Genomic DNA, 122,606 nt, shown 5'->3' with positions numbered 1-122,606 from the left:
AGAAAAGAAGAGAAGAAAATTAATTTGCCTTCACAGAGCTCTCAAGAGGCTCAGACACTAGGACTTGCCAGACTGGGGGAAGCACAGAGGGAGAGAGGAATGAAGGATGATAAAAAGTAGTTGTAGTAGTAGTAGTCATCATGTGCAAAGAAATAAGAATCAGAGAATTGACTTCTCAACAGCAAACAGTATGGGAAAACAAATACAAGAGGATAATGACTATTTAAAAATTTTAAGGGAAAAATGATCTTTCCCTTAAAGAAAGAGCGGCTCAGCCAGCCCACAGAACACCAGTCCAGAGTGAAGGAGGAAGGAGGTCTGGAAGAACATCTCCGGAAAGTAACAGAACATTGATATGTATGATGGCACAACTGGAAATAATTAGGGATTATTATCTATTATAATTATGGCAAATAGGGCAAGGTTAAAAAAATGGGTAGGCAATCAGATTCTAGACAGAAAAGACAATAAGAAAGGAACACAGTTCTCTTCCTGGCTCTGCAGTGAGTAATATTACCTATTCATTAGAGAGTAAACAGAGTATTAAATTTAAATTATTTAAGCATTTAGCTAGAATTCTGCTGCGTTGTCAGTTGCAGAAATCTATAAATGGGCCAGAGATGGCCCCTGTGTGTAAAATGGCCCCGTTTACTTCTTCACAGCAGGCTAGGAGCCTAAAGCTTGCTGGTGCCCTACTCAAATTCTCAAACTTTCAATTGATTTAAGTATCATCCCAAACCCCGTATTTTTAGCCAGTTAGAGCCTACCTACTTTACATACCCACAGAACTGCACCCAACATCTGCTAACCATAGATGAGACAAAGCCTGCAGCTGTAAAGGACCCCTTTATGCTGCCCTTCAGAGCCCTCTGTGACCCAGAGACTCCACACCTGCTGCTGAGTGATGTCACCTAGACATTAAGCCCCTCTCTGATATCCCCTTTCCTCCTGGGAGCTCCCATGCTCTATTCTCCTTCTGGGCAGTGGTCTCATGCCACTTCTCTGGAAGGTTTCTTACTGGGAGGGGCTTCACCTCTCTTGCAACCCTGTCCAAGTGCTGCCCAAATCAAGCTTGTATGTCACTGCCTCTCATGACCTTGTCGCTTCCTTGATTAATCCCCAAATCCCTGAACTTGCCACAAGAAGTTACAAAGGTTTGCACTTTCAAGGGGAGGGAACATAGACCTTACTTCTTTATGGAGGGTGTCAATACCACACTGTAAAAACAGCAGGTGGATGGGATACATACTCATGGGACCACCTTTGGAAAATACAATCTGCCACAAAGATCAAAATATAAAAATCAACTGTTTTTATGTTGTAGCCACAATTAGAGTATGAAATGTTAAAAGATGTCATTTATACTAGAATCAACAAACATTAAATGCTTAGGAATAAAGCTAATGACAGACATGCAAGACCTCTACACAGAAAGTAACTAAACATTACTGATGGGAATTAAACAAGTCTTAGATAAGTTGAGGGACCTATCATGTTAAGGGATTCAAAGAATTCTTTATCTGCTGGATACATATGTCTATTAGTTCAAGTTGGTTATGTTGTTTAAGAATTTAAGTATGGTGTATTTGTGTGTGTATGTTTTGCTGGTTTTGTTTTGTTTTGTTTCTCAGTTTACTCTGTCACCAACCATGAGATATGTAAAGTCTTCCTCTAAAATTGTTGATTTGTCTAAGATTTCTTAGTTCTGTCAGTTTTTACGTTTGAGCCTATGTTATCAGGCACATACATATTGAGAACTGTTACATATTACTGTTGGATCAATCCTTTTATCATTATGAAATGTCCCTCTTTATTTGTAGAAATGCGTATTATCTTAAAGTCTACTTTGTCTGATATTAGAACATTTACCTAATAAAGAACTCATATCCAGAATAAAGAATCTCTGAAATATCAATAGGACATTCTTTTTTTTTTTTTTTTTGACTGGTAAGGGGATCACAACCCTCAGCACAGTGTTGTCTGCACCACACTCAGCCAGTGAGCGCACCAGCCATCCCTATATAGGTTCCGAACCTGCAGCCTCGGCGCTACCAGCGCCACACTCTCTTGAATGAGCCACGGGGCTGGCCGTCAATAGGACATCTTTTAAAAGGGGGCCCAATGACTAAATTGGCACTTCAGAAAAGATGATATCCAGATAGCCAATAAACATGAAATGAGTACAACATCATTAGTCATTAGGGAAATGCAAAATGAAACCACAATGACTTACTGTTGATGGCTTAAAATACATAAAAATAACAATACTAACAATACCCAGTATTGGCAAGGACTGGGAAAACTGAAATTCTTACATGCTTGTGGTGAGAGTGTAAAAATGGTACAACTTTGGCAGTACATAACAAAGCTGAACACATTCCATCCCCAAAATGCATCCATCCCAAACAGCATGTATAAGAATGTTTATAAGGACTATTCCTAATAGCTCCAAACAGAAAACCCAATGCCCACTCATGGCTAAATGAATAAAGTATGGTCTATTCATATAATTAAATACTAAACAGCAACAAAAGTAAATGAATTATTGTCATTACAGTGGCTCGATCAGTCTCACAACATTGAGGAAATGAAGCCATAAACAAAAGGGTATCTAATATATAGAAAGTACAAAAACAGGCTGGCTTCTATCACAAATTAGTTCATCACAAATTATTTCTATCACAAATTATCTCTTCATTGGACTTCTTCCAATTAAGAAATCCTAATTAATTGGAAGAAAACATGAAGGAGGATTTTGAGGTGTGACAATGTTCTATTCTTTGACTTGGGGGGTGTTCGTGTGTGTACACTTTCTTAAAAATTCACTGAGCTTAAATTTATGAGCTTTTCTATACACATATTATACTGCAAGAAAGTCATTGCAAAGTAAATGATTTAACTATATGGGAAGGATGTGGCAAATCATAGGTGGTAGGAAATATCCAAAATTGATAAATCAAGAAATAGCTATATAGGTATATTGTTCAAAAAATGTCAGGTAATTACCACAGCTAAAAGAGCTAAAAATGGTGGGTAGAGAGGGAAATGTTTTTCCGTATTTTGGTACTAGTCTTTTTTTTAAGTGACATGTATATGATATGCTTATAGAAAAGATAAAAACATTTCAATTCTTCACAAAGAAAAAACTACTAATGTAAGTTTAAAAAAGTAAACAGCTTCCTACAACTAATAATGCTAAAGTCCATCTGATAGCAGAAGAAAATTCACTCTGCTTTTAGGCACAAATTATGGTTGTAAACACCAAGTTCAAAAGTTAAAAAACTATATAAGAAACTGACTGATGCTATAATATCACCATGGTTTTAAGCCAAATGTTAAACATTGAGAGGGGAAAGAGGCAAACCCTAGCTGTATCTTATTCAATAAATGCATACCAAACAACCACGATTGCTATTTTCTCATTAAAATAGAGTGATACATTTAATATTCAATTTCTTGTTTCTCATGTGTGAAAGTTCTTACCTTTAGTTTATTCTTCATATTAAACTACAGGCAGACCTCATTTTATTGCACTTCACAGATCCTACTTTTTTTTTTTTTTTTTTTTTTTACTAATTGAAGGTTTATAGCAACCCTGTGTTGAGCAAGTATAGCACCATTTCTTCAACATTTTCTAGCAATGAAGTATTTTTAAATTAAGGTATGTGCGTGGCGCCAGCGCATGACCGAGCAGGTAGGCCTCACCACCACTGGACCCCATCCCCAGCCTGAACGAGTGTGTGCTGACCAGAGGCGCCATCCTGGAGAGGCCTGAGTCCCATGGAAACCACGCACCCCATAGCGCCAATGCACACCGACCAGAAGGCACTTCCCCAGAGAGGCCCAAGACTGTGCGCCCAAGGAGCCAGCAGGCAACTGAGCAGACACTGAGGCAGCCTGCCAAACTGGCAGCCCCAGCAGGATCCTAGCCAAACAATAGTGTCGAACCAGTGGACCGTGAAATCCCTTGCCACAATGACTAAACATCAAAGGAAAGATACCAGAAATATGAAAAATCAAGAAAGTACACCACCAAAGGGTAATAACTCTCAAGCTCTAGGTCCTATAGAACAAGAAGCCCTTGAAATGTCTGACAAGGAATTTCGAGTGACAATTCTAAGGAAACTAAATGAGATACAAGAAAACTCAGCTAGACAACACGATGAAACAAGGAAACGTATACAGGACCTGAAAGAAGAAATGTACAAGGAAATCAATGACCTGAAAAAGAATGTGGCAGAGCTTGCCGAGCTGAAGAATTCATTCAATGGAATAAAAAAACACAACAGAGAGTTTAACCAGCAGGCTTGCAAAAGTAGAAAAGAGAACTTCTGACCTTGAAGATGGGCTGCAGACAAAAGAAAAAGAAAAAAGAATTTAAAACATTGAAGAAAATCTAAGAGAGATATCAGACAGCTTTAAGCGTTCAAATATCCGAGTCATGGGTATTCCAGAAGGGGAGGAAAAGGGAGATTGCATTGAAAACATATTCAACAAAATAGTGGCTGAAAACTTCCCAGGTATAGAAAAAGACACAGATCTTCAGATTCAAGAAGCTCAAATATCCCCAAAATGTATTCAGCCCTAAAAGGTCTTCTCCAAAACATGTTATAGTCAAATTGGCAAAACTCAAAGACAAAGAGAGAATCTTAAAACCTGCAATAGAGAAGTGTCAAATCACCTAAAAGGAAGCCCCAATCAGACTAACATCAGACTATTCATCACAAACCTTAAAAGCCAGAAAGGAATGGGATGATATATTCAAAATATTAAAAGACGGAGAATGCCAGCCAAGAATACTCTACCCGAGAATGCTATCCTTCCAAAATGAAGGGCAAATAGTAAATTTCTCAGACAAACAAAATTGCAGGAGTTCACAAACACATGACCACCATTACAAGAAATTCTCAAAGGAGTACTGGGTTTGGTACCTGAAAAATAATTACCACTGCCATAAAAACTCAAGAAAAATCAAAACCCACTAGTAAAATAAAAATGCCAACAATGAAGAGGAAAAAAAAAAGTTTATCTACAACCCAAGAAACCAACAAATACAGAAGACAAACATTAAATCAGAAAGAAAGGAACAAAAGACACTTAAGACATACAAACAAAAATCAATAAAATGCTGGGAGTAAATCAACACTTTTCAATAACAACTCTTAATGTAAAAGGATTAAATTCCCCAATCAAAAGACATAGACTGACTGACTGGATTAAAAAAGAGGACCCAACTATATGCTGCCTACAAGAGACCCACCTCACCTACAAAGACTCACATAGACTAAGAGTGAAAGAATGGAAAAAGATTTACCATGCAAACAGAAATGAAAAACAAGCTGGAGTAGCTATTCTTATATCTGATAAAATAGACTTTAAACTAAAAACCATAAAAAGAGATAATGAGGGCCACTACATAATGATAAAAGGATTCATCCATCAAGAAGACATAACAATCATAAATATATGTGCACCCAATGTCGGAGCAGCCAGATTTATAAAACAAACTCTATTAGACCTAAAGAAGGAAATAGACACTAATACCATAATAACAGGGGACATGAACACCCCACTGTCAATATTGGACAGATCATCTAGGCAAAGAATCAGCAGAGGAACACAAGATCTAAACAACATACTAGACCAATTGGATTTGGCAGATATCTACAGAACATTCCATCCAATAACCACAGAATATTCATTCTTCTCATCAGCACATGGATCATTCTCCAGGATAGATCACGTTAGGTCACAAATCAAGTCTCAACAAATTCAAAAAAATTGGATTTATCCCATGTATTTTCTCAGACCACAATGGCTTAAAATTAGAAATCAATAACAAATGAAACTCTGGAAACCATACAAACACATGGAAATTAAACAGCATTCTACTTAATGACATATGGGTCCAAGAAGAAATCAAGCAGGAAATCAAAAAATTTATTGAAACTAATGAAAATAATGATACATCATACCAAAACCTGTGGGATACTGCAAAAGCAGTACTAAGGGGGAAATTTATCTCATTAAATGCTCACTTCAGAAGAATGGAAAGATGGCAAGTGAACAACCTAACACTTCACCTTAAAGAACTAAAAAACAAGAACAATCCAAACCTAAAGTTAGCAGATGGAAAGAAATCATTAAGATCAGAGCAGAACTGAATGAAATTGAAACCCAAAAAACAATACAAAAAGATCAATGAATCAAAAAGTTGGTTTTTGAAAAGAAAAATAAAATTGACAGACCATTAGCACAGCTGACTAAAAAAGAAGAGAGAAGACTCAAATAACAAAAATTAGAAATGAAAAAGGTGATATTACAACTGATACCTCTGAAAGACAAGTAATCATTAGAGACTACTATAAACAACTATATGCCAACAAATTTGAAAATCTGGAGGAAATGGTTAAATTTCTGGACACACACAAACTACCAAAACTGAGCCAAGATGATGTAGAAAATCTGAAGAGACTGATAACAATAAAAGAGATTGAAGCGCTTATCAGAAGGCTACCAACAAAGAAAAGCCCAGGTCCAGATGGATTCACAGCAGAATTCTACCAAACATTCAAAGAGGAATTGACACCAATTCTCTACAAACTATTCCAAAAGATTGAAACAGGACATTCGCCCAAACTCATTCTATGACGCAAACATCACCGTGATACCAAAACCAAGTAAGGTGGGATTCATCCCAGAGATGCAAGGTTGGTTCAAAATATGCAAATCAATAAATGTGATGCACCATATCAACAAAATCAAACACAAGGACCATATGATCATCAAAAAGGATTTGATAAAATTCAACACTCATTCATGATAAAGACTCTCTACAAGTTAGGATAGATGGAAAGTATCTCAACATAATTAAAGCCATATATGATAAACCCACTGCCAATATCATCCTGAATGGGGAAAATATGAAAGCTTTTCCCTTAAGAACAGGAACTAGACAAGAACACCCACTCTCACCACTCCTATTCAACACAGTGTTGGAAGTACTAACCAGAGCAATCAGAGAAGAGAAGGAAATAAAGGGCATCTAAATTGAAAAAGATGAAGTCAAACTGTCCCTGTTTGCACATGACATGATCCTATATATTGAACAGCCTAAAGCCTCTACAAAAAAACTCTTGGAGTTGATAAATGATTTCAGCACAGTAGGAGGATACAAAATCAACACAAAAATATCAGTAGCATTTCTATTCTCCAATAGTGAACATGCAGAAAGAGAAATCAAGAAAGCTTGCCCATTTACAATAGCCACCAAAAAAACAGAATATTTAGGAATAGAGTTAACCAAGGATGTGAAAAATCACTATAATGAGAACTACAAACCACTGTTGAGAGAAATTAAAGAGGACACACGAAGATGGAAAGATATCCCATGCTCTTGGATTAGAAGAATCAACATTGTGAAAATGTCCATACTACCCAAAGTGATATACCAATTCAATGCAATCCCCATCAAAATTCCAATGACATTATTCTCAGAAATGGAAAAAACTATCAAGACATTTATATGGAATAATAGACCAGCATAGCCAAAGCAATTCTGAGCAAAAAAAGAAATAAAACTGGAGGCATAACACTAACTGACTTTAAACTATACTACAAAGCTATAATAACCAAAACAGCATGGTACTGGCATAAAAACAGACACACTGATCAATGGAATAGAAGAGAACCCAGAAATCAACCCACACACCTACAAGCCATCTGATCTTTGACAAAGGCACCAAGCCTATACACTGGGGAAGAGACTGCCTCTTCAGCAAATGGTGCTGGGATAACTGGATATCCATATGCAGGAGAATGAAACTAGACCCATACCTCTCACCATATACTAAAATCAACTCAAAATGGATTAAAGAGTGAAATATTCACCCTGAAACAATAAAGCTTCTTAAAGAAAACATAGGAGAAACACTTCAGGAAGTAGGACTGGGCACAGACTTCATGAATACGATCCCAAAAGCACTGGCAACCAAAGAAAAATAAACAAATGGGATTATATAAAACTAAAAAGCTTCTGCACAGAAAAAGAAACAATTAACAGAGTTAAAAGACAACCAACAGAGTGGGAGAAAATATTTGCAAAATATATGTCCGACAAAGGATTAATATCCAGAATATACAGGGAACTGAAACAACTTTACAACAAAAAAAACAAATAACTCAATTAAAAAATGGGCAAAAGAGCTAAATAGGTATTTCCCAAAGGAAGATATACAAATGGCCAACAGACATATGAAAAAACGCTCAACATCACTCAGCATTCAGGAAATTCAAATTAAAACCACACTGAGATACCATCTCACCCCAGTTAGGATGGCTAATATCCAAAGGACTGTGAATGATAAATGCTGGCGAGGTTGAGGAGAAAAAGGAACTCTCATACATTGTTGGTGGGACTGCAAAATGGTGCAGCCTCTATGGAAAACGGTATGGAGGTTCCTCAAACAATTGCAGATAGATCTGCCATATGACCCAGCTATCCCACTGCTGGGAATATACCCAGAGGAATGGATATCATCAAGTCGAAGGTATACCTGTTCTCCAATGTTCATTGCAGCACTATTTACAATAGCCAAGAGTTGGAACCAGCCCAAATGTCCATCATCAGATGAGTGGATACGGAAAATGTGGTATATCTACACAATGGAATACTACTCACTCTGCTATAAAAAAGAATGAAATACTGCCATTTGCAACAACATGGATGGACCTAGAGAATTATATTAAGTGAAACGAGTCAAGCACAGAAAGAGAAATATCACATGTTCTCACTTATTGGTGGGAGCTAAAAATAAATAAATAAATACACAAATAAATGGGGGGGGGAGAAGACACAACAATTACAATTCCTTGAAGTTGATACAACAAGAGAACAGATATGAAGTTGTTGGGAGGGAGAGGGGAGAGGGAGGAGGGAGAGAGGTTTTGGTAATGGGCCACAATAATCAACCACATTGTATATTGACAAAATAAAATAAAAATAAAAAAAACAAAAAACAAAAAACAAGCAAATGTTGTATAGGGTACCTGATTTTTTTTAATCCGAACAGAAAATAAGTACACAAGTTTGCTAAAGAGAATTGGTAAAAACTGAATGTTACATATTATGGCATCAGTACATCGAGTTTACTTTGGTAGCCAGTAATTCTTACAGTTAATTCTGAAAAAAACAAAACTGGTTATGTAGAAAGAAGAGTACAAAATGCCCCTTTCTGAACCTCTGTTTGGTAAAACTGATTTCAAATCTAGCTTATTAATTATATTCACTTTCAGTTCTCCCTGTGCAAATAATACATGTAGTTATTAATGGTGGTTTGGTGAGCTGAGATTGATTTCCCTTAAGATAGTTCAACATAATAACCAAAATATTAAAAAGTTATTCAAAATTCACAGAAATAAACCAGTGCCTAGAAAACAAAATTCATCCATATGCATAATAATTTTATAACATTTTTAAAAAATCACGATCAAAGACAGTGATAGTATTTCATACTTAGTGCATTCATGTAGTGCATTCCTATGGCTCATCTGGAATTTAATACCATCTCACCACCATACTTCTAATGAATGGGCTTCTTACAACACACAATCTTTCCAATTCTTTTAAAAATATAAAATACTTGTAAGACCTTCAGCATGACATGTAAGGACTTTGTGTTTTAGTACCCCAACCATTGTGAAGATTAGGTGTGACATGTTAACCACTCCTTGTAAGCAAGACTGCACATATACATTTGTTACATCACCACAAAGAACCCTCAAATAATGCAATACTGCAGATTGAGAGGGGCATTTATTTAGCTAAAGAAAATACAAATGGCCTTCCTGGAGTCAAATGCACCCCAAGACATATACAAGGAATGAATATATAATTGCGACAGCTAAAAAAATCTGCCACTGTGTAATAAATGCTATTACGCAATGATGTTATACATTTTAATAATACATTCCGATTTGTTTCCCACTACCATGGGGCACAAGAAAATGAAACTCAGGACTATCTTGTTAGAATAGGACAAATGATGACCCCAGTTTTAAACAGGGTTCTTCATTGAAGGAAAAGACAGAGCCATAAAAGTCAAATTAGCTGACTTCAAATGGTTTACATCCCAGGATGAATCAGGTTACACTGATTTAAGCCCAATTTAATTTAGGCAGGTTTTAACCACAAGAATAAGGACATTCTTAGTACATATTAATAATTAAACCAACATATACACAATTAGCAATATCCTATATAATATTAAATGTTTTAACAACTTGTCTTCAATTATTCTATATCTAGTTAATCTTTTGCTTTGTGTAAAAAAAAAAAGGAAAGCTCAACTTTATTTTACAATGTACTTTGTATTTCTAAGTGTATTCTGTAATTATTTCATTGAAGCAGGTACAGTTCCCCAGATTTCTCTAAGAGCCAAACTCAACTGTATCTTCTGTTATCTGTTTGAATTCATAATTTCCTCTGCCATCCATACGCAGGTAGTACTATGGGAAAGAAGAAAAAAAATCAGTAACTAAGAATGGATACAGTACTTTCCTCTATGAGAACTAACAGCCTTCCTCATTATTTTAAGGGGACCAAATCTATAAACATCCCACAAATCAGAATGCTTCTATAACTCCACAACCAAGAATCTGAGCTACCAGTAGGTTGACCTGTGCTAAGTGCAAGACTGTTCAGTAGGGCAGTCTTTATTACTCTTTGAAGCTAATTTCCTAGATCAGGTCGGAATCTGTAACTTAATGTTTTTTAGTTTGTTTTTTTGATTTAGCAGAGGGGAAAAAGAGCTAAACAGTATGCCTACATACCCTATCCTCTGAAAACACTTAGGGATAGCAGTTACAAAATCTTCTGATTTCCCTTAGTGGCTTATTATTTACAGAAATATTTTTGTTTTCCCATTTTCTATTCTGCTATTTCTTAGCTATTCTGGCCCCTAACATTCCAATTCTTTGTGTCCCCTGCCTTCACATATCAATGGCCTGTGGTTATTCTGCTAATTGTTTATACCTCCAAAAGAAGAGGAAAGGTGAAACCCAAGTCGTCTCTCTATCCTATGGCTATTAATGTTTATGAACTTCTGAGAAATCACAACAGCAACAGCTTGGGTATATTTTAAATTGTTTTGATTTCTAGTTGTTCAATTCATGAAAAATGAACAAATTATAATATGACATAGAATAATAAAACTATCTTTAAAAGTTACACAGCTATATAGAATTTCACTACATTTTATTAAGTACTTTCACATAGGCTACCTCTTTGATCCTCATGGTAATCTAAGAGATAGGTAAGCAAGGCTCAATAACTTTATTATACAGAAGGAGCAACTAAGGTTAGAAACAGTGCTGTCTAAACCCGGGCTTTCTAACTCCAAATTCCATGTTCTTCATTTTATCACTTGTAGACTATCAGCTAAGCTGTAAGACTCCTCAGGGTAAAGACAGTAATCTGTATCCCTTGTGACAGCCCAGTACCTGGCAAAGAAGGTGCTTAATCAGGCATGAATTTTGTGGAACAAGACACCCTTACTGTTGTTCCCATTTTTCTCAAGCCCCCCTCCCCCCCTTATTTTAAGCTAAAATTTCTATATCATTTAGGAAGGGAAAAAAAGAAAAAAAGAAAAAAAAAAAAAAGGGAAGAGAGGAAAAGGGGAGGGGGAGAAAAAGAAAACAAAATGAATTAAACTGGGTTTACTTTTAGGTTTTGAGCATTTTACCTTAAGAGTTGAAAAGAACTGTCATGGTGAGAATAGCACTGCTAAAGTCCCAGAATAAATAGTACTTCTGTTCCAATGTAAACCTATCCTTATAAATTATAGTGACTACCTAATGAGTCCTATTTCATTACAGTAAAGATAAAACATAGCTAATATTATTCAATTTCCCCTTTATAGTCCAGACCTCTACTGAAAATGCCCCTAATTTTTTTGTTATCAAATTCTTGAGACTTCTTCCTCTTCTGTCAATACTGGAGGATAAGAAAAAATTCTCTAATACCTCTCTTTACAACTAGGGATTGTTTACATACACTGTAGCTTTCAAAACTAACAACTATAATAATATTTAGGAAAATCCTATTTTATTTTATAAAACTGAAATAGAATCATTTTTTTCCTTAAGATACATGCTTATAAGGGAATATTCACCATGAAATCTAAAACTATATTATTCTCTTAAATTCACATATTTAAATAAAATAAACTTCCACTGTACCATTCAGTGGAAGAAATACAAACCTCGTGGTGTTTCCAAAGAGATTTTCTATGTGACACAGTGAAGAGGGTGATGCCGACCTAATACAAAGAAAATGATTTAGGTTTATATCAATAACAGAGCCACAAATTAAACTAGTCTGTATATTTTAACCTGTTAAGATGACTGTCTTCAGTGGCTACAGTTAAATACCAACATCAAAGAGAAAAAATTACAAGGATGCTAAATGGTTATGGTAATGAAAAGTAAGGGCCATCAATCACATAAAAAAACTAACAGGTACAAGCATTAAGTGTTTTGTTTTGGGCAGAAAATATATCTCCTAGCACATTTTCTATTTTATTGTGAAAAATATGAGGATGATAAAAATAGAAAAAGGTCAAAGCTAAGAAAAGTTAAATTAGTATAGCACTTTCTATCATCAACCTGCCTCTCCAATACAGGGACATAATCCCTTATTGGGACTCTTGTCTTGTCTTGGAATTCACATTTTGTAAACTATTATTTAACACCCCAGAAAGGTTCTGGGACGGAATTCTGTAATTAAACACATGAAAGTTTCTGCAGCAACACATATGGACACTGGCATTGAGACAGAGTTTAAATATCTTTTGTTAGTTCAGGCCAGGTTTTGCTTCAAAATTAAGAAAAATATTTGGTTTTAAGAGCTTTCTGGATTGCAGATTGCAAATAAGGATCTCTAGGTCTATACTTGAGATTTTCAGAAAAGTTCTATTATCTTCTGAATCAGTGGTTCTCAAACGGGGCCAGGGGGATTTTGTCCCTCAGAGAACACTTGGCCATGTCCAGAGACATTCTTTGTTGTCTAAACTGAGAGCACAACTGACATCTGACGGGTAGAGGCCAGAGTAACCGCTAAACGTCCTACAATGCACGGGAGAGTTCTCTCCACTTGCCATCCAACTAAGAATTAAGAATTATCTAGCCAAAATGTCAATAGTGCTGAGGTTGACAAATCTTGCTATAGACAGATCACTGTTTCTCAAAATGGATCTCTCAAGGCTGGCAGATAAATGCTTAGGGTATCCAGAAAATTTCCATCAAGATTTCTAAATTTTATTTTTATTTTGATGATAATTATTAAAGAATTAGCATAAGTATATTCTGGCTTATTGCTGCCATGAGATTCAAGTGCCCAAATTTGTACTTACAATTCTGCTGGCACCACATGATATCACTCAAACTTTTATTTTTATTTTTATTTTTTTACAAATTTATTTTTTTTAATAGTATTTATTATAAGCATATTATTATTACAAATCATGATTTCTCTTTATGCCCTTTACCCAACCTATCCCTCCCCAAACCTTCTCAAACTTTTAATGTGTCATAAATTTGGCTGGTTCTGGAAAGGTTCTCAATTTAATTAAGAATTGCATGATAAAATAAGTACAAAGGTAATTCAAAAAGTTCATGGAAAGAGAGAATTGAAAGATAATGCAAATTTTTCCATGAACTTTTTGCAGTACTCTCGTGTATTATCAGTATTGATAAAACATACAGTTGAACTGTACCTCACATAATGTATTTATTAATGCAGACATTAGAACACAAAATAAAAAAACAAAATTCAAAATATAAGATCTGGGCCTCAGATAGTATCTTTCCATAATTAAATCTCAAACAGTATCAGCAAAACAGTATCACAGGACTTTTTAAGGCTTTGGATTCAAAATTGCATATAAATTTTGTCTGTGCTTAATTTGTAAATTTATATTGATTTTGTAGCAATAAAAAAGCTCTAAGCATATGTTTAAGTGTTATTATAGCAAGAGATTTTAAGTTATCACAAGGGCCCCATATAAATTTTCTTCCTTTAAATGGAAACTATGTTTTATAAAATTTATAGAATCTATGTGGAGATCTATAGCCTATAGCTAGAGCATCTGAGGAAACTGCATGGACAAAACTACCAGAAAAAAGCCTCTAAATCATTAATTAAGTATAGACCACATGGTTTTAAATATAAGAGAATACCACAAACATCTCTAATACCTATAAATCTGAAAATCAATGTGGACAAATGCATAAATAAATTATAAATTATCAAAACTGACTCAAGAATACAAAATAGACCATTAAAGAAATAAAATCAGTAGTGAAAAATCTTCCAAAGATGAATGCAGCAACTTTATTCTTTCATCATTACACCCGTGCTTCTCAAACTTTAATGTGCATTTGAATCACCTAGGAATTTTGTTAAAATGCAGATTCTGACCTAGCAGCGCTTGCGATTATGCATTTCTAACAAACCCCAGGTGATGCTGATGCTGCTGATCTGTGACCACACTCTAAGCAGTAGGAATTCATACTATCTATATGCAAGATGATCTTTTTCTACCTATTGTAAACTTCCAAAGAACAGGTTCAAAATGTTAAAATACTCCCATACCTCATTTACTTACACAGAAACTGTATACAGCTAGGATATGCTATTGTTCTCAAAATCTCACAACAGTATAGACAGTGGTAACAATTCCTCAAAGATAAAAACAGCTGAGACTGTTAAATGATTACTTAAAGAATGGAGACAATGGAGACAGCTCCACATTTGGGTACTAAAAAAAGCTTTGGTAAAATATTGCCCAGGCCAGAGAATAAAACGGTTAAATAAAAAATTGCCAAGTGATTTTCGTCGAGTTTTCTTGATAAAAAACAAATGATGCTTAAGTAACGTTACTGGAACAAATTAGAAAAAAACAGTTTATTAACTCTGAGTACAAGTGATGAGGTAAAAGGGAAATAGATTTAAATCTATTATTTGTTTCAGACCCAAGAATAGCTAAAGAAAATTATATACAGAACGCATTTACAATTCCTTTTCTTTTACTCATTATCCATTAATTATCATTTTTAAAATCTTTATTAAAGCTAGGTATCATCATTTGATTGTAATTTTGTTACTTAATGACACAATCTTTTCTGGTCAGACACTTGTTGGACACAGGGTAAACTAGGGAAGGGGACACAGACCTTCAGACCGAGAACCTGTCACACTTACCTTTCGACAATGACTGTAAATATAGCCTTCCACATCCACACTAACCGCACTTGTGCATTCATCCAAAATGGCAAACTGGGGTTTATGATAAAATAATCTTGCCATCTGAAGCATAAAAAGAAATATTTTGTGTAAGCACATGCAGACCTAAAATTAATAAGCTAAGACAAACTTACTTTAAAATAAACATGCATTTGCAGTCTCGTAAAACAAAGTATAAAAATTATCTTAAATCAAAAACTACTTCCCAGAAATTGAAACGATACAAATAAAACTAATTGTCTTTATTGTCATCTCAAAGAGGAAAATGTAATACGTAGAAAATATTTACTGCTCAGACTAAATCAAAAGCTTTAAGACTGACGTGAGATGAAGTTGAGTTTTAAACTAGTATTAAATAAAGTGCACTAAACAAGATTAGAGGGTACCTATGTTAACTAAGTCTTGGAATTCAGACTAAAACATTTTGTTGCTTAAGTAATGGAACCAATTAATCTTGCAACCAATTATTTTTTAGTGCACCTGTTTCACATCCCTGGTGTCAATACTGGGAGTCCTCATTTTTTAAAGCCTTTGCCACTTTTGTAAATCAAAATTAACATCAAGATTATTATAGTTTACATCTCTCTGATTATCAGGAATGCTGAATATTTTCCCATATTTATTTTCCACACGTATTTTATTTTCTGGGAACTGTTTATTCTGATCTTTTGTCTAACAGATATTCTAATTTGTAACCTGCCCTCAACAATGATCTCCATGTTGCAAGACCAATGGACACTTTTCTGTCCTTACCCAATTTATCTTCTCTGCAGCATTCTACTCAGATGACCACTCTTTCCTTTGTGAGACAGTGACAGTGAAACCATGTTTCCTCCTACTTCTTAGGGTCCTTTCTCAGTTTCTCTTCCAGCACTTTCTCTTCCACTCGACCATTAAATACGGGAACTCCTCAGGGCTTATTCCTAGGTTCCCTCTCTTTTGCTGTATTGTACCTCTCAGAGTGATCTCATCCAATCTTATGACTTCAAACACTTATTTACAGTCTGTAAACTCCTAATATATCTCTTACCTATACTTTTCTAATTTCCACATTGATATATAAAAATTCCTATTTGACCTTTTATTTGGATATTTCATGGGACTCTCAGACTTTAAAAGTCTAGAACTCAAGTGCATTTTCCACATTTTCCCCCTAAAATCTATTTCTCTCCTAATCTTGAACTATTTCAGAAGATAACACTATCCAACAGCTGCTTAAGCTAGCAAGCCAGGAGTCCTTGATCCTTCCCTTCTCCTCCTGGCCGTCATTCCCCTGTCCCCATTTTTAGTCCATTCGAGTAAGTCCTGTGGAGTTTAAAGTCCAGTCACTTTCCTCATTCTCCACAAGCATGACCTCAGCCCGAGCACACTCCTCTCCTGCCTGGATGACTTCAAATAGCATTCTTCTTCCTCTTCTGTTTCTCTCCGATCCACTCTTTATGCAGCCAGAGAGAATCTTTCAGAAATGTAAACCAGAGAACTTCACTCTTTTGCTTAAAACCCTTCAACAACTTCCCATTTCACTTAAAATAAATTCAAGCTCCTTACACGGCCTACAAGTCCCTGCACAATCTTATTCCTACTCATGCTCTAACCTCAACTCTCCAGCCAACGTCACCTCAAATGCGAGGAACAAGGTGTCTTGAACCTTAGAGGATTAGCACATGTCATTCTTTCCTTATGTCTCAAATGCCTTACTCTGCTCCTTGTATCTTTCAAATTTCTGCTTAATGTCACCTTCTCAGACAAACCTACCCTGGCCTCTACCCCCCAATCCAAGAGGGTCCCTTCTGTGACATCTCTGCAGCACTTCATGTATCCTGAATTGTATGTTTGCCTTTCTCTGTCCGCCACCCAGGCTGTAAGATTCCCAAGAGCAGAGACTGTTTTAATCACTACTGTGTACCCAACATTTATATATGGATAATTCTCAAATGTTGGATAAATGAATGACTAAAACAAATAAACAGCTATCTTGGGGTTTACATCTATTTGTATGAGGTGAAGAAGGGGAAGCAGTTAGTAGAGATGACCAGGAAGTTCAACTGTACAGGACATGAAAGGTACAGACCACAAGGGACCTCTGGTTAAGGCAGAGTTTACATTCTAGATCGGAGACCTGGAAATGTCTTTCTGAAAGAGAAGGACTAGAAGAGAGAAATATAGTTGTGGGGGTAGAGGAAGGTGAGTAAGTGAAGGAAAGGGAAATGATAAAGTCAGAGGGGTGAGGGTGCATAAAACACAGATGGAGACTTTAGTCTTTCTCAAGAGGAGGAGGATGTGTCCTCCACAGACACTGGACGGGCAGTCCAGTGCAAGGTTAATGATGAGCAGTGGTTATCTGAAGGCATTCCACATATGCCTGTCCTCTGAGCCTCCACAGGACTCTGTACATACCTTTATCATCATTATTCTTTCTGAGTTTCCATTGTGTCCATTTGTGAATCTTATACTTCCACTTTCTTTGAAGTCACAGTATAAGAATTTAAATTTTTTTTCTAGACTTGCAGTTATTTCTATAGTCATCTTCTAAATTGACTCTAGAAATGCCCAGTGGTTTCAAATTCTCACTCTTTCGGCCCAATTTCCATTTTCAGTATAGCTAGTATCTTTATCTCATGTTATAGCACCAGCCAGGCAAATCACAATATTAAGTTGATATTAAGTTCAAATAGAGCGGCTATGATTTTGGGACAAACAACCTGCAAATTCAGGGAATAGGAGGCAACAAAAAGGTAGAAAATAACCTGAAGATAATGAGTAAGAAATTCCACTACCACCATTTCTTTTGCTCTCTTCCCTTGGCTACAGTTTTCTCTAATTTCCATAAAGCTAAGACTCAGGAGGAAAAAAATCCTTTGGATCTACTCAAACTATGGTAGGTATACTTACAAAATGACTCTTTATAAGTTACCTCTCTTAACAGGGTACCCAAAATATTATTCTTAATATTGTAGAGTTTAGTACACGTTTTTGGTTTGGGATAAGTTCAGTCATCATAAAAATTAAAATACAGTTGGCCCTTGAACAAATCAAGGGTTAGGGGCACCAACCCCCCGCCCCAATCCAAAATCCCCATAACTTCTGACTATTCAAAAACTTAAGTACTAATAAATAGCCTACTCTTAACCAGAAACCTTCCCAATAATATAAATGTTGATTTACATGCATTTTGTATGTTGTATGTATTATATACTGTATTCTTAGATATATAAAAGACCATTGCAAAAAAAGGAAAAGAAATCTGTGGAGCTGCTGAGTAGCAGCAACAACAGCCTCACGAATTTTTCCTTTTTTTTTTTTTTTTACAATGGTCCTTGCACTGGATTCATTTATCTTGAAATGGCAGGCAACAGCAGCTGCAGACCTCATTCTATGCTACAGATCAAATGATTCAGCTTTTCATTGTAATGGCATAACTTTTCTCTGCTTCTTGGGAGCACTTCCAGCATTACTACTGGCACTCTGTACAGGTCCCTTGGTGTTATTCAAGATTTGCAGTATGCACTAAACACGATGAAAAATACGTGAGAACCACAAGACACTTTTTAGTGCAATACACAATTTACTGGAGAGACAAAGTGCTCACTCAAAGATGGCTAGCTTCACATAGCATTTTAAGCAGATACTTGAGCTCACCACAATACCAACAGGAGGTGGCCACAAAATTAATACAGTAGTACAGTACGTACTACAGTTAATTTTATGCAGTTGTGATTTAATACTGCATCTTTACATTTGTTTACATTTCTCTCGACTGCAAATGACACCACGTACAGTCTATAAAAGTGCGTATGTAAGTTTTGATAAATTTTAACTTTTTACAGTAGATTTGTGTATATTTTATGGTAGTGCATGTAAAATAGACTAGTATCTACATATATTTTATGCATTCATGACACACCTAACTTTAAAAAAATGTTTTTTTGATATTTCTAGGCTATACAGTTCGTCTGAGTTTTTACAAATTGTTGCATATCTACAAAAAATGTTCCAATATATTTTACCGAAAAAAACCCATGTATAAGTGAAAGTGAACCCACCCAGTTCAAACCCATGTTGTTTAAGGTTCAACTACAGTTCAAGTGCTTCTTTGTATTAAGAAAATTTAAAAATTCTAAATAACTTTAAGTAGTACATACCGAGCCTTGAAACAAAGATAAATATACTAGGGGAAGGAAAGGGCAAGAACAGAATAATTAATAAAATGACAATAAAATTATACTTGATCATCGCTAATACCTTCAGCTATTTCAGGGAGAAATAGCTTGAGTCAGACAAAAGAGATATCTACATGGAAAAGATACTGAAAGAAATTTCATAACCTAACCAGAATCACCATACATCTTAGGACCAATGTGCTACAAAGTTTCCCCCAACTTTTATAAAAATGAATTACTGGTATATAACTGGATCTGCAACTATCCTTTCACAGATACTGGCAGTGTATGAGTTTTTCACAATTCCAAATTTACATGCAATTTAAACATTTTCAAGCACGTTTATATTTAAACTAGTCAAAATAGTAACAATTGCTAAATAAAAAACAAAAGATAAAATAAAACTACGTGTTTTGAGTAATCAAAATGCCAGACTCCAAGAGTGACTTTATTCAACCAGTTGGATTTTTATGCAATGTCTTCAGAGTACACTTACCGCCATTCTTTGTTTTTCTCCACCACTGAGTACATCCATCCAGTCCTGAACACTGTCCCATCCTCCTTCACGTTCAAGGATATGACCCAGCTGGACGTTGTCTAAGTATTCCTTCAGTACCTTTCAGAAAAATGATTGAAGATGAAATCAAGCTTAATAAAAATCAACATTCTCTATCTTGCTTTATTTTTAAACAAGAATCACAGTAATTCCATTGCCAGTACCACTTGAAGTACATGTTCAGAAAAGAATGCGGCACAAAGGTAGCCCTGAACTTTCCAACTCCTGTCTATACTAATCTTGACAAAATATGTCTAGTAGCTTAAAGAGAATAACACTATTGTGCATAATTAAAGGATGAGAGCAATAAGAAAACAAACAATAGTGTAAAGATAAACACTCAACCAGTCATATTTAAGCAAAGTGGTTATTATCTTCTCTCAACTTGGAAAGTTGTAATAATGGTTTTGAGAGGCTTTACAAGTTAGGATAAACTACTTGGCATTTAAAATATTAGCTGACAAAGAAGCATTTTCAGTAGATCTAGGATATAAAAATTCCCTTACTAGGTCAGATATCCCCTTCTTTTTCTGATCTTCTCTTCCATCTGGATATATCACTTGGTCTCGAAGTGTTCCAAGGGTCATATAAGGTCTCTGACAGTAGTAAAGCAGAAGTCATTAGAAGTGGATTTTTAAAAAATAAATAAAGGGCTGGCTGGTTATCTCAGTTGGTTAGAACTCAGTGTTATACACCAAGGTCAAGGGTTTGGATCCCTGTACCAGCCAGCCACCAATCTATTAATCAATCAATCGAGCTAGCCGCACACCAGTAAATAGAAAGATTAATAAATGAATAAAAAGGGCAGGCCAGTTATCTCAGTTGGTTAGAGCATGGTGTTACAACACAAAAATCAAGGGTTTGTATCCCCATACCGGCCAGCCACCCAAAAAAAGAAAAAAAAGAAAAAACTTAACCATCTAGTATTCTTCGTAGACCCACTCTGTGTCAGGCCCTATGCATAGTAGTGGGCTGTTGGGGAGGGTTTAGAGGTAGACCTTACCAGCCAGCCACCATAAATAAGTAAGTAAGTAAATAAATAAATAAATAAATAATCTTTAAATCGAAGATTACAAAATAACTCAAGGTATTACCTGAGGAACATAAAATAACTTTCCTCTCTCAGGTTTGGTTAGATGTCCTCCAAAAAGAGGCCATAACTGTAAAAGAAAAAGGAGGGAGGAGAGAAAGCAGTTATGAGATGCACAATGTAGTAGATAGTATGGCGAAATAAGACTGCAAAATTCTCAGGCCAATTTGTGCTTACTTCACCAAGAACACGGAAAAGTGAACTCTTTCCACAGCCATTTGGACCACAAACTAGAACGTTGGCCCCAGATCGAACCTGAAAGAAAATTAGTGTATGAATTAATTAGATTGAGTGAATATATACTCAGTGAACATTTCCTTAGAGTTAAATAGCTCTTTGATAATTATAAGCTTTCTATTTTGTCTGTAAATGTGATAACAGGTAGAGAAATAGAGCGGCATGGTGAAGGGATATTTTACTTCTGTTTACTTTCAACTTTTCCTGTTATATTTATTTCATTTAATAATCATTATTGATATTATAATCTTAATCTCACAGTTGGAATACAAAGAGCTAAAGCTTAAAAAAATCAGAGACTTCTTGAAGATAATAAATGTGTGTATGCACGTCTTTTTTTAAAAAAAGGAATTGTAGTATATAGACTATTCCACATCTTGCTTTTATTACTGAACAATATATCACAGGGCTGGCCGGTTAGCTAACTTGGTTAGGGTGTGGTGCCGCACACTAGAGGTCAAGGGTTCAGATCCCCTTATGGGCTAGCCACCCAAAAAAACCAAAACAAAAAACAAAAAAACCCAATATATCATATATCACAGATATCCTTCCAGGTTAGGATATTCAGACGTCCCCCATTCATTTAATGCCTTCAATATATTCCATAGTAAGGATGCACCATAATTTTATTTAAACACTCCCTTTTGGTTAAACATTTAGATCATCTGCATTTCTTGTCTTTTGCTGTTTTAGATAATACTACAATGGACTTCCAAGTCAGCAAGTAAACTTGTGTACTAGTGAGAAATGTTTCTATAAAATAGATTCTTAGAAATCAGAAGTGATGGATCAAAGTATACTTGAATTATAAGTATTTTTTTCATTGGTTATGAATATTCATGAGATACAAAGTTGATTGTCACCCCTCGTGCCCATGATGTGAGGGCCAGATTCATACTGGCAGCATACCCATTACCACAAATTGCATTTGTACCCCGTGTCCTCCACCCAATTATCCCCAACCTCCCTCTCCCGCATTATAAATATTTTAAGGTGCCACTAAATTGTTCTTCAACAACATAAAGTAAAATGAGAAAATATACAGTGGTAAAGTTCGAAGCTTATGGTTTTTTAAGTGTCTAATCAGCTCTATAAAGAATCGGAAAACCTGAATTCTAATTCTACTTTACAACATTAATGTAGTGCAGCAGAAGACACCAGAGAGATGAGTTGCCCTAGCTGTGTAACCTGCCTTTGACAAACTTTTAAGCCTTAGATTTCTATTATTTAGTTCAATGAATATTTATTGAATGCTCAGTGTCAGTCTGTGGTCTAGGCAATGAGGCTACATTAGTGAATAAAAGAAACAAACAAACAAAAAAAATCCCTGCCCTTACCAGTTTACATTCTAATGAGAAGAGACCTACAAAAAAGAATATGCATAATAAATAAGCAAATTAAACAATATGTTAGAAAATAAGTGCTATGGAGAAAAAACAGATCAGGATAAGGAAATTTGGAAGTGGGTGGGGGAGTTGTATTTTTAAGGTGGTCAAAGTAGACCTCACTGAAAATGACAACTGGGCAAAACTTTAAAAGAAGGAATGAATGAGGAGTTTAGCTGCAGGAAGACTGTTCCAGCACCACCTTTCCCCACAAAAACTGGTGCAAAGGCACTGAAGCAGGAATGTATCTGTCCTATTCAGAAACTAGAAAGGAGGCTGACTTGGCTGGAGAAAAACGAGCAGGAGGAAAGAGTATTATTAAATGGGATCAGAGAGGTAAGAGGTGGAAGTAGGATAGCAGGAGGCAAATCCTACAGGGTACTGTAAGCCATTGAAAGGACTTTGCTTCTACTGTGATGAAATGGAGAGCCATCAGCATCATTCACGATAGCCAAAAGGTATGAGCAACTGAGGCAGATAATCAGAGAAACAAAAGGTGGTATGAACAGTATTCAATCTTGAAATGGAGCAAAATTCTGATACATGCTACAACACAGACAAATCCTGAAAACATGCTAAGTGAAATAAGCGAGACCCCAAAGGACATATATTGTATGATTCCACTTATATGAGGGATCATGAATAGTCAAATTCACAGAGACAGGAAGTAGAATAAAGATTACCAAGGGCTGGGCAGGGGTGGGGGAAGGTGTTACTGTTTAATGGGTACAGAGTTTCTATTTGGGATGATGAAAAGGTTCTGTAAATGAACAGTGGCGATGGTTGTGTAACATTGTAAATGTACTTAATGCCACTAAATTGTACACTTAGAAATGGTAAATTTTGGGCTGGCCCCATGGCTCAGTCGGGAGAGTGCAGCGCTGGTAGCACTGAGGCCGCGGGTTCGGATCCTATATAGGGGTGGCTGGTGCGCTCACTGGCTGAGCATGGGGCAGACGACACCAAGCCTAGGGTTCCGATCCCCTTACCGGTCAAAAAAAAAAAAAAAAAAAAAAGAAATGGTAAATTTTATGTTATGTATATTTACCAAAATTAGAAATAAAATTTTTAAAAGGAATGAGCCTTCAAAGGAAGGTTGAGAATTACTAGTCTACCATACTTGGTCTATAATAAAACATCACAATTTACGTACATCACTGTTAGAGAATGATCTATTCTAAATGACTTCCGGATAAACAAACTGCCCCTTTTTGTGAAAAACATAAAAGAATCATTTTGATGGACTTCTAAATAACTTGGTATTTCTTTATTCTATAAAATTGAATATAATGAATATATGCAAGGTTAATAATTGTATTCTTATTATAATAGGGTAGAAGCTCCTAAAATTCACAGACCTGTTAATTAAATGTTCCCTATTATTGTGCTTTATTTGAGTAATGTCAACCATATATATATATATACACACACATATATATATACATATATATATATATATATATATGTATATATATATAATGAGGCGTATATAATACACCTCTAACTGCTCATTGTTGTTTACTCTGGTATCAATATTCCTACCTCCAATACCCCTCCACACTATTTGCAATACACCAGTAAACTCAAAAACCAAGTTTGCAATGATGTATATAAATAATATCTAATGAGTTCAGTAAATCTAGTTATTCTCTTATGCTCAAATGTGTTAGGCTCAGCATTAACTTTTCTTTACTCCATGGCTTTTGGCAGTGTTGGACAAAAACTTCCAAGTAGGACATTGGCCATGGTAAGCCAGTGAGAATTTTTCCATATTAAAGATTTATAAACACATATTTTGGGGAAACTGAACTAAGACTAAAAGTCAAAGGTAACATTTACAGAAAATTAAGTTCTTAAAATCTTAGATTGCTTTACTGGGTCAACAAATGCTTTAAACCACCATATTTTTACCAATAAAAATCTTCCCCCAAAAGAACAGTCCTTAATAAATCCTACTTCCTATGAGTTTACCATAATAAGTTATCAAAAAATTCTACACATAAAAAACAATTTAAGTAAAATAGTGATCATATAAAATTATGTTGTTCATGAAAATTTATTGGCTTCTTTACACACTGTAAATATGTCTTACTGAAAAAGGTAAAAAATGTGAATAAGTTACGAAGTATTACTTTATTCTCCACATTATAATCTATAAATTGTTATCTCTTAAGGTCTATCCAGTCTACACACCTCACAGAAGAATATCTAAATAGATAAATATGACCGTGCTGAGAAGTTTATAAAGGAAAAAAGCTTATATTATTCGATCCAAAAGACAAATGGATCATAAAGTAGGAAACATTTATTTTTGATGTAGCGTCTCAGTTTTATCATGCCTCTTTCCAAGAGAAAGGAATCTTTATTTTAAAGTGAGACAGATGAGTAGAAAATAATCAGAGGTTACAAAGAACTAAAGGACAATTGTCAAATGAAGAAAGGCTATGCTAAGAAAAATGATGGAAAGAGAGAATGAATGAGAAAAAAGCCAAGTATAATTTAGAATACCTTAAGTCAAAAAGAGAGAAAAAGAATTTATAACAGTGGACCAAAGGGACAGAAAAAAACAAGAATCACAGGGTAGACACCAGGTGGTAAGGAACATGGTTACCAAGTAAAAAACTTGAACAAGAGGGGCATAACTAAGGACTCAAATGAGACTTTTCTAAATGAAAACAAAACAAAAGAAAAAAAGTGAGAGCCCTTTCAAAACTATAAAAGTGAAGTTATAGGAAATGACCAGAAGTATATTAAATCCAAACATAAGGGCTTTAAAAGGATGTGCTCTGGACTAAAAGCAAAGTGACAGCTTTAGCATAGTACCTTATGCCAAACTAATATTAAGGACTATAACCATGACCTACTACTCTGTATATCTATACATACAGATCCCAAATCCTTTTTTAGTACTGGAAATCTTACTAAAGATAGAGTTCTGAGCTATTTTTTTAAATCTCTGAAATCAAGCCTGGTGGATGACTACCTACTTTGCCAAGGGAGCACTAAAGTGACTAGAGTACCTAAAGCTCAGTGAGAAACACTTCTGTGACACCTGGAGCCATTCAATATTTACCAACTGTATATACATGTTCTGTACTTGCTCATGTGTTTCCTGGTTTTAAAATAAACATGATGATGATTCAATGCTCATTGTTGAATAAGTTCAAAGTACTTTGCATAACTAATATTTTTCATTTTTATATTTCCTTGAGAAGTAGAGATGTAGTTAATATAATTATTAAAGCAGAAAAATTGAAGACTTACCTAATATTATAACAATTTAAAAACAAATCCAATAATTATACTCTTTATTTTATAAACTATCAGACAACATTCCTTCAATGAAAGCAGCTGAAAAAAATCCCCACATAAAACACGTATTATAGAAGGTCATATATATAAGCATGTGGAGAGGAATTCTAGAGCTGTGCTATCCCAATACAGTAGCCACTAGTCACAAGTGGCTATCTAATTTAAAATCAAATTAATTAAAGCTAAATAAAACTTTAAATTCAGTTCCTCAGCTGTACTAGTAACATTGCAAGTGCCAAATCCACATGTGGCTACTGCATTGGACAGGGCAGACACAGAATACTTCCACCATCACAGGAAGTTCCACTGGACAATGCTGGTCTAGTGAAATGGTATCTGGAACTGGTGAGACAGTCTACATGCCAGGCATTTGTTACTAATCTTCAAGATAGCCAGATCTGAACTATTCATAAAGTCACACAGTACCCCTTAGATTCGTTAGTCTTACAAATCATACAAAAGCACTCATCATTTGTCTTTTCTTTTTAATTTGGCTGTCATATTCCCATTTTGATAATAGGCTATAGTGAATCAGCATCACTACTCACTTGACATAAAATTTTACTTGTTTTGGATGAATGGCTATTTGTAGTGCTATTGTGCTGCTCTTCCACTGTTTTCATGAATGGTAAGTCTTTGTTTTGTTTTCATAGGTATAAATCCTCCTCTACAGTTAATACAATACCAAACTGTTTTTTTTTTTATTTAAAGATATTAAAATTACATTTTCATGTTTAAATATTCATTCTACACTAGAGATTCCAATTAACTATATCTTCTATGACTTTCTTGACATGGATTCACAAATATTTGCAAAGATTTTTTTATAGCAGTATTTGAATTTTTTAAGTTCTGTCAATTAAGAAAAATAGGTTTCTGTTTCAAAGACTTACTTTTTAAAGCAATTCTGTGGATTCAGAGACTAAGTCAAGCCTTAAAATTATTTTAAATGTTCACACAATATTTTTTCAGTTCACATTTTGAAGATGATTTAAGCTTTTATACGATCATTTAAAAACTTACTTCAAAACTAAGGTCTCGGATCAAGACATCTCCATTTGGCGTAGCTAAAGGAACATGATCAAACCTACAGAGGAAATAAATTTTAAAAAGGATATTAAAATATATATAAGGAACTCAAGAAAAATACAAATAACCCAATTAAAAAATGGGCAAAGGTCCTAAATTAAAAACACTGTATTTTATCCTTGAAATTTGCTAAGATAGATCTTAAGTTCTCACCATACACACAAGAATGGTAACTCTAGAGGTCACAGATAAGCTAATTGGCTGGAATGTGGTGATTATTTCACATTGTATACTTGCATCAAAACATTAAGCGGAACATCTTAAATATATACAATTTTTATGTCAATATTTTAAAGCTATCATTAAAAAGAAGGTCATTTTAAATTAAACACTAAGCAACTGTAAGCTGAAAGAGAAAGGCTACTATGAAGTTTAACAAATATTTATAGTGTTAAAAAACCTTTACAGGTACATACTTTATAATGTTATCTGCATTGATGATTTCTCCAGCACCAGGTATCAAGGGAATGACTTGTGCTCCTTCAATTCCTTAAATGGAAAATAAGTATTGAAGCATCACATTATGTCAGCAAAAACTTAAAATTTTGACCGCAAACTGTGACATTCATATTTACCCCTTTCCTGTTGTGAAACCATCGTGCGTTCATATTTGCCGTGATTTAAATCCTTTAATACTTGCATTAATTCTGTAATCCGAGCAGTAAAACTAAAATTTTTAAAAAAGGAAACCATAATCAAAACTCCTGACTGTTGTTATATCTTTTATTTTATACAAACTTAACTGAAGTTTCTAAAATTATAATTTAGTTTAAATGAAATAACCTAAAAGAAGTCTCATCAACCTGAAGTATTAATGATAGTATGGATGTTTTATTATGTCTGGATAGGAATGCAGAAACATGGGGATAAGGAAAGAGGTTTCATGGGACCTCTATCTCAACAGATACTTCATTAATAGGCAAGTCAAGATGGCTGTTTGCTGCTAGGATTTTAAGAAAGTTTCTCATGGATACTACAAAAGGACTACTGCTGGTGCATTCTTAGACCCAGAAGTAGGAACCCTGATTTGCTGCTGGAGTGTATAAAGTTGGCCTTGAACTGTAAAGATATGAGAAAAGTTATTAACAAGTAAGAAGAATGTTAGCATTCTCAAGAGAAAGAGACTACTCGTAGTTTACAACTTCTAGCTTGCCATGAAGACCTTAACTGCCACAGGAAGAAAGAAAAAGGAATAAAGAGGAAGAAATATGAAGATGGCTCACAGGACTAGGAAAGATCTTAAGTTATCAAATTTCTTCAGGTAACCTAAAATTTATCATGCTTTTTATTTTATGGTATTTTTTACACCACACTGTGCCCTTTATATTAGAACTTGAAATACTAAAATATTTAGTTCTGTTCTATGGTCTAAGAACAATTTTACTACTAAACAATATGACCATATTTACAATTGCACCTGCAGATACCATAAGTTAACTTTTCATTTTTTCCATTAAAAGTAACTTCACTTTTGTTTATCTGTTTTGCTAGGTTGCCAGTATCAAAGTTCTAACAACAAGAATATATGATGGGGCACAAAAAAGTTCAAATGAGAAAATTCTACTCATTAACTTAATTTTCTGTGAATTAAGAAAAGACTGCTATGATTCAACATTTACCAACTTATCAAATACCAGTGTGTTCATGGAGTAAAACTGCTTGAGAACCACTAATCTAGTGTAAGACTCAAAACAGCTGTCTTCAGGAAACATGAAAACTTCACTGTCAGAGAGCAAGTTTCCTTAATTTTCTATCAAAACGAGCTTCCTGGAGTAGGAAATGTCATCTTCTTACCTTAACATCAATTGGGCACAATCATGAAGGATAACATATTTTTAAAAATTGTTCTCTGCAACTGCTCATTATTATTAATCTTACCCAGCCAATCTAGTCATTTCGCGCCCAGCCAAAACTATTCGACCCAGAGCTTGAGACATTCGCAAAAGCATTCTTCCACTTTGGTAGTAGTCCTTAAATAGAAATGAATATTAGTTTGTGCTTAAATTTCTAAGATTAAAAACTAGGCCTTCTTTATTTTTAAACTTTCATTTCATCATTCCTTTACCTCCAGCAGTTCTGAATGTGTACTCTTGAGATGTCGAGGATGAGACAAATCTAGGAAAGGACGACTGACAACCAGGTAACCAACTACAGTTGCAAGATCTGAAACAAACAGTTCAGGTTGAAAATGTTAGCAATGTTTCACTTTTTCCACCTACAGCACTGAGCCATCAATTTTAAAACATACTTACATTTGGCAATTATGCTATCAATGAAGCCCATAGAGAACCGAAACAAAATGAAATTATGTAGATGCTCCACCTGGAAGAAAACAAAAACAAAAAATGTGTAATTCTACATATAAAAAAATGAATCTACCGTGAGGATAAAACAAATTATATAATGCATTTACTTAACAAATATTTACAGAATGCTTATGATTTCTGATTATACTGCATATCACACCTCATTGAGCACGATAATCACACAGCAGGTGCCAAACATTTCATGAAATCACTTTTATGCAAACAGAATGGAAACTACATGAACAATTTTAACAATGTTTCCCTTGCATGTAACAGTACAATGTTACTGTATGTACAATACTGTCAGATAGTCCAAAACTGATCAACAACCAACAAAAAGAATAGAGGGATGAGCTAATTTGGGTGAAACACTGGCTGTCCAGATTGGCACTCAATGCTTTGATTTTGGTGGAAACACGTGGTCTGTGCTTTCTCTAAGAATTATATTATACCCAATCTGAACTGAGAACTAATGTAAGTCAATGCCATACAGTCTGAGTCTGTAGCTTTACTCTGAGTATGCATTAACTCAAAACCAAAAGTCTTAAAATGTTTTCTATTCTGGAGTTTTAATGTTCTTGAATTGTCCATCTATCCAATTATTCCAGGTCCTGCATGACCTGGGACTGGGCTCTGTTTTCAAGCTCATCTGCTTCTACTTTGCTCCTTCTCACTCAGCTCCAGAACTAATAGTTTCTCAAACATGCACCTGCCTTAAGGTTTTCCTCTTGATGTTCCTTCTGCCAAGCGTACTTTTTTCCTAGATTCTTACATTTTGTGATAATTCCCTCACTTCATGTGGGTTTCTAATTAAATGTCACCTGTCGAGAAAGACCTTCTTGGCCATTCTAGCTAAGATAGCTAGGCAGTAGCCCTCATCATACTCCATACCTTTAGCCAGCTTCATTTTTGGTCACAGAACTTATTACTACCTAAAATCATATAGAACATCCAGTTGTTTGCATATTCACTGTCCCCTCCATGAAAATGTGAGCTTCCTGAGTACAGAGTAGTTTGTTCCCAGTATCTTCTGCTACAAGAACAATGACCGGAACTTCTACTCAATGCATAATCATGTGTCAGGCACTGTGCTCAATGCTGAAGATATGACAATGAATAGAACAAAGTGTCCCTGAGTTCATGGGGTTTATATTCTAATGAAAGAGGATAATTAGTAAACAAACAAGATAATTATAGATTACAATATATGCTTTTAAAGAAACATGATTAAAACAAAGAGGAACTATTGGAGATCATTTCAAGTAGGCTGATCAGAGAAGGCAAAGCCTCAATAAGCCTCAAAATCTAAAGGATGAAAATAAGCAAGCCAGGTGAAAAGCAACAGGTGAACACCAGTCTCCTGGAATATTACGTTAAGCACATTTTATCATGAGCACCCTAAAAGTTCAGTCCTGTTAAATCTGAAATAATTTAAAATGACAGCCTCTTTAACCTTTCTAAATCATCTAAAATATATATCTAATTTCACCAACTTCCACTAAAATGTAAGCTCCTTGAAGGCAGGACTTTACCTGTCATGTTTACCTCCACTGCTATTAGCACCTGGAGAAGCACAGGCACTTAGCACTCAACATCTTCTGAATAAATAATGAATAAAATTACTTGAATTCAAATTTTCCATGTGGCAAGTGAATAAAAACTGAAGTATAGCTTTCACAAGAAACAATGTCTATATTCTAAATCAAAGGTCAGCAAACTATGATCCAGTCTAAATATAGCCTGTCGCTTGTTTATGTAAATAAGAGTTTTATTAGAACATAGCCACACCCATCCATTTAGGTACTGTACATGGCTACTTCTGAGCAGCAGAGTTGAATAGCTGCAACAGAAACTGTATGGTCTGAAAAGCCTAAAATACACATCTTGCCCTTTACAGAAAAAGTTTGCTGACCTCTGCTCTACATAGTAATTGTCACTGTACTTTTATGAATGCTAAACAAATTTTTTCGGTGGGAATCACTAAATTTATCAGTAACTATGATTTCTAAGCAACCTCTAAAAATACACTGAAGGCTATTTTATTGTTAAAAAATAATTACAAAATAGTTATAAATAATACTTTATATCTATCCACTTTTATAAATGGGGGGTTAATATATTGATATTATAGTTTTTAGAGTCTTTTTTATTAAAAGGTATAAAAATCTTTATAGCTTTTTAAAAATAAATATCTTTAAGATATGAATAGATACATAAGATATGTTTATATATGTATCAGCATAGACCAAAAAAAAAAAAATCTTTCCATGGCCTCAATCAAGTATGTTATCTTACCAGTTTTCGGAAGACTGAGTGGATTGTCTGCTTTTCTCTTTTATTCCCATTGTAAAAGGCAATTTCTTCACTATTAAAGAAAATAATTTAGCAATTAATTTTTATGTTACCTAAGCTTGAAAAATAATTGAAATACAGTCTCTGATGACTGAACATTTGTATTTAAATGAACATTTTGTGACTAATAGCTTATCTAGTACATCTCAAGCCATGGTCTGTACTTAAGATCCTGCTCTTAGCTCATCTGACATGAAGTACAGAAATACACACCTGACTGGGTCATACACTGGACTATAACCTATGCTTTATGCAAACTGGCTGGGAAAGATATGCTAGGCTAATTCTCAGAAATTTGAAATAAGACACAGAAGGAAGTTGCTATGATACATAGAAAGGCAGGACTGGGACAGACATTATAGACTACAAGTTAAAGAACAGACCTAGACAGGAGGGAGAGGAAAAACAACAGCTAGAAAAGGATAGGTAGTGATGCCTTGACAGATAGCCTTTGAAAAACAGAAAAGCGGGCTAAGTCCTGAAGGCTTCACAGTACCAGCTCCCAGGAGGCCTGGATGCACAGTTTTTCTTATTCCTGGAACCCTACAATCCTCACAACCATTCCCCTTTTATTGAGCTGGCCTGAACGGGTTCACAAGCACCACAGCATCTTGACTAGGAAAAAGGACACTTTACAGATAAAAAAGATTAAGTGTAGTTAAGTACATTTGAAAGTCATCCAGACAACAAGTCAAAAAGCTGAAATTATAACTCATTTCTGATCTTAAAGTTTATAGTCCTTCCATTATATAAGTATGATATAGACTGTCCCAGCAAAGTACGTGTTACAGCAGAGGAAAGTAAATATTTACTAGGAGTCTAGAAGGCATAGGTTAAACAGCCTTTAATAAACACCCATTTCTTTAATCTTTTCTCTTTCCTTTACAAATTTATAAGTTTTATATTCTACCCCAAAATATACCCACATTTTTTCATCATAAATACAAGGCACCTCCTACCTTACTCAACCCCTTAAAGTAAAATTAACTTTCCACAAAGATGCACATATTTATCCTGAGTTTCAGTTTCCTTGACCAATGATACAGAGCCCCAGGGTATAAGAATCCCAAGGTATGAGAATCCCACAATTCTACACCTATAATTACTTTTTTTTATACTTCCTTTTACCTCTTCATACATCTCAGCCTACGGAAGAAGATGAGCTAAGGATTCTCCTTCTCCTGAACTAAGTCATTTTAACCCTAACCAAAAATTTGAAAGAACTAAACATTCTAGAATAGGGATGGCTGCCTCTATAACATCTATTCTCTTTCACATCCTTCTTCCTAAAAAAACCCTGAATTTTCTTAAAGTTGTCTATCCTCTTCTGTGTATCCTAATGCTTTAGAAATGGCCTCAACCCCATTCATAGTGTATGGGTCCCAACTGGTCTAAGCCAATCACTTTGCTATGAAAGCTTTAGGCATGGGCAAGTGAAAATTCTGGCCAATGAGATGAAGGAAAAGTCGGCTGTGGGACTTTGGGGAAACGTTTCTTTGCTCTCTTAGAGAGACACCAGAAAAAATGACACCTGTTTGATCCTAGACCTTTTTCAAGGGGAGATGGGCTAGTGAAATGTAGAACTGCTTTTGCCATCTTGTGATCACAAAAAGAATTAGCCTGAAGAAAGAAGCAACATACAAAGCGGGGAGAGCCAAGAGAACTCAAAGAGCCAGAGACCTCATCATGCTGTGCCTGGAACTGCTCTGACTTAAGAGTTCTTATGTGAAGTAGTAAAGGTCCTTATTGCTGGAGCCATCTGACTCCTGTTTTCTGTTTCTTGCAGTAGAAAGCATCTGAGCTGATACCATCTTTCATTTACTTGGCAAATCACCTCTCAGTTTAACTCTCTGTTCCTCTGCTTCCCCACAGCACAAAACCCCATTTAAAACTGGTAACATTTTAGCAATGCAAGGATTGCTACACTTTTTCTTCCTGTTTTAGATTTCAAGACTATTTGGAAAATAGGTAGACACACATGCAGTGAGACTTAATCACTCAGCAATACAAACAGTCACAAAATAAAAAATATTTATGGATAAATTGAGAAAAAATTTTCTTTGAACAAGTAAATAAATTTGAATTTGAATCGTACCTTGACTACGTTTAAAGAGAAATTAACAGAAGATATGAAGAGGTGAACCAGGGATACCACATAGTTAAGAAGAAAAATGGCTCAAAATATGAAAAATTACTACTTTATCAAACTAATATCCTTCATAATACATATTTTCAAAACAAGTAAATACACACACTATTTCAATAACAGTGTTACCAGACTTCTTGAAGTCAATTTAAATAACATAAATATCCATAAAAATTAACTTTTAGTATAGCTTTAAGAATTTCTCCTTACCTGTTTGTGATAAGCCGAGAATTAACGTATCTATATTCTCCTTCATACTTCTGCTCAGTTATTGTCATCTTACCAATGGGTCTTCTAAGTCGAGTTAGAAATAGCCCAGAAACAAGCAAGTAGCCCATCATGCTTGCTGGGCCCTATTATTATTGGGAGAGAAAGATAGACAAAGTTCAAGGACAGCATCACAAATTCACTGGATGCAAAAATGTACAATTTCTATGATTAACCGGATGACTCTGAGAGAAACTGATCCTTTGGCTCAATTTTTTCCCCTTTGTTTCTTTCCAGAAAAAATACACACTAGCCTCTACACTTCTACTACTCACCTACTCCTCCCCAACCAGCACAGCTAATCCCCCAGCTCTCTCACATCTGCTCAATGAAACTCATCATTGCAGTTTTCACTTTTTCTATGGCTTCTAACACTTTTCTGTTGGAAGTCTTCTTGATAATCTTCTAAGAGTCCACAATAATTCTCAGACTTCTTTTTTGCCATCTCTTTGAATGTTAGTATTTCCACAGGTTCCTTCCTTAGGTCTCTTCTCATGCTAAATTTATACCTCTAGTCCCATCACTCTTATGAACCCAAAATATTATTTCCAGACTGTATATCTTCACCTCACTACTGTGTAAATGCCTCAAGCTCAATTCCTCCAAACAAGCTCTATCTGCCTTTCCCTGCTTTTGCACATCTTGCATCCAGCTGGTGCACTTTCTAACTTTTTACGTAAGTGGACTCATCATCCATTGGCCATCCCAAGAAAAAAACTTCAAGCTTACCTTTCAAAGCTCACCACAGGGTCTTCCTTCATTTTTGTATATATCCTACTTGCTCTGTGCTATACTGAAATAATTATTTCCTGAACATGCTATTCAATGAGGTTATTATATCTGGCAAGCCTGACAAATATAATGGACACCTACTTATCTCCCCAAATATAAGGTCCAATACTTCCAGGCACTTAAGCCTTCATCGAAACTTGGCTGGCCAGTTAGCTCAGTTGGTTAGAGCATGGTGCTGATAACACCAAGGTCCAGGGTTCAATCCCTGTGCCAGCCAGCCACAATAAAGGAGAGAAAAAGAAACTTCTACTACTCTACTTACCACACTGCATTATAACTGCTTGAATATCTACCTCTTTCACCATATTGTAATTCCTCTCCAGCAGGAACTGTGTCTTACTCATCTTTTCACTCCTACTACCTAGCACAATGTATGTGGAATATAGTATGTATGTATTCGAGATTTTTTAATATTAAATCTGACTGATTCAATGCATTTCAACAATTACTGCAAATATGGGCTAAAGAGATAATTAAAACATAGTTTCTGCCTTTAAGAAATACCTGGAGACATTTAATTATTGTAAGATATTACAGTACAGAGACAAGAAACATTAGGCCTATTCACTTGCTCAGATTAAAGCTATAAGAATGATTAAACCTGGATTACGGAATAGCAAAGTTGGTTAGGAAGACAGACAAGAAAATTCATATAAAAAACTGCTTTCCCCTGTGTTTTTGGAAAGCAACAAAAACCACTATGTAAATTATTTATTAATCAGCTACAAAATGCATATACATACACATATACATATACACATAAAATAACCACATTATTATATAGTCGTGTTATAAATATATGACAATAACATTACATATTAAATGACCAAAGTTAGACTTCAATAAGAATACTCACAGAAAATTTAAAGGTGATTCTTGCCATCACAGATATCAGAGACAGGTGATAAGGCTCATGGGAAAGCCAACCATTTACATTATTATAAAATATTCTTGAAACTGTTACACCCATTCTAAACATATTGCTGATATTTTAATATCCAAATTTCATATTAAAATAGCTATCTCCAAATCTGTTTGTAGACATTACTTTGCAACAATAAGTACATATATTAATGTTTAAGTACTTCTGTTTATTATTGCCACAAAATTTTTCTAAGTATCTAACTTAAAGAAAATTTAAAAACCAAATTAGCACTTTTTAAATCGCTAGCACAGTATTATTTTATAACCAGTCTTTGTTAGGTACACCATGTGAAAACACATTCTTTGAGATATACAAAAATTCTTACAAACCATCAAACTATTCGTAACATGGTATCATGGCAATTTAAAAGGTAGAATAAAAGTACTCACCTGAGCTCCAATTGCACTTGTTAACCTGAAGATATACAAAACTATGTCTAAAAATGGCTGTAAAAATAAAATACAAAGAATTAAACCTCAAGAACTATATTGATAGCTAATACAACATGTTAAATACAAACTGTTATTCAACATTTAATACATAATTATCAACATGTCGGGTTCTCACTGTGTACAATGTACTATAACTGTATGTAGATCAATGAATATATCAAAGATACAGTTCTTATCTCAAAAAACTTAAAATGGAGGCAGCCTGAACAATGATGTCTACTGACCAAGTGGAAAAAACATTTATGACTTTCCATCAACCAAGATAGCTCTACTATGCTAATTAACTATTAGTAACTTAGCAATTTCTCAATATAAGGTAAAGACACTGAATAAAATGACCTGAGCTGTAACCTCAAATTTCCTGCCAGTTTTTCTAGTTTCTATATACCTTCACCTGTAAAATAGGAGGTTCTTCCTGCTCTAATATTGTTTAATTCTATTAGTTTATCACAACATGTATATATTGAAATAACTGAGTGAGCCTATGATTCTAATTTTGTGATATAAAACTCAACCTTTTAGAACTAAAATAATACATTAGTGTATTGCTCCTCACACATAGAGACAACACAATTGATGCACCATCAGTTGCATATATTTTGAAGTGTTTTTCAAGAAATCCAAATTGTGTTTATTCACTTTAAGTCAACAGCCACCTTTTCTGACTAATTACTAGGATAGATGGCTTGGTTTATTAATTGGCTTGTACTTAGATCTACCTTTTTTTTGCCTTATATATTATCAAGAAGGTAGAGACACTTGTAAAATTCAAGTACATTTAAAAGTTATTGACAAAAATAATGACTCAAGTCAGAGATAAAAAAATTAGATGTATAATACAGTAAACACATTGTGGTGCATATTACCACTACAATTAATTTGATAATACTCTTCTCTATTGCAGATGTGACAAGACCGGAGCTACAGATTTGCTCAAGTAACAGGAAGTAAAGAATACATAATAATGTCTATCAAATTACATGAAAAGTTTTATATATATCCCCCAACCCTACTGTGCACGTGTGCATGTACACACACGGACAACAAACTTTAAAATGCGGTAATGGGAACAGAAAAGAAATCAACTAAATTATTTGTAGTTGTCAGAGTTCCTAGAGTTTGGAATCAATTAGCAAAGTCTTCTAGAAAGCTAAAGAACAAAGTCTGCCATAAAGTGAAAAAGTATCTTAATAATGGGCCTGTGCACAAGAAGGGAGGCTCTTGTGGAAACATATTACTGAGTAGTGGGCCTATATACGAAGATGGAGGCTCTTGCAGATACACATGGATAAGGAGTGGGCTGTGCGCAAGGGGGGAGGTTCCTGTGCATATATATCATGGAGTAGTAGGCCTGTTCACAAGAAGGGAGGCTCTTGCGGGATACACATCATTGAGTAGCAAGCCTGTTCACGAGGAGGGAGGCTCTTGTGGATACACATCCACGAATAGTGGGCCTGTGCATAGGAAGAAGGTTCTTATGGATACATATCGCTGAGTAGCGGGTCTGTGCACGAGGAAGGAGGCTCTTGTGCATACACATCAGTGGGCCTGTGCATGAGGAGGGAGGTTCTTGTAGTACATATCACTTAGTGGCAGGCCTGTGCACAAGGAGGGAAGCTTTTGTGGATACATATCACTTTTCTAAGAATTGCCTATCCTCCTTTCATCCACACGGTTGAAGTAGAAGCATCCCTATACTTACAATGTGAAACAGCACCTTGTATATAGTTTCTTGCCCCAAGACTAGATATCTGAGTCAGTGATGAACAGGGGCAAAGATACACCCTTATCCAAAATGCTTGGGACCAGAAGTGTGTAGGACTTCGAATATTTTGGGATTTTGAAATATCTGCAGAATACACACCACTGAGTATCCTTAACCTGAAAATTCAAAATCTACAATGCTCCAACGAGCATTTCCTTTGAGAGTCATGTTGGCACTGAAAATTATTCAAACTTTGGACCATTTCAGATTTTCACATTAGGGATACTCAACCTGTAATCTGTCCAGTTTGAAAAAAGTGCCTACCCCAACCAAGGGCAGTGGACTAGAGTGGAAAGTAGAGCATCTTCGATGAAGAGGGGAGGGGCGTGGGATAGACAATCTTGTGTGGGTGCCCACTCTGTGTCCCAGTCAATGCAGCAGGTAATGGCAAAGAAGACAGATTAATGAAAATACTATAGCGAAAGCTGCAGGGTGATGAGATGAGTAAGACAAGTAAGAATTAAAGAAATTAGCAGGAAGAAAGACAACTGGTTAAGGCCTATCAGAGTCAAGAACTCTGACAATATTCAAAGGAGGAGAAAAAAACAGTAATTGAAAACTGGAATAAACTTAAATCTTGTGAAAATTCTTTTACTGCTACTTAAATGATCTATTAGAATTAGAGACACTAAAGCAGAGAAACAGGCAGGAAGGATGTCCTTGTCTAGTGTTACGTATGTGGAACTGGAAACAAACTGACAACTGCTAGCATAGGTCAAGAGATGAGAACTCAGATTTCTGTTGTTTTTCTGAAATCAGCCTGAAAAATTCTTACAAAATATTTAAAAGACACTAAATTATCAATTCTTGGCCAAAACACCTCACAAAAGTAATACAAGAAATTAAATAATTATAACTAAAATTACTATAACAACTCTAATTTTCTTATAAAAGCATCAAATACTTATATGTTGATGTACTGCCCGTCAAATCAATTCTATATAAAATTGCTTAGATTCAAAATTCAACAAATTAAATAGATAATTTTTAAAAATGGAGAAACTTACCTTACTAAGATTTGAATACAGATCAACTACACTGTTACAAAATTTTTCTACATCTTGTGTTAGCAGCTGGTCTGGATTAGCTATTCTGTTGTCCAGATTTCCCATTTTATAATATGTGAAAGATCTGAAATAGCAATAAGAAAGTGATTTTAAAACAAGTGATTTTAAAAACAAAACAAAAAAATTCACATTATACCATCTAGTATAAATACAAACAGAAAAGTCTGGAGGCAGAAGAGACTCTAAAGATTGTCCTAATTTATTGAAGAGACAAGGATGCACAACCAGAGAAGGATGACTTGCCAATTAATGGAAAAGCCAGGACCAGATTCCAAACAACTAAGAAGTCATTCCCAATATGCTCTGTGTCTAAGACAAGAGCAGTTTTCTTGAAAACCATATCATTACTTACTATAAGAAAAACTTCTGTATCTCAGTGTCATAAATATTACTGTTCAACTTAAATACTTTTAATATAAAAATAGGTTATTACTTACTGAAGATACTCTTCATAGAGGTATTTAGTGAGTCTTACTCGGAAGCACAATTTGAGCTCATTTAACCCATACTTCAGGAAGTTATTAACCAGAGAAATCTAAAACAAACAAACAAAAATATTGGTTTTTCTTCATTTCTATTTACTAAATTACAATTTATTTCTCTATCACTGGCTGTGTCCCCATATCCTACAATTTTTATGACTAATAGTCCAAACTGATATAATTCAGTTTTGTTTTACTTAGGATTTATAACAATAAAAAGAGAACAAGCTAGGGCCGAGCCCGTGGCGCACTCGGGAGAGTGCGGCGCTGGGAGCGCAGCAACGCTCCCACTGCGGGTTCGGATCCTATATGGGAATGGCCGGTGCACTCACTGGCTGAGTGCCGGTCACGAAAAAGACAAAAAGACAAAAAAAAAAAAAAAAAAAAAGAGAGAACAAGCTAAACCAAATACAGTTGCCTTTAATTACCCTATGTTAAACTTTACTTGGAACTTAATTTTAAAATATGTTAATATAATTAATTATAAGACACATCTTGCCACCTTTTTTTTAAGGTCAAATCTGTCACCTGTTTATCTGATGCAAAGACTTGCTTTTAGGAGTTCAGACATTCATGTTTATATATCTTGTTTCCTACTAGCAGCACTACAATCCTAGACAATGGAATTCTATACACACTGTATTCGCATTTTTTAGAAAAATACTATAACGTTTATACCAACTAATGCTATTTTCCAGATTACTTCAAGAGCCATCTTTACTAATGTTTTCCATCATAATATTAAAATTAATCCTTCTATAGTTCTGAACTCACATTTACATTTACATTCCAAACTCACATTTAATAAAAATTTTCTCAAGTAGTCTTTGCAAAACACAGGTCTTCTGCTGAATCTCAATCTTTGATATCTATGTCTATGTTGTTTATCTCAATTTTTTATTTTAAGAGGTCTAAAAACAATGTATATCCATCCTCAAGCTTTATTAATTTAGAATTTCTGAAACATTTTCATTTTAATTAGATTCTAAAACCAATCTCTTTTTACCACTAAATGTAGAACACTAAAATTCTTATACTGCCAATAAAATAAAAATAAAAACCAAGCTAGGAAAAACACTAACGTTTTGGACTAAACAATTTATTTTTAATAAATTCAGATTATAAATTCCAATTTAACTTAAACTATGTTATTGGATCAAGTTACTCTACTACTTTATGGCCTAAAGTAATACCTCTCATCCAGGGTGATTGTTTTCCCCCTGTCTCCCCTCCCCCCGCCATTTGGCAATGTCTGGAAACATTCTTGGGTCTCACAACTGGGAGAGGGGTGCTACTGCCTTCTAATGTGATGCTGCTAAACATTGGAGAATACCTGGCCTGAAATCACCCACATATGTATAGTATAAATGAAACTGAACCAAATACAATTCCTTTTAATTTTTCTACCTAATATAAAGGTTTACACTGAAAAATTACAAAACTAAACCAAAATAGGAACTTTGTATCATGAATCTTTAAAGAATTTAATAAGTAAAAATCTTTAAAGATTTTAATAAGATGCAAATTTCCCCCATGTAAATAAGATTTTTAAAGAATTAAACTTACGAGAGGCATGACAGCAATGAAGTTGAATAAGTATCTCTTGAAATCTTTTCTGCTGCGACCAATGATACCACTGCAAACCATTACATGCAATGCATTAGTTGCAAAAGAAGCAAAATATAATACTAAGAAAATTTCTGTAAAGCTCTAAAATTACTTTTGGAAATTTCTATTGAATCAAAAGCATCAATAAGAAAAAAAGATGCTGACTATCATTTTCTTAGAAAAATGTTTGCTGCTTCTGAAATATAATCATTTTAAACAACTTTCTTGAACGTAACTCTGCAAATGACAAAATTAAATAAGAATAACTAGTCCTTTCCTTAGTAAAAAACAGCAATTTAAAAAAAAAGAAAAAGCAAAAGGAGTTTAGAGGGCAAAACAATAAACAACTTTATAGTCCCAGGAATGTATTACTGTGGATAAGACAAAGTAGCATTTGTTTGTTTTTAAATATTTTAACGTCCTGATTCTCATTTGTGTGAAATAATGTCAGGGAGATAGATTAATGAGGGATAGCTAACTCTTACTATAAAGGATCAAGGGTAAACATTTTGGGCTCTGCTAGGCCATAAGGTCTCTGTTGCAACTACTCAATTCTGCCATTGCAGAGCAAAAGCAGCCAAGAATGAGCATGGCTGTATTCTAATAAAATTTTACCCAGACAGACAGCAGGTTTGACCTTCAGGTACTAGTTTGCCCAGACAGACAGTAGGTTTGACCTTCAGGTACTAATGTACAGGTACTAGTTTGCCAACCCTGGAACTAAATGATAGATCAGAGAGATCAATGGGATTCCTCAGAGCCTTAGACAGACTGTGCAGAAGCTTCTGGTCCCTTAACACACATCAAGTAGACCAGTTCCTCTTTTATCTGTTTTTAATGTTTTACATATTTATCTGTTTTTAAAATACACATTAATAATTTAAAGTAAGCATTCCGCCACCTTACTAAAAAGTTTGGAAACCACAGTTATATAAGTATGATATGACTATGATCTACTAAAGAGATTTAATTTATTTGATCACAGAATTCTTTTTCAAATAACACATATTAATATTCCCAAATGAAACAAAATATATTTTAAGTAACAGTGGACTAAATGATTTAAACCTAGCTCCCCACAAAAAAAATGACTGACATACGATGAAGAAATAATTTCTTTTTTATGAAGGAGTATGTAAATAAATTTGGGAAAACCTGGGTTAACAAAGCTAACAAATGTCTTTACCAAAGCTTCTCGAAGCTTTTAATGTACAATATGAGGGTACTTCAAAAAGCTCACGGACAGACAGAATTAAAAGATACTAGAAATCTTTCTGTGAACTTTTTGAAGTACCCTCATTCGTGCACTGTAATTCTCTGAGAGGGGTTTGTAGCATGTAGCATTTCCTCTGTTACAGCTAGGATTCCACAGAAACACTTTACTGTTACTTTAGACGATAGAAAAATTAATAGTCCAATTTTGATAACCCCAAAAAGCAAAAAATATTTTTTAAAAAGTTGAACTAGAAGAAAGTTAAAATAGAACCACACAGAAATGTTGTTTATAGCAATAAGAATATTAGAGACATTAAGCAATTAAGAGAGTACAAAAAGTTTAGAGGTTTAAGTTAAAATTGTTTGAACCAAACTTTACATAAAACCAAAGTGCTTTAGTGCTGCCCAAGCTGCGAAACACACAAGATTATAAAATTTTGGTAAAGCACATGCCATCATTCAGCAATGGTTTACCACTGGAATAGCAGCTATAAATTTAAATAACGGTTTCTTGAATAAAGCCTTATTTCTGCCTATTATTCCACTGCAAAAGAAAAATAATAATTAACCAAGTGTAATTTTACACTTCCCTTAATCATTATTGCTTCCAAAATATATAAGGATCTTTATAAAAGATAGTTGAGTGATTTTAAAATGCTGCTTATAGCCAAATAGGTGAAAATAAAATATATCTTCATGATTAGATAAAGCAGAAACAGGGTATGAAGGATTCTCCGCCAGATCATGGAACTACTACAGTTTCTTTTTGCCTTGAAGGTGTCTGTCTTATTAAGATTTACCCATACTCCAAAGTCATAAGCCACTAACAAATAAGCCTAAACTTAGCAAATAAGTCTAAAATACGGAAAAGATATTAAAGTGAAGTACATTATGGACCATAATAAGTCTCTCTGAAACTCTTTTTAGCAGAAATATATGAAATCTAGATCTACTTTGGAAGAGGCAAAAAGGAAAAAAACAGATAAATCAATTTACAATGTAACTTTAACATGAGATAGAAATATGTTAATTTTTCAAATAAAACTGTCCCATATTATGAATGCATATTTTAAAATTTTAATTTGATAAATATTAATATTTAACCAAAAATTTAAAATCTCAAACACAGCAGACTCAAAAATGTTTACTAAGAAGAAAATTAGCAATTAACTTTAAAATGACTGTTTTACAATTGGTGAATGAGTATAAGGAAGTTCTCTGCACTATTTCGCAACTTTTATGTAAGTTTAAAGTGCGTCAAAACAATGCTGTTTTAAAAAGACTTTTAGAAACTCATAGAAAAAATGAAAACCAAATTTTTTTTAAATCTCATAATTAAACTTTAAAACTCAGTACCCAGTAGGTTGACTACTCTATCTAGAATTATATGCTCATTTATGCTACATAATAACTTTCATCTTGTCCATCATCACCAATTAAATTAATGCACCATGTACTCTTGGCAATATATTTTTCCAGGTTATTAAGTCTTAAAGAACAATCAAATTAACATCTATTCAATTAAAGTTGGAAATTCCTAATTTAGAAAAATTAATATTATTCTTTGGATTACAAAAGTATGAAATCACAATACCTGATAAAAGGGAAAAAAAATTTAAAAACTAAACTAATTTTCTATTTTACATATTATACAGGGTTCTTTATATTTAATACGTGACTGATTCTACACTGATGTCTAATATGATATTATTCATAGTGGATATAATCTGCATATTTTTTGTCACAAGGCAACTAATATTACAGGTGAGGTGACTATTTTTATCAACAGATAACACATTTAAAAATCACAGAAAATGTTATCAAAGGAAAAAATATCAAATTTTATAATCATGTAAAAAGTCATAAATGTCTTCTCTACATCAATTATACAAAGACTCAAATTACTTGTGCACACAGCTCATAAAAACAAAACTTAATATAATTGATCCTAATAAAACTGATACATTAGCAATGAACAAACGTTTCAATTATGTTTATGCTTAGCTTCTTAGAAATGTTAGAGGATTCCTCACTTGGGCACACACACAAATGGCCAGACTCCCCCTACAAGCACTCTTCAAGGAACACTGACAATCGACAAGCCCTCAACTCCTGCTTCTAATAATTTTTTAAGGCCTTCACTTTTAAATGAATTCACAACCAAGAAGACTTACAGATAGCTTGAAGAAAGACTCTAACATGAATAACAAAGACCACAATAACAAAGAAACATGAAGGAATTAGAAACAACTGCAGAGAGCTTAAAAAAAAAAATTTTTTTAATCACATTAATAGTTTCAGACATAAAAAGAATATTGCATACTTGAAAGAATGACTGCTATAAAAATACACATCCATACAAAAGATAGCTTTTAGAAATAAAATTAAGATTCACTGGATAATAAAGTTAAAGAAATTTCCTAGAAATTATGCATTACTTTGATTAAAATAAACAGGCACAGAACTGACAACAGGTTTCAGGGAGAGCTGTATAAGAGCCTACATAATTCACCCATATCCAGAGGTATATGCTTAAGGGCCTTAATCCTGTGCAGATAAGCTTCTTTATTCTCGGAGAGAAATGAGTCAGAAAACTTGGGCATAAAGCATTCTTTCTCTTCCTATAAATCCTCTGAAAAGCAAGTCAAGGATCTAAGAGAGAAAAACCTTTATTTCGAAATTTGGGGGCATTTAAAAATTAAAAATACTGTCTTTCAAAAGGTTATCTTAGATCAAGTATTTTAATAAATTTTCTGAAAAAATACTGCATACCAGGAAACAGAATTCCAAAATAAAAGTTTTACTCTGACATTCAAATTGGTATCGTGACAACTAAATTCTTTATTAACATATGAACAGTAAATGGGTATAACAACCCAAGATATACCAACTGACATTTTATATATATATATATATATATATTTTTTTTTTTTTTTTTTTTTTTTTTTTTTTGGCAGCTGGCCAGTATGGGGATCTTCGACCCTTGATCTTGGTGTTGTCAGCACCATATTCTCTCAAGTGAACTAACCAGCCAGCCCTCAACTGACATTTTGGAAGTTTTTAAATTCAAAATTGTCAATTGCAATGATTAATAACATAATATGTAGAAAGACTATAATGAAAAAATATAAAAAGCACTAACTTCCGAAGCAGAAAGAAATGTATAAGAACTTTTTTTTCTTCTCATAAACATGCTCAATGTGATTCTTTGAAATGCTTTGTATTTTCCTCCAGATTATCTCACTACTTTCAAATATCCAACTTGGTGGCTTTTATAAACTGTTACAACACTTATTATACTGCATTTTAATTTTCTGTTTACTTGTTTCTAAACCCTCTATAAACAGGCAGTTCAACAAGGACTGGTACACTGCTACAGAATTTCTCCTGTTCACCGGTATGTATATTCCTATCATAGTGCAGCAGTGCCTGACACATGAGAAACACCCAATAAATATTTTTTAAGTAAATGAACAAACACATAATTTGACTTAAGTATCTTTTACCTAATTTAGAGTCTATTTCTTGCTTATAAAGATAATGTTTAAATATGAGACAAATTAGTATTGCACACATATAGGAGGAAGGAGAACAAAAAAGTACCTTTCAATGAGTGTCCCATTTTGAATCATCCAAACATCACAATATGTTCGAGACACCAGCATAACAGCAATAAGTATCAAGTAACCTGTCTAAAATAAACCAGGTATAGTAAATAAATGCATTTTGCAAAGTTAAAAGAAACATTACCTTGGTAAAGATTTTTGGTTTCCAAATTCAAAGCTTTATTCCAGCTTTAATATAGCTTGCTGACATTTTACCTATAGGCAACTTTAAAAAACTTTTTAAAAGGAACTTAATCTTTCTTATCCAGAATTCAAAAGTGAATCCTAAGCAGGTCAAATGACCTGTCTTCATACAATTAGTAAATGACAGAAGCTAAAAGTATAACTTAGATTACTTGAATCACAGTGTATAATGGTTTTCTCATATTGTGAATATACAACTTTAGCAAAGAAAGATGACAATAACTGTCAATACAGTTAACAACTAACAAATATTGAAACCTAAAATTTGGCCTAAGCATAACAAACTTGGTTCAATTTGTTAGAAAAATTTCTAGTTGTGCCCCTACTCTCACAGGGCTTTCAATTTAGTTATTAAGCAAGATATATACATAAAAAATAACAAGAAAACAGACAAATTTAGGCAAGCATAACCGTAACACTTCATGTTATAAGTGATGAGATGAGAAAGTTTGGGGTAGGTAGCAAAAGACAGTTATGGCATTAGAAATATGTTAAATAAACCAAGTAAAACAAAAGAAAGAATGAGGATTAAAGATAAAAAAGGTAAAGATTTAATGGAGAAAAAAAAAGATTAAAACCATATAAAATATGGTGTTGCATATCCAGCAGAATTTAGACAATGTAAAATTACTGCAAGCTTCTAGGCAGAATAAAATGTCGAAAAGTGGCATTTAAAGAGTGTTGCTTAAGCAATGCTGTGCAAGATGGATCATGAAGGGGAGAGAGTTGACAGGCTAGGTGACTGGCTAGGAGTCAGTTATTTCTCTGCGAGAGATGAGAATTCTGCTGCCACCCTACCCCAAACACACACACATTCAAAGCTGACTTTAAATTTTCTAAACTGGAGGAATAAGACAGTAACATAAAAGCTAAAGTCAGCGAGTCAGGGAAGAGGGTTTTGGGGGGTGGAGAGGGCATTTATTTGATAATGTGTTCAGTTTCAAAGTTACTGAAGTAAGGAACAGCTGCATCTATAATATAACTTTTGCAAAACAAATATTGCTCTTAAAAAAGGTGAAGATATTGGAAATATAGTCCTTTGAAAGACAAGGCAGGGAATCATAAGCACTGAAGTAATAAATGAGGCCATAAGAAGACAATGTCAAAGAAAGTCTCTGTAATTGAGCTGTGACATCTGGTACCCAACGTTTGCCAAAGTTGGCTAGCAAGAAGATTCCATCTTCCTACCCTATCCCACCATCCCAAAGTTAGGTATCCAACTGACAACAGAAGAACCCATTGACTTTAATAAATGTTATCTGTAGATGTCACCTTAACTGTATACCAACTTTTAACTGAGACCTTAAATACATTCTCAATCCTCAATTAATCATTGAGGTATAAAGGTAACATTAAACAAAGACAGTTTATTTTTTCCTTTATTTTAAATTTTTGGCTTAATTTTTCTATAAAAGAAGTACCAAGTTTGTCTCACTTTAGCAAAATCTGGCAAACTTTGATTACTGACAGTCCTAAAATGCCTTTCTTTATATAAAGGATATCCTTAGAATCACCACTGTTCCCATTATTAATGTGTTCAGGTAGTATGTCAGAAACTGAAGATCTGCACTGATCTAGGCAATCCCTCATCTTATGATATGCATGAGCTTCCATAGATTCATATACTGTATTTTCATTTCTCTATTTCCTATACCAATTAACTAATCTCTTTATCTCTACCTTTCATCTTCTGTGGTTTCTATGGGAGTTTATTTCACTTTCTCGAACTGGGGTTAAACTTGGATTTTTATATCCCTCAAAGATGACAGTAAAATGACTCGGTGGTACAGCTAGATCTAGACAAAACTGGGACGTTAACCAAGTTAGCTCCTTCCTCCTCCCTTACTAACTCCTAGGGACCTATCCAATGTCTCACATTCACTTTACATGCAGGAACCCCTGCAACAGTTAAAATGAGCATTAAGCCATTAACTGATTAGGGGAGTAATATGTGAATCTTTCCAGAGAAGCTTGTATTTTAAATAAGGATTCTTCAAAGCCAGGTAGGTTGCAGCAAATAAGAAAACAATTAATTACACCTGAAGAGTCACGGGAAACCTTCACAAAGAAGATAATTAGCATTAAGCTATTTTTTTTAAACATATTTGTTTTTGTTGGGGAGAAACAGAATGTCACAGATATGATGCTATGAACAAATGACAGCATGAGAGCATAAGACCTGCTCACAGAACAGTAAAGAATCTTCTACACAGATTATATTAAAAGGAAAGTCAAAGTCAAGTCATGACTTACCCTATAAGGAAAAAAAAGCCAAAAGTTTTTATTAGAGTTTTAGAAACGAGACCAATTGGAAAAGAAAAAGCAGCAAAAAGACCAATTAAGAGCTTATAATAAACCAGGTAAGATATAGTAAGAACAACAGCAATGTAATTTATTGGAAACTCAAGGATATTTGGAAAGCACATTTAAAATATAAGGGAAGGAGAAGATTTTAAAAGTATGAGTGTGATCCCATTTTTATTAAAATATATGCTTACACACAAGAAGACTATACATCAGAATCAGTAGGAATCTGATAGGTACCAAGAAGAAAAAAAGATATCTAGGTGCATTTTCCAATTTTTCTTCAAGGAACATCTACTACCTCTGTCTAACTAGGAAAAAACAGATATTATTACATTATTTTTTAGAATTTCTCAAGGGTAGAATCAATGGGACATGATGCTAAGGTGAGGGAAAAGAGCACAAGTGCAGTGTGATGGAGGAATAGGAGTTCTCCAATGTCTTATCCTTTTCTTGCTATTACCAGATTATAAGCCTAATGCTTTTTAAAATTTGAACAATCAGAAATATTATGTTTTAAGAAGATATATTTGGCAGCCAATATTTTTTGTAAAAGAGATCCTGGAAGTAAGACTAATTAAATACCACTGCAATATCTAGGTAAGAACAGAAGGAAAAATTATCAGATCCCAGTGACTAAAAGGAAAAGGCCTGGGGTGATGGAAGAGTCAAAGGTGGTAACATTTCTAGTTACAGAATGAGAGAATGCTGAGGTGACTAGAGGTGAAGAACACAGCAGTATTTTAATAACCATTAAATATGTTTATCAAATCATGATAATCTTGATAAAGGCAAAGGAAAGAATAATACAACTATTCCTAAAACCAGCTCCGCTCCTGAAAATGCTTGATGAATTCAGATATCATTTTGGTATCCTAAAAACATATTTAATCAAATATGATGAAGCAACTCTCAAACATATTTCATATCAATGTGACTTGTTAACATCCCAGTGTAATAAAAAGGTTTGTCTTTTTAAATTTAATCTTGTTTTTATTATATTAACTATAACAAAGCAACATCATTTAGGGTAGCTGCACTGCAGTACTCTAGTATTTCACATAAAATAGAATGAAATAATATTTCATAAACAGAGAAAGCTATTTAAAAACTGGCACTGAAGAATGGTACCTGTATGACAGGTGATGATTTAAAGACAAAAATTTAATACAGTAGTCTTCTTTACTGACATAGAAAATATTTGACCTCTAATAATACCAAAGTGTTATGATTTTATTGTTCTGATCTAATGTTGAACACTTAACATTATAATAGTTGAACACTTAACTTTATAATTTCATAAGACTTACCTCTTTACAAAATGTTCTAGGGACCATGATTTTCAGAATCTGTGTGAGCCTTAATAAAAACACCTTGTCCACCGCTGCTCTCTCTTTTTTCCCCTCTTTCTACATTAAAAAAAAAGAAAGCCCTTTTAAGATAGCTATAACATATAACAAACTACATTAAAAAGCCATGTTTTATAATAAATAACTATCAATATAAATAACTATCAGGACGGATATTGCATTTAGAGAGCACAGACTTACACTGCTCCTCATATTCAAACAAGCTTTCAAGAAATTAAGATGTTATTTAAAAACTGAATAAGGAAGTGAGAAGTCTGAAGCCATGTGAGTATCTGGGAGAACACTGTAAGCAGAAGAAAAAGCAGGTGCAAAATACCAAGGTGAAACCCTGTTTAATGTGCTTAAGGAACAACAAAATGGCCAACCTGGCTGAAGCAGTGAGCAAGGGATACTAGCAGAAAATGAGGTCAGACAGACAGGTAAAAAATCAATAAGTACTTAACCGTTTTTTCTTCTTCTTCTTCTTCTTCTTCTTCTTATTATTATTATTATTATTGTTATTATTAACTTCCTGTTTAACAACTGACTTTTTAAAAAATCCTGACAGGAGTTTCCCTGACATCAACTATAGGAAACTTTTGGATTCCCAGATATATCATTTAACATTTCCAATATGCAATCTGCCAATTCACTCTCTCTTCCTCATAAATTCAAAGACAGACAAGGTTCCTTCATGTATGCAGCTCACATTTCAGCAGGGGAAACACAGATAAAAATAAACCAATAAATAAATTATCACAGATAGACGAGGCAGGGTTATGAGAAAAAGAAGAATGGTTCAGACAGGATGACTAGAAAGCCCTCTTGACATTTAAGCTCAGACATAAATAAAGAGAAGCACAAGGAACACCAAGCACAAAAATCTAGTGTTAGGAATAAGATTGGTGTGCACACGTAACAAGATGAGAGTACTGCTGGAGCAAAGGGAACAAGGATGAGAGAAGCTGAAAAGGTAGGCAGAGCCTATAAAGGACAGAGCCTTGAGCCATAGTAAGGATTGAGAGTTTATAGTCAGTGTAGAGGGATTTAAGATAAGATAATCTAATCTCCCTCAGAAATTTCTTCATTTTCACTGGGTCCATAAAAATGGAAGTACAAAACCATTTGCAAATAAAAGGAAAAGGAGATATGAATAGCCTACAGTAGAGACTATTTTCTTTATCAGCCTTGGACTCCTTGGGGGAACAGACAGGAGAAACTTCCTGGAAAAGGCAAGATGCTCCTGAAAAAACCCATCCCCTGACTAACCCATTCCCTAACTCCCATAATCACAGCTCACTTATTTGGTTACCTACTATGCTCCTGACAAACAAATACTTGTGGTACAGTAATTCTACCACAGAAACTTTAGTATAAATATGCTTTAATTAAATTAATATCTAACTTGATGAACCTTAAGTAAATAGTTTGAATTCTGTATTAGAATAATAATAAACTACCATCTATATGTCACTGTGCTAAGTGTTATATAGGCACTGAGTGCAACAAAGAATTGTAGACCAAGAAAGGAAGTCTGAAGGCAACTGTTCATAGGGTTAGAACAGAAAGACTACGACAGAAAGAACTCGATAGGAATCAGCCTACCCTGTGACTGTTGGAACACAGACTCAGGATTTCACGTTTTTCAGAGAAAGTTGCAAACCTCATCCTACTGAGCTACAGGCCCAGTGGACTTCATTCCCACATGCATGCGTCCATTCAGCAAATAGTTACTTGATCCAAGGCACTATTCGAAATAATGAGGACACACCAGACAAAAAGCCTTCTCACAGTACATTTAGTTGAGCTAGCTTATTTTCCTCAAGCCAAATCTTACAACTTCAACCTAAATCTTCCATTTCTCTTCCCCAAACTGAGAGAATATAGAAAGAAAAGAATAAAGAGAAGGCAAAACACACAAACTACCTTTTAAAAAAAAGTTAAACTTCTACTTTCAAAATTTCCTCCTGTCTCCACCCCCTCTTCACCTCACCCCACCTGTAACTGCCAACACCTTTCTCCACTCCTAGCTTGAACCTTCAAGTAGAGTAATTCTGAGGTGAAATGGCCATCTTCTGACTTAAACAGAGGACTATTTTTAGCTTCTCTCAAGAAGTAATCTAGGGCAAACAATGAGGAAGGTTTTTTTAAAAAAAGCTAAAAGCATAAAACTTTGAAATTTGAAAAAGCACTTTAAAATATTAACAGTCAGCTGGCATATAACTCCTCATGCTTGCTTTTTCCTGTACCTGTAGTCACCGTTTCTATTCTTAAACTGTCTAAAAGCTGACTGGATTTTCATTACATTTCAATCCATGAAGGGAACTATATTCTTCCAAAAATCATCATAGTGTTTTCTGCAAAGAAACACCTGGACTGGAGAGTTGGCTCAAAAAGGCTAAACTGAGATGTCAAGATGCTCTGCCATTCCTGATAGATAATAAAATGCATAGCTGAAACCAATCTAAATAAGAATACCTACAAATACAGTACATATCATAACACTACTGGCCTTTCCTAAGAATTCATTTTAAATTCACAATTGACTTTCCACACCTCTAAACTTCACAATATTTTTTTAAAAATACAAAAACATTTTGATGCGTTTAACATGGATATGATAGAAAAAGCAAACAAATCATTAAATAAGGACTGTTTAAGAAGTTAAAGTAAAAATGCAACCAGGAAAAAAAATGTACCTAATATGCAGGATACAAAGAGGTCAAAAGGCATATTGTTTATACGCATATATACACACATGCACACACACACAAAATACAAAAGTATGCATGGGAATGCTAAACACCGAACCAAGCACAGTGTTTATCTTTATACATTTTAAATGTTATACCATGGGCGTTACTTCAAAATTAAATAAATAAGTATTCTAAAATCAAATCGACTAACTCTTTATGCTATTTTCTAACTTTTTAATCAAATCCTTTTCTCTGCCTTAAGTCTCCCGTCTTATGAAAATTGTCTCACCCTACCCCCATTCCAAAGATTATGATTATAAAAAATTCCAATGAAAAAGTTCATTTTTTAATTATTTTCTCTCATAAGTAATACATTCACTGTAGAAAAAGTAGAAAATTTTTATGAGCAAAAATAAGAAACCTATACCTACCATCTATGGATACCAACTGTTAATATCTGATACACATCCTACCAGTTTTTGTTTTTGCATATATGTTTATATGTGTATATGTGTGCACTTCTTACACATTTTTACAAATATGGTATCACTGTGCATCTTGTATACTTTTTATTGCCAACCATTTAATCTAACCTAAATTTATCTCGTTCACACTATACAACTAGCAAATACATATATGCTAAAACAAAATTATATAGAAAAATAGGAAAAAAACAAAAAATTGAGTGAAATGAATCTGGCAGTCCAAGAACTTGATGATATGATGATTTACAGACAATAGATATAAAAAAGATAACTAAGGTTTAATTACTCAGACATAACTTAGATCTGAGAGATCATGGAGCTGGAAATAAGCCAGAAGACTGGACATACGCCTGTACGGTCTCATTTTTCGAAGACTGAGACAGATTATGGGAACTAAAGAAGAACAATATTAATGTCAATCTCCAGGATATTCAGAGAATAGACACTAACATGGAAGGTTTGGGAAGACTTAAAAAGACAATAATCACTAGAAGCCAGCATGAGTTTACTAAAATTAAGTCATGTTAAACTAGTCTAACTTTCTTCTTTGTCAAGGATTTTATACTAGAATATTAGCTGACATGTAGAATGTAGCTCCATGAGAGTAGGAACTTATTTTTATAACAGCCATATTCCTAGAGACAAGAACAATACCAGGCATATATAAGGGGTTCAATAAATATTTGTTAAAAGATTGACTTAATAAATGAATTAATAAGTTAATCAAGATATTTGATGTTTCTTATAAAATTATTATGGTCCTAATGGAGAAAAAGAAGCAGATTTTGCTACAGGTGTATACAGACATAGCTGAATAAACAATAACAAAAAACAAACAAACAAAAAAAACCCAAGGATTAAGAGATGATGCCACAGAGTAATCTCCTAGTCAATACTATCAGGAATTTTGAGGAAGAGAGAGTAAATTAAATTTATAGCTCATACCTTCTACTTACAGTAGATGTTAAAATTGCATTCAAAACTCCACTAATAGTATAGATGATGGATTAAACCCAATTTACATTTACAGGGATAAATTAATGTTCATTTAAAAGAAATCAACTGAGTTACCATATGACTCAGCAATTCCACTCCTAGGTATATACTTAAGAGAAATAAAAACATACATCCACACAAAAACTTATACACAAATGTTTGAAGCAGCATTATTCATAATAGCCCAAAAATGTAAACAATTTAAAAATCCCTTAATTGATGAATAGATAAATAAAATGTGGTATATCTATACAATGGAATATAGTACTATTCAGCAATAAATAGGAATGGAAAACCAACACAGCAACAACATGGACAGACCTTGAAAACACTGTGCTAAATGAAAAAAGGTAGGCATAAAAGGCCACATATTACATGATTCTATTTACATGAAATGTCCAGAATAGGCAAATCAATAGAGACAGAAAGTAGATTAGGGGTTGGGGGAAGAGTGTAACAAGGAGTGACTGCTAAGGGGTATGTGAATTTTGTATAATTAGATAGTAGTCATGGCCGCACAACTCTGTGAATATAGTAATAACCACTGATTTGTACACTTGAATGAATTTTATGATATCTGAATTATATCTCAGTGAAGTTGTTATTTAAAAAAAGAAATAAATCAATTGATGAATACAAGATATAGTGGAGCTCTGTTCGTCAAAACAATACCTGAAGGTTATAACTTGCCACGAACTTCTCTTACTGTAAACAACAGTTATGGCTAAAGAAGTAAAAGCAATTTTAGGCTGAATTTGAGAAACATGGTGTTCATATCAAGGAATGTAATAGTGCTTATTTATTCCATGCTAATCAGACCACATCTGGACAACTACATGCTATCCTAAGCTCAATGTTTAGGGAAACCACTATATCACCAGCGGAATATTTACAGAACTGAAAAAGGATCAGAAACCATGTCACATGAGAAACATTTGAAGGAATGAAGGCTGCTTAGCATAAGGACAAAAGGACTTAGAAGATACAACTATCTTCAAATATATGAGGGTCTACTAGAGAAAAGAGAGTAGATATGTCCTGTTTTGCTACAAAAGACCTAACAGAATCAATCACTAAATAACTGGGGCAGGGGAGAATTAATCCCATCATGGGCTAGAACTAATACAGTTATAGCTAAATCCTAGAGTATTACTCTCTTCCTAATGAACAGAGTAAATATTAGAAGATACGTGTCAGGATTCCTATTTTAGAAAGAATTTCTATAACATGTAATGGGTTAGAAATGTTATTTTTAAGCTCCCTTCTAATTCTAAAATTCTATTATATTTATCCTAATTCAAAATTATATAACAAATGAAATAAATACATGAAATTCTAAAGAGTAGATGATTTAAAATTTTACCTCATTGTTCTGTAATGGTGGTTTTCCACTTTTTTTGCTGCAAAGGAAAAAAGAGAGAGAGCTTTACTTGCAAAGTCTTATTATCATTAAAATTATTTTAAGACATCAAAAAGAATATAACAAATTCTCCAAATGGGTTTCTTCTTTTTTATATCATTCTGAGATAGAACACATTAATAACAGTCCAGCTGCCTCTTACCTTATTATATACAGAAAACACTCAATAAATGTTAACTACTACTATTATGTAACAGGCATTGTGTTTGGTAATTTTTACATATATCTGAGAGGTCTTCAAAGAGTTTATGGAAAGATTTGTATTATTTTCTAATTCTATTTTTCCACCAGCTTTTTGAAGTACTCTTGTATGTATATAAATACACATACATAAATTTATTTATAAATCCTCCCATGGAGAGATGAAAGTCTACTTCTCCATCCTTGAATCAAAGCGTGGCTATGTGAACTGCTTTGGCTGATGGGACATTAGCAAACTGAGACAAACAGAGACTTGAAAAATGTCTGTGCATTGGGCCCCTCTCTTGCTGCTGGGAATCTTTCTCTAATCACATGAGCAATCCCAGGCTAGTCTCTTAAAGGATGAGAGAACATATGTCATTCCCATATTAAAATGAGAAAACTAGCCTGGAAAGAGTAAGCAGCATGCCCAAGGTTCATGCTCTGACTACTAACCCAGACTATCTCCCTAAACAATATAATTAACCAGGCTTAGATGCTTTTTATAACACACTACCATGGCACCTTTGCTTCTATATTACATTGATCACATTTTTAACTTCTTGTTTGATGTATATTTCCCTCTAGTCAAGTATTTCCATGAGATCCAGGGCTACTGCAGGTTGACTTCTCAGAGGCTAAGGTGATATATGCTGCTTGGGGTACAAATTGTTTATTAGGGGTCAATACCTGTGCATAAAAGGCAGAGAGAGCAAGTTTTGGCAGAACTCAAACTGTGGATACAAAGCTCTATCAAATTAAGCAAGCACTCTCTGTCAAATTGCTTTTGGATGGGCTGAAATGGCCAGCTCTTTATATCCCTATCTTGCTCAGTCTGCAAATACATGCTGCTCCAAGGAGGTCATTACCCAGGGGGAGTTGGGGAGAGAGCTTTATGAAGCTGAGGCAGACCTAGTGTGGGGAGAGGGGGCTGCCTAGATTCCATATTCCTCACTGCTGAGCAGTAAGCCCTTCTTTAAAGGGAAACCTGAGTGGTACATCTCTATGTCTACTATGGGGGTCATGAATTACTAAGCCCTCCATGTTCAACACCTAGCGGAGCTCCAACAATCTGTAGAATGAATATTTTCAATAATAAGATTCCAGGGTAAGAGAACAAGGCTAGAAAGCCAAACTGAACTACAATTCAGTGGATGATCTTATTTTTAAAAGTGCTTAGGTTTATTATTGTTTCTAATTTCAACTGTATTACAGTATTTTTTATCTGTTTAAAATTCTTTATGAACTGGAAAACTTTCAGAAAATGTCTTTTAGCACAGCAAAGGTAACAACACAGTGAAGAGACAAGCTATGGAATGGGAGAAAATATTTGCAACCATACATCTGATAAGGGATTAATATCTAATATATATATAATGAATTCAAACAACTCAAAAGAAAACAACTCAACTTAAAAAATGAGCAAAGGGCCTGAATAGATATTTCTCAAAAGAAGACATACGAATGGCCAATAGGTATATGAAAAAATGCTCAACATCACCAATTTTCAGGGAAATGCAAATCAAAACCGTAATGAGACATCACCTCACACCTGCTAGGATGGTTATTATTAAAAAAAAGACAAAAGATGGAAAGGGTTGGAGAAAATGTGGAGGAAAGGGAACTTCCATACATTGTTGGTGGGAATGTAAATTAGTACAGCCATGAAGGAAATCAGTATGGAGAGTCCTCAAAAAATTAAAAATAGAACTACCATATGATCCAGCAATCCTACTTCTGGATATATATCCAAAGGAAATAAAATCAATATCTCAAAGAGCTATCTGCACTCTCATATTTATTGCAGCATACTCACAATATTCAAGGTATGGAATCAAGTGTTCATCAACGAATGAACATATAAAGAAAATGTAGTATATACATACAGTGGAATATTACGCATCCTTAAAAAGGAAGGAAATCCTATCATTTGCAATAATGTTTGTGAACCTGGGGGGCACTATGCTAAATGAAACAAGCCAGGCAAAAAGACAAATACTGCATGATCTCTCTTAAGTATGAAATCTAAAAAAGTCAATCTCATAGAAGCAGAGAATAGAATAGTGGTTGCTAGGGGCTAGGGATTGAGGGAAATAGGGAAATGTTGGCCAAAGAATACAAAGCTTCAGTCATGCAAGACGAATAAACTCTAAAGATCTAATTACAGCATTGAGACTATAGCTTGATAATGGCGATCACTTCACAATATAGTGTGTGTGTGTGTGTGTGTGTGTGTGTGTGTGTGTGTGTGTGTGTGTGTGTGTGTGTGTGTGTGTGTGTGTGTGTATATATATATATATATATATATATCAAAACAAAATTCGGGCCGAGCCCATGGCGCACTTGGGAGAGTGCGGCGCTGGGAGCGCAGACGCTCCCGCCGTGGGTTCGGATCCTATATAGGAATGGCCGGTGCACTCACTGGCTGACTGCCAGTCACGAAAATGACAAAAAAAAAAAAAATCTAAAAATTAAAATACTAAGTAAAAATGTCATAGCACTTACTGCTAATAAATATTACAAGTTAGCATGTATAGAGATAAGTGAGGAACCATGAAAAGCAATTGTTCACAAAAATAAACTTTTATGTTTGGCACATATATACACGTACACACATAAGCACACATGCATATACCCTCTCTCTCTCTCTCTCTCTCACACACACACACACACACACACACACACACACACACACACATCCATCCACACCCACAGCCACAGCCACCAGTGGGTCACATGATTAGTCAGCTCTCTTATCACTTTCTCTCTTCAGGCTCCCATGAAATACCTTGTTCAGAGTGCACCATGACATCTTATAAGGCCTTCACTTGACTTGAACACATAATGTACATGTAAGTCCTATGTTCTCTGATCAGTTTGTGACAATTAAAATAGTACATTATTCTGCTGCACTATGTTATTTTCATAATTTCAAACCAAAGTTTCATTATAAGATTTCAGTTTCTCAGAAATTCTGTGAAAACATACTTTACCCATCATTATCATTATAAGAGAAATTTTTAACGGCAAAATAATTCAGTATGTGTACAAAAGTTAAAGTAAGATGATTTTCTTAGTTTTACATCAATACACATTAATCTAATACAAGTTCTAATGCAGCAAATTTGTTCAGCATACATGTGGTCTCCAGATGATCACTTAACAACCATTCACACACAAATACTGGCACCAATATCTGTAATAATATGGTAGTCATTCGGATAACCGAGAATGTGCTTATAATAATTTACTTATAATTTATAACCAAAATAAAAATGCAAAATTAAAAATTCTCATAGAACTTCAGGACCTTAAAGAAAGCATCTTTAGATGCATTATCTCTAGATCCTAGAGACACTACACTAGGCCATCTCAGTCAAAACCACTGCATCAACTATCACCCTTTCTCTAATGACTCTCCAAATCTCTAGCTCCCTACTCTTTCCTGAGCTCCTAACTTGAAATTCTGTTTTTAAATAAGGTATCTGTACCTGGACTTAATGAAAACATTTTAAACTCAACATGTCTATGTCTGAACTTATCTTTTTATTTTTTCATTGTGAACACAGGACTTAACTAGGCGAATGTACCTTTATCTGCCAGGTACCCAAACCACAAACCTGGGACTTATTCTGAGATACTCTCCCCTTCATTTCCAATCCTTCTCTATGCTTTTCTTTCCATCTTTATTGCCTGACTTCAATTCAGGTCATCAAAATTTCTCATGTTAACTACTATAATATTCTCACCTGCTTTCAAAGTTGTTTCCTTATCATTAGTCTCTAAACTCTCCCAATTCATTTCCATATTTATATCAAATATGGTGGGTGTGCCTATGTGTGTGTGTGTATGTATGTATATATATATATATATATATATATATATATATATATACATACACACAGTCATTTGCTTCATAACAACATTTTGGTCAATGACGGACCACATATGTGACAGTGGTCCCATAAGATTATAATGGAGCTGAAGAATTCCTATCACCTAGTGATGTGGAAGCCATCATACCATTATATTGAATTACTTTTTTTTAAATAAATTCATTTTTTAAATAAACTCATTGTAACCTTAATGTTTATAAAGTCTACAGTTGTGCACAGTAATGTCGTAGGCCTTCATATTCACTCACTACTCACTCACTCACCCAGAGCAATTTCCAGTCCTGTAGGTGCCATTCACCCTTAGCACCCTATACAAGTGAACATTTTTAATCTTTTATATACAGTATTTTTACTGTATCTTTTCTATGTTTAGATATGTTAAGATACACAAATACCATTGTGTCACAACAGCCTATAGTATTCAGTACAGTAACATGCTGTACAGGTTTGCAGCCTAGGTGCAATAGGCTATACCATATAGGCTAGATGTGTAGTAGGCTACACCAATTAGGTTTGTGTAAGTATACTCTATGATGTTCGTACAATGACAAAATCACCTAATGATATATTTCTTAGAACATAATTTGCATCGTTAAGCATGACTTACATATATATACACACATACATACACCCACATATGTATGTATAGACCTCATATATCACCAAATATATGTATGTATCCTGTGAAATTCAAGTAAAGCAATACTCAGAATCTTTTTATTTCAATGAAAAAAGAAAACAAAGGTTAATAATTAAAGCATCCAACTTTAAAAGGAACAACACAAGAAACAGCAGAAGAAATTTAAAACAATCAAAGCAGAATCTAATGAGTTAGAAAAGACAAAAATGGTAGATACTAATCAATAAAAACCCAAGCGTTGTTTCTTTGGAAAATTACATACAGCAGCAGATAATCTAATTTTAGTACAAAAACAAAAGATAAAAAACAGAAAAGAAATAAGCACAAAAATAGATGAAAAAAAATTTTTAACAAGATTTCTTTTCTCTATATAAAGAAATGTGAAAACCTGGATGAATTGGAGAATTTTCTAGAAAAATGTAATTTTCCAAAACTGACTCCCAGCAGAGAGAAAAGAAATTGAGAAAGCTGTCTGAGAGATACTCACCTCTTGCTCACCCCATCCCCCAAGAAAAAGCACCAGACCCAAAAGATTCACAGAACATTTCTACAAAACCCCCAGAGAAAAGATAATTCCACTGTTTTAACTGTTCCAGGGCATAGATAAAAGAAAAAAGCTTCCACATTATTTTTGTTGCAAGTAAAACATCAACACCAAACCTAACAAAAATTGCACCAAAAAAAACTAGAGCATCATCAAACTACTAATTTTATATATTTTTTAAAATTTCAGACCATGAGAATGTACCACCTATTCAAAAACTAAATATTTTATAATTTAAAATTTTAAATAAACATACACATAATCAGCTTCAAAATAAAATCCAAACTCCACAGTATAGTACTCAAAAGAAATTCATAACCTTGTTCCTGCCTTCTTTTCTAGGTTCATCTCCTTCTGCTATGCACAAATAGTTTGCACTCAGGTTACCTTAATATATCAAGTTAAACTATGTGTAATTACAAATATTTGATCATTTCTCACTTATGAAATGACAACTTCACATGCTTCAACCTAATACTATGCTCTCTCACATTCCACTATTTTTGTACATACTACTCCTTCTTCTTAAAAGGATTCTTCAACAATCAACCTGCTTAATTCCTACTTGTCTTATTTAAAACTCAGCACATACCTTCTCGGAACAGAGTGACCATCTATATCAGTTTGCCCAGAATGATCCTTGTTTACACTTCTTGTCCTGATATAATGATTAACTGCACCACCTTTCAGTCTCAGAACTGTGCCAGTTAAGGTAATAAGTTACATGGCGGCCTTGTCTTAGAAGCCTTCTCTATCCATTCTTTTCCCTCTAACAGTGGGTACTAGGTACACTCCACGCTCCCTCAGCAGTCTGTATATCGTATCTGTCCCCTCATCAGCTTCTTAAGAGCAAGGCCATGTCTTATTCATCTCTATATTACCAATGCTTAAGACTATGCCTGGCACATGGTAGGTGCTTCTGAAACTTTTATCTTGCTTTGCCCTCTAAATTTTGTTTCACTTAGTACGTTCCTTCCAAAATTAAAAAAAAAAAAAAAGTTTAAGGGAGACTCTTAATTGAGTCAGGCCAAAACTTCTGGAGTTTGTCAATAAAGCAGAAAGACATAAGTGACCAGATATGAACTCAGGAAACCTGCCAGAGCTGAGGCTGTAAACCAAGCAAATGAAACAGCAGCTTCCAATGACAAGCAATCTAAGGCATATAAGGATACCATTTTTTTTATGATAATTTTTTAAAGGCACCACTTCAAAGTAAATGCTCAAAAGTTCACCTACAATTGAATCCACATTTTTTAAGAAAAATAATTGCCATATCTGCATTCCTCCTAATATTTAGAATTTTTCCAACTATATTGACTGTTTTACCTCATTTTGAATATAATCCAAATTCTACATTTAAAGACCCTGACCTTGGACACAAATTACTTATCACTGGCAGCTGAAGTGCTTTAAGAAAAAACACCATTTGGTCACAAAGTAAAAAAGAAGAATTCTTCAGATTTTACCAATTAGCATAATCTGATTTTTTATATCATCACAAGGATGAAGATCGAGAAGAGGACCACTCAGGCCAAGACAATAAAAATCTTAAAAGCCCAATCCCAATGAGAATATCCACATTTAGCAATATTGATGCAGGTTTTCTAAAAGTGTATTCCTATAAAGCAAACATCATACATCAAAGTTTAAGTCAATAAGTTGTCATAAATCGTTCCCCAAGTAACTACTAAGAGGCATAACCCAAAACTTTAGTTTTTCCTTATGAAATTTTTTCATAGTCAAATCTTGTTCTTCTAAATGTCCTCAATGTTGACAACTTTTCAACTTTTCATCTTTTAGGAGTAAGACTTCATTTTTAGAATGCTCAAAAGCCATTAAAGCCATGTCATAAAAGGTAGGTGATTATTTCAAACACTGATGTTTTTGATCCACTGGAGTTATAGAGTATCTTGGAAGCACTGTCATGGTGAAAAGAGAGGAAGGAGAAGGGAGGAGACCAATGAATATGCAGAGTACATACTGAGGATAAGAAAGGTTCAAAATGGGCATATGTAGGCAGAACTAAATTACACCAGGCCTTTACCCTATATTAAGGTTTTATTTGAATACAAAGTTAATTCCCTTTTACTTCATGTTCTTTCTTTAAAAGAAAAATCATTAACTTACAATAATTTAGGAAACAGACATTGTGAAATAAAAATTTAAAGGTGCAAATTCTACAAACTTTCATCAAGATTCTACTATATAACACAGGCTTATCAGGTAAGGAATTCAAAGATTAACAGTCATAGTTCTTGCCCTCAAGGAGTTTATAATCTACCTAGAGAAAAATACAGATAAGCAACTATAATATCAGACAAAGTGAACTATTAAGGTCTACTAAGCAAGGTGCTGTGAAAGGCAAAGAAAATAACAAATGTTAACCCAAGGGGGAAAAAAGTAAAAAGTGTATTCCAGAACGGATGTGAAATGTAAACTAAGACTTAAAAAGTGAACAGGATTTAGGGTCGGGGTGATAAAAAGAATGATATAATATTCCATGCTAAGAAAACATCATGAGCAAAAGAACTGATTTCTCAAGAGGGCAGAGTATATTAGTGGAAAGGAAAACAGTCCTTTCTACTATGATGCACAAAGAACATGCATGTTTTAGTGTTAGACTAAATCTGTTCAAATCCTAATCCTAATTAATTAAAACAATGGCTCTGGAGAGAGATTTCCTGGATTAAACTCCCAATTCTACCATGTGCTAATGATTGACTTTAGGCAAGTTACATAATCTCTCTGTACTTAAGTTTTCTCATCTGTAAAACAGAAATAACAATACCATTAGCTAAAACATAGGAAGTGCTTATAATAGAGCATGGCACGTGGTAAAGATTCAAAAAATGTTAGCAATTATTATTACACCATGTACTGGCTGTGTGACTGAGGAAAAACTGATTTATCCCCATCCATAGGAGTGGGGACAATAACATTTACCTCAGATAATCTCTGCCCTCAGTGACTACAATATATTAGGCACCCAAGTGACCCTAGGTCAGAGATGATGAACACCCAAACAAAGGCAGTGGCTATGGGAATGAGAAAGAAGCAGCAGGAAAACTACTAGAAATGACAGGGTGAGAAAACAGATAAGAGCTGGGAACTAACTGAATATGGAAATGAGAGGAAGAGAAGAGCACAAACTTAAAAAACCGTGTAAAGACAGAGGAAGTATTAGAAATGATCAGCTCTAAAATGATGCCCCGAAGGGCACAGCAATTTTCCCCAAGCATCACAGTTTGCACCCTGGGTGACTAGAGGACAGTGATTTCATTAACCACAATAGAGAATAACAGTAAAAGAAACATTCAGAAAAACAATAATTGGACTCACTGTAAACATGTTGATTTCATGTATCAGTAAGATAACTGTATGGAACTGTCCAGAGAACAATAAAAAAAGAGTTTAGATTTGATGTTCATGAGTAGAGACATTGCTTTGGAAGGCAATGACGTGATAATGATGTGGAAATACAATGATATAACTTCTTTGGAAAACAAAAATATGAACTGTGAAATATGAGTCATGCTTATTATTGTTTATTAAGATATTACACTAAAAGATGTAGAATGTGCTCTTAGGGAATGGTTTATGTTTTTCCTAACTCACATTATTTCTAGGCACCTAAAGAAGTAAACTTTGCTTGTAAAAGAAAAGTATGTTTACTGTAAGCCTCAAGATTATTCCGACAAGTAATTTTATTGTTTTGTTTTTTATTTTTATTTTTTGACAGGTAAGGGGATCGCAACCCTCAGCTCGGTGTTGTCAGCACCACGCTCAGCCAGTGAGTGTACAGACCATCCCTATATAGGACCTGAACCCGCAGCCTCGGCGCTACCAGCGCTGCACTCTTCCAAGTGAGCCACGGGGCAAGTAATTTTAAATAAAATGTCCAGGCCATAATCAAAAATAACCAAGCACAAAGGAACTAGACTTCATAACCAAGGCCCATCACAAACTATAGAAAATAGAAACAGACCCAAAAATATTTCAGACGTTGGAGTTTTCAGATACATCCTATAAAAACAATGCAGCCTGTACTTAAAGAAATAAATACATAGAAATTTTTTAAAAGATACCTGCACCAAGAAGAGAAAATTATAAAAATACTGACCTGAGAGAACCAAATGGAATTTCTAAAACTAAAATATACACTGAAATTAAATATATAACCAATAGTTTCAACAGATTTCACATGGCTGAAGAAAAAAATTATACCACAATGAAGGCATATAAATCAGGAGAAAAGTAGATGGAGGTAGTGTTCTAAAGTCCTTTTAGTGTCTGGGAGGATGTTAAAGTATCACTCATTAATGTTTAGACTGGAAAAGTGAAACACATGTTAAAATGTCTAGGGTAACCAGTAGAAGTAAAAAGAAGAGAGAGAGAAAGAGAATAACTTCCAAACTACTAGAAGGGGTAGAAATGAAATAATGAAAAAAAGAAACCAGCCTCACAAGCAAATCCAGACAAAACCAGGAGAGGAACTGTCCAGCAGAATTGAGGGTAAAAAAATAACTGTTTGAAACCACTGAGTTTTGGGGTTATGTAGCAATAGATAACTGACATAAATAAAAAGATGTACTTGTGAAAAGTCATGGGCAAAGAATTCAGAAAATACAAGAGTATTTCAAAAAGTTTGTGGAAAAATAGAATTAAAAGATAATACTAATCCTTCCATGAATTTTTTGATGGACCCGCATATTTTAAAATGAATGACAGACATATCAAATAATATGCTTATAAAGTGAAGAAGTTTACATATAAAAAAAACCTGTGGGATCCAACTAAAGCAGTGCTTAGAGAAAACTATAAATGATAACATTAGAAAAGAAGGCTGAAAATTTGTACTCTATCAAAGAATATTGGAAAAACAACAAAATTAACTAAAGAAAGTAGAAAGAATAAAAGTGCAGATAGAAGCAAAAAATAATAAAATAAAAACTGGACAATAGAAAAATAAAAACAAAACTAAAATTTGGATTTTTGAAAAATTAACACATTTTATAAACTCATGGCAAGACTGATCCAAAAAAAAAAAAAAAGAGGGCAATATAACCAATATTAGAGATTGATCTATAGATATAGATTAGAAGTAATCCCCACCAAAATCCCAACTTGCTGATTTTAAAATTTATATACAAGTAATGCCAATGCAAGAGTTGATAACTGAGGCACATTTTATATCTTGCTTAAGAGATTGCCTACATTCATAAAATAGGGTTCCTCTGCAGCATCTATAAAATAGTGCTCCATTATCAAAATATCCAAGTTCTTTAGAATAAAGGCAGGGGAAATCCTAGCCAGAGCAATTAGGCAAAAGAAAGAAATAAACAACATCCAAATTGGAAAGGTGGAGGTCAAACTGTTCCTGTTTCCAGATGACATGATCTTACAAACAGAAAACACTAAAAGCTCCACCAAAAAAACTCTTAGAACTGATAAAGAAATTCAGTTAAGTTGTAGGATACAAAATCAATGTACAAAAATCAGCAGTGTTTCTGTATACCATAACAAGCAAGATGAAAAAGAAATCAAGAAAGCAATCCCATTTACCATACCTACAATATTAACCAAGGAGGTGAAAGATCTACACAAGGAAAACTATAAAACACTGATGAAAGAATCTGAAAGGACACAAGGAAAGGGAAAATCATTCCATGTTCATAGATTAGAAGAAGTAATTGTGAAAATGACCATATTACCAAAAGTAATCTACAGATTCAATACAGTCTCTATCAAAATACCAATGATATTCTTCACAGAAATAGGAAAATACAATCCTGAAATTCGTATGGAACCACAGAAGATCCCAGCCTAAGCAATCTGAGCAAAAAGAACAAAGTTGGAGCCATCACACTACCTGACTTCAAAATATACTACAAAGCTATAGTAACCAAAACAGGATGGTACTGGCATCAAAACAGACACAGAGAGCAATGGAACAGAAGAGAGAACCCAGAAATAAGGCTATGTATTTACAGCCAACTGATTTTTGACAAAGGTGCCTGGAATACGTATTGGGGAAAGGACAATCTCTTCAATAAACTGGGAAAACTGGATATCCATGTACAAAAGAATGAAACTAGACTCCTATGTCTCACCATATAGAAAAATCAACTCAAAATGGATTAAAGGTTTAAATGTAAGACCAAAAACCATGAAACTACTAGAAGAAAACATAGAGGAAACACTTCAGGACACTGGGCTGGGCAAAAACCTTATGAAGAGGCCTTCAAAAACAAAGGCAACAAAAGCAAAAACAGATATATGGGATTCTATCAAACTAAAAAGTTTCTGCACAGCAAAGGAAACAATCAACAAAGTGAAGAGACAACCTGCAGAATGGGGGAAAATATTTGCAAACTATTCATCTGTCAAGAGATTAACATCCAGAATATACAAGGAACTCAAACAACTCAACAGCAAAAAAACACAAATAATCCAATTGAAAAATGGGCAAATGAGCTAACAGACTTTTCTCAAAAGACATAAAAATGACCAACAGGTATATAAAAAAATATTCAACATTGCTAATCATCAGGGAAATGCAAAGTAAAAACACAATGAAGTATCACCTCACTCCAGTTAGAATGGCTATTATCAAAAAGACAGAAAATAACAAATGCTAGGAGGGTGTGGAGAAAGGGGAACTCTTGTGCACTGTTTGTGAGAATGTAAATTAGGTACAACCATTATGGAAAACAGTGTGGGGGTTCCTCAAAAAACAACCAATAGAACTACCATATGATCATGATCCAGCAATCACACTACTGGGTACATATCCAAAGGAAAGGAAATTAGCATAACAAAGAGATATTTGCACTCCCATGTTTACTGCAGCACTATTCACAGCAGCCAAGATATGGAATCAACCCAAGTGTCTATCAACAGATGAATGGATAAAGAAAACATGGCATATATACACAATGGAATACTATTCAGCCATAAAAAAAGAATGAAATCCTGTCATTAGCAGCAATATGGATGAGCTTGAACGACATTACGTTAAGTGATATAAGACAGGAACAGAAGGAAAAATACCACATGTACTCACTCATATGCAGCAGCTAAGAAAGTTGATCACATAGAAGTAGAGAGTAGAATTGCAGTTACCAGAGGCTGCAGAGAGTGGGGGAGAGGAGTTAGTGAGAGGTTGGTTAATGGATACAAAATTACAGCTACACAGGAGGAATAATACCTGTAGCACTGTACAGCGTTCTATAACACTGTAGGGTAACTATAACAACAACTTTACTGAATACTTTCAATTAGCTAGAAGAGAGGATTTTGAATGCTCCCAACACAAAGAAATGATAAATATTTGAAGTAATGCAAAAAAAAAAAAAAATCAGTGGTTGCCAGGGTTTCAGGAAGGGAGGGAGGGATGAACAGGTGGAGCACAGAGGATTTTTAGGGCAGCAAAACTATTCTGTATGATACTGTAATAGTGAATACATAACATTATGCATTTGGCAAACCCCATAGAACTGTACAACACAAAGAGGGAACCCTAATATAAACTTAATTAATAGATAAATAATTATTATTGAGCTAATACATGAGCCAATAATATTGGTTCATAACCGTGACGAATGTACCACACTAATGTAACATGTTAATAATAGGAGAAACTGTTGAGGGGGGTATCGGTACTATCTGTACTTTCTGCTCAATTTCTCTGTAAACCTAAAACTGATATAAAAATAAAGTCTATTACTTTAAATAATAAATAAAGACAGAAAAGCCACACGAAACAGTTTACAAAGGGGACTCTGGGGAAAATAGCTTACAGCAATTGCACAGTTTTTAAAAAACACTCAATAATTATATGATTGCAAACTTAGTGGAAAGCTACTAGAATAAGTCGTAGAATTCCCATATACCTTTCATCCAGACTTCCCAATTAACATTTTATCACATTTGCTTTATTATTCTTTTCTCTCTCTACACACACATTTTCTTTTCTGGCCATCTGAGACTGTTACACCTAAATACTTCAGTGCTTATATTCTAACAACAAAGATTTTCTCTTACATAATTATAGTACAATTACCAAAATCAGGAAATTAACATTAATATAAAATTATAAACTAATCTACAGACCTTATCAAATTTCTCCAATTGTCATAATATGCTCTTACCCTGTTCGACCACCCACTTCCTTTCCACCCTGCTCTCATTCATGCCCTGTAAGTAACCACTTTCATTATTTTTCTATTTATCTGTCCTATGATTCTTGTTGTACAAAATGAGCCAATCGGCATATATTTTATTTTCCCTTCTTTCTTACATAAAAGATAGTACACCACAGTGTTTTGCACTTGGCTTTTTCACTCAATATTTCCTAGAAATCACTCCCTATCAGTCCACAGAATCTTCATTCTTTTTTATAGTTCCATACCACTCCATTCATTGCATGCAAGTACCATAGTTTTTACTATGGGCATTTAGGTTGTTTCCAATAGTTCACAATTACAAGCAATGCTCTAATGAATAACCTTATGCGTATGTACTTTATACTATCAGAGCTGTATCTTCAGTGGGATTGCTGAGTCAATAGGTAAACACCTATGCAGTCTTGTGAGCTATAGTCAAATTCACCTCCACAAAGGCTGTATCTCTGCAGGTAAGCAATGTAACAGAGTGCCTATTTCTCCACTATCTCACCAATAAAGTATATTGTTACATTTTAAAATTTTTGCCAATGTAATATGTGAAATATTATCTTGGTATAGATTTAGTTTGCATTTCTCACATTTTGAGTGAGGTCAATCATACATTTAAGAGTCATTTATACATATTAGCCCTTTGTGATATACTCTAAATGTTTGTCATTTGCTTTCGACATTATGGTGGGTTTTGCCACACAAAACCTTTTAAATTTGATGTAGTCAAATTTAACAATGTTCTCTTTTATTGCATCTGAATTTTTGAGTCACACTTAGAAAGGTTTTCTCTACACCCAGGTTACAGAGGAATTCACCCATGTTTTTTTCCAGCATTTGTATGGTTTAGTGGATTTACTATCATATACGGTATGAAGTATAGATCTATATTTACCTTATTTCCAATGGCTAACCATTTATCCCACCAGCATTTATTAAAAAGTCTATCTTTATCCCAGTTATATGAGATAAATGGATGATTTTGAATATCCCTGAATCCATCTCCCAACTCCCCAAAAAACCAGACTGAGCAACTAGGATGGCAAAAGCCAAAAACCCACAGGCAACATATACAGCAAAACTAGAAAACTACATGACAAAGTATTCCCACAAAGCCCAAAATATAAATAGGAGGTGACAAACTACCAACAGATAAGACCTGAACGGTACTAGCATCTGTGCAAAAAGAAGCAAAGAAGTAATAGGGTATCTCATACACCTGGGAAAAATCCCAAAATCACTAAAAGATTTCACAGGAAAGTTTAAATGGGCCAATTTTAGAGGAGCAGATGAAACGGGGAGGCATTCTGCACAGTCCAAAAAACAGCATGTAAGTGCAAAGAGTTCAAGGTCAGGACTAAAGGGGGAGGAGCAGTCAGGACCCCCCGAATACTCAAAATTAATCAAAGCTCCCTTTCAGAAAAAAGCCTCACCTTGAGGAGCAACTGCAGAGAAAGGAATCCAATGTGAGCAACACAGGAACAAAGTGAAGGAAAGAAACAGCCTAGAGATCTCATTCAGTGAACTACCATATTTTTAAACACTACATGAAAACAATAGAAGGTGCTCTAGAGCATAAATTAGAAAAGCTATCCTAAATCAAGCCTCCCTTCTAAAAGTTGAAAACAAACTAATTTTAGATAAAAAAGAAAACAAGCAAAGGAATGGGATCAAAGTTAAATCTTTTACAATATTATAAGACCAAAAATTCAAGAATAAGAATGACAACCCTACAGATAATGAAAGCATGTCAGAAAGACATTCCTATAAGAGATAAAAACTATAACCTCTGATCTCAAAATAAGCCGAAAAAAAAGCAATCACAAGATATAAACAACTTAAAACAGAATATTTATAACTTACAAACGCAATAATAAAAGAATTAGAAATTTAAAAAGAAAAATCATTTCAAAATTGAACAGAAAACTAGAAGGAATACAAAGAACAAATAAACACAACAGATAAAATCTGAAAATAAATATCTGAATTATATACAAATATACAGTTTTACACAAACAGACAACAAAATAAAGATTTGAGAAATGATAAATATTAATGACAAGCAAAGAAGGTCAACTTATTTATTAAAGTGCCCCCAAATAAGAAAACCAAAATGAGGAAAAAGAATACTAAAAATTATAATTAAAAAACTTTCCTGAAATAAGAAAAAAGATTTGAAACCAAAAGATTGAACCACATGAAAATGCCAATATTTGACTATTTTTGATCTACAAAAATGACAATTTCATGAGGTTCAACAAGAGAGAATACCAGTACCTCAGAAAATCAACCCAGAACAAACATGATATATTTTATTATTAAAATAAATTAATATGAATTAATAATTATTAAAATAATTATTAGAGTTTTTTAAATGTGAAAATAATCCTTAGGGTACCTCGTACAAAAAAGATCAAGTCATTTAAAAAAGAAAAGCAAATGAGATTATCACCAGACATTGTCAGCAGCATTTAATGTCAGAAAACAATGGAGTAACATTTAATATATTCAAGAAGATAAAACATGAACAAAGGATTTTATATCCAGCCAAATGTTCAAGAATGAAGGCCATAGACAAGTTGCAATATGAAAGAATCCAGGGAATATTGTACTACGAGTCCTTCATTTACTAGAGAACAAGCTTTAGACAAGAAGAATGACTACAGAGCCATCAACATAAGGAGAGGTAATGAGCATAAATATTTACTTACTTGTAGAACTATGTCTAAGTGAGAGTTAAAAGGGACAGAATACATATATGCTTCGGCAATGTAGATACAATACAACCATAAAATAATGAAGGAAGAATGGGAAGAGCACATGTAAAAACTTTTAACTGTTTTCAGTAATGATATTAATGGTAGAAGTATTACTTGGAGACTGATGAGTGTGTAACATGAGATAAAGCAAGGTGAGTATTTCTGTGACATGCTAATTTGACCATCCCCTATGTCCTTGAGAATCAGGATTATCAGTGTAGAAAAAAGAGATACAGATTTAGAGAGAAGATGGTAACTTAAAATCTTAAAGTTTGTATATGGATTGGAAGTATCAGTATGCATATTCTGGCTCTGTCCGTAAGAAAGGCCTAGAAATAATGGCCAAACTACTAGCAATGGGCATGCCTAAATCCCACTTGGGGTCTCATTAAAAGGAACCAAACACTTTGGGAAAAAAAGCTGATTCTATATCTGTGTCAGAAAATGTCTAAGAGGAACCTGGGACATTTTACTACAGACAGCAAGGAAGCTACCAAAGATTACTAAGGTCATGTCAAAAGGACTAAGGAGCCAACTCTTAAGTTTAATAGGAGCCTCTCCAAGGCTTCCATTGGTCCAAGACGGGACAATTGAGCATGAATAACGATAACTGTAATGAACAAATAAGTAAATCAATAGGTTCATAATGTGAAGAACTCATTGGTCACCTTTAGACACTAACAGGAAACTAATATATCATTTTGAAAACTGGGTAAATAAAGAAGCAAATATATATACTGCCTTTCCTAACTTAACTGTACTCCTGAGTAACCAGTTAATAGAAAAGGAAAAGTTTCATTTTGTGGAAGTATTCCAAATTACAAGTGAAGAAATAACAGATTTCAAATATCACCATTTTACAACCCCTAATAAATTCATCGGTCTAGGCACCAAGCTGCTAAAATCACAAAAAGTGAGACAACCAAACACTGTACATCTTTTGATGGAGAGTATACCATACTAACATCCTAGGGAGAATTTTCATCCAAAACAAAACAAAGCAAAACAAAACAATCAGATCAAGCTTTTAGATCCAACTACCGATTAACAGAAAATAAAAAGGATGAAGAAAAAATACTCAATCATCATAATCCAGACTACAGAATCTGTAAAGTTCAAAATATCTGGCTGCTTCAACAAACTATAACAAAAGGAAAAGAGGGATTGCAGAGGGACTTGCAGACTATAAGACCTAAACAAACAAAAAACACAGACAACTCAATTACAGTGTTCAGGAATGCACATTTGGGTGATAAAATTATAAGGAAATGCAAAGATGCAATTACTATAGAAGTTGGGGCAGCAGTTACTTTTAGGTGAGAGGAAAGGGGCTGTGATTGGGAAGGGGCACGTGGAAGGCTTTTGCTCTAGCTGGCAAAAATTTATTTCTTGACCTGGGTGGTAGTTACAAGGGCATTTTGGTTTGTTAAAAAAAAAAAAAAATCATTAAGTTATATATGTATCTTATGCAGTTTTTCTGTATCTGTGATATAATCTACAATAAAAAGATTTTTTTTTTTTTTTAAAGATGACCAGTAAGGGGATCTTAACCCTTGACTTGTTGTTGTCAACACCACGCTCTACCAAGTGAGCTAATCAGCCATCCCTATATAGGAATCCGAACCCGTGGCCTTGGTGTTATCAGCACCACACTCTCCCAAGTGAGCCACAGGCCGGCCCTAAAAAGATTTTTTTTTTAATCAATTTATTTTACTATGATTATAACATTCTAATATTAATACACTATAATAAAAATTTAAAAATTAACTTCACTATTTAATATAAAACCTTTTTTTAACCCCTGAATGATTCTTAACTTCCTTTTGAATCTAAGTTCATTTGAAAGACTTTGATTAAATAGCTTTATTGTCTTTTACCTTCCACATGGCTAATTCAAACTTAAGGACTCTCATAAGCAGCTACCATTTTTATCTTTCTAAGTCCTCACCTGTAAAATGAAGATACTAAGATAACTATCTCAAAAGACTACTGTGAAGAATAAATGTAAAATATTTAGAACAATGCCTATATATGGAAAGTCTTCAATAAATAGTTTATAGTAATATCTCCCACTTACTGTCTTTGCAACCCCCTATTCTCAAACCATAACTCCATTAACTCCATGCCTTTGCTCATGCTGCTTTCCCTACCTGGAATGCCTTTTTACCCCTCAGCAAAACACTACTTATCTCTTAAGGTCAGGCTCAAATGTGAAACCTCCCCAGGTAACAACCATAAGAATTAAACATTCCCAAATCCATGCTCCCTCCCACAGAATTGTATTCTTACCACAAGTCTAGTCATATTGACTTATACAAATTTTCTACATATGTGTAGTTCCACAAGACTGAGGATAGATATAATGTTCGTACAATTCAGTATCTCAATGCCTAGCCTACTGATACACAACATTCAACAGAATGCACTGGATAAATGTCATATTTCCTCCCACATTGATGTTTTCTCCAATGATGGGAGGAAGAATAGCTATTTTGTTGAACAAGTGAAAAAATACATACAGAAAAATATTCATCCATCAACAGTTAAATTGGAAATTATCTGACACTTAAATTAAGAATGGGATATTTATTTTGTCCTACACTTGCTCCACACCCCCAAACCCTTTACTAAACAACATAGCTTGGGCATTACTGGGGGGGGGAGGTAAAATGAGCACTTTACAGTTGAAAACACCTTAAATCTACTTTCCTGATGCAACATAACTGTATTCACAGGTTAATGGAGAACAATATTTTAAATAAAATATTACGATGTGATTTTTTTTTTTAACTAGAAATTTGGTGCAAAATGTTGATACATTATTCTCTCTTTCAATAGTCTATGAGTTTATTAACAGCAAAAATCTTATCTAATATAATGTTTAACCTTCTCAAATGCCCAATGCACAACTAGCATGAAACAAGTTCCATTTTCTTACACTACAAGATCCATTCAGGAAAGAGACTTGTCCATCTTACTCACCACTGTGTCCCCAGCACATAGCACTTAGATGTTTAATTAATTAAGGTACAGACTTGTATTATGCCCTCCAACTCTTGAGAAAAGGACGTCTTAATTATCCCTACACTGAACATTTGAAAACCTAGCATCTGACACACAGCAGCTATTCAACTCTGACTTAGTGGCATGATCTTTGGGTGCCACTCTTTGAGTAGTTCATTGATTCCCACCTACTGATCTCAGGCCTAGCTCCTTTCCTCCAGCCTTTGTTCTAGAAAAAGGAAAAAATCTGATTTTACCTCAATTTCTTCTTTTCTTGCTTTTTTCTTAAACTCACTTCCAAGGTATACTGAAGAACTGCAGTAACAGTAAACTTAGAGTCAGAAGTTTGAATCTGATGCAAGCTGATGCGCCGTACTTTTATAAGATAAAAACGTGCATAGTAAAAAGGAAATGCAACAATATGCTAATACTATTTTAATCAGCACTAAGATGTATCAGTTATAACTCCATCCTAATTTCAGAGAAGTTAAAATGTGAAAAAGTATGCTAAAATGTGAAAACAGTGCATTTTAGAATCAATAATATAATAATCATAATAAGTGATAAAACAGGTGTTTTCTCCCTCCCCTCCACCCCCTTGAATGTGCCTGGTACATGTGATAGGGTCTGACCAATGAACATGCTCCAGGAAGAGACTGACTGAGCATATGCAAGACTAAATGTTACATAACTGAAAGCCATCCCCTTAACTGAATATTCATTAGGTGGAGAAACTATGAAGGCTGAATCACAGCAGAAGGCTGTTGCTCACTTTCCTGGAGGCAACCATTCTTCCCTGGCTGAGGTGTGTAATACTTTGTATCAAACTTACTTTCAGCAAGCAGCTGAGGTGTGTATACCTTGTATCAAACTTACTTTCAGCAAGCAGCTGCTCATTCTCTTGAGCCAGCCTGCAATTTGTACTGAACTTTGTGTGTTTCTCTTGCTTTTGCGTTAGACTTGATATCTGTACTGAACTTACTTTTGTGTTAAACTTGGTGTGGGCCCCGCTCAGTCTCTGGAGCTATGCCACACTCTCTCTTTGTAGAACCTGTATTTCTTATCTGTTATACTGAACTTGTTCTCACTGTCTACTGTGACTCTGCCCTTGAATTCTTTCCTATTTCTTCCTTTTTCTAGAATTCAAATTTTCTGTAATGTATATTAAACTTTGATAATGAAAACTGTTTAATTTTCAACTGTGAAGCATTAAAATAGTATTTAATTTTAAAACAGCTTTTTATGTCTAATCCTACTCACTAAATTAAGATCAACTTATAGTATCATTATCTTTTTCCTTCTGAAAAGACACCAACGTCTCATGTTGCTTACTTCATAGGTTTAGAAGTTGAACAAATATTTTTTAAAAAGCAACATGTAGTGACACAAACACAACATGCTGACTAAATTATTATTTACCTAGAGAAGTTGTCTCATTCCACACAGTGCATTTATTTTTCATGCCAACAGATATTAGATATTAAGAAGTCAAAATAATTTAAGCAGAGTAAATCATATAATCCACTTGTCTTTTAAAATGGTACCATTTTAGTGATGAGACTGTTACATCTACTTACAGATATCAAACTAGCTGATTATACTTTGATGAGCTTTGTCTTCAATTTCATACTTTATTAATTCAATAGCATTCACTCAGGACTGCTAATCTAGCAAAAGGATAAGAAATGCATGTTTTCACAAAACACCTTTTAGCACACTCCTACAGTTTTACTCAACAAGGCTACACACCATCCTAAAATACATAATAGTCACTGAAGAATACAACCACTAGTTATCCAAAGCATTTTATTCTTATTGCTTATGAAGGCTATATTCTTCTTTTTAAGTCCCATTATATATTTTAACTGACATATAATAATTGTACATATTTATGGGATATAGTGTGACGTTTTGATAAAAGGCTATATTCTTGAGATGCCTAAAACAAAAGTGATTTACTCTTAAAAAGAATGTTATGCTGAAAGCCATGCTCTTAAGCAACGACCTGATGCCTAATTTTTTGTAGAAATACTACAAATGCTGTTTTGAATAACTCTAACATTTCATAAAAATATTTCCAAAAGAAATAATAGGGAAATACAATTTCACATAAAATTTTATTTAATTTGGCATATATAATTTCAAAGAAAATGTATCAAGATTCTATCTTTCTTCTTCATAACTCCAGTTTATATTCTATTGCAACAGATTAGAAGGTAATGATATTCATCAGGTCATGGATGAGTTTGATGATGATCCCAGGAAAAAATGACAACTTATTTATCTAAATGAACAGTATGGCATGGGTACTTAGAAGGAACTGGTAAGTTCTAGGATCTATGGATCAGGTTATGGATACTGTTAGAATGCCAGGTCGGTTATTAGAAGGAAATTTGTAAAAAGCTGCTGGTAAGTTAAAGATGAGAGCCAATATAACACCCAAAGGGTGTCAATTAATAGAAAGGTTATGGTGGTGTAAATACACTATCCTATACTTATTCCTGTCCAATAATATTAATTTATTGGGAAAATATACAGAAGGAATACAAATTAAATGTACAGGATCAAAAAAGTTTCAGAGAGGAAGTAGCATGCCCAAATGAAGATAAGTATAAAGACCTGCACCCAAGTTTAAAAAAAATCAAATACAACAAATGGAGGAGGGGAAACCATTGTTTGTGAAGAATATTTGATTGTCATAAAAATGAATGTTACCTCATGCTATTTTAACAAAAGCTTAGTATCTACAAGGCAGGTCACAGTTCTGTTCTATTCTGTGTCAGTAAGACCACACTTTGAATACTGAATTCAGTTTAGGACCGCCTCTTTATGTGGTGGAGAAATAGAGTATCATATTCAGGAAGCAGCAATTGAAAAATAGAGGCCTGAAACCATGTAACGTAAAACTACCTTAAATACTTTCCAACTATGAAAGTAAATGATTCTATCAAATGAAAAAGGCTTCTGTAGGGAGATTTTCATGGGCACATTTGAGGAAATGTTTAGGAAACAGTTTTAGAGAAGCTAACAATGGGATGTTTTGTTGTCCTTTTAGCAAGCATAGGGATAGCTAATGAGAACTACCTTTCATTTATTTAGCACTGGGTAAGACATTGTCTCTTTTAATCATCACACAACTGCTAAGTAAATACTATTATCCCTGTTCTACTGAAGCTCGGGGAGGTTGAGTAAATTGAACAAGGGTCACAGATCTAATCTAGCAAACAGCTAACTAAAAATTTGAACCTATATCTGGCTCCAAAGACCATGCTTTGTTAAAAAGAAAAACTTTAGATAAATTTAACAGAGTTTAAGTGAGCAAAAAAAACAATCTGCAAATTGGGCAGCTGCCAGAACAGGAATACGTTCAGAGCAACTCCAGGCTACCACCTGGTAAGCTAAAATCTATAGACAGAAAAAGGATGTGAGGTACAGAAACAGCTGGATGGATTGGTACAGCTGGGTGCTTGCCTTATTTGAACATGGTTTAAACAGCTGGCTACCTGTAATTGGCTAAGATTGGCTACTTGTTACAAGAGTAGGTTACAGTCTGCTTACACATCAAGTTAGGTTACAGTCCACTATGTCTGAAGAAATCTTTAGGCCAAACTTAATTTAATAGCTTTTATTCTATGCCAAGCTGCCTCCATAACAAAGATCAAGTTGCTGCATATAAAAATGTTTATTCTTGCAAATTATAAAGTACATGCAAATAACAATAATCTTGCAATATTATTTTGCACTTCTAAAGTAGAAAAAAATTTAAACATCCCCAAAGATGACGAGATAACTAAATTAGCACTCATTCACAGTATTGCAAATTGTCACAACAACTCCAGAAAAGAAGTATGTCAATTTGTGTAGCTCCAGAATGTTCACAACCTTTCCACAAACACAAAGGAAGTTCATAAGCTTCCATTCATTAATCCAATTTCTGGCAATTTATTCCAAGGAAAGTATTCAAAGATGGAAATGTACACTCACAAAAATATTCAGTACTATCTATAAAAATTCCAGAGGCAATCTAGACACCCAACATTTAAGGGTAAAATAAATTATAATATAGCTACACAGAGGAATATTTATGTATTTCTTTAAAAGCATAGTTATGAAGGTCATGTAGAAATATAGGAAAGATATATGCTTTAAATGAAAATAGCAAAACATGTACATTACATAGTTATTGCAAAAATATGCATATTAATTAGGAATAAAAGGGAATAAACAAAAATAAAACAATAGGTATACTGTGGTTATGGCATTTGAATGATTTTTAATTTTTTAAAATTGTCTTTAATGTTTCCACTCTATGTTAACTATCAAAAGCAGGTTATAAAATGATAATGATATCATTTTTATAAGTTTCTGAGACTTGCTTTACCCATGCATATAGTGGGTATAAGGGTCCAGCTCCTGAAAAGCTAATATACTTACGGAGACAATATTCAAATTTGTAGCAAGAAAAATTTGTTATTTAAAACAACAGTAACCACAGCCCTAAGAAATGAGCATCTCAGAGGTAGAGTCATGTAACAAACATTTTTTGAGTGCCTACTATATGCCAGCCACAATTCAAGCCACTGGGGCTGAAACAATGAACAAAATAGACAAAATTTCTTACCCTCATGGAGCTTACATCCTAGCAGCGGAGATATACAATAAACAAGATAAATATGTAAAATAAATAGCACATTTGATAGTGATAAGTGCTAAGGAGAAAAGTAAAGCCAGGAGGGTGGACAGAGTGTGTGTACGGAAGTTGCTATTTTAAACTGAGTGGCAATAAAAGTTCTCACTAAAAAGATGTCTGATAAAAGAATAAAAGAGGGGAGGGAGTAAGCAATGTGATAATCTGGGGAAAGAGCATTCCAGGCAGGGGGAACAGCAAGTGCAAAAGCCCTGAAACAGAATGTCTGCCCAAGGATGCTAATATGCCAAAAACTGAGAAATGTTATTAATTAAACAACCTGCACCCCGTGTCCCCCACCACAGACAGGCACACAGTTCTCAGAACACTGCTCTGGGTCTGATCTGCCTCCACTGGATTCAGTATACAGCTGCTTTTGGTGGCAAATCCTTTAATGATTTCTTTTCACCTATGGCTGCTTAAGCATATCAACCTTATTCCAAGAATTTGAACATGTCAGCCCATACGATATCCACTCATGGTTCACCATGAGGCTCTCTTACAGCTCCAGCCCCTCACATGACTCATGCTTTTACTTTGCAGAACACTCAGTGGGCTTGTGAAACTGAGAAAAGTGAAGCCAGACCCTCCTAGATTCTAATTCTAGCTGAATTTGAAATTTGCAGGAAAGTTGTAGAGAGGTTAGTGGGGGAAAAGCACAGGGAGTAGAAGCTAGAGGTATGAGGACATCCATTGGATAAAGAAAAGGTCCAGCAACAGGACACAAGGCTGAGACTCAGGAAAAAAAGTCAAGAATTTCCAACAGTAAGAATGTACAAGGAACTTCTAAGTAAAAGAATTTTAAGCGGTTCACTATGCTGAAATATAATCCCTGCCACTACTTCCAAATTTTCAGTAAAACTCTACTACAAACAGCTGCTTTGTGACTGATGATTTAGAGAAATCAAGGCAGATACCAAAGAGACAGGCTCAAAAGACAAGACAAACGTGGGATCTAAAATAAAGGAGAAGCAAAGACATGAAGTAAGGTGTAACTAAGAGATAATAAAAGTTCCCTGAAACTCCTCAGAAATATCTGAGGGAGGAAACTGTGTTCCCACCATTGAGATTGGGACTTTAAAAAGATAAAGGATCATCCCATAAACTGGTGGACTCTGGTACACCCAGCTAGGTTATACTCAGTGGATCAATGAATACGTAAAACAAGAAGAGTACTTAAATGTGTGCTTCAGAAGGTTAAAAATGGGGTGATCATCATTTAGATCATCTAGAGTAGTCAAATACCTCATGAAGGGGTGACCCAGACCTAACCCTTTAAGGATGATAAGAGTTGGAGAACACAGGATACAGAGAGATACTCCAGGTATGGCTAATAGCATTAATAAAGCTCCAAAGCCAGGAATGAGGGTGGCCTGTTCAAAGAACAGTGTAGAAACTGGCCTATTTGGAACAGAGAGTACCCATTGGCAGGCATATAAGATCAGCCAGGTAAAGTGAGACCAGATTGAGGAAGGCTCTGAAATCCAGGATGAGAAATCTGAACTTTATCTGACTAGCACTGATGGAAGGGCAAGAAACTGCTTTGTTCTGTTTTGTTTGAGATAATAAAATACTATGACAATGTAAACTGGTCCCTTTTCCTGCCTTCTAAAATTGGCCCACTGATTTCCCACCACCCAGGTCATGTTATACACTCTCAGGTACACAACCATCACTTCTATGAAGATAATGCCTCTATTCAAGTTTATATTAGTCCCACATTTCCCACCGCCTATTAATTACCCTTAGAAGTTCTTCAACTACTCTACGTTATCTATCCACTCTATAAACACTTACTGAGATCTATCCCGTGACATATCCAAACTAAGGATTTAAAGATCACTCAGCCCATGCCATCAAGAAACTCAGGATCTGATGTAGGCAAAAGCTAAGAAAAACTAGTATCCTACAGCGTGGTAACTGCTAGACTAGAGGAAAAATAGAGCATCATAAAAGAAGAAGACATCTACATCAGTTGGGAGATCAGGAAAAGATAGAGAACACCTAAGAGAAAGTGTCAACTGAGCTTAGTCTTGAAGTGAAATAAATACCAGAGGGTGGGAGTAGTGGTAGGAATGACAGTGCTTACACTCAGACTGCAGAAGCTGGGCAGAGCCCTGTCATAATGGAGAAACTACAAGTTAATTCCATATGGCTGGATGAGTAGGAAAAGTAGGCAAGGATCAGATCATGAACACAAGAAGTTTGCACTGTATTTTAGAGTTCCTGAAAGATTTTAATGAAGGAATATTCTGATCATATCTGTGTTTCTTAAAAAGAGCTCTAGAGGCAGTGGAAGATGGACTGAAAGGGCACCACAAAGTTTCTTGTTATCATAAATGCAACAAAAAATCTGCTAAAGGCTGCTATAACATTTATCTCCAGTTACTCACCCCGCTTCTAGGCTTAGTTCACACCCCTCACAAAGCCCTCCCCAACTTTTCCCAAACATATTATCTGGCCTTTCTCAGAACTTCCAAGGCATGTCTGTCTGTATACTTTATTCTGTCTACATTTTTAACTACTTTGTGTCTAAGTTTCTTCTCTGTAACAAAAACGTAAGCTCCCTGAGAAAAGATGTCATAAGTTTTCAAATGTATGTTTTTCACACACATACACACACAAGGGTATATCAAAAAGTTCATGAAAATCTTTGTACTATCTTTCAATTCTATTTTTCCATGAACTTTTTGAAGTACCCTCGTAAATATCCTATACCACCTAACACAGTAATATATCATTCTGAAACTGACACTTCCTTTGAACTGAATAAATGGCCTCTTTATCCATGAATAAAAAGATTCCACTTTTCCCCATAAGTAATAAACAAAATGCAAGATTAGATAATACTAAGGTGAAAAAAGTTAGCAAAGTAGTAGTGGGAAATGATTAGAAATGAATACAAGAGGGCCGACCCCGTGGCTATGTGGGAGAGTGCAGCGCTGGGAGCGCAGCGACGCTCCCGCCGCCGGTTCGGATCCTCCATAGGAATGGCCGGTGCACTCACTGGCTGAGTACCGGTCACAAAAAAGAGAAAAAGACAAAAAAAAAAAAAAGAAAGAAAGAAAGAAATGAATACAAGAGAACATTCTGGGGAGATAAAAATGTTCTAATTTGTGGTAGGGGTGTGGTGCAAAAGTGTATCAATTTGTTTAAAAAAGGTATAACTAAGATTTATACATTTCAATGTGTATAAATTTTTCCTAAAAACCTGTAAAAAGAAGAGGTGAGGAGCAGATAAACTCATAGATGAAACAAGAATAGCAGAATATTGTTAGTACCTCTTGGGTAAAGTGTACAGGGGGATCATTATATTATTCTATTTGTGTGAAATTTTCCACAATAACAAAACCCTGCATCAATAAAAATTCAAAATAACCTAGAACACCAGATTACTCATTTTCCTAATGTATGGAATAATGTTACTCTGTGACTTTTAAAGTGGTTTACTAGCTCTGTTACCCATCCAAATTCTAAAGGAATATATGTTCTAAGACAAACCTACTGTGAACAACATAGACAAAAGAAGGCTAAGCAGTCACAGGTTCCTTAATTAAGCACCACATATTGAAATTAATTAGTCCTGTTACCAAAGATATCTAAAAGGCCAATAAAATATATAGTTACAATTTTCTAATCTTCAAACTGTGATACCAAAGGCAGTGACTGAAACATATTCATAAGATTCTGGAAGTATAACATCTACAAAGATAGATTTAATACCATTCTTAATGATCTCAAAATAGTTCGATCATTTTATCTCAGCAATTTAACTTCATGCTCATCTGCTTATAATCTGCATTCTCCTCCCACAAAATATTTAAAGTGTGAAATAAAGGTTGTCCCTACTCATCCCAAAGCAAAAGATTAAAAACAATCTTTTGTTAAGTAAATACCTGTTTCATAATTTAATTCTCCAAAAAGTTCACAAAGTTTCTCAAAAAGATACTTAATCATTTTACAATGGGAAACGAACAGCTAAAACTATAAGGCAAACTCTATTATATTGCTTTACTGCTATTGCTACTATTTCTCATTAGGTTATGTTTAAAATGTCCTTTTCTCAATAATCTATGCCTAATAAATCCGTATATCAGTTACCTTAGAGTGTGACTGGGACATGAGGAGAGTTTCTAGGATGCTAATAATGTTGTTTCTTGATCCGGGAGCCGATACCACGGGCGTGTTCTACTTGTGAAAATTCTTCAAGCTTTACACTTACATGTGTACTTTTATATATGTATGTAATACTCCAGTAAAGTTTTTTAAAATATCATAAAAGTAAACCAGAGCTGTTAGGGCTGTCCTCGAGTCCCCTCCCCCATATTAAAACACCTGTTCTACGCACTGAAACACTTCTCTGCAAAAATGTAATTCAAGTTAAAGCATTACACTTTCTATCTGCATATTCCCAGATAACTTCTATATGCAACTGGGAGCTCAGAAAGCATACAGTCCAATAGAAAATTTTGTTTTATATTTTCCAGGATTAATCCTTTTAAAAGCAAACTGAATAGAAGACAAGTCAATAGGTACGGCGCTGTTTGTACTATGATGTACCACTTTCAACTTTGTTGTGCGGATTTAAGAAGGAAAAGAAAGACCATCGCTCAGACTTTAGTGAGATAAAGAAGATAGGAGAAGGCTAGAAAAAACTTTGTGGAAAGGGGACTATGACCTTGAAGTCTACCTGCCAGTGTTTTAGTCCAAATTTTACTACTAATTAGATATTTTAGGCTAATCGAAAACAGGAGGGAACAGCACCGGCCCGGAGGGATGAACGAAATAAAATGCATGAAAGCAGTATGCCAAGATTTAATACGAAATATCCAATGACTGAAAAAAATGTTCGGGAGGTAACCAATTCTCACTCACTTGCTGAAGGCAAGTGTCGCCCAGCAAATAAAAATTGTTACGCCTGTAATCCCACAAGCGTAACTCAATTCTCTCTCTCTTCCTTCCTCTGATCTTGTAACCTCCCAAAGTTAAATATAAACATTAAAATTCTCTCGCGGTGGGAGGAGGGGAGAGTAATTTAAAAGGATTTTGATCCTCACCTAAACACACTTTCACCGTTCACCTTCCTTTGGAGGGAGAGAACGTCGCCCTCCAAATACCCATTCAGCCTTTCCAGATGAAATGCCAGGGCGTTCACCGACCACCTCCAAGGGGGCACCACTTTAGAAGGCAATCTTGCCCAATGCACCCGGGACTATTCACATGAACCACCCGCGACTTTGAATTCGGTAACTGAGCCCAAACCTCGACCAAGTGACTTGGGACAACAACGCCCAGTCTGGCTAGGGCAATCCCCATCCTCAAATCACACATCCACAAACAAATCCACGGTCTGTCTGGAGATGAGATGGCAAAACTAGAACACACCCAGAAAGTTGATACAGAAAGGACGCGGTGTGGGGAAAAGGGAGGGGACACACCGCTTCCCCCTCCCGCCCTCGACAGGAGACCACTACCTCGGGGCTGGGGTGCAGGAGAGAGATTCACACTCCCGGGGGCTGGGACGCAGAGAGCCCAGGGACGCCAGCGCCGCGGGGACAGCGGGACACCCTGACACCGGAGCCTGGCAGCAGCCGCGGCCGGCTCTCTCTCCGCCTGACCCCGCTGGGCAAAGGCACCGGGCGGCCGGGCGCCGGGCGGGGAGGGAGAGCGTGCGGGGAGCGCCGGCTTGTGTCCAGGAAGGCGACGCGGCCAGGGGCCTTCTTACCCGTGCAGGCCGAGGGCGCGGCGCCGCTTGTGGAGCAGGAGGAGCAGCAGGAGCGCGGCCCCCGCCAGCGAGGAGTTTCGCGCCGTCAAGTACTTGCTGAAGGCCGCCATGGCACCGCCAGGGCGAGCAAGCCGGCAAAGGGGACGCGGCGACGACTCCCTCAGTGCAGGAAGCGCGGAGAAGACTGGGAGGAGAGGAGCGCGCGGAGGGAGGGCGGTGCCGGCCGCGCAGGACCGCCCCCTGGCGCGCGCCGCCGCGCCGCCCGCGCGACTGAGCCCACCACGGACTTTGACTCGGCGCGAGCGCGCGCGAGCACCTCGGAGGCCCAACAGTCCCGGGACGCGCTCTGCGCACGCGCGGACCCCCGCAGGGTCGCCGGAAACGCGGCGCGGAGACGCGGGAGTTCTGCCTTCTGCTCTTCGTACCCGAGATGTCTCGTTGCTTCCGCAGCCCCACCCCTGCCTTTCACCATCCACCCTCCGCCCATATACGCTGGCTTTCACAAGAACTGGAAGAGCGGGGCCGGCCTGCACTGAGGACTTAGTGGGCCCTGCCTGTCCACCCCCGCTGTGGTGGGCCGTTACCACCCTCTTAAAGGAGCCCAGGAAAAAGGGGAGCGGTCCCATCACAGAGCATTTACACCCAGCATTGGGGCAGGGCAGTTATCTGGATGAAAACGGAACAGTCAGGAACTTCTAGAGAGGTGGAAGGAGATGTGAGAATAGTGACTGCGGATCAAATGCCTTTTTCCAAACCAGTGTTTTCCAGAACCGTGGGTTACAATCTCTAGAGTATTATGAAATCGGTTTAGTAGATAGGGACCACTACTTTTTTTTTTTTTAATGAAATTGAGAAGAATAGAAAAATCTCAGTGAATCACATAATAAAGGAGTTGTTTTTAGTCCAGTTTTTTGTATGTAGGTATCACGGGTGTGGACATAAAATGTATTTCTCTATGTAGGTCTGCTCAAACAAAAAGTTTGAGAAACACTGTTCTTTGCAAAAGGACATTCAGAAGTAACAATCGTGCATTGTATTAATGCTGGCCTTACTCCCAGAATCAGAAAGGCTTTACAGATGACAGCATTCTTCTCCTGTCTGACTCTATGATGCAGAAATTGTTATGTCTAGCATTTAGCCTAGCATATATACGGTAACTTAATGAACTGCTGTTTTCAGTTGAAAAAACGAGAAAATCAAGTGTGTCAGTCAGAAAATAAGTTCATAAAACCTCGCAAAATACAGGCACGTATTAAGGTAGCCTACACTTTAAAGTAACCTACAAAACAGTGGTGCCCTAGGTATTTTCTCAATATGAATTGGTGGTTGCCTAATACAGATTAGGAGAATCACAGAGACCAGATACAGTAATGACATGTGCGTAGGGATGCTCGAGTCAATTCTAAGTTGTGCAAAAGTGGAGCTTCTGCTAAATTCTCTATTTGCCTTGCGGACATTTTCATTGCCTCATATAACATTTAGGTAATTAGGTATGCCTAGCACAGGGAATACAAGGATGAACAGGTTGTAATCACTATTGTCCAGAGAAGAAAACATAAAACAAAATTATAAATTATAAATGTGGTAAGTGCCATATTAGAGTTACGAACAAGGCACTATGAGCGTTTAAATGAGAAAATATTTAGTTTTGTCTATAGCTTTCAGTTAAGGCTTGACAAAGAAGATGATTTTGTGGGTGAATTCCAAAGGACCAGAGACGGAGTAGCTCAGGAGGTCAAGAGGGAATGTTACTAATTCACTAATAAATTTCAGAATGATGTAGGAAAAGTGCTGGAAACCTTGAGAGAAAGAAACCTTGCATTATTTTGGAGTTTGTAACGATGACAAATACAATCAAGGTTAATCAAAAATATAGTCTATTTAGGAAATAGATTTCAAAACAGAGGAAAGATAGGACCATTGACAAGATACTCTAAAAGGTACCCTTGTTCAAGAAGCATGGGAAATTCTAAAAAATAAAATTAGTTATATGAGCTCAAATAATTTTAGTTGTTGATAAAGCCCATCTGATAAAGATCACCAGGGACAAACCTATAACCCAACAAAATTAGGTTTATTAACTTGCTACAGCAAAGAACACCACACAGCAGAAGAACTTGGGGCATGTCTCCAAAAACAGGAAGAAATGAGGGGCCGTTATTAGGGGAAGAAAGGATTGTAGGTAAAATCTAAATGAAGCAGGTCTTGGTAGGCTCAAAGCAAATCAGATCTGTATGTAACATCAATCCTGGGTTGAGAAGCAGACTCAAGGTTCTATTTCCTGGGAAACATAAATTTAAGATTAACATAGAATATTGTGTTTGAATGCTCCTTATCTGAACCTGTGCACTGTTAAGTTGAGGCCACTTTTCTAATTCAAATAGACTCAGAGAATTCAAATCTCCCAGGCAAGAAAGGGATGTTATGTTCTCACTGACATGATCCCAGAACAGTTTCTGACAGACCAAGATTTTAGATAACAAGGTTATTCCACACTATGTCCTTTGATAATTAACCAAAGCAATTTTTCAGATTCACACTTCATAATACTAAATAATTATAAAAAGGAGAAAATGTAGTTTTATTGGGAGATCTCCAGGAGCTCTGATTTTTAAGGAATTTGAGATATTGAGAACAAGGAAGAGTAGGTCATATGGAATTAGGGAATCTAGAAAACCTCTTGAAGAAATATTGTATTAGCCAGCCTCCCAGATTGCCCTAATGATCCTTGCTTCCTGATATTCATGTCCTTGTGTAATTTCCCTCACATCAGAGTTGGTCTGTGTGACCAAGAGTATGGTGAAGGTGATAATATGTGACTTCTGAGGCCAGACTATTAAAGGCATGTGGCTTCTGCCATGGTCACTTTGATTGCTTGCACTTAGGGAAGCCAGCTGCCACAGAGAACCCCCAAGCAGCCCTGGAGAGAAATTGAGGCCTCCCACCAGCAGCCAGCACCAGCTTGCCAGCCATGTGAGTGAGCCTTACAAGTAGGTCTTCTGTCCCCAATCAAGACTTAAGATGACTGCAATCTCATGAGCAATCCCTAGCCAAACAACTCAAGCAAGATGCTCCTAAATTCCTGATTCACAGAAACTGTGGGAGATAATAAATGTTTGTTGTGTTAAGCCACTGAATCTTAGGATAATTTCTTATGCAGCTGATGTGATTTGGACCAAGCCTTAAAAAACAGATGAAAGAAAGGGGATTTAGGAGAAGATATAAAGGAGCAAAGACACAAAGCAGATTGAGGAAGATGACTAAATCTGGTGAGAATGGAGGTTCAGGGAGGGGTATGAAATGAGAGAAAAGGTTAAAATGTTTCATTGGAGTCAAATTGTAGAGTTAACCAGGTGGGATTTTACTTTGCATGCAAGAGGAGTATTACAGGTTTGAGGGAAGGGTAGTGACCTCAGCTTTTATGTAAGGAAGATCATGCTATTGGCAGTGTGTAGGATGAATTAAAGGAGAAAGCATCAAGCAGAGAGACCTGTTTGGACACTCTTGAAATAATCTAGGTAAAAGATAGTGAGAAACTTAGTCAGGGTAGCACTGAGAAAATAGGAATAAAAAGGCTTTGTGGATTCAAATTGGATGGGGAGATTGCTAATTAATGGGAAGAGAACTTTTAAATTGACTCTGTTATTTTCTGGCTGAGTGCCTGAGAGGATGATAATATTTACCTGAGATCAGGAGGCACAGAAGTTGGTGCATGCTTGTCAGGGAAGATAGTGAGATGCAAATGAATAAATTCCTCAGTGGTTTCTCATCAACAAGATAAACTGCAAGATCCTTAGAATCTCACGCAAAGCCAGTCATGACACAATCTCTGCCTCCTCTCTAAACTCCTCTTTCGGCACTCCTTCCCTCTAACAGATGTGTTCTACCCCTGCCCCAGGAGATAAATGCCCACTGCTATTCACTTCTGTGGTCTTCCTTTGGATATGCTATTCCTTCTACCTGAAATACGAATCTCTTCCTACCCTAACATCCTCACTCTCAACTCAGTTCATCCTTCTTTCCTAACATCCTCACTTCCAATTCAGCTCATTTTTTAAAACAAAGCTTTGATGGTTCGACTCCAAACAGTCTTCACTGACCAGTGCCCCCCTAACCCTCTACCCCTTATCAAGTTAATCACTCCCTCTTTGTATTGTTTCTGACCAGTGCCCCCCTAACCTTCTACCCCTTATCAAGTTAATCACTCCCTCTTTGTATTGTTTCATATATAATTCTACAAATATATAGTAGGGTCCTGAGGAGGCAGATCTTCCCCCCCCCAATAGTAAAGATAAAAATATATTAAAAATTTACCCAAGAGCAGTAAAAAAATGAGGAATAGAGGTAAAAATAAGAGATACAAATGAAATATACATAGCAAGATGACAGATTTTAAGCAAACCACATCAATAATTATACTAAATGTAAATGACCTAAACATATAAATTAAAAAACAGATTTCCAGATTGGATTAAAAAGCAATTATATAATATCTACAAGAAGCCCACTTTCTTTCTTTCTTTATTTTTTTGATTTGGTTAAATTTTTCCTTTTCTTTAAAAAAAAAAAAAGACTAATATCATAGAAAATATGCTCTCTGACCACAATAACAGAAAGAAGTTTAGAAAACTCACAAATGTGTGGAAATTAAACAACACTCACCTAAATAAACAATGGGCAAATTAAAATAATAAACAGGGAAATTAGAGAGCACTTTGAAATAAAGATCAAAGTGCAATGTGTCAAAATTTATAGGATGCAGGGCTCCTGCAGTGCTTAGAGGAAAATTTATACTTGTAAACAGCTATATTAAAAATAAAAAATATCTCAAATTGGTAATGTAAACTTCTACTGTAAGAAAATAGAAAAAGAAGAGCAAACTAAACCAAAAGCAAATATAAGTAGGAAATAACAAAGTTTACAACAGAAATATATGAAATAGGGAATTAAAAAACAACACAGAAAATCAACAGAACCAAAAGTTGAATCTCTAAAAAGATCAACAAAATTTGCAAACCGTTATCTAGACTGACCAAGAAAAAAGAGAAAAAACCAAAATTACTAAAATCAGAACTAAAGTAAGGGCATTATTACATTGTCACTATGGCTTTTTGTGGTGGTAAGATTTAGTTTCTCTTTCTCATTTGCATTTTTGTCCCACCAGTGGGTTTTGTTCTTTCTTGTGTATTCGTGGTAGTGATTATCATTTTTCACATTCCCAGATGCAGGACTTCCTTGAAGATTTCTCATAGGGCGGGTCATGTGGTAAACTCCCATAGTTTGTGTTTGTCTGGAAAATGCACTATTTTCCCCTTGTTTCTGAAGGATATAGCCTTGCTGAGTATAGCATTCTTGACTGGCGGTTTTTTCTTTTAGTATTTTGAATATACCATCCCATTTTCTTCTGGCCTGTGGAGTTTCTGTTGAAAAGTCTGCTGTTAGTCTGATAGGGGGTCCCTTATAGGTGACTTGATGCTTTTCTCTTGCTTCTTTTAAGATTTTGTCTTTGTCTTTGAGCTTTGCCAGTTTGATTATAATGTGTCTTAGAGAGGATCTTTTCAAGTTGAATCTGTTTGGGGACCTTTGAGCCTCCTGGATCTGAAGGTCCAAGTCTCTGCCTATACCTGGGAAGTTTTCTGTTATTATTTCATTGAAAATGTTTTCCATGCCTTTTCTTTCATTCTCCTCTTCTGGAACACCCATGATTCAGAAGTTTGTGCACTTAAGGTTGTCTGATAGCTCTCTTAGATTTTCTTCATTTTTTAAAATTCTTTTTTTCCTTTTTTTTTTTTTTTTTTTTTGTCCACCTGGGTTATTTCAAAAAGACTATCTTCAAGATCAGAAGCTTTTTCATCTGCTTGGCCTAGCCTGCTGCTTAAGCTATATGCTGTATTTTTTATTTTGTTGAGTGAATCTTTCAGTTCCATGAGTTCTGCTACATTCTTTTTTTAAGGTATTAATCTCTTTTTCAATTTCCTCCTTCATATCTTGAATTTTTTTTCTTGGTTCATTATGTTGTCTAACTGAGTCATCTGTATCTCAGTGAGTTTCCTTAAGATTGTCACTTGGAATTCCTTCTTAATCATTTCATGGAGTTTCCTGCTCTATTGGGTCTGGTATTTGAGAATTACTGTATTCTTTTGGTGGTGTCATATTTTCTAGGGTTTTCATATTTCTAGTATATCTATGTTCATGTCTGGTCATCTGGTAGAGCAGTTACTTCTTCTGTTACTCTGGAGTGGGCTTTGAGGAGAGAGATGTCCTCTTCTTTTTCCAGCCTCTGCTGGTGACTCCCCTTGTGTCAGTGCAGTCAAGTGTCCAGCGGACTACCTGCACAGTGGCTGTGGCTGCTGCTGTGGTGTTGAGCCACTTTTTCAATAGCTGTGGTGAAGTGGCCGTGGTGGCCCACCTGCATAGAAGTGACATTTTTGGCATGCTCTCATGCCTGCTTTCAGGCAGGAGATACTGCCCTCAACTCTTTGCCTAGGATGCTGTGCATATTCTCTTGCCTGCTTCTGGGCAGAGGGGGCTGCAGCCCATGGCTCCTTGCCTGGGACCCTGGGTGTGCTCTCTAGTTTGCTTCTGAACAGAGGAGCAGGAGGCAGATCTTAAAACTTCTTTTTAAGAGAAACTGCCAATCTGGCAAAGTAAACTCCTTAAGTCAGCAGGAGCAGATCATCTTTGCTCAGAAAATATTCACTTGAGAAGCACCTTCCTTACACTGATGCAAATGGAAGGAGAGTAGGTGCCCATTGCACCAGGGAAAGTATGTAATTGGACATCTTGAGAAGACCATGCTTCTAAATAGCCTTACTCAGCCCAAACTGGTATTGGGAAAGTTCTTACAGGAGAGCCTCCCAGAGAAAAGAGATAGAGACCTCAACCCCCTCATTTTTTTAAAATTTATTTTATTTATTGAATCAAAATCAATTATACATATTTTTGGGGTTGAACATTGAGATATGTTGATTAAATCAATATTACTAGCATATATATTGTTACAAATCGTAATTATTCTTTATGCCCCTTGTCCAACCTCTCCTCATCCCCCATTCCCTCCCCCTCCCCGCTCTAATTGCCTTAGATTTCTTCTCTCCTTCTGAAAGAATAAAGGTTACTCTGTTGATTTCTTGCCTAGACGATCTGTCCAATGCTGAGAGATGTGATCAGGTCCCCCAATATTATCATAGAGCAGATGCTTCTTCTATCACTCTGAAATGGGTTTTGTGGAAAGAGACATCCTCTTCTTTTCTTTGTCTCTGCTGGTGACTCTTCTTGTGTGAATGCACTCCAATGGTTGGCAGACCATCTGTGTGGTGGTTGTGGCATCTACCTGCTTTTGCGGCAGCCATGGTTACTGTGGTGGCTGTGGTGGTGCTGTTTTTGGTATGCTCCTTGGCACTGGTGGTATGCCTGGTTGTGGGGTGTGTTTGGGCCCCTTCTCCATGCCTCTGGTCCCTGGGCAGGCCCCAGGGCACTGGCGCCATGTGCCTGATTGTGGGAGGGGTGGCCGGACCCCTTCTCCATGCCTCAGGTCACCAGGCAAGACCCAAGGAGCTGGCTTGGTGTGCCTGTTGTGGGAAAGGAATCTGGTCCCCTTCTCCATGCCCTGGGTCCCTGGGCAGGTCCCGAGGTGCTAGAGTGGTGTGCCTGGTTGAGGGAGAGTGGTCTGGTCCCCTTCTCCATGCCCTGGGTCTCTGGGCAGGCCCCAAAGTGCTGGCACTATGTGCCTGGTTGTGGGAGGAGGGTCCGGTCCCCTTCTCCTTGCCTCGCATACCCAGGGGGGCCCCGAGGTGCTGGTGTTTTGTGCCTGTTTCTGGGAGAAGGGTCCTGTCCCCGGCTCCATACCTCAGGTCACTGGGCAGGACCTGAGGCACTGGCTTGGTGTGCCTGGTTGTGGGAGAGAGGTCTGGTCCCCTTATCCATGCCTTGGGTCCCCAGGCAGGCCCTGAGGTGCTGGCGCAGTGTGCCTGGTTGTGGGAGGGTGATCTGGTCCCGTTCTCCATGCCTCAGGTCCCTAGGTGGGCCCTGAGGCACTGGCTTGGTGTGCCTGGTTGTAGGAGAGAGGTCCAGTCCCCTTCTCCATGCCCTGGGTCCCTGGGCAGGCCCCGAGGTGCTGGCTGGATGTGCCTGGTTGTAGAAGAGAGGTTCGGTCCCCTTCTCCATGCCTCAGATCCCCGGATGGGTGTCAAGGTGCTGGCGCAGTGTGCCTTCAACCTCCTCTTTTGAGGTTCAACATTATTAGACTTTCTGATAAACTGAGATGATCCTGTCTTGCCAACTCATGGTTCTAAGGAGGAACTCTTCAGGAGGAATGGGAGGTTTGGCTGCAACAACAGAGCCTAGTGGCCACAGGAAGAGCTGGTTCCTGCACAGTACATGGCTAAGCCTTAAAGGCCATCCCAATTCAGTCACCTAGGAACTACCCATGTTTTTGGAGAACAACATCCAAGCATAGGAAAAACTTAGAAGTCCATGCTTTCAGCCCTTCTGCAACCTGTTCAAATAGGACATCATAACAGGGGAGCAAAGAGACTTGGGACTGAGGAGAGCCACCTTGAAATGGCAACACCACTAGCGGCCAAACGTTTTTGGTAGCCAAAAATCTGGTCAAAAGACTACTGGGAAGCTTCAGTTCCTCCTTTTGTCTAGAAACAAGTCTAACATCTTTGGGATGAGTAGCTCCCATAGTTTTTGGTAAATTAGGTGAGAGAGGCAGCCTCACAATTTCCTAATAAGGGCCCAAATTGGACAATTAGTTGGAAAAAATACATGTGCTTTTTTACCCCAGACTTAGGAAGTAGGTCATACCAATTTAAAACACATATACCTCACAATTGTACTTTTTGTTTCTTTAGAGTAGGTATATCCTTGGGCCTGATGCAGTGTTGCCCCATAACAGGTGCTCAGTAAATATTTGTTGACTATACAAACTAACTTTGAGGTTCTAAGAGTAGTGTCCAGTGGAAAATCCCAAAAGGTAATCAGAAAATTAAGATCCAGTGCCTGGAAAAAAAAAATCAGTGCTAAACATTTATTCACATAAAAATATTTATTAACATCTTACTATATGCCAAGAACTAGGACCAGTGGTAAGAAAAATAGAACAGTCCTCACCCAGAATAATCTAGAAGGGAAACAGACATTAAATAAACAATATAAAATTCCAATATGATGAATTTCAAATATAGATTTAGAAAAAATACGTATAGATTTATAGGTCTCCCATATGCAAAATAGATGAATTCTTAGAAATGAGTAAGATTTTTTAAAAGAAGAATGAGCAGGTGAGAAAGGGAATATAATCCTAGGAAACATCTACAGTCGAGGGAAGGAAGAAGGAAAAGAAGCCAGAAGGAGAGTGAGAACAATTAAAAAGATAATATGGGAACCTGGAGGCCTGCAGATTCCAGAGTTCCAGAATAAAGATGAAGAGAGTGTGCAGAAGGGTACGGGAATGTTAATTCAGATTATCAGTAAGTACTGGAAATATATTTCCTAATGAAACTTTTTCTGTGCTCCCTTTCCTCTCCTTCATGTGCCTACTGAACCCTGTTCAGACTCCTGTCACAGTGTCTGTAATGTTTATTTATTTAAACAGCAGTAACCTTTGTGAGAGAAGCCAAATCTTATTTTTCTTTTATCCCATGTAATCTGAAAAAATAAAAAAATAAAAGTTGTATCCATACCTCATACTCCAAACAGAATAAAAAAATAATAAATTCACAATTGCTCATGAATTAAAAAAGAAACCATAAAAATATTACAAGAGAACATGAAAGAATTCTTTATGAAATATTTTATAATCTTGCAGGAGGAAGACCTTTCTAAGTATTAAAATCCAGAAGTCATAGAAGATAAAAATTGATAAATTTGACTACTTAAAAATAATTTCATAATGACAAAAAAACCTGTAAATAGAATAGAAAGTAAACTGTAGCAGAAAATTGCACTTCATTTCATAGATAAGTGGTTAATTTTCCTAAAAGTACCATCGAATCATTGAGAAAAAGTCCAAAAGCTGAATAGAAAAATGGGTAAAGAATATGAAATAGTTTACAGAAGAAAAAGTTAAAATGGCTCTTAAATATAGAAGATATTGTCAACTTTGTTTTCATCACAAATAAGAGATACAAAATGAAATTACACTAAAATACAATCTTCCTCTGCCAGATTGGCAAAGATCCCGAAGTTTGATAACACACTGTAATTTTTGATTAATGTTTCTGAGAGACAAATAAATGAGTATAAAGTCTAGAAATCAATTGAGCAATAGCTTAAAAAATAGCTACAAATGCATATATGCTCTGACTCAGCAATTCTACTTCAGGGAATTGATTTTGCAGATGCACTCTCATATAAGTGAAATTTCATAGGTATAACGTATCTTTGTAAAAGCAAAGAATTGGGAACTTTTCTCAGTCCATTAGTGAAAGACTGGATAAATAAATGTAATGGACTATTACACATCTATTGAAAAAATGAAGCAATTCTGTATCTACTAACATGGAATTATTTCCAAATATAATGTTAAGGAAAAAAAAAGCCAGGTGCAGAAGAGTATGTTACCATTCATAAAAGGACTGTGGTGGGGGAATATATATTTATTTGTTTATGGAAGAATGAAATATCTATGGAAAGATACTCATGAAGTTGATAATATTGGTTGATTTCAGGAAGGGTAACTAAGCGTGGGGTAAGAAGAAGACTTTCCACTGAATAAGTTTGTATCTTTTCAGCTTTTAACCGGGTGAATACATCACCTATTACATTTAAAATTTTTTTGTAATTAGGTGACATTCACTGTATTAGTCCATTTTGTGTTACTATAACAGAATTACCTGAGACTGGGTAATTTATAAAGAACAGAGGTTTATTTGGCTTACAATCCTGGGAGGGCTGCATCTGACACGGGCCTCAGGCTGTTTCTACTCATGGCAGAAAGTGGCAGGCAGCTGGAGGGCACAAGCAGATCACATGGCGAGAGGAAGCAAGAGAGAGACAAAGAGGAGGTGCCAGGGTCCTATAAACAACCAGCTCTTGCAGGAACTAACAGAGCAAAAACTCACTCATTACTTCACCTACCTCGGGAGAGCACTAATCCATTCATGAGGAATCTTCCCGCATGACTCAATCAGTTTCCAACACTGCCACATTGGGGATCAGATTTCCACATGAGTTCTGGAGGGGACAACACATGCAAACTCTATCATTCATGTAACATAAAATTAACTATTTTAAAGTGAACAGTTCGATGGCATTTAGTACATTTACAATGTTGGGCAACTCCCACCTCTTCCTAGATCTAAAGCATTTTCATCACTGTCAACGAAAACCCTGTACCCATTAAGCAGTCACTCTCCTTTCTTTCCTATCCCCAATCCCTGGCAACCATCAATCTGCTTTCTGTCTCTATGGATTTACCTATTCTGGATATTTCATATAAATTAGATTATACAGGATGTGACCTTTTGTGTCTCGCTTCTTTCACTTAGCATAATGTTTGTGTGGTTCATCCATGTTGTAGCATTTATTAATATTTTATTCCCTTTTATGGATGAGTAATATTTCATCATATAGAAAGACCATACTTTTTATCCATTCATCAGCTGATGCACACTTGGGTTGTTTCCACCTTTTGGCCATTGTGATTAATGCTGCAATGAACATGCGAACATGCATGTACAAGTATTCATTTGAGTATCTGAGTAAACAAAAGTATATACCTGAGTATATACCTAGGAGTAGAATTGCTAGGTCACATAGTAATTATATGTTTAACTTTTTACTTAAACTTTTTAAATTCTATGTTTAACTTTTTGAGAAACTGGCAATTTTTTCCACAGCAGATGGCCCATTCTACATCCTCACCAACAATAAATAAGGGTTCTAATTTCTCCACATCTGACTTCTGGTCAAGATGGCAGAATAGACAGTCCCCAGTTCCACTCTCTCCCACAAATCAACGAATTTACAACTATAAAAATGTAACCAGTCAAGCTGGGGCCGCTGGAGCTCAGGTGAAGAGGAGGAGAGACCTATGGAACTCATCAAGGCGGGAGAAACCACGAAGAGAGAAAGAAAAAACTGCTCTCAGCATTTTGGGCTGCAGCCACTTTAATGCTGGAGCACATGGAGCAGAGCCGGCAGAAGCCACAGCTGTGCCCTTTAGATGGAGTTACTTGGAGGCGGCAGAGGAGAAGAGGACTTTGGTGGCTTCCAGGACAGCAAGACCACTAACAGGGTTCCCGTGGACCCACGCAGGAGCGGGGAGCCAGAACAGCTGAAAAAGGGGAGCCACTCAGAAGCCGTTGAGTCATCACAGGGGACCAGCACAGGGCCTGTCCCATGGGAAGTGTTTGGAGCACGGGCGGTGGGGGAAACAGGCCCACAGGGGGAGAACACTGGGACACAGCAAGGACAGCTGATCCTGGATCTCCAGAGGAGACTGGTCGGGTATGCAGAATTGCATGGGGTACAGTTTGATGAAAAAACTCTGGCCCAGATCAGAGTTTCTACACAACACAGGTGTACCGAGTATGTGGAGAGCCAAAAGTACCTATAAGGTCAACCATTAAACCCTGAGCTGAACAGAAAGTCTTCCCTAGGGAAACAGCAGCAAAGTAGCAATTTCCCTCAACCACACAGCTCAAGTACTGGTTCCCACAGGAAGTTCCCCTGTTTTAGAAGCAAGAAAGGACAAAAACTTAGTTCCGGCCCAGGCACACCATGAATGCCTTGGGGCCCACCAGGGGACATGAGGCATGGAGCCAGGGGCAGGACCCCTGCCCACAACCACTCACACTGCCAGCACCTCAGGGCTCCACCCAGAACCTGAGGATTGGAGTCAAGGACTGGACCCCACTCCCACATACCAGCATACCACCAATGCCTAGGGGCCTGCCTGGGGACCTGGGGCTAGCAGCCAGGGACTGGACCCCCTTCCCACAACCAGGCACCCCATGCCAGTGCCTTGGGGACCACCCAGGGACCTGAGGCATGGAGAATGGGACTGGACCCCCCTCACACAACCAGGCACCAGAATGCCAGCACCTCAGGGCCCATCCAGGGACCTGGAGCATGGAGAAGGGGACTGGACCCACCAACCACAACCAGGCTCACCATGCCAACACTTCAGGGCCTGCCAAGGGACCCAGGGCATGGAGAAGGGGACCGAACCTCCGTCCCATAACCAGGCACACCATGCCAGTGCCTTGGGGCCCGCCCAGGGACCCAGGACATAGAGAAGGGGACCAGACCCCCTTCCCACAACCAGGCACCCTGCACCAATGTTTCGGGTCCCACTCAGGGATCCGGGGGAAGGCGAAGGGGACCGGACCCCCCCTCCCACAACCAGGCACACCATGCCATCACCTTGGGGCCTGCTCAGGGACCTGGGGCATGGAGATGGGGACAAGACCCCCATCCCACAACCAGGCACCCTGTGCCAGTGCCCCAGGGCCCACCCAGGTATCTGGGGTATGGAGAAGGGGACTGGACCCCCCCTCCCACAATCAGGCACACTATGCCAGTGCCTTGAGACCCACTCAGTGACCCAGGGCATGGAACTGGGGATCAGACACTCTGCACAACCAGGCACACTGCCAGCACCACAGAGCAGGCCAAAAACATCTCCTCCATGTGGGTGGCCCACCATAGCTACCACGATAATGATGGCTGCTGGAAGGCAGCTAGATGCCACAACCACCATGCAGATGGTCCGCCAGCCACCGGAGTGAGTTGACACAAGGGGAGTCACCAGCAGAGATAAAGAAAGGAGGAGGATGTCTGCTCCACAGAGCCCATTTCATAGTGATGGAAGAGACATCTGCTCTATGATAGTATTGGGGGACCTGATAATGCCTCTCAGTATTGGACAGATCATTTGGGCAGCAAATCAACAGTAACCATTATTCTTTCAGAGGGTGAGAAGAAATGTAGAGTGATTAGAGGGGGGCGGAGGGAGGGAAAGGGGGATGAAGAGGGATTGGACAAAGGGTATAAAGAATAATTACAATTTGTAACAATATATATGCTAGTAATATTGATTTGATCAACATATCTCAATGTTGAAACGCCAAAATATGTATAATCAATTTTGATTCAATAAAAGTTAAAATTAAAAATAATAATTTCTCCATATCCTTGCCAACACTCGTTGTCTTCCATTTATTATTATCATTATTATCATAGCCATTTTAATGGATGGGAAGTTATATCTCATTGTGGTCTTCATTTGCATTTCCCCAATGACTAATGATTTTGAGTATCTTTTCAAGTTTTTGTTGCCATTTGTAAATCTTCTTTGGAGAAATATCTACTCAATGTTTTTGCCCTTCTAAAAATTGGGTTGCTTGTCTTTTTGTTGTTGAGTTGTGAGAGTTCCTTACATATTCTAGATACTAAATCCTTATTAAACATGATTTGCAAATATTTTCTCCCATTCTGTAGTTTGCCTTTTCACTTTCTTAATAATGTTTTTTTAACACAAAAAAGTTTAAATTTTGATGGAATCAAATTTATTTACGTTTTTCTTTTGTAACTTATGCTTTTGGTGTCATACCTAAGAATCCATTGCCAAATCCAAGGTCATGAAGATTTACTCTCCAGGTTTTCTTCTAGGGGTTTTTCAGTTTTACCTCTTCCCTTAGGTTGTTGATCTATTTTGAATTAATTTTTGCATATGGTGTGAGGTAGGTGTCCAACTTCACTCATTTGCATGTGGATATCCGGTTGTCCCAGCACCATTTGTTAAACCTATTGCAATTTAGAATGACATTTAAATATGAAAAAGCACTCTTCCCGGGCTTTCCTCCATTGAGGCTTGTGTCAAAGTTCTGGGGTCTCATACATCTCTAAGGCATTATGGAGACCCCCTCTAGTTATTAATCATCTGTCTACACTAGCTGTGACTAAAGTGTCATTGTCCCAGCCTGCATGGTTCCTTCTATTTCACAAATGAAGTGCAGGGATCTTGAGTGAGACTTGGATCTTCAGACCTACCATCCAGCTGACCTGCTGCACCATTCAGCTAAAGAACCCCTCTCTCCTCTAGTCTTGGGCAGGATCTTTTTAGTCTCTGTTTAGGCATTTTAGTCTCTGTTTAAGCTTTTTAGTCTCAGTTTAAGCTTTGACGATCAAAAGTCATGAAGCCCTCTACCTCTAACTTCAATGAAAGCAGTGAGGCATAGAGCTTGCTTTCTGAAGGGGAGCAGAGAAAGGGGAAAATGTACAGAGAAAACATATGCTGTTATCTCAAGAAATTATCCTGCGACTCGTGTACCTACAAGAAATTCAAAAGTAAATAAAATAGTCCTGTCCTCTTAAAATTATCAATCTAAACAAAAAAATAACAACCAAAAGGGACACAGTAATAAAAGCTGTGTTGGATGTATAGTTAAAGTACTACAGGAGTCAATAAGAGGGAGAAACTAATCCAGGCTAGGGAGTTGCAAGGAGGCAAGCTTCTGACTACATACATTTACTTTTGTATTTACATTAACTTTGCTTCTCTGGTCCACTGTGTCCCACACTGGCATGCTCAGTTCCATTCATTTGTAAAATCCTGCAGGTACAAAGCAAATTGCAGCTACAGTGTTGATGTCCTATCCAGTTGCTCAATGCTCAGTCCCACCTGTAGATGGGATCTAGCAACTAGACACAGCTCAGAGGCCTGGATAAGACAGTTTGACTAGTCGTTCAGCCCAATAACACCATCCTTCTTTTAGGACTCAAGTGCTGCCCTGAACCTAGCCGGGACTGGATACTTCACTGAGCCTTGTCAGGCCTCCTTCCTACAAATAGAACTTTGCACAATACCCTGCCCAAGCTGAAATCCTACTCCCCACTGTCCTCGTATGACAATTGGCCACTGTCTGATTTCTGGATTCTCTACCACCGTGTGCTACCCACCAGAGTGGAAAATTTCTAAAATTTGCTGTGTCAGAAAAATCATAATAATGACAGAAAGTTTTAAATTAAAAAGTTAGGGCTGGCCAGTTAGCTCAGTTGGTTAGCGTATAGTGCTGATAACACCAAGGTCCAGGGGGGTTTGATACCTGTACTTGCCGGCTGAACGAAAAAAAAAAAAAAAAGAAAATGGAAAACAGCAACTCACAAACAAAAAAAGATCTGATTTTGATAAAAATAAAAAGCTACAAAAAGGCCAAGCCAATGGAGTCTTTAGTATTTTTGTTTATATAATTTAAAAAATCTTTAATAAGTTGCTTCACCAATATAACTATATATTGTAGTAATAAACTTTGAGATAAGAAAAATGCAAATTGGCTTATAACACAAATGTGGGTCTAAATTAATACATATTCTATGGTCTCAGTTGCCTATATTATACAATGTATCAAAGATCTATCATTGATTAATCTTCTTAGAGAGAAAAGACTGAAATATAAAACAGTTAAAATATAAGATGGCATATAATCAAGTGTAAAAAGGACCACAGGCAAAATTCTTTAGAAGCTATAAAAAGGAACAGATTAGTATGGATGGAATTAGTATGGGGAAAGGGAAGGTGTAGGACTGGAGAGCTGAAGATGAATGTGGCAGCAGCCTTCATCAGACTCTTGTGCTAGGGGGGAAGCTTTGTGCTCTCTCCCTGCTTCCAGGCTTAAGTCTCTCTAATCCATATCTTCTGCCATCACCAGAGCTCTTTTATGACACGCAAATATGATTGTCACATATAATCATCAATCTCTCATCTAAAATCCCTCAGCTACTCTCCGTCACATTAAGAATAAAACACAAACTTCTCAGCATCAAAGAATGATTTTCTCAACCTAGTCCTTGCCTACATCTTCTACTCGTCCAGCCATGTGCGATTAATATGCACAGTGTTAGTATGATAGGCTTTGCCCAACTTTTGTTTTGATTGTAATAACTTCCCACCTTAATCTCACACCTCATCCTGATATATTTTATTTCAATATGTTACTCAGTCAGTGCTTTCTCTGATAGGTTTTCTCTGTCTTCCCCTACCCTCAAGTCACAATAAAATCCTCTCTTCTCCCTTACAATACAAATTATAGCTCTGTACTATACTGGTTTGTTTACTTGACTTCTGCCACTTTCAGCCAGTGAGTTCCTTCAGGGCAAGGTCTGCAAACTTTTCCTGCAAAGGGCCAATTAGTAAATATTTTAGGCTGTATAGGCCAGACAGCCCCTGTCACAACTATTCAACTCCTTGTACATGAAAGCAACCACAGACAATAACATAAATGAATGGACATGGCTATATTCCAGTAAACTTCATTTGTGGACACTGAAATTCGAATTCCATTTAGTTTTTATATGTCATAAAATATTATTCTTTTGTTGTTATTTTTATTGACCATTTAAAAATGTAAAATTCATTCTTAGCTTGCAGGCAGGGGTTGAGACAGACCTGGTCCATAGGCTATATTTTGCTGACCATTGCTTTATGGGCATGGATGAGTTAAGTATAAAATAGTCGTCAAGAACAAACTCTGAATCTAGATTTCCTCAGTTTTTAGTCTAGCTTGGTGTAGAGGAAAAGCCAGATAACAATGAAATTGGTGACCTACAGGAGTTGGGGGGAAATAGAGTGGAGGGAATGCAAAGGTTAATACTCTCTAAGAATATTTTTTTGCATAATTTTGACTCTTGAAAGCATGTTTATATTCCTCACATTCAAAAATTAAATTCAATCAATAAGAATAAGATACAAAATGATAAACTGAAAGCAAACCAAAACAAATGAAGCTGATTATACTTCAAGTATGGGTAGAATAAATGTATGATAGTGATGTCAGAGATAGGGTCTGGGGGGACCCGATAGTCAGCCTAAACCCACCCCATCCTCTTACCAGGTTCTTGACTCTGCCACAGGAAAGAATTCAAGAGCAGAGTCATAGTAGAAAGTAAGAACAGGTTTAACATAACGAATAAGAGACACAGACTTCACAGAGAGAGTGTAGCATAGCTCCAGAGACTGAGCAGGGCCCACACTAAGTTTAATACAAAAGTAAAGAAATACATAGAGAGCGCAGGCTGGCTCAAGAGAATGAACAGCTGCTTGCTGAAAGTAAGTCTGATTCAAAAAGAAAGAAATACACACTCCACAGGCAGAGTGTGGCCTGGCTCCAGGAGAGTGAGCGACAGCACTGCCTTCTGCTGGGATTTGGCTTTTATAGATTATCTAATGAATATTCAATTAAGAGGGCAGTTCCCATTTATGCAACATAGTCTTCCACCTGTTCACTTGGTCTCTTCTTGGAACATGTACATTGGTCAAATCCTATCACATGCACCAGACATATTCAAGAATATTCTGTGCTCTCTAGCACCTCTAGTGGAAGGTCATTCAACCACCAGGGTTATATAACCCCTCTCTACTGAGCATGCCCAGCCACTGGATTTGCATAAGCCAGCCCCTTGTGGTCTCATTTTCCCAGTGTTGGTGCTGAAAATAGGTCTAACTGGCAACAGTAGCTTTCCTCTAGGGGAGGATCCAACAGAGGGGTCTGAGACCTTGGGAAGTGGCTTGAAACCCCAGAGGTGTGTCCTAAAACCCAAGTCCAGGGAAACTGAGCACTTCTATATCAATAGAAGTTAGAAAGGGGTTGCATTTGGGAGTGGAGTAAAATCCACTGAAAGGTGGCATGAGGTAACTTACTGTGGTGATGGAAATGGTCTATATTTTGTTTAGGGTGGTGGTTACTTAGGTATTTATAAATGTCAAAACATCAAACTAAACACCTTAGAACTGTGCCTTTTTATAGTATGTAAATTACAACCCCAACTAAATAAAAGAATGAATGAGCAAACAAGCTAATTATTTTTTTTAAAAGGAAAGATCTTAAGGTAAATTCAGGTTGATAGAGAAGTTGCATCCACTTAACAATCTCTGGAATTTGTTCCAGTGTTAAGATAATTTACTTGCAACATTATGTCCTGAGAAAGGCCTGGAGTATCTAAAATTATGAAAGGGAAATAATTTATCTTAAGAAGACCTAGGGTATTTAAAAACACAGAAGGAAAATAATTTATCTCAAATGTCCCTCAAGCAACCTTTAGAATAGTTAATGCCTTGTGAGATGTACAGTTAATTTCAAAACACAACTAACCAGTTTGTAATCCAGAAAGATACATATATTGCTGCACTTGGAAGGATTTCTAGATTTTGCTGATTGGGGTTTTTGTTTCATACATATAAGGAGTGGAGTGCCTATAGACTTGGGCCTATATGGGCACCATTCTGTACTGGGCATGTTGTCTTCATCTACCCATGCTGGGGGGCACCAGGACTATAATGATACATGTTAGCCGGTTCCACTTGGCTCAGGTATTTCTCTGAAATAATACACGAAGACTCCATTTTACTGAAGCAATAAAAGGATTAGCTGAGAAAAATGAAATTGCACAATGTAATGTTTAAATATTTGTACTTTCAAGTACTGTTCTCTCAGCGATAGTCTGATAGCTAGCAGCAGTCCCTCTTTCTCTAGATGCTTGTGAAGACTTCAGCCAGGAGGCACTAGGGTGGTGTCCCGCCCCATCCTGAGGCAGCTCCCCCTCCTCTGTCAGGCTGGCTCTGTGCATTCTCCCGTCAACCTCGTCAGCTTCAGAGTGCCACACTGGTCTAGTACTGAGCGCTTCCAGTTATCACAGCTAGTATACAAATTCCAAAGTTTCTCATTCTCTTCAGTTCTCAAAGCTCAATGTCAAGGGAATGTATTATATCAATGATTCTTTTATTGTTCTAGAATGTTGTGCTTCTATTTGCTACTGCTTAAATGTGTACAAAACAGGGACTTCCATATAAAAAAGTATTGTGGTCTTGTATGTGAGCTTTTCTACCAATCCTTACGAAATTCCTGCTGCAGCTAGAGTGGAAAGGTTTTTTTGTTTGTTTGTTTGTTTGTTGTTTTTTATAGCCCCCCATGGCATAACATGGCAAGTAAAATCATCTGGATTGAGACCCTCCCCCAATTCACAAATGCTCTTTCCTCTATAGCTTCAGCAGCTGAGGTCAAAGCTGTGTGCTTACCGCCTCATGGGTGTTTTACAAGTTATCCATTTCACGCCCGCCCATATTTGGGTTGCAGATTGAGCTGAGCTCTTGAACAAAAACACCAGAAAGTAGAAAGAACAGTGGGCTGGGAGTCTTAAGCCTGAGTTCCACCTCAAGCTTTGTGATAAATAACTGTGTGACCTTAATCTCTGGCTCTCAGTTTTCTCATATGTGAAATAAGAGTCATTACTGGTTACCTCTGGGAATGAGACGTCGAATCATTGGCTACTGGGAGAGGCTTCCAGATTTAAAGATTTAAAGGAAACCGGGACAGACAAGGACATGCCACTGAAGATAAAAAGTTATAGAAGTAGAAGAGCCCTTACATTTTCCCACACGCAAACACAGCTGAGGGAGATTTGCTTTTCATATTACACATTTTTCTATCATTAAACAGAAATGTGTATGTATTTCTTTTTATACATTTTTAAAATACCAAAATGTTATATAATATGAAAGTTTTAGACAGGTTGATTCCCTATCCTTTACTGCTTGAAAATGTTATTATAAGGAGTTGGGGCAGAGGTAAGGAGTTTGTTCCAGGGGGCTACTCAAGGGAATTTTAGGGTGACAGAACTGTTCTGTATAGTACTATTGTGGTGAGTACATGGCTCCAGGTATTTGGTAAAACCCAGTGAACTGTAAACCACAAAGAGTAAATGTTACTGTTTGCAAATTTTAAAAAATAAATCAGGCCATCGGGAATCCCAAAATGGAATGCAGACTATGACAAATGAATCTAACTGTATACCACAACCGCATGGGGGCAGGGGAGGAGCTGAGCTAAGTAATTCTGGAAAAGTGTTTTTACTGGAAACTGTAAAACTAAAGACACACAAAAAATCATTGTATGAAATCACTGTATTCTACTTGGCTTTTGCTTGTGTTTTGCACAAGATTACAGGTTAGCAATTGTGAAAGGTTAGCAATTTTGATACTACTTTACAGGTATAGTAGGGTTAACACATAACTAAGTAAACTGTAGGTAATGGAAGTCATGTTTCTCACTGCCTGAGACAATAAGTTACAAATAAGCAAGGGAAGGAAGGCTAGAGTGAATCCTGTGGTGCTAGAATGGAGTCAGAAGCTATCAGAATGAACTCATGTTGATTGATAGATAGATGATATAGAAATAAAAAGAGCTTTCATTGGCCAAACCTGGAACAATTTGAGCAACAAAATTAATAACAATAGTATTGGATTATAACCCAAAGAACAAAATAAATATCTATCAGTCCCTATTGATAGAAATAATGATTGAATAAATAAAGTGGGGAAGAAGGAAAAACTTTCCTCATGGAAAAATTCTGAAATTCCAAATAATAAAATGTAGAAGGAATGAGGGCAATAAAAAAATCACTATTTGAATATTTCAGTAATAATTATTGTGGGTAAGCCTCAGGGATCAATGCTAAATTAGTGGGTGAAACTTTAAAGAGAAACAGAATAGTTGTATAGCCTCAAAATATCCTCCCCAAAATATGTATTAAATGCTTTGGCGATTTTAATATATATCCATAAATTCTTTGATACTTCTCCCTCCAGGAGGTTTAATTTATTTCCCCAGCCCTTAAGTGTTAACCAAACTTGGTAACTTGCTTCTGATGAATAGAGCATGGAAAGGAAAAAAATTAGTAATTTTATAGTAGAGAAACCTGGCAGACATCACCTTAACAGAGTGATTGAGGTTAACATCACCAGTATTAAGCTGATTAGTAAATGTTGATATCATGTATCCCTGATGCAATGAGAAGGGCACTTTGTTTCTATGGTATTCTTCCAAAAAAAAATCTGTAACTCCTTTCTAATCATGAGAAAACATCAGATAAACACAAACTGAGGGACTTTCCATAAAATATCTGACCATTGCTCTTCAAAAGTGTCAAGTTCTTGAAAAACAAGGGAAGGCTAAGAAACTGTCACAGATTGGAGGAGACTAAGGAGTCATGATGACTAAATGCAATCCCACCGAATCCTGGAACAAAAAAAGAGCACAAATGGAAAAACTGGGAAAATTCAAATAAAGTCTGTAGTTTAGTTAACAATGTTATATCAATGTTGATTTCTTAGGTTTGATTAACACACCATACTGAGGTACAGTGGTAACATTAAGGGAAACTGGGTAAAAGGGTATACAAGAATTCTGTGTACTGTCTTTGCAACTTGTCTGTAAATCTAAAATTGTTTCACAATAAGAAGTTTAGGAAAATGTTATGATAAAATGTCCTTAGTGTAAAATAAAAAAATATTTGTATCTAATCAGGAGCATTATCGTTGGATCCAGAAATCAAGTAAGATACTAGCATAAATAAATAAATCCTAAAATATTTTTAAATATAAAAAAATGTAGACCACTATACTCTTTTTTCTTGAAATACTAGCCATACACCATCTCAGACCTATCAACAAAGCTGGGAACGTGGATTGCAAGTCATGTGAGACTAGAACCTGTTATTTTGTCATTTAGCTTGCTTTTCATATCTCTAAAAGAACCTCAAGAAATCATGTAGTTCCTGCCTGAGGAACCATTTCATTCTCATCCATGCTATAGACTCACAGAAAAACATTAGCAGTACTACAAAGCCACTTAATGCCAATTCTTTTTTTTTTTTTAAGAGATAGAAAGTGCAACATTACATTTATATGACTTTAAAATTAAGAAGAGTTTACATAAATTTTTTTCCATAAAACACACACACAAAAATCTTCTATTCAAATTATGAATGGTTTATGGGATGAGAGGGGAAGGAGGGGGGATGGGGGATGAAGAGGAGTCGACAGTCCCGGGGGAGGGCACTGACTTTCTGGCTGGTCCTCGCAGGGTGTCCTAGGGAATCAGGGGGGATGAGGTATTGGTGTGAAGTAGCTGTAAGTGAGAAACACCTAAAAGTAACTGTAACCTGTGTCCTAGTGAGTGATGAGTGTTAAAGTTCAATAGTGAGATTTTGTTCAGATCCAAGGAGTGAAAAGGGGAAACTAAGTAATAATTAGAGCTTCCATTTGTAGTGGTATCTCTCATCTTATTCTCACAATAGCCCTATGAGATAGGCACTATTATTATGCTCCTTTTATAATTAGGGAAAATGAAGCTAAGAGACATTAAGGAACTTGCCCAAGGTCACACAGTTAGTAACTGGGAAAGCTAGGATTGGAACCTGGGGCTATATGACCTCAGAGCTCGAGTTCTTAGCCACAGCACAAAAAAAGAGTGTCAAAAGCTGAGCAGATATTGGAATCGAGAAAGGATAGGCAGAAATAATGTGAGAGTTTAGTATTTGCCTCAAGAACCTGAGACCCAGTTTTAATGGGATTGGTTTCCAGGTTTAAAGGTTGGAGCAAACAAGGAAATAGTAATGGAGACAGAAACATAATAGTGTTCTTTCTCTTTTCCACACACACACACAGCCACAAACACAGGCACATACATAGAGAAATTGTAGACTCATAGGAGAAATGGAAATGAAGCTACCATAGGTAACCACTCACACCTACAGATGCAGTTTCTGTCTCGTCTAGATGCCCATCTGCTGTGTGGCTCTGTCCTAGGACAGTGACCGGGAGTGGTATCTGGAAATGGCTTGCTGTTCTCACACCTGCCGGCTGATGAGGCTGAGATGTTTGTCTCCCGACTGCTCCCTGACTCTCGAGATTAGGTAGCATCCCCTGTTGTATGCTCTGATATCACCCCATCATTCTCCTCCACGGAACATTGTATTATAATAATTAATTAACTATTTGAATGAATTTACCTGAACTCTACCTTCCTCACTTCTACCTAAGCTCCATAAAGACAAGGATTTTTTTTCTTTTTCTTTTTTAACATCGCATCTTCAGTTTTCAGGAAAATACTTGGCACATAGTAATGCTCAATATCTGTTGATTAACAGGAAGCCACACAAACACTGAACTGCTCCCTGCCTAGTCACTGCTGTGAGAAGCTAGTGTTCTTGACCTTCTGTACTGTGGCCAGATAAAATTAGTACCCAGCCCTGAGCACCAGCCTATCAGGTTGGAGTTCTAATCATCCCCTCACCTTTTCTGGGGCTACATGGTACTTTCCTCTGAAGATAGGCTAGAACATGCTCAGAAGGACTGTTGTCTCTGAAATTGGACCCGATACTAAAGTCAACCAAACTGAGAAGCTCCTGGTTAGCCCTTCTGCCCCTGTTAGCTTGTTATGTAATTCTTTCTTAGCCTCATCTCTACCTGACAACTATTTTCCTGCTGGGAGCTCCATTGCTTCACAGCAGAGGACACCAGTTATGAGTCACATAGAGGCTAAGGAGCCAGAGGACTGTACTGTGCTGGATATTGTCCATGTGAGACAAAGGCAGCAACATTTTATGTTATTGACTGGTTTTTTTTTTTTTTTTTCTTCTTTTTTAAAGGTCTGCAGCCTTACGTAAAGAGCACTGCTGGTGGCTAATGTCTTAGGTTTCACGTAAGAAGGTGGATTGATAATATCCAAGGATGCTATACTAACTGATGGGGTTTTCTGTGTGTACCCTATCCTGGAGAAATAAGTTTTTCTTCTGGATATAAAGGACAAAGGTGGATGCTGATATCTTTATTTGCTCCTTCAGATCCTTTGCTATCTTTTTAACACTCTGCTCTGTGCCCCAAGATCCTGACCTTTTTCAACAGCATTGACTATGTTTCCAATTGGATTTGGCCAATGGGAAGCATTGGCAAGAGACTGGAAAATGGAAGGACACAAAAAGACTGATGAGCTCATCCCCTTGGTTGCCTCCCTGATTGGTGACAGGTTATACATTCCAATGCCAAAGGCCACAGTTCCCGCTGGGAAGTCCTCTCCTGCTGCTACAGCTCTTGGTGGTCTCAGTAACCCCTCCCTCTCCTTGCCCTTTCCAGTTTAGAAATGGTAATGGCTTTCTGCTCTTGCTAGCACTGTGGTTCTCCACCATCTCTTATGGTTTCCCTATAACTTATCACATGTCTGTAAGTAGTACTGCCATTAAACTTTCTTTAATCACCCTTGTATGAGTTCCATCTCTTTCCTGCCAGGCTCCTGATTGATAGAGCAATTAAAAAGGGATTAGGATGACTCCAGGAAACAGAACACGTAGATAACCTTCTTGCTAGGGGGCACATTGGGACATGGACTATTCACAGTATGGGATGGAATGTGGATGAAAAGCAAGGCGCTGGAAGGTGGCCATGGCATTTATTAGTTATGGCAACAATGGTTAGTTTAAAGATTGCGTGGCTAGGAATGTCCGTTTCTCATAACCCTGGAGAGCATAGGTAGAGAAAGGGACAAATTTAAAGCACTGAATGCCCAACTCAGGGCACTGGCAGAAAATCAGAAGATGTCTATCACATTTTTAAAGGAGTCCCTTAGATCCTATAGGCACAGGGCAGATGTGGTTGAGAATTAAATACAGAGCCTAATTTCAAGGGTTGCGGAGTAACAGTGTCAGCTAAATGCACAACACCTTTAGGTCTCTTATGCTAAGTTAAGGCATTGATAAGAAAGGAGTAGGAACCTAAGACATGTGGTGGAGACATCTGAGCAAAAGTGATGGGGCTGAGAACTTTATCCCCTGAGCCTCCCTTGCCTCCCCCCTCCTCTGAGGGAATCAGACTCCCCCTGAATTAGAAGCCTACCCATAGCTAAACTTTCCCACTAACTTGTTCATTTGGCTAGTGACAAAAGCCAAACTGGTCTTGGTGAATGAATGTGGATTTTTAAAAGCCTAATTAGGTAATGATGTCATTTGTAGTCTGGCACCTTATAGGCAGATAGTGACCTAGAAATGCTTTTTTTCAGTTTCTATTAGCAAAAGTAATCAGAAGCAGTTTACCTTTATATGGCAGGGAGCACAGTACACTATCATTGTCTTATTTCAGGGGTATGTCAACTCTCCTGTCTTCTGTCATAAGAGAATACAAAGGAAAATGATTATTTTAATATCTCACAGATTATCACACAGTTCCATTATATTGGTTACATTATGCTAACTGTACCTGGTAAACAGGAAGTAGCAAGCACCCTGAATGCCTTAGTAAAACACATGTATGCTAAAGGATAGAAGATAAATTCCGGGAAAACTTCAGTTGAGGCATGTTAAGATATCCACTCTAAAAGTTAGAAGCCAGTTGCTATATCTGGCATCTCCCATTACAAAGAAAAGGCCTCTTTGGATTTTGGAGGCAACCTGTACCATGTTTGAGCATACTTGTCTGACGTTTTAAGCAAACAGCACATTAGGCACCCAGTTTTTGAGTGGTATCCAGAGCAAGAAAAGGCTCTGCATTTTCAGGCTTCAGGGCAAGATGCCCTACCACTTGGGTCTTATGTCTTTATATGCCCAGTAGTATTGGAAAAATCTCTGTCAGACACAGATGTTATAAGGAGTCTCCTGGTTGATTAAGATAATGTCAACCTAGATATGCCCGTCTTTCTTCAACTTAAACTATTATTCAATATATACATTCAAGTGAATTTGATTAACTGTGCGTGTATGTGTGTGTGTGTGTGTGTGTGTGTGTATATACCTTTGTGTGTGAGTGTGTGTGTGCATACTTTTCTTCAACCTCCCTCTCATCTTCCCCCTTCTCCCTCTTCTTGCCTATCTTTTCCTCCTCCTCCTCTTTCTCTTCCTGAATACATGTATTGTATTAGTCCATTTGTGTTGCTTATAACAAAATACATGGAACAGGGCATTTTATAAAGAAAAATAAAATTTATGGCTTACAGTTTCTGAGGCTGAGAAGTCCAAAGTCCATGTGGTGGTGGCAACAGTGACCCAGAGGTCTCACATTGCAAGATGGTGGAAGCAGAGAGAGAGCAGAGAAAGAAAGACAGACTCTCCTCTTCTTTTAAAGCCTTCAGAACCACGCCCCTGACCACCATTTTTAATCCATTCACTACTGCACGGTCCTACAATCCAATCACCTCTTCAAGGCTCTGCCTTTCAATTACCATAATAGGACTTCCCACCCTCTTAATAGTCACAGTGGGGGCTAAGTTTCTAATACATAAAACTTGAGGGACACAATTCAAATTTCAATGAGTTTGGGGGGGACATAATTCAATCCACTACATTCCACCCCTGGCCCCCCAAATCTCATGTCTTTTAACATGCGAATACATTCATTTTATTCCCAAAGTCTTAACTTGTTTCAGCTCAAAAGTCCAAAGTTCAAATTCCCATCTGTGAAATCAATACGTTATCTACTTCCAAGATACAATGGTGGGATGAACATAGGGTATATATTCCCTTTGCAAAAGGGAGAAATAGGCCAAAAGAAATGAGAAACAGGTCCCAAACAAGTCTGAAACCCAGCAGGGCAGGCATTAAATCTCAAAGCTGGTGGATCAGGTACCTTGACTCCGCGTTCAACCTCCTCTACACGCTGGTGAAATTTTCTAAATTTTTTCATAATTCAATCCACTGCATGTATATTGAACATCTATTACATGCCAGGGATTGTGCTAAACATCCTATTCCTTGAGTTCTTCAATCAAGGGATTATTACAGCCATCCACAATAAGACTTTTCTAGACAATTTTCTTAAAAATGGCACGTCTCTTTTTAAAGAACCAAATTTGCCTTGTTTTCAGATTTTAGAAAAGAGCACAGGTATTTTTAACACTTTGGATTAAAAATAGTTGTATTCTGAGAGGATAATCCTCTTCCATTGAATTCTCACCTTTGGGAAGGATATATATATGGAACAGGAAGAGATGACCTCTGGTGTTCAATCGGATGGCAGATGTCCAAGTCAGATCACCCTTATAATGAGCAACTATTTCTTTCTTTCTTTTTTTTTTGTGTGTGTGTGTGACCAGTATGGGGATCACAACCCTTGGCTTGGTGTTGCCCGCACTGTGCTCAGCCAGGGAGTTCATCAGCCATCCCTATATAGGATCCGAACCCGCGGCAGGAGCGCCGCTGCGCTCCCAGCGCCACACTCTCCCGAGTGAGCCATACAGTCCTCCCACGAGCAACTATTTCAATGTATGATGGATCGAATACTTCAAAAGTAAAGCAAAACATCATAAAGGATAGACTAGGGTTATGCTGCAGTAATAAACAACTCCAAATATCTCATTAACCTAAAACAACAATTTCTTGCTCATGGTATATATATTTTTTGTTGATCTGCTGTGGGAACCATACTGTATCATCCTTACACAAGGAATCAAGCTGATGGAACTTCATTTGGAACTTTTCAGGTCACCTTGGCAGAAGGAAGGAAACATGGAAAATTGTGCACTGGCTTTTAAAAGCTTCCCCCTGGAATGAAAACATGTCATTTACACTCATACCCCACTAGTCAAAGCCATGGTCGACTTCAAGGGGATGGGGAAGTACCATTCTACCACGTGCTTCAAAGGAGAGACATAGAATAAAAATGCTGGCAAGGATGCGGAGAAAGGAGAACCCTCCTACACTGTTGGTGGGACTGTAAATTAGTGCAGCCATTATGGAAAATGGTGTGGAGGTTCCTCAAACAACTAGAGATAAAACTGCCGTATGACCTAGCAATTCCATTGCTGGGTGTATACCCAAAGGAATGGAAATCATCATTTCGAAGGGACACCTGTACTCCCATGTTTATTACAGCTCTATTTACAACAGCCAAGAGTTGGAACCAACCTAAATGCCAACCATCGGATTAGTGGATAAGGAAAATGTGGTATATTTATACAATGGAATACCGTTCTGCCATAAAAAGGAAAGAAATTCTGCCATTCGCAGCAACATGGATAAACTTAGAGAAAATTGTGTTAAGTGAAATAAGCCAGGCAAGGAAATAGAAATACTGCATGTCCTCACTTATATATGGGAGCTAATAAAAAAATAAGTAAATAAACAAACAAATAAATGAGAAAAGAAAAAAGATACAACAATCACACACACAATAAAGGAGCAACAGAAATATTGTTGCACAGCAATAATCACCATCACAAACTAATTCTACCTACCCATTCAATCCCTATTTACCTCCAGAAATCCCTATATAATTACCTAAATATTATATTATTATAATGAAAAAATGTATTAGTGAAGATAAAAATTTGTTCATCATTAAATATTATAATAATGATTCCAAAATACATATGTGGTTGTATTTATGTGGTGAAGATATTGGTGCTTTGTTTTTCTCTAATATTTGGCTTTTCAGAATTATAAATTTTCTTGAGTAACAAAGTAGCATCTTTAATAATGGAAAAAAGCAATAAACATAATTGTTTAAGTTATATTTGAGATACTGTAATAGCATACAGAAGATGTTTATCATTTTATGAAGTGAAAAGATCAATATTTAACATTGCATCTGTGTTGATACATACATCTATGGTCAGAGGCAAAAGAAATAGGTAAAAATGTTACAGTGACTGTATATTAATGAATTTTAAAACCACATTTTTTAACTTTTAATATAAAATGAATAAGTTATGGACAGTAATAAAATGCTATTCCATTTGAGAATACATTAGAAAGTGTGGAGGAAATGCTATTTTCAGCTTCTGTCTTTATTGCCAGCAAAGCATCTACGCACTACCACCACCAAGACTGAAGGAGTTTGGATGTGTCGTCCCCTCCAAAACTCATGTGGAGATTTGATCCCCAATGTGGCAGTGTTGGAAACAGATTGAGTCATGGGGGTGGATCCCTCATGAATGGATTAATGCTCTCCCTGGGAGCGGGTGCCTGAATGAATTCTCGCTCTATTAGTTCCCGTGAGAGCTGGTTGTTGAAAAAGACCCTGGCACCTCCCTTCTCTCTCTCTTGCTTTCCTCTCACCATGTGATCTGCTTGTACCTGCCAGCTGCCTGCTGTTTTCTGCCATGAGTAGAAGCAGCCTGAGGTCCATGCCAGATGCAGCTGTCCCAGAATTGTAAGCCAAATAAACGTCTTTTCTTCATAAATTACCCAGTCTCAGGTATTTCTGTTATAGCACACAAACAGACTAAGACAAAGACACACTGTTCTAGAGTATAGTAGAAACATACAGCACCAGGAGCAAGGAGACTTAGGTTGTAATTCTGACTCTAAAGCTAACCTGTTACCTGATTTTGTTCAATTTATTTAACCTCCCTTGGCCTTGTTTTCTCAAGATGTGACCTGCCTTGCATCCTGATAAGTATGGTAAGATCTTAGCATAGCCGCAAAGAGGAAACACAGTTCCAGTTCTGCGAGGAAGTAGTTCACATGCCAAAGAAAGTGCAGAACCTGATTACTATGCATATTTCAGGAATCAGGAGAACACATATGTATGGCGATCTTAAGGATCAGGAATGCTAGTGGGAGGAGGGGAAATAAACCCAGATGGGATATAGTTTATTGACATGGGAGCCTCCTCTATGACTTAAGTTCAATGTCCTGGCAAGGACACCTGGATTCTGTCTAACATGCTGCTGAGATGGCTCTTAGGAGCTTCTGCACAATGACAGCCCACTGCAAATGAGGTGGAGATGCTGGAACTGCCTTGGCCTAGTATTGAGGAAGGGGTCCAAAGATTCAAGGATGTAAAAATATTAGAATGAGTTTATTATGTGTGATCAGAGAAGCTGGCACTTGGCAATGCTCCTTAGGAGGACCCAGAGGACATCTCTTTCACTAAAGCCATGAGGAATACATTGCTAAGGGGCACCAATTAATTTGAGCAGCTCTGTGATAAATGCCTTACATAGGCTGGGTTTGACAGGAGAAGATGCTGCCATGGAACTGAGATTCCTAGTATTAAGGGAATGACAGGATTCTGGAGTGGCAGAGGCCAAATGGTAGGACTTAATTGTTAGAATAAAGGGGACATAATTGCCACAACGAGTGGCAGGGCTAGAATAGTATGCAGTATGCTTTGATCCTGGGGAATCTGTAGCAATACTTAACAAAATCATTGCGTTCTGGGGGGTAAGATAGATGGAGAGTCAACCAGAATGTTATTTACTTGTATAACAAAAAAATATCAAGAGCTGATGAACGGAAACCTTCTCCAGTTTTCACTTCAGGGAAAAAGAGTCCCACATCCACTTTCCAGATGAGACATTTTACAGCCCACTCATTTAACAAGAGATGGTCCCTTGAGGAAGGACGATGCAATGCTAGCGTAAGTCTATACGATGAACAGTCCCATGAACCTTCCCCAAAAGGATCTAAGGCTATTCATCAGAGAAAATTTGCTCTGGCAAAACGGAAATCCTCAGATTTTTCAAGAACTGTTGAATATAAGAACCGGGCTCTGTGCTGGTACTGAATCAAGAGACCTGAAATACCTTCATTAACGTCCAGTTAGAATGAGAGCGCAGAGCAGCCAAGTGATAAATGGAGTTCTTGCTCAAGTATGTCTCACAATGGCTTTGGTGGATCTGTTAGGAACATTCTTTGGTTATTCCTGTGGTTTCTGAATACAGAATTGGAATACGTATTGTTAGTGGCTGGGAGAACCCTCACATTGGTTCTCCCACCTGTGGAGTAAGAACCATCATGGTAAGAAACTTGAAACTGTTCTTCCCCTCAGCCAAGTTAACATGTCAAAGTAATAATACATGCTGGGAGGAAATGCAGAGATTAGCAACACCATTAAAGACTTTAAAAGTGCAGGGGCATTGATATCCATTATATTCCCAACCAATCATCTATGTGGCCCCTATAAAAACTATATGGATTATGGTAATGAAGGTGAACTTAACCAAGTAGTACATTAAATCATGTCCGCCATGTGGTATCTTATAGAAAAAAAGCAAGGTAGACTTTGGCACTTGGTATTCTACTACTGACCTGGTGAGTTTGTTTTTTTTTTCTCAGTCTCCGTCACTATGGAGGATCAAAAACAGTTCATTTTACATGGAAAGTACAGCAGTACAAATTCATCATTTTACCCCAGGGCTTCATTAACACTCTTGCTCTCTGTCACTACATTCCAGGTAGAGGACAAGCCTATAGATAAGAAAGCATAAAGCATATCTGGAGAGTGGTGAGTGGTTTGGGGCTACAGAATACAGAGGGGCAAGAAAGCATGTCCCAGATGAAGCTCAGTGGGGCCAGTGACTGGGTCTGAGGTTGCCCACTATCATATCCTCAGGCCCCGCACACACCTGGCACATGGCAGACTTAATGAATATTTGTGAAATAAATTAACTAAAGATGAGTCTAGGAATATGGCTGGGGTCAAGATTTAAAGGACTGAAAATACTAGGCTGGGTTTGAACCTTAGTCCATGTGTGATAGGGAGCCATCTGAGCATCACAAAGAAAACAGTCATATCATTGAATCTGTGAAAGCAGCTGTGTGTAGGAGGCACTGCAGAAGACCGAAGTTGGGATATATATATTTGTGTGTGATTCGTATGGAGGATGCAGTTGAAACTGTGCAACTAGATTAATCAAAGAGAAACCCATGTCATCAAATGAGGAAATGCTGACTGAGTAATACCTGAAATCAAATTCTGGTTCTGTACCTAAAAAGTACTTTCAAAAGAACACGGTCATCTGCAAGAGATGAAGTTAGGTAAAGTCATTTAACTCACTCTTTTCTCATAAAAATCTGGGAAAAGTTTTGGAGAAAAGTATTTACCAACATATCCTTAATGAATAAGAGAACTTCTAATAATAAGTTGTTCTTTCTATAAAATTATTTTAAAATAAAAGCAACTTTTGAAAAATTTAGAGGATATTCAGGATAAGTAGCTTAGTAATTATTTTGTGGATATCCTTATATGAACAAGAATTAGCTATAAAAAATGGTTATCACAGAACCTTGACAATGTCCACTTGACCTCTTTCATCCATGCAGAGTAAAAGTTGCCATTTTTCTCCTACAACTGTTTTATGGATGCCTGATCATGTGTTGGAATACTTTTCTTTTGTTAAGTATCATAATGGGTTTGGTTTTGCAGTAAGCCCAAAAATGAGTTTGTAAAAAGGGCTTCAGAAATGGAATAGGAGAGTTTGAAGTTCTGGCCATCCAGAAGAGAAGGAGTCGGGGTAAGGAGGAAAGACGGGAGGAATAAGAATGCGAGAGGAGACAGCAAGGTTGTGAGTTGCCTGGTGCCAGATTGGGTGGAGCATGGCCCTCGAAGAACTTGCAGAAATAGAAACAGCTAACTTCCAGTGTCTTTTTAAAAAAATGTCCCAGTATGGCCACCACCACTGCTTCTAATCTCCACAAAACCAACAGTAAGTAATAGATGACGTGGACTAACTCAAACTACTCAAGCCCTGTTGTAAAAGAGAGGCTCAGAAAAGTGCAATAACCGATCCAAGATGGCAGAGTGGGAGGTGGCAGTGTCAGAACACACATCCAGGCTGTGTTACCCTGGTGCTTGACAGAAACATTGGGGAGGGCATCAGACTTTCCTTAATTTGTGAAATGGAGGTTCAAGTATATCTGCAGAATAAATTTTGCATAGAGGAAAGTTTGCAAATACAGGACTAAAGGTGAATAATATATCTGAGCACATCTACTTAAGAGAAAATGTTAGCAAATCAAGGAGCTAAACTTATTACAGCAGCTCAAAACAATCATTATAGTCTCTCTGAGATACAACTCTGAAAATTAAATAGAATAAAGGAAATGTTGCTCATTAAAATCTTAATTGATCCAGTGAATTTCTGTAGTCATGAAATATTCAATTGACTGCTTAGAAAATCCACATTGTTATATTTATGATCCTTGTATTGACCCCAAAGGACTCAGAAAGGATAAAAAATTATTACAGGCATTATAGCATTTTTATTGCCTTTTGGTGAATTTATTGTATATGCTAACCTGTGATATTGTTACTTATGTACTTGTAGTTCCCTTCCACTGGATTAAAGTTCATCTTTGCATTCCTTTAAACCATTTTGTAAATAGTAAGCAGTGAATAGCAAAATGCCTTGAGCATCCCTAAAAACTTGCCATGACCTTTGCTCTTGACTAGTCTGTTTTGCTGAATTGAATTGACAGTATAACTGGTACTAATAATGTATAGAAGAAGAGAATAAAACCTAAGTTATCTTAATAATTTAACACTTGCTTTGAAATGGATAAGAAAGTGTTTATGAAAAACTCTATAATTTGTTATGAAATTAAAATATAGTTTAGGATGACCTGAATTGACATCACACCTTTCTTCTGCTCACTATGGCCTCAAGGTCACCATTGAAGTAACAGACAGCCATTGCAGTCCCACAAACCTTCTACCCACTCCTGGCCCAGAGAGAGGTGCTTTTGGCTGCTAGTCTTGCTTAGACAGGAGAAGCAGCTCCTGCAGCTCTGGGGAGTTTCTTTGTTTCTTTAAAAACCACATCTAAAATGTATTTAGAGAGAAATTGTAAAATAATCTAGTCACTTCAAAAATTCGGAAACTACAGATATGTATTAAACATAAAGAAGAAAATGAATATATTCCCTGTAAACATTTTGGTTAAAATCCTTCCAGTCTTTTTTTCCTGGGCATTTTTTTCATAATTAATATTACACACTGTATATTCTATTTGGTATCCTGCTATATGTATATATCCCCATATCTATATGCATTTCCCCACCATTTATGAGAATTCAAGTCAAGTCCTGAGTGACATAGATAAATATCTCCTGAAGTTAGATTAAGGTGACATTTCTCAAGTTGTGGGTAATGACTAACAGCAGATTCATAAGTTAGACACAGGAGCTGAGAAATGTAAAGTTCTTTGGAAGATTAGTTACACGTATTTTCCATGGGCAGGAAAATAGAATTCATTCATGTTTGAGGCAGTGACTGATACATACAGAGTACTTTTGTGCTATCAGGTGCATGACACCCCAAAAAAGTCAACAGGTGGCAGAGGAGGGTGACAGCAGCTGCCCATCAGGTGATATGTGCTTTGTGCAGCAGCCAGTTGACAGTGCTCTGGCCTCCCCTTCCTCTTGACTGCTCCACATCGAGTGGGTCTCTTGACATGCTTGCTCTCCCTCCCTTCTCAGCTTGCTCTCTTTCTCTTTGCTTTGTATTCTGGAGTCACCTCAGGTGTGGTGACATCAAAGGTGTTGTGACTTCCAAGTTCTTATTCCAGTTCACGATTTGCTCTGTTTGCTCAAGAGTCCTTCTAGACTTCCTGGAATTCCAATTCCAACAGAATCTCCTTTGTTCTCCAACACTCACCTGTAAGTATGGTCACTTGCTCTCTCCCTGGGCTAAGAGATTTTCCATTGCTCCACTCTGGAACAAGTCCCCCTGAGATGTTTCACAGAGAGCAAGAATTAATCTGCCCTAATCAGGTTCCTGCCACAGGAACAGCTTAGCTGTCAGGGTTTCATCTCTGTGGCTGCCACTCTGCTTCCTCTTCCTGGCGCTGTCAAAGTCATCCGTAGTGACCATTGTTGCTGTTTGGTTTTTTTTAACAAAGTTCAGCCTCTGAGTAATGGATCTGGTCTTTACATGTTCACTGCCCTTTAGGGCTGAATGGGCTAGTAGTTCTGCTCATCTCCCCATCCACTGGCATCTTTGGAGAGAGGCCCAGGGGTTTGGCTCTAAGTTGGCTCAGCATTGCCTCCCTGAGGGGCTCTAAGCAGCAACTCGTGCCTAAGAGTAATGGTTGTCTGCATCAAGTGGGAACTCCGTCTGAGTTGAGAAAGCCTTCTTTCACTCTGCTAGGGCATTTACAATCTTCCTGGTACACCTGAGACTGCTGGGTTTGGGAAGCAGAATAATTGCCATAGTCTTCCTGAGCAGTTATGGCTTCAAGACATCACCCTTTGTTGTAGAAGTATCCACAGTAACGCAGGAATTGGCATCTGCTTTAAATAAAAGGTCAGTTTCAGCAACTGACTTTCAGAATGATGAAGTTAAGGTGGCAGTGTTGCTTAGGATAAAACATGTTTTTATTAACTACCATTTATTGAGCCCCCAGGATGGGCCATGTTCTCAAAAAGATGTTATTTCATTTTGATCATTACAGCAACCATGCATAAGATATTATTTATCCTAATCACAGGTGACGAGAAGCTGAGACATATTGACTTGCCCATAGGCACATGACTAGTAAATGGCAAAACTGAAATGCAAACCCTAGTATGCTTGACTCCAAACGCTGGCTCTTAGTCACTGTGCCAATAGCCTCCCACAGAGCAAACACTGAGAGCCACTTCACTGGAGTAAAAGCATGAGTCATGTTATTATAAAACAGATTATTTGGAATCTGAACTAATCAGTCAATGATTTATAGAGTCCAACTAGGTGCAAGGTAAGTTGGCAGGTCAGTGAAGGACAGCCAAAGCATGATATGAAGTTGTCCTTGCCCTAAAGTTAGAGAGATGACATCAAACTGCATGCTGCACAAAAATGCCAGAGTTAAAGGACAACATCATGCAGCAGTGCAAGAGATACCATCAATAATACAGAGAATTTACTATGCATTGACCCTGTTCCAAGCACTTTTTTAATGGTAAAATATACATAACATAAAACTTAGCATTTTTAAGTGTACAATTCCATGGAATTAAGTACATTCATAGTGTTGTGCAGCCATGACCACTATTCATCTGCTGAACATTTTTTATCATCCCTTACTGAAACTCTGTTCACATTAAAAAAATAACTCCCAATTTTCCCTTTTCTCCAGTCTTAGCTAGCCACTGTTCTACTTTCTGTCTCTATGTGTTTGATTGTTCTAGACACATCATGTAAGTGGAATCATACAACGTCAGTTCTTTCGTGTCTGGCTTATTTCACTTAGCATAATGTCTTCAGGGTCATCCATGATGTAGTGTGTGTCAGAATTTCATTCCTTTTTAGGAAGGAATTTATCAGTGGATAAATGGATAAATAAAATGTCACATACGAGGGTATCTCAAAAAGTTTGTGGAAAAATGGAATTAAAAGATAATATGAATCTTTCCATGAACATTTTGAAGACCCCTTTATGTACATATCTATATATACACATACTTAAACAAAATGTTTATATATATATATATATATATACACACACACACACAATTTTGTTTATCCACTCATCTATTGATGGACATTTGGGTTGTTCCTAGAACTTTTATAAGAATTAACTTAACCTTTGAGGTTATTATTATCCCTATTTTCAGATGAAGAAAGAGGCTGAGGTAGACTATAGAACTGGTCCAGTAAGTGACAAATTTGAATCCAGAGGCCTCAGTCAAGAGCCCGAAGTCTTAACCATTATGCTCTGCTGTGCCTATATTTTTGAGTGAGACTTGTGGGTAACTATAAGTTGCAAGGATGAGGAAATGCCCACAGTTTGCATTGGAATAGGGGCTCTGCATGGAGGCTTCGGCTCCAGTTTTGTGCCTTAAGGAACACGGAAGATTTGAACAGGCCATGGGCTACAGGAGCCAACATGTGAGAGAGCGGGGATGGGCCTTGCTTTGAGAGAAAGGGTTATATAAGGTCCTGCAAGACCAGACATTTTCC

At 36.5% G+C, this 122,606-nt stretch overlaps 1 protein-coding gene across 2 annotated transcripts; it reads right to left on the bottom strand.

Moving 5' to 3' along the window:
- Positions 1-9,035: 9,035 nt before the first annotated feature.
- ABCD3 (ATP binding cassette subfamily D member 3) lies at positions 9,036-85,345 on the bottom strand. Of its 2 annotated transcripts, none has more exons than XM_063104260.1 (23): positions 85,175-85,345; positions 55,510-55,546; positions 49,931-50,029; positions 46,111-46,199; positions 42,982-43,051; positions 39,640-39,737; positions 39,143-39,266; positions 36,308-36,364; positions 34,145-34,287; positions 31,732-31,801; positions 29,383-29,452; positions 29,196-29,293; positions 29,009-29,100; positions 27,706-27,797; positions 27,547-27,619; positions 27,065-27,128; positions 21,285-21,362; positions 21,112-21,177; positions 20,524-20,613; positions 19,958-20,077; positions 15,260-15,364; positions 12,261-12,317; positions 9,036-10,506 (listed from the first exon to the last, which is right to left on the bottom strand). In XM_063104260.1, exons 1-23 carry the CDS (start codon positions 85,282-85,284, stop codon positions 10,429-10,431), a joined length of 1,980 nt encoding a protein of 659 aa, XP_062960330.1. In that variant the 5' UTR covers positions 85,285-85,345; the 3' UTR covers positions 9,036-10,428. The 2 variants fall into 2 exon arrangements, with proteins under 2 accessions (XP_062960330.1, XP_062960329.1); XM_063104259.1 differs by lacking the exon at positions 42,982-43,051 and adding an exon at positions 41,251-41,320.
- Positions 85,346-122,606: the final 37,261 nt, after the last annotated feature.

Source organism: Cynocephalus volans, chromosome 8 (assembly GCF_027409185.1).
Source record: "Cynocephalus volans isolate mCynVol1 chromosome 8, mCynVol1.pri, whole genome shotgun sequence".
NCBI classification, from domain to species: domain Eukaryota; kingdom Metazoa; phylum Chordata; class Mammalia; order Dermoptera; family Cynocephalidae; genus Cynocephalus; species Cynocephalus volans.
This window is presented reverse-complemented; position numbering and strand designations above follow the sequence as displayed.

Coding starts and splice junctions, on each gene's coding strand:
- ABCD3 (XM_063104260.1), bottom strand. CDS start 85,284: ATGGCGGCCTTCAGCAAGTACTTGACGGCGCGAAACTCCTCGCTGGCG. Junction 31,802..34,144: donor TCTCGGCTTATCACAAACAG/GTAAGGAGAAAT, acceptor TTTCTTTAATAG/TGAAGAAATTGCCTTTTACA. Junction 27,798..29,008: donor GAAATGACTAGATTGGCTGG/GTAAGATTAATA, acceptor TAAAAATTTTAG/TTTTACTGCTCGGATTACAG.